Consider the following 142572-nt stretch of genomic DNA (forward strand, 5'->3'; position numbering starts at 1 on the left):
AAAACCTAGTACCTATACTCTATAGTAAACGCAGATTCTAAGAAATATTTAGACTTTCTTAGCGTTGCGATAATCTAGCTAACGTATAATCTTATTAACCTTCTTCTTATTAGAGTAGTAGCTATATTTATTAATTTAATAGCTAATAACAATTATAAAAAAGTAGTAGAAGTTAGACTTATAGTCTAATATTATTGCGCCTGCGCGCTTAATGTCTGTAAGTACTTTATTAATGTTTAAAAGGTGTTTAGCAACAAACTACTTTATATCTAGTTCTATCTTATAGTTACTATAGCGCTTCTTTAGCCTCTTAATGTATACGTTATTAAGGTATAGTATATACCTATTAGAGATATAGTCTCTGTAAATCTTTATTATAACACGTATAAACTCTACTAGAGAGTTTATTATACTTATTAGAAGTGTATACTATTATATAAGTTCTAATAGTGTTAAAAAGGCTATTATATCTCTTAAGTTCTTATATAGTTCTACTTAGTTATACTCTAAGAAGAAGTTTAATAGGCTTATAATAACGTATTCTATAAATTTCTCTAAAAACTTATTAGAATTAGGTAGCAAGTTAGTGTTATAAATTGTAACTTTGTTAAGTTTTTAAGCGTTATTAATTAGGTAATACCTTTTGTCTTTCTTAGTAACTAAGAACTATAGATTACAATACTAGCTCTTGTATAACTCTAAGGTACCTCTATTAATATAGTTCTAAATTATGTTAATTATAACCTGCTAAAGCTTTCTTAGAATAGAGAACTAGTTAGCTTTCTAGGCTTAATATAGTACTATATTAATAACAACTAGAGAGATAACGTCTTTACTAACTCTTCTAGATTCTCTAAAGTTTTAGGCTAGTGCTACTTCTTATTAGTAGAGAACCTCTAAGAGCATATCTTTCTCTACTAGTAATAACTCTAATAAGATTTTTATCTCTAAAATACATTTAGGTGTTATTTAAGTGTCTTAGAGAAATATAGCGTATTATAGCTTAAAATACTTAGTAAATAGAGCTAATTAGCTATTAGCATTAGGTATTTGCTTTACTACTACTCTCTTCTTCTAGTCTAACTGCCTCTTAATAGATTGCGTTAGTTAGCTAGAGTTGTTAATAGATTTAATCTTAACGCCTTTATGCTTATAAGCTCTATTAATCTAAGCGTTATTTAGCTAACTTGCTGCATACTTAGTAGGTAGGCGCGCAGGTTTACGCAATACTATAACTATATTAACCTTTAGTGTAAGACCTTTATCTACCTTAGCTAGGTTCTTTGCCTAGAAGAATGTCTTACTTTGTTTTATAGTGTCTTTGTTACTAATACTCTCTATAATATTACTTAGAAGTTAGGCTAATAGCTCTTTAACGTCTCTAATCTTAAAAATATATAGGCCTTTATTATCTCTTATTAGTAGGCTTCTATTAGGCCTAAGGCCTATTAACTTACTATTTAATCTTAATAAGTACGCTATTAGATCTTTTCTAGAGGCTCTGTGCTTCTTCTATAGAATCTATTTACTAATAGATTATATAGGTATCTAACTACTATTTAGTCTACTGTCTTTAACTTTCTCTATTATTATACTTACTATCTCTATATACGCGCACGCTGTACTGCCTACTAGCTCTTTAGTTACGTGCTAGAGTGTAGCGCTAGCTACTACACTTCTATACTTTTTCTTAACGTAAGTCTAGTATAAAGACTAGAAGCTATAAGCTTATTACTTCTAGCATATATAAATCTTATATTAGCTTAGCTATCTGCGCTAAAGATGTAATAGTACGTTAATCTATTAGTTATATACTTAATACGCGCCTAAGCGTCTATTAGAAAAGAGTTACCTAGAATAATTAGATTAGTGTAGAATTCTATAATAAAGAAGTTTATTTAGACTTTAATCTACTCTATAATAATAGAGACACTCTAGATAATACCTATAAAGCTTGCTATACTTCTATTTATAGTAACTATCTAAGCAGCCTTTATACTACCTAGTAGTAATATAATTAGTAATATAGCTTTCTTAGCTACTTCTCTCTTAATAGTATTTAGCTTAGCGCCTAAGTCTAAGAGGTAGAGAAAAGAGTTCTCTCTAATATTAATAGAGACCTTTAGGTAGTCTTAACGTAAGTGCTTAATACCTATTAGTTAGTTATACGCTTAATTATCTCTTAGGTAGTTATAATCTACGTCTTTAAGGTTATACTCTTAGCCTTAATCTACAATAATGTGCTATTACATATAGCTAATCTTCTAGTTAGTCTAGTGTTCTACCTTTAGGCTGTAGTAGTTAACTACTCTACTAGCTTCTGCTTTAACTAGTACGTAGTTAGAGAAAGTGCTAAGAGTAATTGTATTAACTGCAGCGCCTAAGAGTTTATTAAACTTCTATTCTTCTTTCTCTTCTTAAAGCTTCTTTTATCTAGCCTATTATCTTAACGTCTTAATAATATTAACTTTAAACTTATCTAGCTTCTTGTTTATATAGTTAGAGTTAAACAGCGTCTTACAGACTTTAGGCATATTACTAAGAAGAGTACTAATCTAAAAGAGAATTAAAGTGCCTAGAATACTATAGATTATAGCCTGTATATTAGACTTAAGCTTATTAATAATCTTACGCTTTCTTAGTTACTTATTAGTTATTTTAAGATTTAGTTCTAATTATTCTTATAGTGTTCTAGATACTTTATTATCTAGTTATATAAGATTATCTTTTTTGCTAAATTAGATAACTCTCTTCTTATTTAGCGCCTAATAGCTTAAAGAGTGTTCTATTCTATTCTTATAACCTTAGAGATAAGAGATGTAATTATTACTAGGTCTTTGTAGTATTATCTTCTTCTAAACCTTAGAAGAATTATAAGATACTACCTTCTTAAGTTCTAAGAATACTCTAGAAATAGTTGCAGCTGCAATAGTGTTATTACATTAATTTAGATTTGCTAGACATAGGTAGTAGTCTAATTTGTCTTTAGTAAAGATACTTAAAAGCTTCTAGAATTATTCTATATTATCTACTTAGAGGCTTCTAGTAGAGTCTAGTATAAGCTAAACTAAAATAGCGTTGTTCTCTATACTAATTAGAGCCTTTAGGTTACTAAACTAGGCGTTAACTATAAGAGAGTTAATATTCTTCTTTAGAAATTATTGCTTAATCTTAGCTAAAATACTCTTAGCCTATAATCTCTAGCCTAGGTTATTAATACAACTCTAGAGGTTCTCTAGCGTACTCTACTAAAGCATATTCTATTTATCTATATAAAGCTAGCTCTTGTCTATATACGCTTAAAGAGTTAGGTAGTTCTACTTATAATAGTTACTCTTATTATATACCTAATAATTTATAGTTACTCTAAGAGCCTATCTATTTATAGTACCTTAATTATATCTAGTTTCTAGATTCTAAAAGCTTTAGAAATTGTTGCAGAAAGTCTAACTAGTATTCTATTAGTAACTACTATATTACTGCTACTGCTAAGGTTAATACTAGTTATTTAGCTAGAATTGTCTCTAGCCTTAGAGTAGGTACGCTCTTAGGTAGTTTGCGCGTTTATTAGCTTAATAGTCTACTTTACTACGTATGTTAGAGTTGTTTATAAGTTTAGTTTCTTAGTAGATCTACTAGATCTTCTATAGTTCTATCTCTAGACTAGTATAATTAATCTTTAGGTTAAGCATCTTATTAACTAAGTTATCTACCTCTATATTAGTAGGTACTTTTCCTAGAGAAGACTAGAAGGTATAGAGCCTAAGCAGCTTATCTTAGAGTAGAATATTAAGCTTAGGTAGCTAGAAAGCCTACGTGTAGTTATCTTAGAGAGTTAGTGCTAGTTACTAAGGTTGCTAATAGGCTATTAGCTGCGCTAGGTTAAATTTAACTTCTAGAACAATCTCTTTAACTACTTTAGAGGGGTTAAGTATATAAGCTTCTTTCTCTACCTCTAAATAGGTAGTAAGGTAGTTACTAATCTTAGTGTAGTTAAATACCTTTAGATTGTTAGTCTTTAAACTAAACTTGTTAAGTATCTTTATAGCATGCCTAAAGAGTAGTTTCTTAACTAGATAGAAACCTTAGTAATCTTTATTAATAGTTAATACTTTAATATAGCGCTTGCTGTAAATCTAAAACTCTTATAGGTACTTCTTAATATTTAGATTAGACTTTACTTAGTACTAGAGGAGCTAGTGCTTAAAGTACTTAGCCTAGGCTTTCTATTAGTCTTTGTTATTAGTATAAAAGAGCTTTCTAAAAGCCTCTCTAAACTTCTTCTAGAATTTAGTAACTAGAGCGTTAGAATATTTATTTAAGGCTTAGATAATTACTCTCTACTTAGGTTTATAGTACGCTAAAAGGTAATTAATCTTTATCTTATCTATAAACTTATAGTACTTTAACATGTTCTTAAAACGCTTAAGAAACGTAGTAACGTTAGTTCTATTAAACACTAGAACTATCTCTAATAGGTATAGAGAAAGCTAGGTAGAATAGACTAGAAAGTAATTGCCTAGCTACTAGAGAGACTAAGCTATTATCTAAAGAAGCTTTGCTATATTATTATTCTAGAGTTATACTAAGAGTTGTGTCTAAGACTGCTAGCTAGTAGTGCCTAAGAACTCTAGAATATCTAGCATCTTAATATTCTTCTAGAATAACGTAAGTATTGCTTTAGGTTTTATAGGCTTAGTTTAGAGAGGCAAAGATAGTTATTTAGCAAACTAGGCTTTTAAAAGAGCTTTAGTAACTAACTTAGATTATTTATTAATCTTAGTCTTATTAGATTAACTCTTACTTATTTGTATAAGGTAGTATATAAGTATTGTAAATAGTATAATAGCTAGTGTAAATATTAAACGTATAAGTGCTGTTAATTAGGTTTAACTATTTACTTACTAACAAAGTTAGGTATTCTTTACTAGAAGAGCTATTACCGCCTCTTTTATATACTGTAATAGCTTTCTACTACTATCTTATTATTTAGCCTCTTTCTTTCTAGCTATACTAGAATTAAGATCTACTATATTAGCTCTTCTAACCTTTCTTAGGTCTTATTATTTGTTCTTAGTAGAATAATATAGCTATATACTTTCTATTATATTATTTTCTATCTATGTAGCTATCTAAGAGGCAATTAGTCTAGTCTAAACCTTTTATCTAGCTCTTTGTGTTGCTTAGCGCAGCGCTACTACAGCTATATTATCTATTAGCCTAAGTAGTAGTTATTATTGTCTAATTATTTATGTTATTAGAGGTCTCTTAGTGCGCCTACTTTTTAGGTATCTATACTATTAGGTTTCTATAGCTTGTAGTTTACTTCTACGCGTCTCTTAAGTATACTATTCTATATATTATCTTATTTTCTATTTTATATACTTACCTATTGCTTATTCTATTATATTGCGTAATAATTATATCTCTTCTAAAGCCTAGTTAAACTATTGTTCTAACAAGCCTTTAGTAGGTAAAATGCGCACTTAAAGGTAGCGCGCAGCCTTTTTAAAGTAGAAGGCTAAATAGGTTAAGTTTTAGTTAGTTGCTATATATAGTAGAGAGATTAGAAGTATCTCTATTAAAATAGGTACTTAATATAGTTAATTATATTCTATGTATATGTTGTTCTTGTCTAAACGCTGTTTAGACCTAGCTTTCTCTAGCGCACTAACCCTTAAGCCTAATAGCCGTTTAGCCTATTATTATATTACTAGTTTTACTACTACAGCACTTAAACTATATAATAAGTAGATATACGCTTTTTAGCGTCTTATCTATATAAGAAGTAATATATTATTAATTACTATAACTAGCTTTAGTAAAAGCCTTATCTTCTACGCGTATTTAGTATTAACTAGAAAGATTATACTATAGTTAATACTACTCTCTAAGCTAGAGAATAAATAGCTTAGTAATATACGTTATTTTAATAGCGTAAGACCTTACTTAGTTAATATAAGAACTTATACTTAGTCTTATAAGCTTATTAATAAGATTATTTATAGTAAGTATACTTATATATTAATAGAGCCTAAGTAGGTATCTAGTTATATCTTCTAGACTACGTTAAGAGATATAACCTTCTAGTTATAGATTAGAATTATTATAATTAATAAGTGCTATCTTATTATTTAGTAGAAAGTATTTTATTTTACTTTTACGTAGCTAGATAAACTCTATAGTATTCTTACGTAGAATATTAATTAGTTTAGTTATTTAGCTACGTTAGACTTTAACTTTACTAAGTAGGTATTAGACACTACTAGTTTTTACTATTTAGAGCGTAATACTTATAAGACTAAGTTAATTTAAATAACTATTAATAGGCCTAATACGTTTATAACTATTATAGAGATACTACTTAGTAAGTCTATATTATAGAATCTTTTTTTCTTCTTACTACTACTATCTATAACTAGAGAGGCTACTATACCTATAATGTAGCCTAAGACAATTATCTTTATTAATAAAAAAATCTAACTCTAGAACGCTATAGAATAAGCTATAATAATACTTATATATATAATAAAGAACTTTCTAGATAATTAATACTATAGCACTAACTTATTAGCTAGAGATTAGTATATATTTAACGTAGTTAAGACGTATACTATCTATATTATATAGTATAATAAAAACACAACATATAATAAGTTTAAGTATTTTACTTTTTATATTTATATTATCTTTATAATAATATCTCTTAGAATAGATATAAATCTACTAGATATTATAAGAGTTATAATATAGAATATACTAATTACTAAGAGTATTATAGACTTATAGTAGTAAATTAGTTATAAAAAGAAAGGCGCTAGGTATACTAGCTAAGTATTTATCTTTTTTCTATACTAGCTCTTTAACTATAATAAAGTTAATTAACTAGATATTATAGTAGTCTTAAAGCTAAAGCTTCTAGCTTAAGTATAATAGTTTTATTATTAGCTTCTATCTTTACGCGTAGCTAGTAGACTTTTATAAATAGTAACGCTTAGTAATATTAATATATTTATTAGCCTATCTACGTTTTAGTCTATAGATAATAAAGTAGTGTCTTAGGTAAGGTTATCTAAGAATAGTTATAAGTTCTAGTCTAAAACTAATAGATAAAAGTAAGTAAATATACTACTATCTTAGCTAAAGGTTATAAGTAATAGCTATTACTATTATAGGTTTCTTAAGTAGCTAAATAAATACACTATACCTATAGACTAGTAACCTTATATAGCGCTAGAGGCCTACTATTCTAAGTATACTTAGTAACTAAAGTAGTAGATTAAAAAAGCTTTTAATATCTCTATTAGCTTTATAGAGCTTTATAAAGGTACGCTTACTAACCTAATATATACTTAGGTTAGAGTATTTATAGTATAGTAAGTAATAGTACTCTTATATAGAGAGAATTAATAATTTTCTATACTATTAGGTATATATATAGACTAGGTTACGCGTATCTAGGTTAGTAATATATTAGTAGATATAGATACTAGAGCTAATAAAAATCTAGCTTTTCTAGATAGTATTAACTAGATACTATCTCTATATATATAGTAGTATTGCAATATAGATAGTAAGGTAGCACTATTACTATATTAACTATATAATATACTAAATACTTCTTAAGTAGAGTATAGTATACTTCTAGATAATAGAAAATAGTTAAGAATAATAAGAACTTAGAGTACACTATTAGAATCTTAGTTATTTATATATTTACCTCTACTAAACTAGCGTATAGATAATAATATAGCTACTAGTATTATAAAAATAAACGCGTAGGTCTAAGTTAAAGTATTTATTAATAGTCTAAATAGTAGTATTATAGCTCTAGTTCTATAAAACGCTAGTCTCTAAGTTATAGTAAACTATTTAGCGCGTATCTATTATAAATCTAATTTAATACTTTTACTAATAGTGTCTTAAATTTATAAAAACGCAAGTTAGACTATACCTACTACTAGTCTAGTATCTTTCTTATCTCTTACTAGCGTAGCTAGTACTCTAAGTTCTTATATAGTAGTAAGGTATTATATACTTAGGTTAAGAGGTTAAGATAGCTATAATATAGTATGTACGCTATAACTAGTATTATGTAAGAGATAGGCTACTAGTCTAAATAAAGTAGTAAAGATAGTAATAGTAACTTTTAGTTACGCTATTAAAATATTAGTAATGTTATAGAGTAGACGTAAGTAAAAACTAATAGATAAGAGTAAAAGTATATAGAAGATATTAGAGTAGTAAAGTAAGCTAGTATTATAGTTAGGTAGATAGACTTTATATATTAATTAGCTACTATTATTCTTATTTACTTAGAGATTTCTAGAAGTTTATATAAGATTATAGAAGATCTAAATATATAGTTAGTTATTATTATTATATAATATATACCTTTTCTTTTACTTTTTTATTATAGTATAGATAGCTATATTACTTTACCTTTTAGTAGAGAGTCTAAAGTCTATTATTCTATTAGCCTATAAGTTTCTATAAGTTTATATAAGACTATAAAACTATTAAATATACTTTTACTTACTAATAGAATACTTATTACTCTTTTACTTTTACTCTACTAACGTAGTCTAAATAGCTAGGTAATACGTTCTTTCTAGTTTAGAGTTTAGAAGCTACTATTCTATTAGCCTAGTAGTTTATAGTAGTTAGTAGAAGATAGTAGGTATTTATATATAGATAGCGTCTAGTAATTTACTATAAAATTAGCCTTAGTAGTAAATAGACGCAGGCGCTAGAATATAGTAAATCTTTTTAGCCTTTTTAAACCTTTAATAAATACTTATAATACTTATTATAATATAAGTACCTACGCGCTTTATACACTACTATATAGTAGTAACTAATAAAGCTTAATATCTTACTACTATAGCTAGTTTACTATAAAGTACTCTTTATAAGTACTAGTAGGTTTTCTAATAGTATTAATATAACATCTATACTAACTAGTATATAGTATAGTATCTAACGCGTAAGGTTAGTTAGTATAGGTTCTCTACTAATATTATAACTATAATCTTTATTTATAGCTTTTTTAGCGTTATTCTACTATTACGCCTCTACTTCTACTTATAGTTATTACTCTTATAGTATTAGCTAAGAATAAGAATAAGAATACTAAGATAGATAATACTCTACCTATTATTAATAATAATAATAATAAAAGTAGTTTACCTATTTTTAGTAATAATAATAATAATAATAATAGTATAGGTAGAGAGAAAGAGAATAAAGTAGCGTAGAAGTCTATTAGTAAGAAAAATAAAAAGGTTAAGTAGAAGAATAAAGTAGACTAGAAGTCTATAGTAGAGAAAGAGAAGAATGTAGTAGTAGTAGAGGTAGAGAAAAAAAAGAAGAAAGAGAAGAAGTTAGTTAGCGCTCTTGCGTTAAACACTAGAATACTACTCTCTAGTTCTCTTATTTAACCTTTTAGTAGTGTATTAGTAATAATATATATATAAACTAAGCTAGCGTTAATAAAAAGTTAATATTATACTTACCTTTTTTCTTTTTATAGAAGAAAAGCTACTAGCTAGAAGCTTTAGCGCCTAGACTTATAGTATAGAGGTAGTTATAATAGTTATATATTATAGACCTAGTCTAAGAAGATAATAATAGGCTATATTAGTACTATTATAAAAATAGATATAGAAAAGCAGCGCTTTAGTAAGAACTACTATAAGTAATACTATAGAAATAACTATAAGTATTAGATCTACTCTAAGAAAGTAGAGATATATATTAAGTACGCTCTACTTATATATACTTATTACTAGTTTATATCTAGCTTAGATAGCTACTTTCTTTTTCTCTAAAAGAAAAGTAGTAGTATATTATCTAAGAAAGGTAATCTACTTTATAGTTACTAGCCTAGATCTTTTCTACTAAAGAGTCTACCTAAGTTTAGTTCTAGTAGAGCTAGTGCTAGTAGCTTTACTATCTAAGATACTATAAAGTAGTACTTACCTTAAGTAGTTCTAATTAACTCTAGTTATCTATATACCTAGCTTAGGTTAGTAGAGAAGCTTAGTGTAAGTATATGTAGTTATTAAGACTAGTAGAAAGAGTCTTTTTTTAGTTATAATAATAGTAGTAATAGCTCTAGTGTTTAAAGTAGCCTAATAAGTTAGTTCTTAGGCTTTATATATGTAGTTTACTATTAGCTCTAGCTAGTTTAATATATCTATATAGATAAAGAGAGCTAGTATCTAATAGAGGCTGTCTACGTAGGTTACTTAGTATTAATAATAGTATAGCATGTAAGAGTTAGATAGTTTAATAGATTTAGTAATCTTTTACTTATTTATTTATATATTATTCTTATAGTGTTATATTATATAACAAAATCTAAATATAACTAACTATTACTTTTACTATAAAGAGCTACGTTATAATACTATACTTAAGCGTCTTTTCTTAAATAGTAGTAATATATAATTAGCTAATAATCTAATATAAGTATATAGAAGTTTATAGAAGTTTATATTACTATACTTAGTAGTATAGTCTATATATAGTAGAGAGAGAGAAGTAGTCTATACGTCTCTAAGTATTTATAGAATATTACTATTATAACTACTTAGTTATAAACTACTCTAGATCTCTCTAGACCTCTCTAGACTACGCTAGCCTACGTAAGCATAGGCTCTACTAGCGTAGAAACTTAGAGAAACCTCTTATAAGTAATAGCTTTATCTAGATTACTTAGTAAAGGTTTACGTTTATATAATTCTATATTAATCTATTCTACTTTTATAATATAAACCTTTATCTATAACTATTAGTAATACTATAAATATAGTTTTATTATAATTACGTAGCGTAGTAAAAAACGCAGCTTTCTAGGCCTAGCCTAGACTAGCTAATACTTTATTAGCTCTAACTACTACTAAAGAGAAATTATAAGCTCTAATACCTACTATAGAAATACTACTAGTTAAAGAGAGAATACCTATTAATAAACTAACGCTATTAACTCTCTAGTAAGAACTTAAATAGAAAGAATAGCTTTTATTAGAAGCTAAATAGCGTATAAAGATTACTACTTTATACACTTAACGTAAGGCTCTTAAGACTATACTTACTAGTAGTAACCTTTAGACTTTATTACTACTTATACTAATACTAGCTCTAGCTACGCCTACTAAGAGTACTTTATACTAGACTAGACCTTTTAAGATTCTACTTCTAAAATCTAACTCTTTAACGCGTTTTAAAGATAAAAATAAAGTATAACTTAATAGCTAGGCTAAAGCTTATAAACACTTCTTTAAGAGTAACTCTACTTTAACTAATCTAACTATATAAGTTAACTTTATAATTAGATAGCTTAGAAACTACTAACTAAACTATTAGAAAAGAATAGCTAAGGCTATTATAACTAATCTAGAAGCGCTAGTTCTAACTTAAGCTACTCTAAAGTTAGCTATACTAGAGTTACTTAGCTTTCTCTTTAAACGTAAGTAAATAGCTAGAAAGAAGATTAAAAATATAAGATAGCGTTATTATATCTCTACTAAGCTTTTTAACTACTTTAAGATATAATAAAAGAAGCTTAACGCCTAAGCTACTCTTAATAATACTAATAAAAATTATATTTATAACTTCTACTTTACTCTTAACCTAAAAATATATAAATAACTAGATAATATTAAGTAGAAGTAGTATAGCCTTATAGTACTAGAGGCTAAGACTAACTAGTAGTATAAAGCTCTAAGATCTATACTTTAAGTTAGATAGGCTTAAATAAGTATAAATAATACTAGAAGAGACTAGTTACTTTTTAAGTAGATATAGTATAACGCTAACTAGCGTAGCTTACCTAGCTAAGAGGTAAAACTATATATACTACTTAAGAAAGAACCTATAACTACTCTAGTAGCCTAAATAAGTATAAAGAATATTAGTTAAGTTAAATACTATAACTACTACTATAAAGAGTACTATAAGAGAGAGTATTCTAACTTTACTAGTACCTAGAAAAGAAAAGCGCACTCTTAGACTACCTAACTTTATAGTCTAAAAGACTTATTATATACTTTAAAAGTCTTATTACTACTATAAGTAGTAAGTATAAGACTAGATTAAAGATAGTAAGCTTATTTTTAATTACTATAAAAGGCACTATTCTAGCTAAGTCTAGGCTTATCTATATTTAGGCACTTCTTAATAGTAGCGCTAAAGCTAACTTTATTAGTTAAGCTATAGCTAGCAAAGCTAAATACGTACTATACTAAGATAGTATAATCTAGTTCTATAGTCTTAATAGCTAAGAGCTAGCTATATTAAGCTAGGTAAATATAAAGTATACTATAACTAATAGCTATAATACTATCTAAGAAGAGTAGAGAAAGTTCTATCTAGAAGACTTTAAAGAATTTAATATAATTCTAGATATACTATAGCTAGAGTAATAGTAACTTATTTTAAACTTTATCTTAAAATTTATAAAATTTATAAAGTAGGCTAGATACTATAAGATTACTTTAGAGACCTCTAAATAATTTATAGCTATACTTCTTAATAAGAATAATAATAGCTTTCTACTAGTAGTAGGCTAGGTAGGCCTAGATAATAGTACTTTACTCTATTAGTACTATAGCTTCTAGATAAGAGCCTTTTCTAAAGAAGACGCTACTATTCTAGCTAAATATAGACTATATAAGATAGTAATTAACCTAGAGAAGAGAAAGAATCTACCTTATAAACTACTCTACAGCCTATTAGTAATAGAAGCTAAGATACTATATAAATATATTAATAAGAATCTAGCTAAGAAATAGATTAGGTGCTCTACCTCTAAGGTAGAGACGCTAATTTTATTTATAAAGAAAAAGAATAGCTTTCTCTAGTTATATATAAATTACTATAGTTTTAATATAATTACTATAAAGAACTACTACCTACTACTACTTATAGAAGAGTTTTTTAATTAACTTAGATCTATATTAATCTACACTAAACTAGATCTATAGAATACTTACTATTACATCTATATTAAGAAGAGAGATAAGTAGAAGATAGCCTTCTACACTAGGTATAGCTATTTTAAATATATAGTAATACTATTTAGCCTTACTAATACTTTTATAGTATTCTAAAATTATATTAACTTAATTCTATTAAACCTACTAGATATCTACTATATTATATACCTTAATAATATTCTTATTTACTTCTAGAATAAGAAGAAATATATTAGCTAGGTCTAAGAGGTATTATCTAGACTTATCTAGTATAGACTATACGCTAAACTCTCTAAGTATAACTTCTATATCTAGAGAGTAAGCTACTTAAGTTTTATAGTTACTCTATAAGAAGTAGAGATAAAAACTAATTACGTTAACACTATTTAATTCTAGCTTATATCTACTTTAGTTAGAAACGTCTAGATCTTTCTAAGCTTTACTAACTACTACTAGCGCTTTATAGAAGAGTTCTCTAGAATAGCTACTCTTCTTTACTAGATTACCTAAAGGCTGTCTAAGGTAAGTAAAAGTAGCTACTAGTAATAATAAGAAGAATTATATCTAATTAAGCTAGAACCTAACACTATTAAAGCTTTTAAGATTCTTAAAAAAAGATTTACTATAAGCTTTATTTTAGTCTACTTTAACTCTAGCCTACTCTATAGAGTAGAAACTAACGCCTTAGACTTTATAATCTCTAGAATCTTAAACTAGTCTAGACTAGAACTTAATAGTAAGAACTTATAGTACTTAATTATATACTATTTATATAAGATAACTTCTACTAAGTGTAATTATAATACGTATAATAAAGAACTTCTTATAGTAGTAGAGGCCTTTAAACACTAAAGGTATTACCTTAAAAGTATAGCTTATAATATTACTCTCTATATAAACTACTATAACTTATAAAAGTTTATATCTACTAAAGTACTATTACGTAAGTAAGTTAGATAGGTAGAATAGCTAATAGTCTTCTACTTTACTATAGTCTACTACTTTAGATAGACTAACTCTACTAATAGACTATCTAGATATCTAGATTATAAGTTAGATAAGAACGTAGTAAGTTTAGCTAGTAGTAATAAGAAGTTACTAGTAGAGCTTTAGTATAAGCTATAGTTAACTAATATAGATAGCTCTAAAGAGCGCGTAGTTACTCTAAAAAGAGTAAGAGAACTTTAGATTAGAGTAGTTATAAGTATAACTAAAGCTATTACTTTAAGCTAACTAATATTATCTACTAACTAGACTAGGCTACTATACTTTATACGTAACGCTATTAGAGAAAGTATACTTAGTAATAAGTACGTAGACTTTGCTAGAGAAGTACTATTAATACTAGATAATACTTAACTATATTAGGTAGACTAATAAAGTATAAAATTAGATAATATACTTCTTTATAAGAGAAGACTCTATATTCTAGAAGTAGTCTATATTAAAGTCTTATAAGCTTACTATAATAATTTCTTAGTAAGTTACTTTAGGTTTACCTAAACTCTAGATCTTATATTAAGAGAATTCTAGTAGCTAGAAGTCTAATAGATAGTTAAGAACTACTATTAGTTCTATATAACCTACGCAAGAATAAAACCTACTAAGTATACTAGGTATAGAAAACTATAGTTACTACTTATACTAGCTAATATCTAAAAGAATATTATAATAGACTTTATTACTAAGTTACCTCTAAGTACTCTAGAAGAGTAAAAGTATAATAGTATACTTATAGTTATATACTGCTTTTCTAAAATAGTATACTTTATACTATTTAGAAGTAATTTAAACGCGCTAAAACTAGCTAAAACCTTCTATTAGAAGATTATACGCCTTTATAGCTTACTAAAGTTAGTAGTTACTAATAAAAGAGTGCTGTTTACGTTAGCGTACTAAAGCACCTTTACTTAATATCTAGAGACTAGGTAACTACTATTAATAGCCTTTTACCTTTAGACTAATAGCTAGATAAAGCGTATAAATTAAGTTCTAGAGTAATATCTTAGAGCCTATATAAACTATAAGTAAGATAACTAAGTAACTCTACTAGCTAACACTAAGTTTATGTATAATAACTCTAAATATAACTTAACTAGCGTTACTCTATTTAAGCTAGTGTATAGCTATATAATTCTATCTATACTAAGATTAACTAGTCTAGATTTAACTAGACTATCTAAGTATACGCTCTAAGACTAGAAACTACGTAAGAAAGTACGTAAAATAGTATAATAGAATTTAGTAAAAGTCTAAAAGTACTAATAGAAAGCGTATAATAAAAGCTATAAGCCTAAGAAGTTTAAGATTAGTAATTAAGTTATACTAGATACGCGTAATATCTATATAACTAGACTTAAAAAGAAACTAGACTATAAGTACTAGAGCCTACTTAAAGTAATAGAATAGATTAGTAAGTAAGCCTACTAACTAGACCTTCTAGAAGATAGTAGAATCTACCTAGTTTTCTACGTTAGCCTACTAAAGAACGCTTTTAATACTAGTCTAGTCTAAAAAGACTAAGATCTACTCTATTATATTACTCTATAAGTAGGTAATAATATATATAAGATAGATAAAATACTTAAGAAGTAAAAAGTAGAAGACTCTTAAATATACTTAGTTAAGTAGATAGACTACCTAGACTCTAATAATTAATAGCTACTTTTAGAGAAGATCTCTCTTAGTGCTATAAGAGTATTTAAAAAGTTCTAAGAGTACTCTAACTAAAGATAATTACGCTAGAGTAGGCTTAGAAAAAGCTAGATAAGTTTAGATTAGTTTAGTCTAATATTCTAATAGAGTAGGCTAGAGAATATATTAGATTAAATAAATTAATAAATTTTCTAAGTATAATAGACTCTAAAATTACTTAAATCTTAATTATAAGTATAAAGAAATTAATAATTATATTTCTAGAGCTAAAGCTAATCTATACTAATCTAAACCTATCTAAATTAGATAGTAACTAATTACTATGCAAAGAATAATAATAAGTAGATTAAAACTAGAAAGAACTCTAGAGAGCCTAATCTAGACTAATCTATACTAGAGTATCTTAGACGCTAAACTTTATAACTAGAAAACGCTAACTAGAATAAGACTATCTAAATTAACCTAAAAATAGCTTTAGATAAACCTAGGCTATACTAAGTTAATCTAGAGTAAAGTAGAGTAATTAGCTTAAAAGCTATTTCTAGTAGCTTTAGATAGCTTACTTTTAATTAAGCATAGTAAGTTAATAAGACTTTTAACCTTAGCTTTTAGAGCTAGAACCTTCTTCTTAAAAGAATCTATGTTCTTCTTTTTCTAGACTAGATTAGATAGATCTAGATTAGAATAAGAGAGAGTATATCTATATACTTACTAGAAGTTTTAGAAGCTCTATTAGTGTTACTATAAGACTTAGCTTTTTAGGTAACTCTAAGAACTTTAGTATTAAACTAAACGTACTTACTAGAGTATAGAGGCGTATTCTTATTATTAATATATTAGATAGTGTTTCTACCTAGATTAGTATAGATTAGTATAGATAACTCTAGATTACTTATATAGTAAAAGTAGTAGTCTAGACCTTAATATTCTACTTTAGAAATAACTTATCTATAGTAGAAGCGTTTAAGATATTATAGACTAGAGCGTTTAAGAGCACTTAAAAGTATATTCTATAAATCTTTACTTATATTATAATAATACTAGAGATAGTGTACTTAGGTAGCTAGATTAGTCTAGATTAGCCTAGATTATACTAGAATAGTATTACTTACTTAAAAATAATCTTAACTAGATAAGTTATAGAGAATATAGTAAAGAAGAGTTAAAGCTTTCTTCTTACTAATAGTATAAAACGCTATTATAGTAGTTCTACTCTATAAAGTCTAAGTTAGTATAGATTAGTATAGATAGCTCTAGAAAGAAGCACTAACCTATATCTTATAGTTCTTATCTAGTAGATAGTAGTAGAGTACTAGATTAGTCTACTAGCTATTCTTAATAGTAGTATATAAGATATTACTATAGCGTATATAACTATTTAGATTATATCTAGCCTTAGTAGTTACGTCTCTTAGTTACTAGGCTTTAAGTATCTATATTATAACTAGATTAGTATAGATAAAACTAGATTAAAATTAAAAATAGCTAGTTATTACTAGAATACTCTAGATAGTAGAAGATAGAAATAGATAGCGTAAGATTGCGCTAGATTATAGTTAATAGTATTAGTTAATAGGCTCTTACACTTATTAGTAAAAGAAAGAAAAAAGTAAGGCTAGACTATACTAGGCTAGCCTAGATCTACTCTAATCTAAAGTAGTCTAGACTAATTCTAATATATAGAGATTTTAGAAATACTTACTAAATAATAAGTAGAAGTAAGAAGTCTAGGTAGATAGCCTAAAAAGAAATTCTCTAATATTAACGTATAGGCTATATTTTAGCCTAGGCTTAGCGCTTATATAATCTTTTAAATTTTTTTAATTCTCTATCTTATATAGAATACACTTCTAGAGAGAAGAAAGACTTTATTATAACTACCTAGTTATAGACTACTTTAGATCTCTCTAGACTTTTTTAGACTATACTAGTCTATATAAGCGTAAGCTCTACTAGCGTAGAAACTTAAAGAAACCTCTTATAAGTAATAGCTCTACCTAGATTACTTAGTAGAGGTTTGCGTTTATATAATTCTATATTAACCTATTCTACTTTTATAATTACTAGTTAGCTTATAAGTCTTTAGAAGTTTATAGAATATTACTAGTTAGTTTATAAGTCTCTAGAAGTTTATAAAAGACTTATAAGCTAAAAAAAGCTAATAGTAATAGGTATAATTTAAACCTAAAGGTAAAAAAAATAGTAACTTTATATATAAGAAATTACCTACCTAGTAGTTAAGCTAGATATCTTAGTTAAGAGCTAGAGGTTACTAGACTAGTAAAGAACTAATATACTAAATAGTAGTACTATATTAAGCTATTATTAATAGAGAATATCTAGATTTAAAACTTTATATAGTACGTAAGTATAAGAAGCTAGTAGAAATATAAAGTTATAATAAGTAGAAACACTATATTAATAGCTGTAACGCTAGCTTTACTAGTATAGTAATATAGTACGTAGGTATAAGAAGTAGATAATTAATAAAGAGTAAGAAGTAAAGAGTAATAAGTAATAAGTAATAAATATACTATTTTTTAAGACTATAATCTTACTTATAGCTATTAAGACTTTAGTCTATAGTAATTTTATACTATATAATACTCTCTATATTAATAATAATAGTAGTAACTACCTTAAAATATTTACTTCTAACTTTTTTTTATTTAGCTTTCTATTTAGCACTTTACGTGCTATACTTTTAGTACTACTACTATAGTTTATTATATAGTAGTAATAGTAGTACTAGTAGTAGAATAAGCTCTACTAAAGTAAATTAAGGTCTAGCATAGTTAGAGAGCGTAGGTAAGTATAGTACTACTATAGAGCTAGTAACTATATACTAATAGTAATATAGTCTATCTTAAAACTATACTTAGTGTACTTAGCGTTTAGTAGCTATACTACTATTAATAATTACGCTTACGTCTACGCCTACGCCTATTATTTTTACTTTTACTTTTTCTACGTCTTTAGTATATAATAATAATAATAATAATAATAATAAGAAAATAGATATTACGCTAAGCTAGGTAGAGATCTTAGTTACTCTTATGCGTAATATTACGTAGTAGTAGTAAGAGTATAGTAGGTAGATAATAATAGATATAGAATAGCTTACTCTCTTCTCTTCTCTATAAGATATAAGTAAGTAGTGCTTTTATAGTACTACTACTATAATATATAGATATTTACTAGCTTTAGAGTATTAGCTTCTATATTCTATCTTAGCTATTTAGAGTACTACTAAGAAAAATAACTTAGGTATTAGATTAGAGTAGGCGTTATAGATTAGAGTTTAAATACTAGCTATAGTAAGAGAGTAGAGTTTAGTTAGTTAGAATTAAAGTTATTACTATATACTTTTTTTTATATATATTACTATATACTTATATAAATAGTAACACTAGTTCTAGTAGTCTATATCTTCTTACTAGTAGACTTACGCTATAAGTAGTATATCTACACTAAAATTTATCTCTTATAGTATTAACGCTTTATATAATATAGTTATATTACTTATAATATAAGTATAAGAGGTAGATTTATAAGTAGAGAAGGCTAGTAAAAGTATATTATAGGTAAGAAGTTATCTAGACTAGTTGTAGCTTATTTAGATTATATAGAGAAAGAGTATATTAAGAGTTAAGATAAGATATAGCTATAAGGTTATTTATATCTATATATAAGACTACTTTATAAAGTTCTAGCCTAGCTAATAGCTTACTAGATTAAAAAGTAAAGGTAAAGAAAAGAAAAAAAAACTTATAGCTAGTTAAGAAAGAGTATAAGATTATTAACCTAATTAGTAATAATAAAAAGTAAAAGCCTATTACTAATTACTAGCGCATAGTTAGAGATAAATAGATACTAGTAAAATTACCTAGAAAGTAAAAGCTATAAGTAGATTAGAGGCTAAATAAGAAGACTAATAGACACTAGTAAAATTACCTAGAAAGTAGAAGCTATAAGTAGATTAGAGGCTAAATAATATTTCTATAGCTAGAAGGTTTATAGTAGTATTAAAGAGAGTATAGATAGAGTTAGGTTTATGCATAGCGCTTATATTACCTTAATAAGCTCTAGAGTAGTAGATAAGATTAAGGCTAGAAAAGTCTTAATAGCCTTAGAGAGAGTAGAGAACGCTAACTTAGCACTTTATAGATATCTAGCGTAACTTAGAAAGTTACTACTAGAAAGTCTAAATAATATATTACTAGTAAACTTTCTAGCGTTAAAGCTATAGTTAATATTAAAAGTAATATTATTAGTAATATCTTTAGCGTTAAAGCTATAGTTAAAGTTAAGAGTAATATTATTACTAAAGTTCTTAATAGATAGTAAAGAAAGATTATAGTTCTAGAGAAGAACTCTAGTAATAATAAGCTTCTTCTTTAGCGTTAAAGCTATAGTTAAAGTTAAGAGTAATGTTATTACTCTAGAGAAGAACTCTAGTAATAATAAGCTTCTTCTCTAGTATTAAAGCTATAGTTAAAGTTAAAAGTAACGTTATTACCTTAGAGAAGAACTCTAGTAATAATAAGCTTCTTCTCTAGTGTTAAAGCTATAGTTAAAGTTAAGAGTAACATTATTACTAGAGTTCTTAATAGATAGTAGAGAAAGGTTATAGCTCTAGAGAAGAACTCTAGTAATAATAAGTTTTTTTTCTAGAATATAGTTCTTAATAGATAGTAAAGAGAGGTTATATATATACTTAATAATAAAGTACCTAATCTAGTAAGTATTCTAGCGCTAGAGAGTTAGTTAAAGTTAGAGTATAGTTATTAAAAAGGTAGTTAGATATAAACTTAGAGCTAAAGCTACTCTCTACGCCTAAGACTACTACTACTCTTTACTTTCTTTACTATAAGTATTATAGCGTTTTATTTCTAACTAAATAGTTAGCTTATATAACTTAATTACTATACCTACTAAAAGTATCTTTTTAGGTAGCTATAGGCTTAAAAGATACTTAGAAGCTTATAACTAGCGTACTTAATAATAGCCTTATATAGTCTATAGTTATTCTTAGAATACTACTTATAGTAGATATATATAGTAAGGTTAATAATTATAAGAAAGTTAGTAATAAAGAGAAAGTAGTTAATAATAGCTTTAGTAGCGTAGCGTATAGGTTTAAGAAACTTAAAAGCTTATAGCTAGTATTATTAATAATAATAACTATAAGAGAGTTAGTAATAAAAAGAAAGTAGTTAATAATAGCTTTAGTAGCGCTAGCGTTAAGAAGATAGTAAGAAGCGTTATAACTAGTAACTTAATTACAGCCTATAAAAAGAGGCCTAGATATTAAGAAAAGTAAAAACCTTAATACTATTACTAGTACACTCTAGCTTATTAGGCTTATCTCTAACTATAATAGTTAGGTTATCTATAGAAGCGCGTTCTTACTACGCTCTTCTAGAGAGCTAGAGTACTCTAGCTTATTAGGCTTATCTCTAACTATAGTAGTTAGGTTACTTATAGAGGCGTATTCTTACTACGCTCTTTTAGAGAGCTAGAGTACTCTAGCTTATTAGACTTATCTCTAACTATAGTAGTTAGATTACTTATAAAAGCGTATTCTTACTATACTCTTTTAGAGAGCTAGAGTACTTTAGCTTATTAGGCTTATCTCTAACTATAGTAGTTAGATTACTTATAAAAGGCGCGTTCTTACTACACTTCTCTAGAGAACTAAGGTTAGAGATAATATCTATAGTAGAAAGCTAGATACTAGTATTATTACGCTAGCGCTATAGGTTAGTAAAGTTATTAGATATTATAACTTACTTACGCTAGATCTTATAATATAGATAAGGTCTTCTATATAGCTTAAAGATATACTATATATATTATATAGCTACACTATATCTATAGAGGTTATTCTTCTTCTTAAAGTTAATATACTCTTTAAGTATCTTCTTTTACTTAGTATAAGAGAGTTAGTAAGAAGCTTAAACTAGCTAGAGACGTACTAAGTAAACTTAGAATTAGCTTTAAAGTTATTATTATTAGTAGTAATAAACGCTACGTAATTAGCTATATTTAGACCTAGTTAGAAGTATTACTAGTACTACTATTATATCTTACACTAAGTAACGTTATTAAGTAAGCGCCTAGTAAATAGAGAAGTAACTAGTATAGCTATATAGTCTCTATTTATATATTAAGTTATGTAGCTATACCTTATTAAATATACTTAGAGTAAGTAGCTTAATAGTTGTAAGAACCTAGTCTTAGACCGCTAGACTAATATAACCTAAAAAGGTAAGAATAACTAAGATAGTATTCTTAGTCTAAGATAATATATATATAGATAGTAAGATCTAAGCCTAATAAGCTCTAGTACGTTCTACTAAGCTCTATTAGGCCTTAGGCCTTACACTATCCCCTCTCTTAGGTTCTAGCTAGACCTCTAGCTAGATATATATATACTAGCCTTAAGCAGCTTATATATATAAATAGAAGCTTATCTATTAGCTAGAACTACTAATCTAGTTCTAGGTAGCCTTTACTCTAGGCTATATATAAATCTCTAAAAGAGACGCTAGGCTTTACTCTTCTAGAGTAGAGATTCGAACTCTAGACTTAGAAGAGGTTTATCTTAGTTATTATGTAAGAACCTAGTCTTAGACCGCTAGACTAATATAACCTAAAAAGGTAAGAATAACTAAGATAGTATTCTTAGTCTAAGATAATATATATATAGATAGTAAGATCTAAGCCTAATAAGCTCTAGTACGTTCTACTAAGCTCTATTAGGCCTTAGGCCTTACAATAGTTAAAGTCTTTTATATAGAAGCACCTAGCTATAGTAGAGAAGAGACCTACTAGCTAGCTAGTATAGCGCCTACTAAGCCTACTAGTAGAAAATAAAAAGTATTTCTATAGAGAGAGATCTAGGTTTAAGTTATAGTTTATCTATTTTTTTCTATTTTTTTTTTATTTTATAGCTAGAATATAAAACTTCTTAAGACTTATAGACTAACTAGCAATATTCTATAAACTTTTTAAAACTTATAGACTAACTAGTAATATTCTATAAACTTTTTAAAACTTATAGACTAACTAGTAATATTCTATAAACTTCTTAAGACTTATAAGCTAACTAGTAATATTTTATAAACTTCTTAAGACTTATAAGCTAACTAGTAATATTCTATAAACTTTTTAAAACTTATAAGCTAATTATCTAGTAGTTTTTATAAAAGTTATAGATAAGAGATTTACACTTTTAGTAGTAACTACTATATTAATTTAGTAATTAGTATATTAGTAAGGCATCTATAAAGCTAGAGCTAACTAGTAATATTCTATAAACTTTTTAAGACTTATAGGCTAATTACCTAATAAGTTCTTATAGAAGTTATAGATAAGAGATTTATACTTTTAGTAGTAACTACTATACTAATTTAGTAATTAGTATATTAGTAAAGCGTTTATAAAGCTAAAGCTAAAGAAAGTAGCGCTATATATACTTAATAATAAGGTATTTAGTTAGTTAGATATAGTTTTATCTTAGTACTTTAGTTACTTAGGTAGTTAGTTAGCTATAGCCTTATCTTAGTGCTTTAGTTACTTAGGTAGTTAGTTAGCTATAATAGTAATATATAGTTTTCTAGCTTTTCTAGCTCTATAGGTAATATTCTTACTTTAATAGCGTAAAGTAGAAGAAAATAGTATACTAGCCTAAGATAGTAAACTACTAGAAAAAAGAGGTAGAAGAGAAATAGTAAGTAATAGTAAGAATAGAGACGTATGCGCTATACCTCTAGTAATATTATCTACTCTTTTAGTAACGTTATAGAATAGTTCTAGTTTAACTAGAAGAGAAGTATATTTAGTAGCTAACGTAGTAGGCTTTTACTTAATAGAGTTTCTTTAGTAGCTAACGTAATAGGCTTCTACGTAATAAAAGTTTCTTTAGTAGCTAATATAATAGGCTTCTACTAATAAATAGTTATTTAGTAGCTAATAATATTTACGTAGACTAAATAAGTTAAGATAAATTAAGTATAACTCTTTATTCTCTTACGTACCTAGAATAATTAGTAATACTAGTAATTTTATAGAAACTTCTAAGCTAATTCTTTCTAGTAAGTATAACACTAGTAATCTTATAAGAAGTTCTAAGCTAATTACGCTAGCAAGACCTATACGTAGCTTCTACTAGCCTTAATATTAATTCTATCTTAATATAGTCTTAACTACGTAGTAAGTAGATAGTAACTTTATTAACACTATAAACTTATATATACTATTATATACTTCTATAAACTTCTATAAACTTATAGTGTATATTATATATAGCTACACTAACTAGAAACCTATATAAGATTAAGCTAATTAATACTAGTTAATAGATATTTATTAGTAGTAGTATCTACTTAGCTATTATAGCTACTATAAGTAAGGTTAGCGTACTTACTAATATTAATAAACCTATTATAACTATTACTAGGCGTTACTACTAACGTACTATAAGATAGAGACGTTAGAGTATAAATATACTAAGTATTAAAAGTATTAATATTAGCTTTAAAACTATCTATACTATTCTATTAGATATTTATAGAATTATATATTCTACTACTAGCGTTAATAAAAGTATAATAGCTAGTATACTTATCTAAGAATAGATTTTAACTAAGAAAGAATATATTATAAATAGCTTTATTACTTATATACTTACCTAATATAGATTTTCTATACTAATACTTAAGTTTAGTATAGAGTTTACCTAGATACGCGTTATAAAGAGCTTACTACTAGAACATAATATTAAAGTTATATATAGAGTTCTTTTAGTTATAGAGGTTAAGCTTATAACTATAGTTAAGGTACTTAAAGTGTAGATTAATAGCTTTAAAGGTAGACTACTACCTATACTAGTTTATAAGACTTAATAATAATATTAACTACTAGAGAATAGACGTATTTATAGAAAATAGATACTATTAATAATATAGTATCTTTCTACTATAGTTATACTACTTTACTCTTAAGAATATAATAATAAAAGAATCTACTAAGCGCTATAGTATACTAATATTACTATACTTAACTATATAGCGTAGTATTAAGAATAGCTTAACCTTCTATAGAAGCTAATATATAGTATAGAAGTTAATGTCTAGGCTAGAAGACGTTTAAGCTAATAAAGTAAAGATAGTAGATTAAATATCTTTAATAAGCTCTATAAATTACAGCGCTAATAGATAGAATATAGTATTTCTAACTACTTTATACTAGAGATTTTACTTAGTATTAACTAGTAGTAGTTTATAGTCTTTTATAGCTACGTAAAAGAGTACTCTAACTTATAAAGTAAACTCTTAGATAATAACTAGCTCTATTAAGTAGTACTTTATATTATCTCTAGTACTATATAAATAGTTCTAACGCGTTATATTAGTAATAAGAGAGTATATAGTATAAAAACTAGAATTAGCTACTTAATAGGTATAAATAATAGTAGCTAATAAGTTTATCTAGATATAAAACTAGGTAGAAAGTAGTTAAATCTACTACTATTTATTATATAGTAGCTCTACGTAACACTACTTCTATAAAGTAGACTATATATAGTTAGTAGTAAGCTAGTCTCTATAATATAATATAAGGTAATAAGTAAAGTTATTAACTTTACTAAGCTTATTAGTAGCCTTTAAGCCTAACTAATATAAAAATATATCTTTATATATAGTATATATGCTCTTAATAGTACTCTTATTCTATAAAATACTAGTAAATTACTAGTACTAAGTAACGTAAGGTAGTAACTATTTAATAATAGAGAAAGCTAGATAGAAAGAGTTACTATTATAATTAAATACTACCTTTATACTTTCTAAATATAAGCGTTAGACTATATTAGTAATAAGTAAGCTAGATATATAATACCTAATATTATTACCTCTAGTTAACGCTAGACTAGTTATAATATTATAGAGAGAAAGAGGTATAGATAGATTATATATATCTTAGATAAGTCTATTAGTAGGTAACTTATTATATATAATAAAGGCTATATTAGTAAAAGCTTAATAGCTTACTATATAACTAGCGTTTTTATATTATTTATAATCTATAAAGTTAATATTATTATATATAATAACTATATAGAGATTATATACTTATACTTATAATTAACTCTACTACTAGAGTTAATAAATAATATATAAATAGAAGGTTTTAGAAGATTATAGAAGTTTTAATAATATTATAGAAGTTTATATACTAGAAGAAGTTATATAAAGAAAGTACCTTACCTATATAAGTTAACTAATCTTACTTATTTTACTATTAATATAATAGTATATATAGTATATACTAAAGCTAGTAAGAACCTTAATAACGTGTTAGTATATACTAGATCTTTATAAATAGAGACTAATATAGATAGGTAGTATATTTAACCTCTTTTTTACGCGTAAGAAGTATACTATACTAGTAATAAAGTAGAGTTACTACTATAGCGCTTTATAGTTTTTTAAAGCCTTTTCTTACTTTTTATTTTCTAAATAGTAAAGAATAAACGTGTACTAAGTAGGTACGCGTTTTTTAATAGCTTATATAGTAGTATAGTAATTAACTATGTTAATACTTATACTAGCTTTAAATATACTAAACGCTTTCTCTTTTATAAGTTATAATAACTTATATCTATAAGCTAATAGTATATTCTTACTATAGATACTATAATCTAACTATAGAGTACGCACTACCTTAAGTAGTATTTATTATTATTTCTTATAACTACTAGCTCTTATACTATTTATTATATACTACTTTATTACTTACGCGTAGATAAAGTTCTAGAATAACTATCTATATTATTAAAAAACTTTAACTACTTAAGTTAACTTATACTATGTAGATATCTACTATATATATAGACGCTAGGTATAATAAGTCTATTTACTAGTATTATCTTCTATTATAGTCTTTTTAGTAGTATTTATTAACTTATTATTACTACACTTATTATAGGCTTTATTTTATCTATACTTTAGATATAGTATAGGCGTATATATTTAACTAAGATATTATAAGCTTAGAGACTAAAGAAAGAATAGTAGTAATAATATAGGTATTAATAGAGAAAGTAATATATAAGTAGATAAACTAGACGTAGTAATAATAGATATTTTAAATATAGTTAAAAAAGTATAATAAGCGCTATTAAATAGTATATCTAATATAATAAAGTAATATTATAGTATAGGTAAAGTATAGAGTTAAAGTAATAATAGTATATTATTATAATGCTAAAATCTATATTACTAATATTAGTACTATTTTCTCTTAGATACTCTATAGAGATTTACGTTTAAGCCTACTTATTAGTTTAGAAGTTTTATAGTATTTAATACTTTTATTTTTTAGGCTATAATTAGCTTAGTAGCTTTAAGAAGTTTTTAGTACTATACTAGTATGTTAGCGTAGCGCTAGCGTAAAGGTTAAACGTATAGAATCTTAGAGAAGCGTATAATTTATAAGATAAGGTGGAATTAGAGAGGCTGGGCCGGGTCACGTGAAAGATTAGCGCGTCAATATTGCGCGCTGTTCCCCGAACGCGTTCACTGCGAGTTGCCACGGCGAGAAGTCTACACATTTTGTCGCAATTTCATCCCCACTCCACCACCGCAGCTTGAGAGCACCGTAGGCGTAGACCTACGTATGCATCGATGATTTGCACAGTCACGAGTTAGAGCGCAGGCTTCACCTTATCTTACCCCGCATGCATGCATGTGGCACGACCTGGAGCATGATGTCGACTCTGGCTCGTTTGAGGCGACCGCCGTGATCCCACATGTCTCGCACTACTCTCTAGCCGCTTATACTTAGAGAGTCTTTCAGCCTTGCATCACGGAAAAAAATCGTAGTCGTGCCTGACCATCTGGGCACAGTACGACGAGTGCGCAAACATGAGGCTCCTCAACACGTATACCCTGACGCTCACGACGTTCATTGGTGAAACACCTGAGTACGTTATCCTCTCACACCGGTGGGAAGACGAGGAAATTCTCTTCGAGGATGTGATGAAGGTCCCTATCAGCGACATCAGCAACCCAGCCCGAGCCAAACGTGGATTTCCTAAATTGCAGGGGACCTGCGCACGCGCGCTTAAGGACGGATTCGGTTGGATCTGGATAGACAATTGCTGCATCGACAAATCCAGCTCTGCGGAGCTTCAAGAGGCGATCAACTCAATGTTTCGGTGGTACCAAGAGGCTCAGTTTTGTTACGCTTATCTGAGTGACGTTCCCAACGGACAGGCTGGATTGGATGTAGCATTCAAAGAGAGCTTGTGGTTTACCCGCGGTTGGACCTTACAGGAACTACTGGCACCGTGTAGCGTCGAATTTTACGCAGCCGACTGGACGTTCATCGGCTCTAAAGCATCGCGAGCCGAAGAAATCGCAACTATCACTGGGATCGCCCTTGCTGCTCTTCAGAATGTCTGGGCAGTTCAGAAGGACAGATATCTCGCTGCAGAGAAAATGTCATGGGCTGCGCATCGACGGGTCACTAAGTCCGAAGACATGGCTTATTGTCTGCTCGGTCTCTTCGATGCGAATATGCCATTACTTTACGGCGAAGGGGGACGTCGGGCATTTCGCAGGTTACAGCAAGTAGTCTTTGAGAGCGAACCCGACTATACGCTGTTCCTCTTCGCTACTCACGATAATACTGATGCGGATGGCCCTGGTGTGCCAGAGCATGCACCATTGCTCGCGTACTCAGCCAGGCAGTTCTGTAGGAGAACTCCATGTAGGGAGTGTGCGAAAGAGCCAACGTGCCTTCCTGATTACATCGAATATTCTCGGATGGGCAGCGTCGTTGACGCACAGTGGAACGCACTCAACGACCCCTCCCTGAAGTTGGTCAAAAGCGGTGTGCAGTTGAAGGTGCCTCAGACTGGATACAAACCGGGCCTCCAGTATCTTCCATTGATCACCAACCGCTATTCAAGGAAGCCAAGTGGAAAAAAGGACGGATTGGTCGCACTTTTGCCTTTGACCCTGACAGGATACAAATTCCACCTCTTTGGGATCGTTCTCGAGCTGCTTCCGACATCCAATTACGCTCGCCTCAACACAGCCCCTATTATGGTAGATATGAGGAGCCTCAATAGTGATGCCTTTGATCCCAAAGCTCTCATAGTATCCGACGTTATCCTCTCTCCAGTCGAGCACATGGGTCCCGACCGGGCGCTTGCCTGTTTCGAGTTCCACAGTTCTTCATTCATGGTATCATCTTGGGATAGCAATTACGTTCATGTCCCGAACGAATGGAAACCTGAAAGCATCTTCACAATGGCCAGCACCGCGTCCCACAGCTTTGGTTTGACGATAAGGACGTCCAGTAGCTCCTCAAGAGTCTCTCCCGTAATTATACTGGGCGATTCCATAAAGGATATTCGACTGCTAGGCGTGGAAGTGCAAGGCGATGATGGCTCAACGTCGCGATTGACATCAGAAGGGAGCAGCCTTGCGGATCGCATAACAATCCCCCTGGAATCAGCACAGGCTTGTATCCACGTTACTCTTCGCCGTTTATGCACCACATTAACCGGCCACATCCTTGATCAAGTCGATGTGCGTTTCCGAATAGATATGGAATACGTTGCAGACGATATGCACGGTATCGAACCTGGAAAGATGAACAAGGAGACGAAAGATAATGATGCGGACGGACTATACTGAGACTGCATTCTACACACTTCTCTTTCGACTCAGATTGCTACGCATGCCATGTCGCACCGAGGCCGAGCCTGGCCTACATCCATGCCAGCGCCAAGTCTCGAGCCAACGCACTAAGCTATATCTACGCATTCACATTTATCGCTTTCTTTACCACGCAACGAAAAGTAGCCCGATGTTGGCATCACGCCACAAAGACAGCCTCTCAGGGATCTTTTGGGCATACGAAAAAACCCACCACCATACAGGAAGATCACCAGTGGGTACACTGGGTACTTCAGCTGAGACATCAAGACTACCGATATGCACTGTAATTCGCGCAGGCTGGAGCGGCTTTTGCATTGGCATCGTTGCATCGATAGTTTTGGTGGCAGCAACTGCGGTCGGCGTTTCCTGGTTGGCCCAAGATGCCGACGCGTACGCAGTCTTCGCATTTTTTGCCTTCTTGCTTATTACGGCCAGGTGTGAGTGTATACATGTACTGAGCCTGAATGTCATTGACGACAAGTCAGCGAGACTCGTACTGATGGCAGTAGTGAGTAAGGCCGAGCTTTGAGGCTCATGAGCTCGATCGCTCCCGTGAGAGACAATATCGCGGCGAGGCCCTTGTTGTTGAACTTATGATACACGATATAGCTCTAGATAGCTGTCACTAGTAAATTTCGATTGTACACAACAATTAGTTTTCAATCTACCCAATCTGTCAAGCATCCACACCTCATCCATGAATGCCGCGTTCTCATCCTTCAACTTCCTCGTCATCATCATCGTCCTCCTCCCAATCAAACCCACCCTCCTCATCACTATCCTCCAACAACCGATCAACAATATCATCCTGATTTTTCCACACCCGCTTCACAAGATCGAAAACCCAATCCGGTCTTACCTCCACCTTCTCGGCGGCCTTCTTAAACCGCTCCTGAACACACACCAACCCGTTCTCTACGTCGTTAAAAGACGGCACTTTGGTCCTAACCATCCCGAGAACATCATCCTCAATCACAATATCCAGTGTTTCCAGCTGAGCCTTTGCGATGTCGCGGAAGAAGTTATTCCAGTTGCCGCAAAAAGCGTTAACAATCGTCAGGTGTTTGAGACTTTGATGGAAGTGGTTCAAACAGTCTTCGTGCCATAGAATACCATTTGCCGATGCTTCAAATCGGGGGTCGTATCGAATGGTTAGGGACTCAAGTTCTGCTGCCTTCCAGCCGTGGGTGGCTGGACCCGGATTGTTCGCAGATCTGACCTGGCCAAAATATAAAGTCAGGTCGCGTAGGCTGGGGAAGCTGTCATTGGTTAAGAGTATTTCGGTGTGAACCGGTGGGGGGGTCTCTCGAGAATAGACATTTGTCAAGGTGAGTCTGTCGTCGTTACTACTCCCAACACGAAGGAATCTCAACGATAGGTGGTTGAGACATAGCTTGTTTGTTTGTGTGAGAACCTCGCTCAAGACGTATTTCGAAACGGAGGTCTTGAAGGATTGGAATCCAATAGAAGGTACTGGCATTGCGAAGTTGGTTGGGTGGATTTCGGCTCGCTGTAGAGCTCGAAGTGCAACGTCAAGGCCGATCATCATCCCGCTGTATGCGATGGCCTCCGAGCTTGCGTCTCGCTTTGAGCCCCTGGCATATGGGCTCCTACATCCCTGTAAGCGGCCGTGCTCTTCACCAACTTCCTTGAAAAGCGTTTCGTAACGGCTCCAGGCATCGATCTCGGGTTCGACGAAGGCGAAAGTATGTAATTGCTTGAATGGAGCCAAGCTTTTCGCGATGGTGGTTATCAGCCCCTCTTTCGCTAAGACGTATTCGGCGACGGCATCATAATGCGCCCCATATAATCTGGGGTGTACGATGGAAGAGTACCATACTTTGCCGAAGATGGACTTATTTTCCTCTTTCAACTTTTCCCAGCGCGACTCCAGATCAGGTAGAACTATTGTTCTCAACCAACCCACGTTCATATCTGAAGAAGATTCGGGAAAGAGGTTCTGTGCGTAGTTCCTACTCCCAGCTACCCTGTCGTTTTCCATCTCTTCTGAAAGCGTGGAAGCGTGCGCGAACCTTTCCAACAGGGCGGTTCTGCGTTGCATACGGAATCTGTCCTGAGCCGATACCGTACGTTCCGTGACTTCTTTGATTGCATTATTATGTCGATGGTTTGCTTCGTCTCTGAGAGCGACAGGATTTTCGTGATATTCCTCATAACAGCAAGTCATGCGAAGAGACTTGATCGCCTGGGCTAAGGCATCCACCTTGCTGATTTCACTCAACGAACGAAGATCATGGGGACTACGAATGTCCCAAGCCTGTGGTGAGATACCAATGTCAGCTGTGCCGATCGTACTAGACGACATTCCGCTCCTGGCGCAACTTGTCCTTGCGTTAAAGCGGGTGATGGACATACCTTTGCTTGGAGAGAATCGACGAGGTGCGATTGGGCACACGCTTTAAATCGCTTGTTCACCAGTCGCATCACCGCCATTGGCGTGCCACCAGCGACCACCAAGTCTGTAATGAGGTTTAGTAGCTCGTTCGGTAGACTGCCGAGTTGCGCTTTGTCGTCGCCGATATCTGCCATAACCGCGTCTGTGGAGGCGGCCATTGTCGGTCCTGGAATGCTCTTTATGTATCCTAAGGATATTAAGTGTGAGGATGAAAAGTAAATGTTGACATTCAAGACGGTAGCGAAGTATGTGGCACAGTATGTACCTCCGTAGCAGTGGGGTCGTCTAGCGTGGCGCTAGCCGTCACGCAGCAGACCCTAGTACCAAATCTTCGAAGGCCTTCGCGTGCCAGCGTTCAGTCATCAGCGACGCGACGTAACTGCTCGGGGACTTTGTTAGTCGTTTGAACACATATGATGCATCGCAGTCACAGTAATGTATGTATTCATATCAATTAGTTGTCCCATATCATGGCTGCATACTACCGAGGGGAACCCCGCACTTTCGTAAATGCTCAATACGCCTGCAATGCCCAAATAGATACACGCCCAGCCCATAGATCTCTGCATATTTCATACGCTCAACGCAGCAGGAGCCGCTATCTCCTGCGGTGGGATGGCCACAGTTGCTTCTGGCTCCACTTCAGGCACCTTGACGCGCTTGGCCTCAGGCTCGTCATCATCCCGTTCCTTGCGCTTCTCCTTCCGCTCGACAGCATCACTTTCTGGATTTGCTGCTTCCTTGACCCGAGCGCGCTTAGAAGCGCGAGATTCGTTCTGCGGTATGCCCAGATGCTCGTCAACAACGTTGGCCTGCTGTAGCAAGTCGTCAACGTTCTCCAGGCCCAGCGCCTTGATGCAGTCCGTGTAGCACTTTGACTTGTTCATCGCCTGGTACGCTTTCTCCTTCCCGGGTATCATCTGACTGAGCAGATACTTTGTGTTCCCCCACCGGTTCTCTACTTCTAGCGCGAAACGCATGTATTCGGTGACAACGGTCTTCCACTGCGATTTCCACTCGTGTGGCCCGCCTTCTGAGTCGGGTCGGAACACGCTGGGGTTCTTCTCGGCTGCGGTCGCGATCATTGCGCCGTCGACGTTGAACTCTTCCGCGAGTTTGAGGGCTTCGGTACGCGATGTGACGTCGCCGTTCATCAGGCATGCGACGCCTGCTTCGTGGCATATCTCTCCGATCATCTTGAGTTGGTCTCGAATCGCGCGCTCTCTGGGTCGCATGGGTGTGGTTCTACAGTGCACCGTGAGACCCGTGATGCCGGTGCGCACCAGTCTCTTCACCAATGCCGCTGTCTCTTCTGGCGTGTCCAGGATTCTGATCTTGACGCTGATGCCGATCTCGAATGGCTTTCCCACTTCTTCCACGAGACTCGTCAGGATGTTGCAAAGCAGGTCTGGTGTCTTGAGCAGCGCTGCACCCATGCCGCCGGAAGTCGAGAATGGCTTGGGGCAGCCAGAATTGACATCGATGCCTGCAACATCCGCTGCGACCATCTTGGCTGCCTGGACTGCCAGCTCCGGATTCGCCGTACCAATTTGATATATGAGCTTTCCCTTCTCCAGCTCTGGATGTATGCGGTATAAAACGCTTTCGCGATTCTCGGGATCGAGGGTGGGGTTTTTGATCTTTGAAGTCGGGAGGCGCGAGAACTCCAGGGTATTCGTGTGCGGGTTAAGTCGCTTCGTGGTGCCAATCATGGCGCGATCGATGGTCTCGGGTCCCCAGACCAGGTCGGCGCCGTACTTCAGCGCGAGGAGGCGTGATGGCAATTCACCGGAGCGCACCATAGGCGCAAGCACCACTTTGCCACGGTAGTCGACGCCATTCTTTGGGATAGGGACGCGGGCGGGCTCGTTGGAGGCCATGACTCGTGTTATCGATCGTGATAGGGTTCGAAGCATAACATGCCTTCACAGGAAGAGGGCGGAGGATTGGGAAGTGAGTGGGGAGGGAAATCGTAGCGCGAATCTGAAAGTTCAGTGCACGTGCCTTCGTGGGTGGGGTTAGCGCGGGGGCGTCACTGCAGGTACAGCCAGACAGCCCCTTCGCCATCTTCTTTACATAGCGAACTTCGCTGGACATCTTGGAGAAGACACTCAATATTGGGCATTCATTCAGAGGGATGCTCCTATCTATGAGCTTCGAATCCTTCAGATCCTTTCGCAAAACCGCTCTCATTTAAACAAATACGAAACTTTCTCCCAGATAAGCCAGTTCCTTCTTCCGGGCTTCCTTCTCCATGGCTTCGCGCTCGAACTTCAAGCCTTCTCGCCAGTCTCGGTTGAATACATAGGTATAGGTGGGTCGGTAAGTCGATTGCGAAGCCGTTTCCTTCTGGCTTGCGCTAGGGAACTTGCGTTTCAGAGTACATTCCTCGTCGTTCTCACATTCTGAAGAATAGACATAAGCATCGCCTACAAACTCCCAAAGCTCCGGTTCATCGTTCACAGCACCCTTGACCTGTCTGATCACGTATAGGATCGGCGCCCCATTCAGTGCTATCAGAATATCATCAGGCATCACACCCGGCCTCGTCGAGCTGAGATGCCCTTTCTTGGTCTTGAAGAGTCGCCTGTTGCGGGCCTCCTGCATGGCGTCGAGGAATTTGTATGCGTTCGGATATTGGGCCTCCGCTTTTAGAAGCTCTTCGGAATCCTTCACGCGAGTATAAAACCTCGGGTATTGAGGCTCTGTCTCTGCTCTGCGTAGTGTAAGCTCATGAGCAGGTATTGATGCAAGCAAGAGTGACATACTTCAGATATGTGGGGTTGACGTTGGTGTCTCTCAGTCGTCGACCCATCGCTTGAAAGTCAAGATACCAATCGTACGTTATTGTCTCGTCTTGGTAACGCTGTAGATTATCCACTAGCGTGCGCCAAAATTCTTCGAGAGATCCATCATCACCACTTTCCGCTTTTGTGTGACCAATCGCAACATCCGCGATCGTCGATTCCCAATGCGCGATAGCTAGCAAATGGCCCCTTTGTTCTTGTCTGGGCGCATCTCGGGTCGAATAAGAAAAAGGCATCTGCGCGAACACCTCGACGACTTCATCGAGTACCTTGCCGGCTAGCTTCAATTGGTCTTGTTTTATAAAGGAAGGGTACCAACGTTGCAACTTTCCGATAGTTGTATACCGAGACGGACTTCTGGGGTCGTAATCCCTTGGCGTATTAGTCGAGCCTGGGCTAGATAGATTCGGTGCCCAAGATGGCAAGCCTTGGCGTCTATCAAGTGCGCATGCCCAGCTGATCCACGTCCAAAAAGTTCCAATTTCCCGGTCGGAAGCTATCTCCAGTATGAACTTAGTGACTCGAGTGAACAGTTCTTCTACTGATACGTATGGTACATCTGGGTCGAGGCAGCTAAACACGAAATACTTCGGGTTCATCAAGCCTAGCAGACCAAGAACATGATCCTCGGGTCTGAGACATACTTGTGGACGTGACATGATGATCGCGAATGCTAGCATCATGATCTGGGTGCCCTTGCTATTAGTATTGGGCCCTGAAGGCTGAATATATCTTATACCCCAACCGTGCCGTGCGAAACTTCGAACATGGAATACCGTGGTGTTCGACGCCGCTCTTCTTGTCCCAGTACGCACGGAATGATCGCACAGATGGGCGAGATTCTTGGCCTCATAGTACTCTTTTTCGAAGAGCCTGTAGAGCACTTCATCCCTCATTGCATCTTCCATAAGTTCCCAGCTGCATTCATTGTCTCCACAAAGGAAGGTTGGCTCTTTCGCTAATGCCGCTTCTTGTAGGACCCACAACCTTTCAAACCAGTCGTTAAATACAAGATGAGACAGTGCGGCCTTTTCATCCAATGTAGCAAAGCTCAATTTTTCGTACAGGTCGTCGATGTCCCTGTGCGGTTGGCTGGACTTTACATCGCGCAAATTCTCAAGAAAGCAGATAGCGGCAGGGATGCGCTCTTGGTGCTGCGAAGTCCCGAGCCATATCCAGACTCTACTCGCATTCTGGTAAACGTGATTCATCAACCGAATCTGACTCATCTTCTCTCCAGGGTCCGCTTGGTTGATACAAATCGCGTCGATCCAGATCGGTCGCATGGTTTTGCATCCTCCGCGGCGAGCAAGATAAGGTAGAGCATTATATAAATTGCGGTGCACTTTCGCAATACGTCCGTTCAGACTGATGTCAAGAAGTTCCGAATCAGTGCCCCAGACATAAGATAGCGCATCATACTCGAAGCTTCTGAAGAACGCTTCGAAGTGAAAGAGGTGTATCTTCCAATGGTAGCCGTCGTTGGTCTGTCTGGGTGAGGGAGTGAGCAGACGGATGCAGCCCGGGGGCAAGTAATGGTAGTGGAAAGGGTTGCGAGCTTTGGGAGGTTGAGGAGATGGAGGAGATGGAGGAGGAGGGGGATGTCGGTATTCGTAAAATCGTCTTCCAAGGAGACGACAATTACCCTTGCATTCCAAGCTGTCGTCGGCTGCAGTCGTCTTATCTGAGTCTGTCGATCGAAAGTGTAATAGCCCTGCCACTTTCGCTTTCATTTCGTATAGAATCGAATCATTATTAGATCTTCTTGATGATTGTGAAGTACGGGTAGGTAGATGCAGAGTATGATGTAGAGAACTGAGCGTCTGAAGTGCGGGGTGTGACTTCCGCATCCTGGGAAGGTGGCACAGTCAAGAAGCATGTTGACGTGGTTGACTAAGCTCAATCGAGATCAGGCTATTCACTATGCACTTGAGCACGCGCACCTTATACAAGAAAAAAGCTGAACAGATCCAGAGCCTACCCCAATGCTAGGTGACCTGCTTGTATGCTATTATGTCGATTTAGACTGCAGGCCTGTTTAATTTTTCTATTGGTTGACGTGCGCGCGATCGCTTATAATACCGGGTTTGTCTGATGATGCATAAACGCTCGCGTTACCCTAGAGATGTTTTGTTATGAGACCATCTACTTGTTGAGGTTAGTGCTACCTCTAACTGACACGCTTCATTACTTCGCTGATCGCTGCTAAATATCCATGAGTCAAGCATGAATTCCTTGCGCCCTCATTATTCATCCCGCTTCCGAACGACCCCTACCCCGTGCTTTCCGTCGCCTTTTGGCGTGAGCTTGACCTCCAGCCTCTCCAAAGGACCCTCATTCAGCGACTCGTCCACACGATCAGGAATGGCATTGTATACCTGGCGCGCCGCGATCTCCACATTCCTGGCCTATCTTTTCAGTCCGCGTGCTCTAACCCTGGGAGTGTAACTTTCTTTGCTAGATGAATACAGAGCTCACCGTCGTGCTGGAAGCTGACATGGCAGTGGCTCATGTGTCGCTTGACTTCGTGGCGGTAGTCGATGTCTTTACGGACTTTTGGTGCGCTGCTCAGAAGGAGCTTGTGCGCTACGACAGCTTGCTCGCCGAGTGAAAACGGGAAGAAGGGAACTACCTTGTCGACACGAGATTCGAATGCGTCCTGCTGAACTTAGCAATGTAGGCGTCGTCTTACACAGACGAAGTTCCTTACTCCCCAGCGTCCTTTGAACAGGTCCATGAGCTCGTCTACGAGAGGCACGAGATCCGCCTCTTGCTTGTGGTCATCCGTCAAATGCGCGAGCTCTCGGTTGTAGTACGTCTTGATGGCTTCGTCACCCAGTATCCAGATCGTCTTTGAGCAGTCGACTTCCCGATTCGTTCTACGGTCTGTATATTTACCTGTTGTTCATGTTAGCATTTTGACGAATCAAGTAATCGCTGCATCGTTCGCTAACCTTCCATGATCGCGAGTAGCGAATCGCGAACTTCTTGCGTAGTCTTGTCGAACTCATCGAGAAATACGACCGAGCATTCACTACGACGATGCGACAGAGGGTTGTTGAGTTGTGAACCATCACTTGAGCGTTCATAGCCTTGATGTGAGCGGAGGAGTTGGGTATCGGACATAATTTGTGCGCACGAAATGCTTATATGTTTGACGCATAGCAGGTCTCGAAATTGTCCAGCGAGCTCCGTTTTGCCATGTCCTGGAGGGCCGGCAAACAACATGACAAACGGGTCTGGAGATTCCTGATTCGAGTCCAATTGGTTGGCTATGCGCTGCTGCATGTCGTGTAGTACGGGGAGTTGGCCAATGATATGGTAGGTGAGGTTCATGAGACCTTTTGCCTGATGCAGCTAGGCTTTCTGATTCTCTCTGACTGTGAAGGGCTTGCACAAATTGGCTCGGTGCAAGTAATACCGCTGACTGAGGTTGAGCCCGCGGACTAATGTAGTGCGAACGGACGCATCGCACCATGTAAGGGATGAAGTCTCATGTTCTTCCTGAGATGACCAGGTCTCCGAAGGTCTCTGCAGATAGTTTCGCCACATATCCTGAGGTATCGTCTTGGGATCAGCGCCACCCGCAAGTAAGAGCTTTACCATCGCGGCCGTGTCCAGTAAGTGGATATGACCATGGATGACCGCAAAAGCAAGCGCCGGAATGAAGTGCGTCGTGTCAGTGCAACCCTCTGGATTGAAACCATAATCCAGAAGGACGTTGATCAGCTCAGGCGAGTTCCTTCCAATGGCGTAGTAGAGGGCGGGCGTAGACAGATCGACTATCTCTTGGAATTCCTCCTTGTCGTTGCGATAGTGCTCCAGATATTTCCTCACCGAATCAGCGCTGCAGCCGTGTGAGATTGCCGTACACAGTTGGATCGTATTGAACAGTGCAGATCCTCTGGCTTCCAGGAGCTCGGCGTCCACCGTCATACCAGGGGAGTTTCTTGAGGCATCCGATAGATGGTACTTGTCTTTAAGAGCCATGATGTACACACCAATCTTGTCGTGGTTGAAGGTCGCCATTCGTGCTGATGATCGCTGGATTGAGTGAGTAGATGGTTATCTTGCGTAGGTTACAGGGTTGGAATTTATCTAGCAGACAAGTTCAATCAGTCAAAGCAACCCAGAAGTCAACAAACATGCAGAAGGTTCGGGAAATGAGACGATGATGGTAGTAATGACGCGCACCGCGAAGCTCTGCCTGGACCCTAAAGATACGGAATGCAAGTAAACCGACGGATCGAGCTGGGTGCGTGTTGTGACTGGGTATTTCGGCAAGCGGCATATATTCGCTGGCTGGAAGCAATCATTCCTCGGCGCCCTCCATTTCGACATCGCCTTCCTCGCCCTCTTCCTCTTCTCCGCCTTCAGCCCACCATAAGGTGGGACCAAGACCAGGTTGAGCCATGGAGCCCTGGACCTCACATTAGACATTGTCTCAAACCCGATTGCACATGACTCACGATAATCTTCCATGCCGTCGGTCTCTCTTCGATGATCTCGCCCTTCTCATCCTTTTCTATAATGGTCGGCCTTTGATCGTACCACTCTTCATGCTCTACCCTGAATAGAACTGGCTCGCCCTTATCGAAGAAAAGTTCTGTGCCTTCAGAGTTCCAGATCCACACCATCTCAGCTTTGGAGAAGGATGAGTTCTCTGGTAAATTTTGGTAGGGAACGAAGACTTCCGACGTGAATTCCAGGTCAAGAATGATGCCTTCTTCGTTGGATGACTTGATCCGTCCGTAGATGATTTCGCCACGGAAAGGGCGGAAGACGGTCATACGAAATTCGACTGTGGCTAATGTAAGTGGATATCTTGAGAGCGGCGCGACATTACTGACTGTTGACGTTGACAAGTCCAGTCCCGTGACCGATCAGACCTTCGGTCGCTGAGATGAGATCCCACATGCAAAGGCAAAGGCCAATACCAGGAACGATCCTGTTGCTGTACTTGTCGTTGACTACATCTTTGATAGCTTGTGCGCTAGGCTTCTCGAAGTCCTGCGGCTTGATTTGTATCAAGTCTTGAATCGTGGTCTATGCAAAAATCAGTACAAGATCCACAATATGCGCACGACGCGATCCCCGGTGACTGAGCCTTACGCGTAGTCATAGTCAAGTCCCGTCTTTCTCTTCCGCTCAAATTTTCTGACGCGCAGCGCGAAAGCGCGTAGGCGATGAAGACGACAACGGATTTGGGAGCAACTTACAAGTATGAACATGATCGCAGCTTTGGAGGCTTCATGGGTATAAGAGCAGAGAATCGGTGGCTACCTGGACATGGTGGATATAGACAATGGAGTTGATGGTGAGAGTCCTCTGGGTGACCACTAGCGCTGCGCTAGTGGTATCGATAAGGAACTTTTGGGATTTGCGGACTCCCGAGGCGCGTCGCATGTCCTGCAACAGCCATTCCAGCGTTTTCGCGATTTTCAGCCTACCATCATTCGCTTCTTGTAACTATTGTACCTAATGTCTTAGCACTTTTGTTCGCGCGCAACACGAACTTTCTACCACCACAATGTCGTCCTTCAGATTTCCTCCTCCGCCTCCGCCGCCGCCGAAGGCTACATCCAGCGAGCAACCATACGCGAGTCAACGGGGCGGCGCTGCCCGAGGAGGTGGTGATAGGGGTCGCGGGAGAGGCGGCAACCAGAATCGTGGAGAGGGCTTCAATAGCTCTGGAGGCAATCCAAGAGGGGGTCATGGGCAGAATCGCGGTCGTGGAGATGCGCGCGGCAGAGGAGGCCAACGAGGAGGCTATCAGAACAACAGAGGCGGCGCAAATAACAGGGGAGGTTACAATGCCGGCAACGGACAACATCAGACGAATGCGCCGCCCAACACTGCCTCCCCGAATGACTACAACAACTCGTCCTTTGCCGGCGGCGCGCAAACATATGGCGCGACACAGCAGCAGTACGACCCCAACGCTCTCGCCCAGGTCATGTCCTATATGTCGACACCCGCGGGTGTACAGTCGATGGCAGCATACGCCAACCATATGACAAGCACAGGCAACGTCCCCTTGCCCCAGTCACCACAGTCCCATCAGTACCAACCAAGCCCTCAATACTCGCCGCCTCAACACGCTGGTCAGAAGAGAAAACTGAACGACCGAAGCAGCAACGCACAACAGCAGCGAAACCAATCGCAGCCAAGTTCGAAGCCACCTAGGGCCAAGGCCGCCGTACCCCCACAGGTGCCCAGCTTCGGCTTCTCCTTGCCTCCACCTCCTGTGGTGCGACCTGACAACAAGAAGCGCAAGGTCAATCTAGGGCTCTCGAAGCAGCCAGTTCCTGATGAGAGTAGCGATGAAGAGGACATTGACGAAGAAGCCGCGTATACGGAGAAGCTCAAAGGCGGAGGCTTCGCGTTCGAGCATGGAGGAGAGATGATTAGCATTCAAACAGGAGCTGAGGTCGCTGCATGGATCAAGGACAGAAGACGGAATTTCCCTACACAAAAGAGGATCGTGGAGAAGGCAGAGGAAGCTGCGAGGAAACGAGCAGCCGAGATAGACTTTTTGCGCAGAGTGAGCGGCAAGCCCCCGAGAGAGCACCACGTCGGCGACCAGATTCAGCAACCGATGCCACGCGAAAGGAGGCAGGAAAATACGATTAAGAAGGAAGACGGCGCAAAACGGGATGCCGAGAATCGCAGACAAGAAGAGCTCGCGGCTTTACGGAAGAAACTCCACGAGAGCATGATAAAGAAGCAATCTGCGCCGAGCGTGGTGGATCTGGGTCTAGGATACGAGAGCGAGACAGAGTCTGAGGCCGAAAGCTCAGTATTATCAGAGTCATCTGTGGTATCAAGTTCCGAAGAAGAGGAAGAGGAAGAAGAGTCCGACTCAGACGACAGCGACGAAGCGCCAGAACCCACATCTTCAAAGATTGCTCCACCAGTCATTCGGGTTCCTCCTCCCCCGCGGGCACCAGTCGCCGCAAAGAAGGAAACGAGTGTCTGTAGCAATTGGAAGCGCAACGGGAAATGCCCTTATCTCCGAAAATGCAAGTATCAACATCCTCCCAAGGAAACAAAGCTGCAGGGATTGTACGAGCGCATGGTTGAGCAAGAGCTGGTCAAGGCAGACCAATTGGCACTCGATGCCATCAAATACTTGGGACAGCATGGGTTCTTGGGCTAAGATGCTGAATGGACATGATCGCAGTGCTTCGATAGTTTATTCTCCAATGACATATGTACAACCTTGGTTCCCTACCCATACTTCGTGCACCTTGTTCGCATCGACATCCCATCTAGCGCCGGGACCTATTGTTTCCTTTGTCGCGTCGGGGTCATCAGGGTATGTGTACGTTATAGAGCCATTGAGTACGAGATGTGTCGTCTTCCCGCTGTGCTTGTGTGGCGAGTAGTGCGCATTGCTATGAGGAAGTTAGTCTACATGCACTGTAGTAGAGCCATTGTATACTCACGGGCTATCGGTCCACGTAAACACATGGTCGAATCCCCAAGACCGAACTTCGCTCTCTGCTTCTTTCCGTGACTTGACCATTGTGAATGTTATTTGCGTCAAGAATGTCAGTGCTCATCGTTCGATGATATCTTTGGCCATGCTGGACCCTGAGTGACGTCGATGGGCTTGGCGAGGCTGCATAGGCACATGTCAGAGCTAGACCCCTTTCACTCAGCGCCGCAAACAGGGCAGCCCCCATTCATTCACCTTGCGCATGCAGCAAACGTCGGAAGTTGCGTGTCAAGCTCCAGCAGGTATTAGCGATGCATGTGCTCCACCAATTGGATGATCAAACGCCGATGCGGCAAGCCAAGGCAGGCACGAGCTGACCATGAGGCTATTGCGCCCGCGTCAACGTCGCGGCCCGCACCCCTCATACCTTCACAATTAGATCCCGCTACCACCCCACAAAGGCTTTGTAGTCGCGAAACTGAGTTGCGCATATCTTTGATGCGTATTGCATGTATGTTAACTATACCTGCCCATCAACCAATTGCGCAATCGGGAAGGGATTACTGACACCTCAGAGCCAGCTGAGCTGCCTAGATTCAGCCATTACTCAGGCACGCGTACGCGTCAAGGATCATACACCGCTGCCACTCTGCACTTTGCTGCCGCCTATCAACCCTTCCGCCGCTCCTCCTGACTTCACTCTCTCTTCGACCCCACTGTATCCGTAATATCATCACAAGATGTTGCCCGGCAAAGACGAAGACAAGGACCGCAAGCTGGGTACGCCCAAGGCCGACAACCCAGAACTTCAAGCAGGCGGTGGTACAGCATCTGCCTCTGCTGCAGCTCGCAAGGTCGATGCCTTATCACCGCTGCTTACGCAACACCTCAAGAAGCTATACGACCAGACCACAACGCACTACGACTTGACGACAAAGAAAGGTCAACAACAGTGGCTGGCTGAAGAGCAGGAATGCTCCGGGCAGAATGCTGAGCTTCTGGCCGACGGGTCATTCTCCAGCTTCGCCAACTACTTCATGTCGGGCTCAGCAAGCGTCTTGAAGCCTGCGCAACCAGTCGACGAGTCGCATCCCATCTCCAACTACTTCATCTCCTCGAGCCACAACACATACCTTACCGGCAACCAGCTGTCAAGCGACGCCAGCATTGATGCCTACAAGAACGTCCTGATGCGAGGATGTCGCTGCGTTGAGGTCGATGTCTGGGACGGAGACGAGCTTTCCGACTCCAGCTCTGACGAGGAAGCTGCGAGGGGCAACCCCGGATCAAATGATGCAAGAAAAGACAAGAAGAAATCAAAGTCCGGTCTAAGCATTCGTCAAAGGCTGGCCCAGAAGTTTGGCAGCAAGGACAAATCAGAGGAGGAAGAACAAGAGACATCAGAGTCGCCTCAAGAGGACGCCAACAAGGTTCAGCCCTGGCATTCCGCTTCCTACACATCGAGAGCCGAGCCTAGGGTATTCCACGGTTACACTATGACCAAACCAATGACGTTTCGCGCTGTGTGTGCTGTCATTAGGGACTACGCATTTGCTACGTCGAACCTGCCCTTGATTGTCAGTCTCGAAGTACACACTGGTCCAGAACAACAGGAGATCATGGTCGAGATCATGAACGAGTATTGGAAAGGTCTGCTACTTGAGTTACCTCTCGATCCATCGCAGGGTCTGCACGAAGCTCAACTACCCACCTTGAAGGACCTGGAGAATAAGATCTTGGTGAAAGTCAAGCGTGGACATCTGAAACCAGCTGCGACTGAACCACAGCCTACGACGCTTGCCGCGCCAGCGGCAGCACCCCAGCTACAACATACCATGAGTACCGAGTCTGCGGCTTCGGACGACTCTAAAGAAGCTGCACCAGATGGCGAGAACAACCCTCCAGCGCCGAAACCCAAGGTTATTGAAGCGCTATCACGATTGGGCGTTTACTTAGGAGGGTACTCGTACAAGACTCTCGATGCTCCAGAAGCGAAGGTTCCTACCCACGTGTTCTCTTTGTCAGAAGGCACACTGATGGAAGTTCACGAGAACGACCCCGTCCGACTCTTCGAACACAACAAACATTTCTTCATGCGCGCATACCCCAAAGGCACGCGGTTGACATCAACGAACTTGAACCCTTCCGTCTTCTGGCGCGCAGGCGTGCAGATAGTAGCGCTGAACTGGCAACGCTGGGACGGCGGTATGATGCAAAACGAAGCCATGTTCGCAGGTACCGCCGGATGGGTTCTCAAACCAGAAGGCTACCGCAGCACGAGCCAAGCAGCGACACAGAAGACCGCGATAACTCATCACGACCTCAATCTAAGCATTGAGTTCTTCGCAGGACAAGACATTCCTCTGCCGCCCGATGAAGACGATCCAAAGGATCTCAAGCCTTATGTCAAGGTCGAGCTGCATGTTGAGTCGCACGAAGAGCGCAACTCCGAACATGTGCCCGGTGATGGCAAAGGCACGAAGACCATCGACCCCGACCTGAAGAAGGAGACTGAGAAGGCAAGGACCACGAACCCCGATTTCGGTGGTGAAATGGTCAAGTTCGTCAATGTTCCTGGTGTTACGGAGGAATTGACATTTGTCAGGTGAGTCTCATCTCTTTTCTTTCGCTACGTGTCAGGCACATGCAGGTCGCCATGAGAGCCTCAAGCATCAGCCTCGCACCTACCCACGGATGCTTCTGCCGGTCTACCAAGAGAGGTGGTAGAATGGCGGTCATGGGGTCCGGTCGGGTGACATTGCATCATTCCGCTGCATACGCGCTGTTACGCTGTATGGAAAACGTTGAAAGAGAGATTCCGAGTGAGCAGTCGTGACACGGCTGTTGAATGAGGGTCGGGATCACTGCACCTGCAGATCGCCGTTATTCCCGTTCACGCTGTTCCAGCGCCAGCGCCTCGTCGTTTCTTCGATGACACCGCATGACTCTGCGTCTGATCCAAAGAATCGGGTTTCAGCGTCGAGCTATGGGGCCGCTGCAGTGCCAAGGCGGTATACTGTTGTGTCTTCCGTCCATCGGCCGTCTCATAACCGCTTCAATTCGCAGTGAGAGTAGCTTTGCTGTGTGCAACTGAACGTGGGCGCGATGCATCCCTTCGACACGCCATTGCTCGATATCCCATTCGTTGACTGACCATGTCCGTGCTAACCTCTTCCTCTCAGATTCAAAGTCATAGACAAAGAGCGCTTCGGCAAGGATGACCTAGCCGGCTGGGCATGCTTCCGCCTCGACCGCCTGCAGACCGGCCTCCGCATGCTGCATCTCTACGACTCAAACGGTGTCATCACCAAGGGTGTGCTATTGGTCCGCATCACGAAGACGGTCAGTACGGCTTGAATCAACTATATCTGTTATTCCTGACCGCTACTACTTACCGACCTATGTTCTTGTTTCCTTGGAGCTGGTACACACTTTACTAGGTGCGCTGTTGTGGCTAATGCTGTGCTTTAGTTGTTGCCGAGAGGCGCGCGGGTGCAGCGTGGGAACCAGTTTGATCATGAGAGTTTGTTGCGGCCTCAGCATTTTGTTCATAAGTTGTGGGGTGAGAAGCATAAGCGGGGTGGTGGGCTGAGGAGAAGGCTTGCGTCGTTATGACGGTGACCGATGCTCCGTCTTGGAGTTTACTGTTTGTTGTCTCGGGGGTGTGTGTGGGTGATACACTGTGCGGTACCCACTCAATTTACTATGCATTTATACATCATAAGAAGAACATGTATCCTGAATCTCTTACGAAAGCATCCGCATGGCGTGCAACACGATTCAGTTTCTTCGCATCCAGCCTTTGATGAGTTGATGTCGGCAGTTTCGGGGTATAGTGTTCGCCCAAGTGTCAGCAAATGCGCGCAGAAACCAACGCCTATCGGCTTCGTGGAATGGGTCAGGAAGGGCTACCGGCTCGAGGAACACAGGATCAGTTCGCACCAGCAAGCACAAAGGCTTAGCTGAAAGTGTTGACATCACCTCGTCCCACGCGGCAGCATCACCCGAGCGACAGCCGCGGTGTGTACGACACTGCGACTGTTGACACGGCAGTTGCCTGGACACATCTCCTCGAGGCAGACAAAAGCGACGCCTGCAGTGTGACTGAAATCGGAGGGCAAGGCTGATGATCACCAACGGCCACCTTTCCGACCTTATGCGGCTCTGTGGCGGTACCGTGCATGTTGCCTGGCTGGGGATTATCTCCCGGGTGTGTCGCTACACCCACCAGCTCGGTGTGTCGCTGCACTACGGATTTCCCCATGCAGATTGGCGTCGAGCCTGGCGTGGTTGAGTCGAGTCTTTGACGAAGATACTGTGATATTGGTGCGATGTCATTTCTCACGATGGTTACAAAGAAACGTTGTCCCACGATGCAAATGGGTCCCAATCAAGTGCCGCAGACCTGTTGCGCGGGTGTAATCGGATGGCTGGTGGTAAGAAATGAGGGAGGTAATCAGAATTTGCTGGCGGTACGTACCTCGGCCGATGCTGTGTGACGAAGATGTTGAAACTCACTCCGCGTGGCGTTGAGGCTGTACCTCTTGGGTGTCTTGCATCATGCAAAAAGTACCTTGTTGGTTGTTTGAGCGGGACGCGGATGCATTTGGCCAGTCGTGGATACTGGTGCTGGAACATATTCAATGTTGCCGATCGACGGGAACGGAGGTCATGGGCTTTGCAGATGGCTCCATTTGTAGCCATCGTCGGCTGCTCATCGGTGGTGTATGGAATGCCCAGTTCAGACGTGATTCAACCTGTAGTGATGAGCTGGATACGAGCAAGCCGTGCCGAGCGGATGCTACAAGAGCCTTAGTTGGGTTGGGAACTTTTCTGAATTCATCGGTGTAGCGCGTGCACCAGATCAAAAGTGAGCACCGAGCGGCGAAGTATGATGTGAGTAGCTAGCTCGCGAAGTGAAGCGACTGACAGCTATCGCTCGGTGATGAGAGTGACGGGTGGGCCTCACGGATCAGACCCGGCATGCTGCGAGATACTCTTACTCTCAGCGTTTGACCAAAGACTAATTCTGCTGAGGCGGTCTCTCGAGCCCGGTGTACGACTAGAGAGCAAAATCGCTGGGGACTATCGAACGTGCTTCGACAGTCTTAGTGGGTACTTAGCACCATATGGTTCATTTTCCCGGAGGTAACAGTATGTCTGGATCCGGGCAAGTCTTCACAATTGTGTACCCTGGTTAATCCGAATTCGTGGTAGCTTTGATGAATACAGCTATCGCATGACCATGACAGAGTAATTTTGCCCGATAGCTCACTTGCTGAAAGAAGCATGACAGTGCCATTGTTACCACGCGGGTTTATTCGACACGGTAAGCGGACGGAACGGCCCCTTAGTCTGGGGGATGCAGTACACAGATTAGCGCCAGACTAATGGTGGATAATACCCTCGCATCTTCGTGTGAGTTGTCGGGTCGACAATAATGACGTAGCATTTCCAACGCCCGTAATTTGTACCGTTGCTTGAAGGAACTGGGTTTCGAATTCGTACTGTCTACCTGTTGCCGAAAGGGTTTGACCAGCGATGCCAAGCATCGGTACGTGAAGGAGCGGTGTAGTGTTCGGGAGTAAAGAGTCGCTGTCGGGAGAGAACGTTTAGCCACGGGTGCTGCACGAAGAAACGAGACAGAGAATGCCTACTCCGTTTCAGCTGCGGCGCAAAGCATGCAGCCGAGATCGGACTGAGCGCTGTGCCACGGCTTTCAAAGCAGTTCATCAGGGTCTGAGTCGGAAACGTGGGCGCGAGGACAAAGAGCTTAGCAAAGGCACTGTTGCCGACACCCTTCCAATATCCGGAGGATTGGCATGAGAAAAGCCTGGGTAAGAGGCAAAGGAAACTGCTGCGTTTCGCTGGTTATAACACCGGTGCTTCATCGAGAAGTATACCTCAGGTGTAGTAGTGCTTGAGTCAGACGTGTTAGTCCCATCGACAACAGACCAAGTGATGATCCACAAGTAGAGGAAGCTCGGCGATGTCAGTAGGATAGTCATGATTGGTCGATCGAAAGTTTCGACTCGTGACTATATTGCACCGCACACGAGAGCTTGGAACGCATCCTCAATCTGAGGAAGATAGGGACCGGGGTTTGAAAGATTGGTATAGTACAAACGACAAGCCATTATCTCTGATCGCGATCTCGTGGCTTGGCTGCATCTTTCAGACGCTTGAGATTGGACAGCTCGAATTGACATCCGCTGTGAACGTACGACAGTTGTAGATGGTCATACCACGGAAGGACGGCTATCGGTATGAGCTAAGAAGCGAAACGGCGATCGCAGTCCAAACGGGCGGCGGGTCGCGGGTTGTATCGCCAAACGGTTTGGCTCATGCAAGGCTGCAAAAGCATCGAAAGCCTAGACTGTGCAGAAAGGCGGGGACAGGGCGTAAGTTTGCTTGCGGCTGCATGTTACAGGGCTTGTAGATAATCGTGGCTTCGTTAGCGCCGAACTTGACAAAATGAAAAAGCGACGAGGCTCAGCGAAACTGACGGTGCCGTGACACGCACGTACACTATCCAGCAAAGATAGGGTAGCAAACCATAGTGGTGCCATTGAGTTCTGACCGAATGATCTCAAAGTAGCTTGGCGATTCCGAGTTGGTGTGATGGGGACAGTGCTGTTTCATCGCATATTGATGAAGGACACCTCATGCGGAACGCATCTCTTCGTCGTCAGCGTCAAAATGATCCATCACAATATGCAGCTGAGCTCCTTGCGTACCGGTATTGGTTCCGCAGTCCAAATCTTTGTGGCACCAGTGTATACAGCCGTTGGCAGCCTCTAAAGCGACTTGCGGTTAGGTAGACGATCTGGAAGTTTAGCGTCCCCGGGATACTGGTTGACATGTACCTGTCCATATGCTCCCAGGCAGGTGGATAGACATGGCGCAGGCATTTTCTGATCTGCTCTCGTTGAAAGTGTGCGACGCCCCATGCACATCGTGCAGGTCACAGGCACGAGAGAGAGTCGTCTCCTTGAATTCGGAAAACTGCAGACTGATGCGAGCGGGCGCTACAAGCGCACTGCGAAGCACAAGGGTTACGCTAGCGATAGAGAATCCTGGTGTACCGAAGCCGTTCGGGAAGTTGAGAATGTATAAAGACGCGTCTCTGGCCTAGATGAGAGGTACTCGATCTGTTCACCTTGATTCTTCAGTGTCGCTTCACATTCCTTCAATCCTGCAGTCGTATTTTGCCCGCCTGTCTCTTCTAGATCGTCACTGTCATTCGCTTCAACCATGTCGTCCAAGATGCAACTCCAACACCGGCACCTACCCAGAAGCGTCATCTGGATGCACACGCCCATCGACAGAGTAGCCATTCCTTGTATGAATGACGCTGAAGGCATCGTCACTATGCCGGTGAGTCGAAAGCGATCATTGCTTTGGCGTCCACTGATCGTTATAGGTACCCGGTCGTCGCTGCCCTGCCTGTCTCGAGCGTGGAGACACGGTCTGGGTTATCCCTGGAAAGTGCTGCATTCAGTGCGGTACTCCCGTCAACTAGACGGATGCTACATCACAGTGAGTATACACTGAGGCGACGCTGTGACATTGACTGATCACCGTGCAGGACGAACGTAACTTCCGAACTTGAGCCTTCGCGTACTTTCCGGCGGTCGTCATGGCGCGCTTAGAGTGACTTCCGCATCTTGCGTTTGGGGGTTGTTTGTCTGCATTTTCAATTGTTGTCCAGTAACGTTGTACTTGTACTTGGATTGGTGGATCTGTAATCAACTCAGACGGTTCCATGTGGCTTAGTGCTGGTGTGAGCGGTGGACTCGAGCTCAATCTACGTGTGTCAACTTGGTGATCAGCGAGTGCCTATTTTGGATGTGGCTACTCTTACCGTCATGCCCTCAGTGAACACTGTAGAGTGAAAGAGCGATTCGTGAAGTGCAGGTCGCCGACAATTGTGAGAGTCCGTAAATATTGTAGCGCACCCACGATATTCTGAGTTCCTGTGGAATTGACGTGATGGCGCCATCTCGAGCCGTGACGAAGTTTTCGAATGTGATGTAATCAGAGCTGAGCGTGGAAGGGGCCGATGGAGCTTTGCTTGGCGAGTCAGGGTCCAGGAAAGAGCGGCCAAGAGTGGGCAGCGGCTGACGCAACGGCGGGCGACGGCATAATCAATCGCAGCCTGTTGAAGTGACCCGTTCACGATTTGAGTGTTAGCAATAGAGATGGAAGTATGACTGATTAGCACTGTGTGACATGCAAATACACGGATGAATTAAGTGAGATAGCTGGATCGGAAAACAGCCGAACAGTGTCCGGCGCGTGCAATGTCAGAATGTCAAGCCTGACTACGATCCCCAATAAACGCCTATTCATCCCAGCATATGTGGTGATGTATGCCAAACCTCAACGCCATATCCAAATATATTACAGATTGCCATTTAGCCCAGGAAACAAAGCTTGGTCATTATAGTCGTATTGTGTGGGACCGCAGAGGCCGGATCGTGCTTGGTGCGCATGCTGGCTCGGTCCTATATCGCGTCTCGCTCGATGCCCCCTTTACCGGGTTGTTGGGTGACCTGTGGAGTACGCGATGAGGTGTTCATTTCCCCCCAGTTTGCCGTTCATGTTGAGTCATGACCCATCGCATCTTATCGCGGGTTTGTTCCAACGAATCGACAAGTTTCTGTGCCTCGCGCTCCTTCTCTGGCAGTGCGCGTCGCAGCCTCTCTGCTTCCTGTATGAGACCATCCATCTCTTTCCGGTGCTCTTTTTTGTATACCTCCATCAGATTGACCAGCTTAGCCTCGGCCCGTGTGGATCGCGAAGATTCGTGTTGCAGCTGGTCGCTGATGATGGCTTGTCGCTTGATCTTGTCGGCGTCTTCGAGGCGCTTTCTCCGTAGCTCGTTGAGCTCGTCGTTGATTTGGCGGACCTTCTTCTCGTAGCCGTCGGTGATGCGCTTGAAGCCGTCTCGTGCTGTTTCGAGGTTCGTGTCTGCCATGCCCCTCATCTCGTATGCTTGCGAAAGCTGTCGTTGCGTCTCGGATCGTGTGTCGCCCAGCATCCGCAGCGCTTCTTCGGCTCGCTGTTCGGCGGACTTCCTTCTTTGTATTTCGGCGTCGAGTGTGGCCTTGAGTTCTTCGAGCTTCCGGTCTTTCCGCTCTATGGCTCGCGCATTGGTGTCGGCGAGCACTTGGAGATGTTGGTGCTCGGCGCGGGAGTCTTCGGCTTTGGTTTGCGCAGCCGACCAACGCTTGGCCTCATCTTCTCTTGCGAGCTTCTCGGCCCTGAGTTCTCGTCGCAGGCGGTCGTTCTCTTGTGTGATCTTATCAATATACTGTGACGTCTTTGAGTTGGGGGTGCTGTAGTGGTTGGGGCGGGCCCACGGGCTGTTCTCATCGGCGGCGGCAGCCATGGCGGCTTTGTCGACAGCTAGCGGGCCTGAGACGTTGCGGGGCGATGTGTACGAGGGCATGGTGGTGGTCGAGGTCGTGCGTGCTGGTGCGGCGTTCGCAGTGCGAGAAGTGTCGTCGGTGGTCCAAGCTGACCCGTTCATGTCATTCCTCTTGCGGGCGGTGAAGTTGAGTTCGGGGAGCAATGGGGCCGAGTCTTGAGAGGGTTAGCATCCAACGTTGTGAAGGCGCGTTTCAGGAAGCGGCATCGGGGGGCCAAACAATGCAATTGTGCAGCGCAGCGCGGACAGGAAAGATGTTTATGCGGCGCGTCAATCAGGACGATGGGTGATGCGCTGTGTTTGGGCACGCCAGGGGTCCACCCTAGCGCTAACTTACCTGGAGCCGTAGCGGCCGCGACTACCTTCCTTCTGCGAAAGGGAAGGAGCGGCATGCTTCGAGTGCGCAATGCGGCAGGACTGGACATCTGTCTCTGGATTAGTTTTGGTTTTTCGAGAGCCGTCGACCAAGATCTAAGATCCAGTGCTGCTGCTCAGCAACTGCCCACGAAAAGGCACGAAAAAGAATGCAACTGCAGCAATCTAGCGGAGATTGCGCACCACCAACAGATGACTGGGTTGAGGGGGACTCATACCTTGCTGATGGTCTTGTCGTGCTCCGGCGGATCTTCACAAATCGTTAGCAACCTCTATTGTTCTTCACTCGTTGGTATCTGGCAGGCGGCGAGGTTGGGCGGATGAGGTTCCAAACGGTCGTTATATCACGAGCAACAGGAGCGGCCAAGTCAAAAGCAATGCATTTTGCAGTGAAAACTAGTCTAGCCCTTTGAAGCGCCTACAAACCTCCCCTTCACTTCAGCTTGGATTCATCGTGGTCTGGTAATGCTGGTGTAGCAGTTCGCCAATCAGCGATGATCCCCGTTCAGGAACCCGCTGTCAAGTGGGGCGGAACCCTAGCAACTGCCCTACGGAACGTGACGTGTGCGTTTCCCGCACGAAACACCGTAAGACTGCTAGGCTCGTCAGCATGAACGCGTTCGTGCCGGGACATTGCGAAGCTTACGAGTATACTGGGGAGTCCTTGGTACTCCAAGATTCGATCCTTTCGCACCGAATTACCACCACGGAAGCCAGCGGCCATCACAATGATGCTCATGTATCAAAGTATTGAGCCTACTGTAACCCGCAAGTCTGCCTGCTCCCTCCGTCACAACAATATCGCAGGCAGTATACCCCACATTGCACTACCAACGTGGCTGAGCCTCACCGCCCCCAGCATGACTGTGTTGGGAGTCACTGTGTAACATGGTTGGACGTGATTTTCACTTGTAACAACGGCCGCCACCCTCCATGCAGATGGGCCTGGTACTGTCTCTATGAATAGACCCAACCGCTGAGGGAAGAGCGCAGCACGCTGACCAGAAAAATTTCAAGCATCACAAGGAGATCATAACTTGCGCAGAGGCGAACTGAATGCACTTCCACGTCTTGCCTTTTTGACGTCGTCCATTCATGAACCTGAGCGTTACGTCAAATGTCCTGTAAGAAGACGGTTTCGTCAGTGGTCTATGGTTGAAACATGTTTCCGTAGATTGAGGCTTGATGTGGTCATGGACAAGTCAGTTTCTTGGTCGATCATGTGCCTTTCCACCGTATGGACTGGATCTTTGTCTGACAATGAATCAGGGCGGCCAGGAAACGATGGTGGAGTAACAATACAATACTGAATACCAAAGACCGACTGTCAAAGCACAATAACAGACACTACAAATGAAACGGATATCATTCCTTGAGTATGTACATCTAGCGAGCGAAATTCATCTCCATCTAGAACATGTCAGGCGCCTTCTTGACGCGAGTCTTTGGGCCTGTCACGGGCGTCTCGGACGAGATGTCGTTATTCCTCAACTTCTCCAGCTTGCGCTCATTGTCCTCGTACGCCAGCTTCTTGTACTTCTCGATAACCTTGTCCATCTGCACTTGGCTTCCGGCGGGGACGTTGTATGGCGATCCGACGTTCATGATCCTGTACTCGTTAGCCTCCGACTTCCACATCAATGTCCTTTCCCTGGGTGGTGCTTCGCCTCCACGCAACCAATGCTTCCTCCTACAGGCCTGTATGCCTCATTCCGGGTATACATACTCGGGAAACTTCATGTCGACGTATTCCTGAGGCCGTGTGTTCGCGAACAGCACCCTGTCCTCACCCGCCTGCTCGATCATGCGCACGTGGTGGTCGTTCTGCGAAGTCCACTTCTCGTGTAGTCCAGCCGTCGCATTGGAGATCATGCGGGTAATGTAGGGCTCGTTGTTCTCGCCGTCCGGTCGCGACAAGGCGTATACGGCGATTCCGACGGGGATGACGCCAATGGTCATGAAGAAGCCATACTACATGCCAATTGAGTCAGCAATATTCTTCGCGTAGTGCTGCGATCATTTGAGAGAATTCCAGGCCCGTCTGGGAGGGGTAAAGGGCGGTTGACATACGCCCATGGGCTCGTCGGCGGCTGGGGTCGGGTGGCCGTGAGCGTGCTCATCGTGTGCGAAGCGGCGCGACTGGCGCGAGAGTGAGATTCGGCTCGTCCGGGCAGCAGCCACTGCTGTTCTGCGTAGTGACTGCATCGTGAGGTTGCTGGCGGTCGTTGGTACCGCTGGGTTTCGCGATGATGCTGAGCTCGAGATTCGCTTAGTCAGACACTCGTAGTGGCTTGGCATCTGCGGTCGCTTGCTCTTGAACTTAACAATCATCGCATCTACAAGTCTTATCTCCATGAAATCGTTTCACGTGTAGGGAATGGTCTATAGTTCTGTTCCGCAACTTATCATCATATTAAGAAGGTGACCAGTTCATGGACGTGTTGACGTGAACATGCGCCCACGGAAGCAGGCCATCGACACTCTAGTAGAGTTCTACTCAAGTTATGGAGCATCTCAAGATATGCCTGGAAGTCTGAGATTGTCAGCGCTGAACACATACGCAATGAGCCGTTGCGTGATGAAGATTAGTAACTCTTACGGCCGTTGAGATTCCTTTGTTCGGCCCTTGGATTTCGTAGCGGTCCTAATCGGGAAACGGCCACCCGAGCCTCGGTATCTTCTCCGCAGAACACCTGTGGATGATCTGTGCGGACACGAACTACAAACGCGACCGAGCTGTCTTTACTTTTGACTTCCTATACCATCCATTTCCATTCAAAAGAACCTTGCTTTCTCGTCTCGTTCCCCAAATCACTACCGCGAAAGTCGGCCAAATCATTCCGAAGCGTGCCATCAATTCATCAACTCCATCATCATGCCTTCATATACATCGATCCACCTTGCCGAACGGCCAGTGGACGCTGTTGTCGCCGGCAAAACCTTCACACCAAAGCAGCAAGAAGTTCCATCGGCATCGTCACTAAAAGATGGCGAGGTACTTTTCCAGACACTCTACCTATCACTTGACCCGGCTATGCGCGGCTGGCTGAACCCAACGCGTTCTTACATTCCTCCGGTTGAGATTGGTGCCGTCATGCGTGGTAGCGGTATTGGCCTTATCGTTGCGAGTAAGAGCAAGAAATTCCCCGTCGGTACCTACGCGACTGGTATGTGCGGATGGTCCGAGTACTCGGTGCTGAATGAGAAGCACGTTGAGTCGTTGGATCTGCCGGAGGGGGCTGTACCAACCGATGCGCTGGGCGTATTGGGAATGACCGGCCTTACCGCCTACTTTGGACTCCTAGAAATTGGCCAAGTCAAAGCCGGAGACTTCGTCGTTGTTAGCGGTGCAGCTGGCGCTACTGGAAGTGTGGTCGGTCAAATCGCGAAGCTGAAGGGCGCCAAGGTTCTGGGTCTCGCTGGTGAGGACAGCAAAGTGTCATGGCTGAAGGAAGAACTCGGCTTTGACGAGGCGCTGAACTACAAGGACCCGGAGTTTGCAAAGAAGTTCAGGGCTGCAACCAAGGGTCTAATTGATGTGTACTTCGACAATGTAGGCGGAGAGATCCTTGACCTTGCCCTCTCCCTAGCGAAGCCTTTCGCGCGCTTCGTCATGTGCGGGGCAATCTCCGAGTACAACAAGAAGAAGCCTCAAGGGCCAAAGGTATGTCAAACATCTCAAGTCGTTGTAATGCGCCCAGCTAACCGAGCTCAGAACTACATGATGATCATCTCAATGCGCATTCGTATGCAAGGTTTCGTCGTCTTTGACTTCGCGGACAAGTACGCCGAGGCTAGGAAGCAGCTCGCGCAGTGGCTCTCAGAAGGCAAGCTGAAGAGGAAAGAGACAATCATTCAAGGAGGCATCAACAAGGCCGAGGACGCGCTAGTCGGACTGTTCGAGGGAAAGAACACTGGTAAGCCCATCCAATCACTGTTGAAGAATCGAGTCACTAACCACTGCAGGCAAAATCATGGTACAGGTCGCAGATCCTGAGGCAGTCAAGGCGAGGTTGTAGAGGTTAATTGATCATCAATCGGGTTTCTGCTAATCGAATGTGTTAACTCTACGTGTAATCTTGGTGAGTTTGTGCGACGAGGTGCTCCTTCCACCGCGGAGGCGTACGGTCACACCTGGCGTGGCCGCCTCCCTCAGGCGCGCGATCTCGACAGTCGAGCTACATTCGACACCCAGCGCACTCAACAAGCTCACCGTCCATCCTGACAGCTACATTACCTCGCAACTGACACCAGCTTCAATGGCCGCGACGATGTCGACTCCTCGATACGCAGAGGCAACGAGCCGGCTGGAGTCGCTACCTGCTGAACTCCTCGAAAGGATCCTGCTCGAAGCGATACGCGGAGTGCAACCCGCACTGACGGAAACAACGGTGTCTCTCAACAGACGATGTATGCAAGAAACGCTCAGCGGGCAATCCCGCGCTTCCAAACTCCTCGCGCTTAGGTACGTGGGCCGCACCGTTTACAACCACGCATGGCGCGCTTTTGCAAAAGTAATCGACGAGACCACCTTCGACCTATGCTCAATGCAGAGCATGAAAAACCTCGTGGCCTTAGCGAATTGCAAGGATTTGACCCCATGGGCTCGAAAACTGACTGTCACTTCTCGCTACACCGAGCATCTCCTGCCAGAAATTGGTAACGTGGAAACTGGTCGAGTTTTTACGCTCGATGAAGTATTTGAAGCTGGCCTCTTGGATAGGATTCAGTCTATCACAAAGGATGCCCTCAACTGGTACCCGGAGCTGTGGCTGTCTTCCGAAGACTATGACGGCAGCACTGCACATACACTACAGGATAGCGTTAGGAGCAGTCAGCTTTGGCAACTCGTTCTATCGTGTCTGGAAGCTTTGCCGAATATAGTCAACTTCCATTACTGCGCGAGGAGAGTAGCGGATAGGTGCAAGGAAGTCGTTCGAGAGATGTCAATGACCAAGGGCTTGGGCATCTTCTGGTATTCATATGAGCACTCAGGCATTCAAATCGGTCAAAGCCTCCTCCTGAGCGCCCTAGCGCAATCTATCGTTCTTCCCAAGAGACTCGAACTCGTTACGGAGATGAACGGATTACATTGCTTCACAACGCAAACTACGATACAAGTCATCAAAAAGGTCTCGAGCGAAGTCGAGGTTCTGATTCTCCGAGACGAGTTTAGCGATGATAGGTTTCAGCAAAATCCACCCCAAGCATTGTTGACCGTGGCTATCACCAGAGACACCTTTCCAGCATTACATACGCTCGTTCTGGACGGCTTGGTTCAGCACAGTACCCTCGGCGGCAACAATTTGGAGTCACCGCTTCCATCGGCCATGGACTTACCCACTGTGGCGAATCTCGTGTTCAGAGACACCAAAGTCGACCACCTGAGGCTAGTCAATTTCATCGCTCTGTTTAGAGAAACGATTCGCCAAATAACGTTCGTGGACATGTACAACGACAACTACAAGTCGATATTTGAGCTTTGCCAAAATCTCAATCTCGAGCGCTTGGAGATTACTGATGGTTATGGTGACGACTCGCTTGACGTTATGCTCATCACAGACGTTCCGAAAGCATTCTTTTATGGTGCCGCAAAGACTGTTGTTGTCGATCCACCAAGGAGTATGCGTGCTCTCGCTGAATCCTCTGCCAAAAACGAAGACAAGGATGCCCAAGAGTATCCGAAATAATCACAGGTCGAGACACGGACTCCGGACCGGGTGAACGATGCTTGGAAAGATTACAATCATGCTGATATGACGATGGAAAAAACAAAAAAGGTCTATTATTTACAACCAAACATCAGCGGGCAGTTCATTACACTAGTCGTTTCATCTATCAATGCTATCAAGTAGATCCAACATGTGCTTCTGACGTCTCATCCTCGCTGATGATGTATTGGTCGTTGACTGTGGCGTATGCGACGATAGTGGCCGTTCATGGCTATGGCTTGCTTGCGGTGCAAGTGGAGCGACATATGTTGCAGTGCTGCTCATCGGTGGTCGTGGGCTTGAAGAGACAGATGACACAGACCAAGGCCTACCAGTCTCGGCCTGATCTCGTGTAGCCATAGAAGGATGTGTTCGGGAGAAGACAGAATCAAGCTCGAATCTCGGCGGCGCGACTGATGTTTCATTGGCGATAGCGGTCGGCTCGCTGACCGTATGCGAGATGACGGGCCTGCGTATCGAGATAGCCGGTAATTCTGAAGCAAATGTTGTGTTGTATGTTTGGCTCGCAGGCAACTCATAGTCAGACGTATGCGAACTGGGCCGTAGACTATGTCTCGAAGTATGAGCTGGTTCGCTGCCTGGCAGCTCTACTGCCAGACTCACATCCCCCAACAACTCCGATAATGTCTCAACCTTCCTGTCTTGGAGGACATGGGGTCTTGGGGCTAGAGTTGGCGCGGTAGAATGGAACGCGTACGGGTTCACTGGTCCATCCGAGTTTGTGCCACTCATGAAACTGTCGCCTGCCAGTTCTGCGGGCACTTGATGCCTCTCTGGATACTTATAGCTCCATGTGTCTTTTCGGGCTGACAGTGTGATATGCGCATCATCACAGGCTTCACTCAGCGATGACCGCGAGCTTCTATGGATCGGCTGATCAATACTGAGATGACGCTTGGTATCTTCGAGCGATGTTTCCGAGCGGGGACTGCGCTGATCAGCCGATGTATATGTAGGGGGCGGACTGCTTGGTAGGCTGGGTGGCGATTGATATCGCGAGTTGTATGGCTTGTAGTCTCGGTGGTCTGGCATTACTTGCATTTGTCCACATAACGATCGTAGGGTGGACTTCACCGCATCCATGGTCGACGCGTCCTGTGTGTATGGTGCTTCGGTAAAGAACGACTTCTGGTTCGCTGGCCACGGAGTGTTGTTGGCTGGGTAAGATGTCGCTCGATTGCTGTCTCCCAAGAAGGCCTTCGGTGAGCCATCACCCAGTTGAGCGTGGCCGGTTAATCTTCTGTGCCGCGACACGATGTCATCAAAGTAGGTGGTATCCTGATACGTTGGAAGCGCCCCAGTACTGGGAAGGTCCTCCAAGCGATTAAGGAAGCTAAGTACATTCGATAACTGTTGATGGCATACCATGAGTTCGCTCTTGCGGTCCGCTAGTCGTTCTCGGTCTTTGAGAATGTGTCGAAGTTTCTGAGATTGGTCCAAGATATTGCGATGCTGCTCGACACTGCCGCAGTCCACCCATCTACCGATCTCCTCCAAGGCAGAGGTGGTGTTCTCGATACAACTCCTTATCCAAGGGAGCCTTTCGGGTGTGTTTGCGAGTTTTGTCCGTACCGAGCCAACGGCAACCAAACGCTCGACCTCGGACAGGTCGTTGCGAACGATTCGTATCGTTCGCAAGAAGACCTCGCTCTCGCTTCCGATGTCTGCGCTACGTATCGCAAGATCAGCGAACTGAAACGCCTTGCTGACGCTGGCGGATCTCGTGGGTATACCTGCTACATAGTAAGCCCTGCGCTGCGCTATGATCGTACAGCTTTCATACCTATGAGTCCACTCATATTATGAGACTTTGGTCCGTTCGGACAGTAATGGAAAAGCTCCCTAACGACGGTTGATGCTCATGATGAAACGGAGATGCAGGTCGTGAAGAACATGTTCACGAGCATGACAGCTGCCGGTGGGCGGCTCATAGACCCCCAACACTCTGTAAGCAGCGAAATCACCAACAAGGCTGAACCTGCGGGTACTGGAATACCCCTCATGCTGTGTCGCAGTGCTTCGAGAACCGATCTGCAGCTCAATGCTTCTTTCCACGGGCTGAGCTCATGCGTCTGCGCCTAAACATAGGGTCATTACTCCGCGGGCCATGATACCGGGCCTATAGCAGACAATCGAACTCATCAAGCTAAGTATATCTCACGACCAAGTGGCTGCTGCGTGTGTCGCGATGGGGAGGAGTAGATTGGACGGAGCGGGAAGGGACGCTCCTTCTCCGCGCCGGTGGCACTGGTGCTAAGACACATGGAGTTTAGTGCAAAAGCAAGCATCAACTTCGCTCTCCAGCCTCGTCCCTTCCTCCTGTGCGTCTCCGCCCGCACCCTTTGCCATATCCTAGACGCATCTCAGCTGATCAATCGGTGCATTGCATACTGCATAAACTATCGATGAAACGCCATTTTCGCCCCACCACACCTCATTTTCATGCTGCAATCTCCTTTTCCAGCAGCACGCGTGACTGGACCAGCACCTGCCCCTGGTCTCCGATTATCTGTAGCAATGCTGGGAACACTGCCAACCCTCCATGTTCGCTAGAAAACCCGAAACGGAAGACTCCGGGCTGTTCAAAGAGTAGGAACGCGAAGTTTGCCGATCGCGCAAGAATCATGTCCAAATTTTTGCTGCGCTGAATTTCCAAGCCACGCTGCACGAAGGGCGCCACGATGGCGTCTAGGTCTGCAGCCGCACTGGCGAATCTGTGGAGTCGGTCTTGCGTATCCTGACCAACTCGACCATGCAGGAGAGCACCAGTCATGGCCTTCCATTTGCTGTACATGGCTGATTGCGCTGAGTTGTGGAGTTAGCTTCTCATTACAGACTTCCAGAGGCTGAGCTCAACATACCGGCGTTTTTGCCATCTCTTCCAGTAACAGCTGAGGCGAGCGGCGCAAGCTCTCCCGGAAGCAAGCTCTCAACGCGTTCCCCGGTGCATCTCGAGAGCACACTCCAGGCTACAATGAGGCGAAGTGTTTCGGCTCGGGTTGAGATATTCGAGAGCATACTTGCAAGTACGGAAGACCTTGTGCCAGTTGCGATCGCCAGCTCTTTCATATTTGCCTGGTTGATACTGCCTGCCGGAACGGGAGAAACATGGTAAAACTCTCGAACGTGGTTCTTGATGCTGTCCCGTATCTTCAAGGCTGCATCTGTGATGGTATCATCTGCTACAGGCTGCGGTAGCATATCGTCGATGTTTGAAGCATAAGCGCCGGTAGCGACAGTCGGGCCTTTCTCCACTTGCCCAGCAGCGCCATAGTTGTGAGCGGAAGGTGGTAGATGATTTGGCGTGGGATTGTATTTTCTCTGCTTCTGACGGCGTAGCAGGAAAAAGAACACGGCTCCAGCGATCAGCAAACCGGCGAGGAACATTCCAATGGCTACCCCGGCCACTGCACCTCCTGGAAGTCCTTCCGAAGTCGAAAGCGGTCTCGCCGACGCCGTTGCATTCCGACCCGTGGTGTTGCTAACAACTATGCCTTTGCTCGGTGATTGTTGAGGAGTGGGCGGTGATGTCGTTGGCGGCGTGGTCGAAACACATTTCGACTCCGTAGAGTTAATCCAAGTGAGGGCGCAAGTGGGTGCCGGGACATTTGTGTCCACTACTGCTGCAGGAGCAGAAGTTGAAGAATTGGGTAGCGATGTCACCTGGGAAGACGACGATGCCGATGCTGGTGTCGATGGTGTGGATGACAACGCTCCCCCGATCGCCGGCGCGGTCGAAGAACCTGGAGTCGCTTCCGGAGTGGGTTCCGCTACCCCGCTCATGATCTTTCTATTCGCAGACGTTCTCTTGGGATACACGTATGAAACTTCAGAAGACAACACAGGAGTGAAGATGTTGAGACCACCTAGGTATCGTCGACTGAAGCAAGGCAGGCGTACCGCAACCCGATAGCACAGCCCGAGCAGATATATGCAGGCTTCAGCCGTATAACAGTAGCGCAGGCTGCGAAGCTCTGACCGCATTATTGGCTCACCGGAAATGGTAAATGTTGACGAGGCTGATACCAGTAATGTGGTGTTGAACTCTATGGTGTGGGGTCCAAATGCATTGTTGCTGAACGGTCACCAGCACGAGCCTGCGTGGTGTGTTACTACTGCATATCGGTCTGTCTCACCAAATCAACATCGTGTAACACCGCCACAAATGAATTGGTACCGCTGCAGACCCCACGTTGTACTTTTATGAGAATGGTCTCGACCTGTCGGCAAAAATGAAGTGTGAGGCTGAGCCAAGAGTGGCTTTCCAGAGGACAGGGAAGGCCGGCATATCTCAGCCTTGTCATTTCTTGCACCTGTATCTCATACATGACAAACATCACTACGTGTTGCTGAAATTACGCGAAGCTATAGTACTCTTGTTGTTGTTACGAAGCCGGAACTGACCATCATTTTAACCCGCGCTTTCATCATGGAATGTTCACAAACCCGACCAGACTTAGTCGTATCCATCGATTTTGGAATGACATGTAGGTAGCGACTTCTGAGTTGACAAGCTCTCAGCGCTCATAGGATTTACAGGTACTGGTGTCGCATACTGCAACGTAGCGACTGGGTCTGATAATGTACGGCACATTCAACGCTGGCCCGGAAGAACGCAAGCGAACGAAAACAAAGTAAGATCTTCGATGGTATACCACAAAGCCTAAGCTAACTTCGTGCAGGTGCCGACGTTGCTTGTATACCCACAGAACTCCGAAGCGCCATCATCGTGGGGATTTCTTGCTGAAACTGCACAAGAGAGCAGTGGTGCAGGTCACGAGAGTAGGGAATGGTTCAAGATCATGCTCGACGAAGACCTACTGGAACAAATGAGATCCAAGTCTAGTGAGCCGTTAAAAGTACCACATATCCAAGAAGTAGAGAAATGGTAAGTTCGGTACTCGAAGTTGGTCTCGTAGTTAGCTAACGGTTTTCCAGGTACACGGATTATTTCAGCTACCTCTACCGTACGATCGAAGCACGACTACGAGGCGAACTTGCGAGCCGATGGGAAGACGCGAACATCGAGTTCATCTTCTCGGTACCTACAACATGGAAACCTATACCCACTGTGGAACGATTCAGGAAGACGATATCCGCAGCTGGTTTTGGGTCGTGCGCCAGCCACACAGCATCAATAGGCCTGACGGAAGCTGAGGCGGCTGCGGTACATACAGCGCGGAGTATGCCTGGTATCTTCAAGGTGAGTCACCTAGCAGATCATGATACTCCTGCGCGGACCATAACATTACCAACAGGAGAATGAGTTACTCTTCGTATGCGACGTGGGTGGAGGTACAACAGTGAGAAAGCATCGTAGTGCTGCCTCATGGCTAGTTCGCTGAGTGTTATAGGACCTATCGGTTTTCCGAGTGAAGAACACTCAAGGTGGCTCTCTTACTCTCGAACAGATTGATGTTGTATTCGGTAAGGTTCTCGCAGCATTACACCTGTGCTATACTGACCTCACGGAGGTGCCACTATCGGAGCCGCACAACTCGACAGTCTATACGAAAAAGCGGTGCTACAGCGATTGGAGCATGCCGATCGACTTCAGCCAATGGGACTTCAGGATGTACACCAGGCGGCATGGGAAATGCGAATCTCGAAGGAATACCAGAAGTTTGTTTGCATCATCGATGAGAGCGATGACAACCTGACTGACTGCTCAGTGCAAAATGCGATTACGGCTCGGAAGAATCTTTGATGGATACCGAGACGTTTGCGGTGCGGGTACCCAAACTGGACAAGGCTTACAACAACCGAGAATGCGCTATCAGCGCCGGCGACATGTACTTCCAGCGGTTAGACTTGCACATGAGACCTACTCGTGGTACTCTTAACTGACACCTCTATAGCGACGATTTGAAAGGCTTTTTCGACACTCAGGTATCTAAGCTTTTCGAAATGATGGACAAACAGCTCGCTCGTGTGCAGCAAAAGTTTCCATCCGAACAAGTGGTACGTCAACTTACATGTCATGCTATAATGTCACCATCTCACCCAGTCCAGTCTCATCTCGTCCTGTCCGGAGGTCTCGGCAACTCCGCATACGTTCAAAACTGTCTACGAAGCCGATACGCATTCGGCAGCACACCACACTCCAACGCACAGCATATGCAAATCCGCATCGCACCCGACCCGCAACTCGTGGTCTGCAAAGGCAACGTGGCCGACCGTATTCAGAAGCTCAAGACCGGTCAATCGGTGCTCGGGTGGCGATGTAGCCGTGCATCATACGGAACGATGTGCAAGATGCTGTACGACCCGTTCAACCTCGCGCACTTTGGATTGAGGACGGAAGTAGATCCTTTGGACAAGAAGGAATACGTCATGGATTGCATCGACTGGTTTATCAAGCAGGTAAGCGCAATCTATGGGTACAATATGACAACAAGACGCTGACTGTGTCAGGGTGAGCCAGTCTCGAGCGACTTCCCCATAGTCAAGAACTTCCAACGAAAGTGCCCACCGGCCTCATCCAAGTACCCCAACCCACCGAGAATCTACCCCACGGAAGTGATATGCACCGAAGTCGACAAGTCTGAACTTCCAACAGTAAAGAACAACGGTAAGTGTACATCCCGACATGACGAAACACAATACTAACATCTCCAGCCTGCCGCTCAATCTGCAAAATTGAATCCGACTTCTCATCTCTCCCACTTTCCCTCTTCAAACTCAAAAACCGACACTGGTGGAACTCCGGTCCGAAATACCATCGCATCAACTATGTCGTCAAAGTCAATCTCGGGCCCGCTGATGTTTCTTTCGAACTTTGGCACAACGGTGTCAAGCTTTCGAAAGACAACTCCATCAAGGTTGAGTGGCAAGCGAGCGGGCCGCCTGATCCGAATGCGACAACAATTGCGCCGGACTTTCCGATGAACAGTTTACCGGCGGTATCGAATTATGATGCAGCGCATCGCCGTACGGTAAGGTCGGTTGGGGATGGTGGCGGTAGGCTTGGGACGAACTGGGGGAAGTGGGAGAACAAGACTGGTGTCAGATCTCAAGTGATGACTGCGTCGCAGAATGGGTCCAGGGTGTGGTAGGAAACAGTGTTGTTCGCTCCCATGCGCATCGTGAATGGGTTCGCTGAAATTCAACTCCTCGTACGTAGGTTGCCGTTTTCGCGCGTTTGTCGTTTCCGGAGCCGTGTGTTGATCATGTTTCCGTTTCTGTAGCGAAGTCGACCAGCGCCTAAAACCGCAGGAACATGGTGTTCGAAACATACAGCATGTTTATCGCAGAGTCTCCAACGTGCCTGTCAAACCCCGCTCATCCATCATAAGGTCTATCCAAATCACAGCATCGCACAACAGGAAAAGTACCGCAACCGCCATGAACATAACCATCAGAACGGCGAAAATTACGCCACAAGCGTAAAATAGCTGGCCGACTTTCTCTTTAACAGCAAAAGGTGGATCGAACAGCTGGCACCGACATATAGGACATAAATGTCCACCTGGAGATTTAACGAGTTCGGCAAGGCAGTCTCGACCCATAACGTGGTTGCAAGGAAGAAAGAGCATCCCGGCGTGAGTATTGTTGTCATAGGGTTCCCAACAGAGGCAGCATGTGTTGTCGTTGAACGTGTCGGTCGGTACCGCTGGGAAGGTCCGCCATTTCAAGAATTCGTCTCTGGAGACGTACAGGCCGAGGAAATTTTCGAACATGGCTGGTGTTTAGTTGGGTGGTAGGTCTATAGAGTTTGTTTAGTACAGCAAGGAATGCAACGGCGTGTTAAGTATAGATAAGTACTAGGTAACCAAGGATAAGAATAATGTTAGAGATGGTCAGTACCATCAAACCAGTTATCCACGCAGGACGAATGAGAAGAGGGCTATTCGCGCATATTGAACAACGGAGCGGTATAACCAAGGAACATGATTACGATACAGAATATTGATTTACCTCAGCGCGTAGAAGTACGCTTATTGCAGGTGGATGCCTATAAACGACGCTTAAACATCCTCACACCTCTGCCGCTGAAAACCGACCCACTTATGATCGGACGTGGGCTTAAAAAATCGACGGATTGTAGACGATCCCCCCGTATAGCAAGGCTATCATGATCTGAGCAAAGCATAAGCGAACCATTATAACCGAGAATACGGTGGTTGAGAAGATGACACAATCGCGCCGACTCAATAGTCGAAGGTCCATGCAACCCACGGGTGCGCTAAGTGCGATGGCCCAGAGGATCAACACTGGAAGCTTCTGCCACTGCCATGGCGTCTGAAAAAGCTCGTCTACTAGGTAGAAAACGCTGGTCTTCACCGCTAGGGCTCTGGAACGTCCTGACGAAATCATGAGATGAACATAGAGGGCTTGAACCATCGCGTAAATCCGCATCCCCAGTTCCAGCTGGGGTTGCAAGATTGGGTTCCTCGGATATATGTCGGTCAGGCGCTGTAAGACGAAGTCGATCTGGTAGCATACGTTCGACATGCGGTACCAGGAGTTGACGACCTTGACAGGAAACCTGATCCAGGCTGGAAGTCTATACCAGAACGGTTGGAGTGTGTACCAGAACGCCTGGAGTCGGCTGAAGGCGAATATTGCCCAAATTTGCAGACGCACAAAGTTGTCCAGAAGGATACGCCAGAGGAAAACTTGAGTAGGAGGCTGAAACCATACTGCTCGGCAGATGGGGCATTTGTCTCCATTCGGGGCTTCGATCATGTCTTCGAGGCAGACGTCTCCGAACACGTGATCGCAAGGCTGCACGCGAACAGCGCGATGATCTTCGTCGTATGGACCCCAACCTAAGAATATTAGTACATAGCTACATATCAAGATAGGGGGAAGTACTTACAAAACGTGCACTTGTCTTCGTAGAATTTGTCGTTCTCGCCAGCGCGAACGACATTCTTCTCCAGGAAGGTCTTCTTCGTAACACCGAATAGCTTTTCGAACATGGTTGTTGTTTAGGTTGTGGGGTGAGGTTGGGAAGCTGTTATAGAGACCACGCGAGTTTAAATAGTCGTGCAGATGAGTCAGTCCACTCCAATGTAGAGCAAGAAGGATTGAAGGACAGGGCGCATTGTGGAATAACTCAAGTTGTTGGAGAGTGAACGATGAGGTGAAATTGAGAGAGCATTCACTCGTAATTACTGCGGTGACCCAGAAGTGACGAGCCAACCGCACATCGCGCATTTCATACGACCCATACGCAAGAAGACACTATACGAAAGAGAGAAGTATCGCCTCTCCAAGAACCTTGGTTGTAATTGCTGCGTATTAGTACAGTTAATAAAGCGGGAGGTGACCATTGGTGATGTGTGAAGTGGCTGGTGTGGGCGCCACATCAAGCTGTCTACACCTGATGAACCAGAACCTGTGGTATTCTTCGGCATATCCCAAACTCGAATGTCTGACCAAAGGAAAGAGATAACTGGAAACCATGGTCGGTAGGTACGGAGGAAAGACGCGGGCAGTCTCCACGTGGATCCGCGTCACGGGCGCAGTTTAGCCGAGCACTAGCGCGCCGGCGCGCCAGCTACAAAACCCCGCCAAAAACTATTTCCTTGCTCCTCCAACGGCCTGCCTTGCCAACGCTGCGTTTCTTTGCACACCTACAGACACTCTTTCGAGAGCACGTCCTACCCTGCAAATGAGAAATTCGGAGTAATCTTCACTTTTTATCACGCCCACTTGTGGGCTGTACTGCTCGTAAGAGCCTGGCGTGACTCACGTCTGCATCCGGCATCAGAAAACTCAGGGCGCCAGAAAGCGCGACCTCCTTGCTTCGGCGGGAGGGAGTGTGGAACTGGTGTCCCTATGGGAGTCGGTGCGAAGATTGTGTGCTTTGATCCTTCGGGTGAGAGGTGACACTGTAGTACAATACGCAGCGTACTTGACCTTGAGTAGCCTTTTGGTGAAAGAGGGCACGGTATCATTCGATTCTGATTACTCTGGCGAGGCAGGCCGTTCACCTTTTTTTCACTATGTAAGTGCGCTTTGCGATGTCGCCTCTTGTTCGAGGATACTGCTAATAAAAACTCACGCGAATCCAACGAAAGGAATCTAACGCCACGAAGCCTGGCGAGCACTGCGCGATTTCCCTCTTGCCTTCGACCTGGTGCTTACTCCTGCGAATCCGATGCCACGTCCTTCTCCAGCGTATACATGATGTCTGTCCGCAACGTATACTTAGTACCCTTCACAACGTCATCGCCCGAGTGAATGAGGAAGCGATGCTGGAAGAGCAGGACACGTCCAGTCTTTGGCTCGACGTCTATACGGCTCTTCATACTGCTATTGAAGAATGTAGTGGCGCCACCCTCGAGCTGTTTCTCTCCGTTCTTCGATACCGCATCGTTGAGGTAGAGGTGCAGGGTGAAGTAAGAGCGCTCGGTGCCGTCGGGCGTTTCGTAGGTCCCATCGCAATGCGCTGGTCTGGTCAGCAGCTATAGTCGCAAGATGTAATGCAATACATACGTTTGAAGTACTCCCCGCCGATGTACTTGAGATAGCGTCCGCGTTCATTGAGTCTGGTCACCTTCCATGTCTCGCCGCGTCTCGCTGGGCCGTTGCCTGTGACGTCGACCCAGTTCTGCAATCGATGGATTTCAGGCACCGACGCCTCTATCCTCGCCCATAGCTTGGCCATGATGTCTTTGTTGTCCCAGATAATGCGCCCACATTTTCTCGTGTCCTCATACATAGCCTGCATGCCTCCACCAACGTTGACCAGAGCCCTTTCCCACTTGCCGTTTGTGGTCGCCTCGGCTGCTTGCACTAAAGTGTTGCACTCGTCTTCGGAGAGGACGCCATCAAGTATGACAGCCCATGAGTTTTCGTCTTCTAACAGGCCAGCATTTTTAAAATCAATTTTGGACCTGGTCAAATTGGGCGCTGGGCCTTCGAGGAAACCATCAGGCAGTGTAAATGTGGAGGGTGGAGGGCTGGGCTGGACGGATGTCCGACCTTCGTGGGTGCGAAGCAGGTCCTTCTTCAAGTCGGTGGGTAAGGTTCTGGCAGCTGCCATTGTTGATAGATATCGCACTGAAACTCGGAATGCGCGCAAAGGAAAGAATGTCCTGGAATCAAATTTTGAATCAATGCGGACTATAAAGGCTGCGCCGGGCTGTGAAACCAGCTGACTGCTGCCTGGAAGCCGTCGATCCATACGAGAGACATGGAGGCCACAAGGCGTCTATCGTACATTTCCTGCATATCGCCCACAAGAAACGCGTGAAAGCTCTCAGGAGCGACTTCCTGCTCATCTTATGCCTTGGTCGCCCTGGAAGAAACAAGCAGTAGCTCCATGACGCGGGTCCCTGGCGTGGCTAAGGGACGATGATCGGCGAAAAGAAAGCACAGTAGCTGGGCAAATGACTTCTAGAGATACGGCCGCCGCCTTCTGCGCTGTGTTCTCAACGTTCCACCTACCATGGGTGACAGCTGCCTTGTTACCTGTCCAGGTGGTGCTGGGTGCTGGGGTGGCAGGGACTGTCACGTGGAAAGGCAGTAGCTATTCGCGGCCCTTCTCGACCCTCACAGCCTCGCGTTTCAGGCACACGGGCTGCATCCGGGCTGCATCATCATCGTCACCGCGCGCAACTGATCCACCAGCTCATCCACAGGACGCGAGTCGGACGCAGCACAGTGAAGGCAGTTTCATGTGACCCGTTGCTTCTTATCGACACCAGCGCCGTCGTGCAGTGCGCGACCAAGACCATCGCAAGCCACTGCCGCTGCCTCCCTGCTCCGCCAACCGTCGCGCCAAGCTAGAGGTGCCGACTTCACTCCTAATTTCCCGCTGCCACGCCAGCTTCACGACGCTCCGAGGCGCTGACGCGACGCCGCAAAGCTCAATTCCCCGCGACCTGACCATCGTCGCCCTGTTCCCCCCAATTACCAACACGTCGTCCCTGGCGTCGCGACCGGCCGGACCATCACGCTCGCCGCCGTTCGCTCAGCAACCACAGCACTAGCAACGCAAACACACCGCCCGCCGCCAGCCTACGCCAGACCCTGCGTCTATCGTCTATCGTCTATCGATACCTGCCATTCTTCACCCACCAGCGACGATCGTCGCGCGCCTCTCGTTAACACCACATCTCTCGACTCACCCCAGTCATGTCGCACCCCCAGGATGCCGGCTCTCCGGTGCCCCCAGCCCACCGCAATCGATTCCCAACGCTCTTCGAAGTCCTCAGTAGGACAACCAGGCCACCACTGGATCTCTTCTCCTTCTACATCTACATGCGCGACCAGCAGCGCTCTGTCGACTACTTGGACTTCTGGTAAGACAATCCCATGTCCAGGCTATGGGACCACGCTGACCACCAACAGGCTTGATGTGTCGCAACATCTGCAGCTATGCAGGCTTTACGTCCGACGGTTACACAGGAGCATGATAGAAGAAACTCCTGATCTCGAGAAAAACAGTAGGCGTTCATCTTACATGTTGAACAACGCTGGAGAAGGCCCTTCTAACGAGAAAGGTGACAATCTGTCTGACCAGCGCTTGTCCGCCTTTCTTCGTTCCGACCGCGGCAGCCGCAACCACTCGCCACAAAACAGTCAGGGTAGCAATCAGAGCCGAGAGTTCCCGCGTCCAAGCCTGAACTTACTAGACACTCCGGGTGATTCGAGCTCACCCGGCCAGAACTCGTCCGCTGATAACACTCAGCCCAGCAGAGAGGACCTGCGCGCGTCGGCAGAGAAGATCTTGTACACGTACTTGCTCCCTGGGTCTGAGCGGGAAATAATAATTCCCCAGAGTATCCTGACCGAGGTCCAAGAGGCCATAGAAGGGCCAGAGCAGCGTGCGGATCCCGAGCTCTTTGACAGTGCCAAAGACTACGTCTTCCAAGCCATGGAGCGCGACGCATACCCAGGTTTCTTGCAGAACAAGGGCCTCGGCAACCTTGTGCCACAGAGCATGATGCTCCGTCTCATAGTAGGACTGATCAGCTTCTTTGCGGCCATGTGGACGTCGTTCATTCTTATATTCCTTGACAAGTCAAGAAGCACGCGCTGCTGGGTATGTCACCTTTCGGTTATACGATGGAGAATCAACTAATGTTCTGCACAGATCATCCTCCCGTTCACTATCGCCATCTACCTCATCTTCACGCACCAGTACATGCTTGACCCAATCCTCGCCCTGGCTGGATTCAGCGAGTACACCTTCTTCGACTTCAACCGCATCAGGGAGCCATTCGTCAAGAAGACGCTGAACCGGCGCTCCATCACTGTCATGGTCATGTTCCTGGCTGTCACGGTAGCTGTCTGCTGCCTCTTCATCTTCGTGCCAGGCAAGCGCCTGTAAGCCAGTGCAGCTGCGTGGCTTGTTTTGATACCACATGTAATGTTTGTTTATTCTTGGCGTTGTCAGAATGCGAAGCGCGGAGGGAATCAAGACCAGCGGGGACATGGAGAAGATACCCCCTCGCTTCGTCGCCATCCGACCTCCAGCAGGCTTTCCTTTGTTTTTGAACCGATGCTTGGATCGGCCATGTTCTGGTAACGGACGGCTGTTCTCTTTCTAGAGCATGGTGTTCAGGCGTTCTCTGTGAGACCATCAATAGCGAGTTCAACTGAGATATAACCCCACCAATTGATATTCATTGTTAGCAGTGCCTAGATGCATGTGAAAGTAGTCAAGCGTGAGATGTATGCACCCCTGATTGACGTTTGGCGAGCCGTTAGGTGTGGAGTTGGTGCATGCACGCCAAGGCGCAATGACGTGAACCGCGGCCGGCTTTCACAACGTCGAAGTGCACCTTACGTTCAATATCGGCAGAGTACGCGCATCGTCAGTCGCGCTCTGTACAGCTCTATCGGAACCACTGCCAGCACTCTATAGCCCAACGCTCTGATCTTCCAATCGCTCGCAATCGCGACATCTGACGTGCCAAACCTTCTTGCAGCTACAGGCACTAGCGGAGTGGATAGCAGCAACCAGCAAAATGAGCGGGCCTACAGCTAAGAGCAAGAGAGGGCCGACGGTGCTCATGACCGACAGCCGCGACGCTGCACCCCGAGCACCCCAACGACCCGGCGCAGGACAGCGACAGGCGACAGGCGCGCGCTTGATCTCGGTGGACAACATCCTGCAGTACGCCTCGGACATTCCCTCGCAGCAGCAGCGACGCGGCCCACCTGGCAACGCCAACCGCCCCATCATGCACACGCGCACCCCCAGCGGCCGCCATCCGCTCGATCCCAGACTCACTGGCCGCCTGATCCCCCAGCACATGCCCACGCGCTCCAGCAAGCTCAGCGAAAAGCTCGTCCTGCTGCCCGAGACGGAGGGCCAGGAGGAGGACGAGAAGGGCGACTTTGACGACGACGAGTACGAGGGCCCGCCTACCGACGAAGACCTCGCGCGACGGACCCCCAAGGGCGGCCCAAACGACAAGAGCTATGCCGAGCGCCTGCCCAAAGCGAAGCGGACGGACAAGCTCTCGCGCGTCACGGCCTACTGCACCGCCCAGGCCTACAAGATGAAGAGCACCGCTCAGTTCGTCAAGGACACCCACAATGCGCGCACCAAGCTGTACGACGACTGCCTCTACACCGTCTACCACCTCCCGCTTCTGCCCGGAAACGATGGCTACCGGGTCCGCAGTAGCCCGGCGCTCAAGAGCCCCGGCGGAAAGACGGTGCTCGACGAAGAAATTGAGCGCAACGAGCAGCGCGATCACCACGAAGGCTACTTTGGCGACGAAGAGACATACTACGTGCGCGACGACCACGAGCTCGACCAGCCCTGGGACGGCATGCACGACCGCCGAGACTCGACCGAGAACTCCAGAATCGCGCCCAATGCGCTGACCTTTGGCGAGATGTTCGTCTTCTCGTACGGCGTCGTCGTCTTCTGGAACTTCACCGAGAAACAGGAAAAGGACATACTCGCCGACCTTACCTTCTCTGCCGTCGCAACCGGAATCAACATCGCATCCCGACCCTTGGCCGAGTCCGACTTCGAGACGGAAGAGTTCCATTTCGAATACAACCCCGAGATCCAGCGTCCCCGCGTCTACAACGACATGATTACCCTCAAGAGCGGAGACCACATGATCAAGCTAGCCATGAGCCACGCCATCGCGCAGAGCACCAAGCTTAGTCTGTTTGAAGAAAGCATGAGCCGGACTATGCTCGCCGCGCAATACGTACCGAAGCGCTTAGCACTCACCGGAAAGTTGGGCATGAGGAGAACGGATGTAGTCAAGATGATTGGACAACTCTTCACCAGCCGTGTCGAGGTGAACCTATGTACGTATTGAGCTACCCTGTCACAACCCGCCCATTACTAACCACTCTCCCAGCATCGAATATGCTCGACACCCCAAGCTTCTTCTGGGACTCCGAACCCACTCTCCATCCACTCTACACTGCCGTCCGCGAATACCTCGAAATCAAACCCCGCATCCAAGTCCTCAACGAGCGATGCCAGGTCTTCTTAGATCTGGGCGAGATTCTCTCCGACTCCATCAGCGACAAGAAGATGACCAAGATTACGTGGATCATCATCGTACTCATTGTCCTGAGTATCTGCATAACATGTCTGGAGGTTCTGCTGCGCTTTGCTATTCTGCAAAAGGGCAGGACTAACGTTCCTGTGGCTGGAGATTTGGAAATCAGGGCTGTGGGTGGACTCAAGGGCATGGGTCCGCCCGCGTATGCTGGCCCGGGGCTACTCGCCGCGAGGAGTTTGGTTTGGTTTGGCAGCGGGGTGAAGGGTCTTTTGGTTGGTTGAGTGCTTGACGTGTAATGGGGAACAGAGGGGTAATACAGATCCCGAGGTCATGCATCGAGTGGTTCTCCCACATCCGTCTATAAGAAGGCGCAGTGCTATTCGGTCGCGTTTTTATCATTATTATAGGCATCAGCGATGGGCGTTTCTGGTCGGCGCCAAGGGTGTGTTCTTTGGTTTTACAAACTCTAGACTGGGGATACGTGTAATTCTGAAGGGTTCAATTCCAGACAAAATGCATCATCACGCTCCTTTCCTCGTCCTCCCCTTTACTCTATCGTGATCAAGCACAGCGAATACGTGTAGTCTTTCAAGGGTCGGTTTCCCGGTAAGATAAGTCGTCCACGTCTACCTGTCATGTTCCCCCCTCGTCCATCGTCATCAAGACTCCCTTTCATCCCTGGACTGTATATTCCCAATAGGCTCCATGCCAGACTGAATACATCATGGAATTCTGTCCCCTATTTTACCGTTCCAAGTACCGTGATAAAGTACTCCCCTTATAATCCACATAATCCACATCTCCCTCCCAGCACCTTGACCTCCATCGTCCCATCCACATTCCTACCAGCCACCAGCCAATCATGAAATTCAACACTCCCCTTCTCAACCTCCTGACCCTAACCGCCGTCCTCATTCCCGATGTCTCCGCCCACAAAGACAAGAAGAAAGCCGCCGCGGAACTCGAGAAAGATATGACGGCTCACACCCTGGAAGCCAAGGCCGTGAACTACATGGTCTTTGTCGAGCCTCTCTGGCACTTCATGGACATGTGGCATAACCATGAGGCCTCATACGGTGTTACGGGTCTGGACTGGGTGACGGATGCTTGTACAGGCGTTGATGACAGGCCGTTTAAGTGGGACTGTGAGTTAGCCGGTAGAGGAGAGAGAGATATAGAGATCTAACGCCATGAAGTCAAACCAGCGTGTATCCGCCATGACTTTGCGTATAGAAACTTCAAGCGCCAGGGGAGGCTAGGTCATGTAAGCTACCCTCTCCTTTCTTTCTACAACGTCTTGCTGGTTTTTTTCTTCTTTCTTGTTTTCCAATATACAAGAACCACAAACTAATCAAGCCCCACAACAGCAAGCCCGCAAGAAAATCGACAAGAACTTCAAAGAGGACATGTACGATCAATGCAGGAAGGAAAAGCACAAACACCTGTGCCGTATTGGTGCGAAGATTTATTATGCCGGTGTGAGGGTCATGGGGAGGAGGGATTTGGTTGAGCCGGAGAAGACTGTGATGCATGCGACTGGAATCACCAATGCTACCGCCGAGGATACTGCTGCCATCGCTGCCATCACCGTCGACTCGCATGCTGAGATTAGTGCTGAAGAGAGGGCTCAGAAGGTGTTTGAGGCTTGGATTGCGGAGCTGCGAGCGCATCCTGAGGTGCTGATGGAGATGACCGAGAGGGATCTGGAGAATGTTGAGGTGGCGCTTGATGAGGGGATTGCGGATATTGAAAAGGGTGATGAGGTGCAGGAAGAGATGGCTGCTGTTGGCTTCTAGAGAGGTGTGCAAGCTATTGGGACGACGCAAGACAGGGATTCTGATGTGTAATGAACCAACTGATCTCTGTATCTCCATCCATCTATGGCTTCGTCATTCATTCAACAATAGCAATACCACCCCATCTACCCCACCCATCTATCTCTACTCCTTATCCACAGCAAAAGCCTTCAAATCATCCATCGCCACACCCTTCAACGCCTTCTCATTCGTCGCCTTGAGCACAACCTTCGGCACCTTCTTATCATCCATGCCCGTCCTCGCATCAAACGCCTCCTTCCACCTGCTCACACAAAGACACCACTTGCAGCCATCCGTCAGCCCCACTTGGCGCAAGTCATTGCCCCGCGCGGCAGAGAAGTCGAGGAACTCTTTCGATACTACACCCGCGATGGCGTGGTTGCCGGCGTCCGAGGCGGGCACTTCGCAGTAGCCTGAGCGCGTGAAGCCGGTTAGGGGCTGTGTCGAGTGGAGCGCGAGGGGTTGCTTGAAGACTGTGGTGTGTTAGCCGTGGTGGGCTGGTGATGGGTGTCCTTGTATATATCTGGCATGGACATGCCGCCCGTTCATCATCGAATCGCAAACACCCGTCGCAATGCATGAACGACGTTGAGCCTGCGAAACGCGTGCCTGAAGATCCCGAGTCCGCGACGAAACTGTTTCATGCAAATGAACACAGGATCGGGATGTCGCGTAACCGTTTGGCTGGATCCCGAGCGCTGAGACTTGAGACATGAGACGACCAATGCGGGATCCCGATGTCTTGTCTCCTCTTCTCCATTGAACCATGTGATCTTACGTACCGTTTAGAGACATACTGCCAGCTTCTTCCCGTTGCTTTTCCCCGTGGTTTTGAACTGGCGCTCTTTCCCACTTAATCTGCACGTCGTGAACGTGAGCGTATTCGCGTTTCGGAGCTGTTCGTGCTGAACGTGTAAATTTGGAGAGGAGATTACGTAGTAAGCGCATGAGTGGTGAGGTAACAGGAACACGCGCGGTTATTAACGTGCACACAATGGTTGACGGCTTGACGGGTGGTGGTGTGCTCAAGATGGCGTCAAGAGAGCGTTAGAGCGGAGGTTTAGCGCGTAGGGCTGAATGGATGACGTTTGGCAGGGGGGTAGCTGCCGCAGATCTCGAGAGCTGCGCGATCGGCTGTTGCACCATCGTGGGCCGCGGCTGGGATCTGGGCGTTGGGCGTCTTTGCCGGGGAGCGGGCCCAGGAGCGGCGATCGGCGCGACGATCTAGATTGTGATGCCATCGCAGCTATAGATGAGTGCTTTTGATCTGTCGTCCCTGATATTGTTATTCGGAGTCCTGACGTGCTGGATGTGGTATTGATGCAGGCTGCGGCATCCATAACTTTACTCAGCATGTGGCGTTAGCGGACTTCAAGCAGTATACAGGCACCCGCAAGTGATCGGCATCTCTGGACAGAGTTCACACGGAGGTTTATTCATGTTGAGAAAGGTTGCATCATCTGGGATGGTATTGATTTGGAGTGATTGAAACAGAGCTACTGCGCCATGCAATTGCTCGTAGATGACCCTTTTCTGTAACCGACAGCATTAAGATATCATCGCAGTCGTGGATGTAGAGAGCGATCGTGGGCGACACGTATTGATGAGTAAGGAAAGTAGAAAGTATACAAAAACACCGTATCCCAAATGCATCCGTGACCGGTCTTGCCATCCAAACGCCGCCAGTAGGAAAGATCCCAAACACCTTTTTGTGGGTATGCAATTCGCTGCCATCCTTATGAGATCGGTAGGCCGTGGGTATATATGCAGGTTGTAATGTAGTAAGTCGTATGCGCACTAAGCGCAGCGTCGTGAGTGACGGGTAGTGTGCGGTGCTCATCGGTGCACGGCACCCGCCTTGATCTCTCTCTTCATTTCCTCGAGCTTCTTGTGCATCTTCAGGAGGTCGTTCCTCTGCGCCTCAGTCGGGGGCTTCTCCGCCTCCGTCAGCTGCCAGTACAGCTCCTCGTACTTCTTATAATACTTCTGGAACCTCTGCGAGAGCTCGACAGTCTGTCGGAAGCTCAAGTTGGGCATGGAGGGTGAGGTGGTCGATGTGGAGGAGGCGCCTGGAGATGCGCGTGGGTTGTTGTGGTGGTAGCGCGAGGCGAGGCCGGTGTCGATGTTAGCAACCTTGCGGACCTTGGGCGCCGTGGTGGGAGTGTTGGAGGAGGAAGAGTCGTCCGACTTGCGCTTCAAGGAGCTAGTACTGGAAGGGGTAGAGCCGTTGGCCTTGCCGTTGGCGTGAGAGGGGGTGTGAGTAGGAGTTGCGCGGTCGCCACTCGGCTTCTTCACAGCCAGGTTGTGGTTGTGAATGTCGCTGTCGATGTCGTTCGCCTTGCGCTTGAGCAAACGGTCAGAGTTACCACCGGACTTGGCAGGCGATGGAGCTGCCGCAAGGGCCTTGTGGACTGGGTGCGAGTCCTCGAAGTCGCTGGCATTGACAGGCGGCGAGGCGGACAGCGGCGAGGGATTCTTCGGCTTGGTGTTGATGGGCATAGTGGGCTTGAAAGGCCGGTTGGCGGGGCGGTCTCGCTGGGAATCGCGGCCACTCATCTTGGGTTTTGCGCGTGGGTTGGTGGTGCCTTCTGAAGCGGGGGCTTTCTTGTTGCGTATCTTCGAGGCGTCGGCGGCAGGTGTATTGGATTTGGAAGGTGCGACGGGGCGAGGAGTTGAGCTTGAAGGCGTCGAAGAGGCTGGGGCTGTTGCTATTGTGGGCTGCTCCTCCTTCACCTCTTTCACGCTCACTTCCTTCGCGGCCGCAGCTGCCTTCTCACGGGCCAGGTACTTCTCCTTCATGGACGACTTGGGCTTGATCTCTACTTCCTTGGCGACCTTGGGTTTCTTCTCAACTGCGGGCTTATCGACAGCCTTCTTCGTGACCGTCTTCTTCTTGGTGAGATCAGATATCTTGTGCATTGGGGTGCTCGCTTTGGGCTTAGCTTCCGGCGCCTTCACCGTCGAGCGCGACAAGCATATGCCCTGGCCTCTCTGGTCACGGGGCAGCAGGATCTGCCAGAGCTTGTCGTCCTTTGCCAGCCGCTGGCGGTCGAACGATTTGATGGCGCCATCAATGGCCTGCTGCCGGTCCTCGACGCTCTGGTAGGGGAACTTGAACGGATTCACCTCACGGAACGACTTGTCTGTCAGCTGCCACTTGTCGGCGTCGGCAGTGGAGCGCTTGGCTATCTTGGGCAGGACATCTCGTATGTTGACCAGCGACGTCCTGCAGGTGGCGGCGAGAGAGGCCTCGGTGGCGGGCTCCCGCGCAAGGAGGTGGATGATGGGCACCCTGAGCGCGCTGACGATCACGTCATGGCTGTTGCTCGGCTGCGAGGTAGGAGCCCGCTTGTGCATGGGCGACGATGATGCGCTGAGCGAGGGCGAGCCCAGCATGGAAGGAGCGAGGTGCGATGCCTTGAAGCCCGTCGACGGGAAGCGGCGATGGGCTGGTGTGCGCCCGGGAGCAGCATCGCCAACAATGGTCCTGCAGCAATCTTTGTCAGTCCTGGTATACACAACTGGGTCTCATCATGGCAATCATCCGCGACAGGGGTGCTCGAGTCTCTCGACTTGATGCCAGAGATCGTGGGCAGCCATGGGATACCGGGGAGGCATACTTGTTGGCTTCCTTGAACTCTGATATCGCAGCCATGTTACTCCTAAGCTGCTCCAGCGCCGAGTCTACGCCTGCCGTCACGTCCTCCGCCTTGTGTACCATCAGACTGTGGTTGATCATGCCCGCGAACTCGAGGCTGTCCGGGCTGCCAGTCCCGCTGGACTTGTACAATTCGTATCGGTGGAGCTCGCTGCTGCTCTGCAGCATGTGCGTCTTGTCGCCATACTTGAGTTGCTGTTGTTGTGGTTAGCCCAGCTCGTGCCAGCCCCCATTCCGGGTCGAACCACCCAGGAACACCTAGGTAGCAACACAACACCAAGCGTGCACACATACTGGAGTCCGTCCGAAGATTATCTGCGGTGATTTTCCGCTCCTGACACTGGCCAGGAGCTCGTCGACAATGTCCTGGGTAATGTCCACCTGCATGGCCTGCACAGGCGGTCGTCTGTCGTCCTTAAGTCCGGCGTCGCTATCCGGAGCCCCGACAAGGGCTATGCCGCTCGGGGGGAGCAGCGAGGTCGCCATGTTGGTATTGTTGGCGTCTATGGTATCAAAGAGGCGGAACGAGGTGTGAAGCTCGCACCCGGATGTTGCTAGGAGAGGCAATGCATGGAGAGAGCACCCAGGCACTGAGCGAAGAGCAAGCAGTGCAGTCGGGTCCGAGGCAGAGACCCGTCACAGACGTCTCTGGCGTTTGGGTGAGGCGTTGGTAGGCTCGAGGAGGACGGAGGAACGAACAAAGGACGCTGCTCGGAGGACCGTCAGACAGGTCAGACTGTCACTGTCATAGCGCGCCCGGAATCCAGCGAGCAAGCGTGCACGGATATCAAGGTACGATGCTGAAACGATTGGTTGTCACGCACAGGATCAACGGCTGGGAGAACCAGACAATGTTGCTATAACGATGCAGTGTATTCACACGCAAAAGTGAAGGGTAGTGAGCTGGACGGAGGCCGAGCGAGTTGCGGTGTTGGGCCAGCACACATGCCTGAGAAGGCGGTGGTGCCGACAAGGGCGGTCGAGGCATAGCACGATTACGCTTCAGGGTGCCAAATCCAGCGGCGGCCCGCTTGCAAGGTACCTCGTGCTACCTCAATCTGTGGCCGCTGCAAGGCATTGCCATTCACGCCCACTGGTCCCATTTCGTTTTATTAAAACAGCATGCTCGTCACGGTACGATGCCATCATCACAGCATGCCAAAAGCGCAGAGCGACAGCTTTTGACTCGGGACTCGATCTCCAGTGCTGCGCCATATTCCAACACGCTGACCAGAGCTGCACGGTGTGCTGAGTCTGGCAAGCCTGGGCGGGTCCACCATCACTCGTGGCAGAACTGCGGGCAGCAAATGGCCTGCGTTTAAAAACGACGGGCGCGGAATTTGGGAGCCGGGTGCGCCAGGCAGGGTCGGGTATGTGCTGTACCTGTTTCGAATCCAAGCTGCCCTGTCCGTGTTTGAGACCACAGCAAGGCCATGCTTCACGTTGGCCTGCAGTTGCCTCTCCAGTATTGTCAGTGAGGCTTTCTCCATCCCCCAGGGCGCATCGCCTGACCAGAAAGATTCCTCACGGGCTGAGGCTTTCGGTTGGGGGCATCGCGTCACCCGCGCTGTCATCCGGCGCGGCGGGTTCGGTGCTGGTTAGATCAGCTTCATCGGGAGGCGCCATGACAGGGTCATCCAAGCCCGACCTATTTTGGTGCCTGCGGAACCCTCCACCGAGAGTGGGGAGCTTGCTTCCTCGAACGACTCACTTGTGGGAGCTATGGTGGAACTCTGCAAATACCAGCAGCTCTCCAAGCTTTCATCAGTGTCTCGAAACCGCTACAAAATTCATCGCTGATTTCGTTGCGCTTCAAAGTTTTCATGCGAGTCATGCCACTCTCCTCCAACCCCCCACCTCTAGCAGTCAGCCACACTCATGGACTACGACGAACCATTTGACCAGGCGTACGTCGGCAAGCAGGGCTGCTTCTATGATTCGTAGAATATCATCGGCTGCAGCGTCAGGCGGTATGGTGGAGACTAAATCAGAGACTAGAAGCCATCCGCGTCGGAACCTCGCGTCCGGTTCGACGGCCAGCAACAATAACCGAATGCGTGAACGAACATGTTACTCAACATGTGCATGAGTAACGACGGCTGCAGGTAGACGAGCAGCGTGTGTTCGTGGTTGCTTCTGACCTTCCCGAGCACCTGCAGCGAGACCAACGCTGACCTGCATATACAGTCCCGAGGTCCGTATCGCTCGCCAGTGTTGCCCATCCAGTGTATCTAACAAACATTGCCAGCAAGCCATGCGAACAGCTGATGTCAAAGATCAACATCGATCAGCCGTCACTCCCGATCTCATCGGGTCTGCAAAGCGTCTTCCAATTTGGAGACCTTCCGTGTTCTGGAAGGCATCCGAGGTATAATATCTGCACCCCTGACCCCGTCTTTTGGCGATATTGCATTGCGAGGCCATGGCGGGGTACGTAGATGAGGTACCACAAGCTGCCGTCACAAGATCATCAAATCTCCATGGAAAGTGAGCACAACGATGTCAGTGCTATTACTTTTCGATGGGTTTGCCCCTCGTTCGTGCAACGTTGTGTCGAAAAGCAACACTGCAAACCTGAGATCGAGACTGCATATCGCGATCCAGCCCCAAAACTTGCCTCGCCTTTGTTCAGCAACTTTCTGGGTCTGCAGGTGGCTGCACCGGCAACTGGGGTAATTGAGTATTCGCCTCCCGCTTAATTCGTGCTACCCGATCAAACCGGGCGTGTTCATCATGATCGGATTTATCCTTGACGAATGAGGCTGATACCCACTCTGCATGGAGACTTTGCTTTTCTCCGCGATTCTGCGGTACTGAAAGCCGCACATCAGTACACAACGTTGATCTAGAACTACCCCTATACTATGCAAATGTCATTAACATTGGAAAGCAAGTCCGAGCAAAAATATTCTTCACAAACACTACGTCAGCACCGTTACGGATGACCCTCCTGTCACATCACAAGAGGTCCGCATCATTTCCTGGCTACGCGCGCGACGCAATACGAGGCTTCGGGAGATTGGGCGCCGGACAGAGTGGCTCCCACATGGCTGGCCACGCATCCAATGTCCGTAATTGATTGTGGTAAACCTAGAATATTAAGTCTGCCTCAACAGCCGCTGCGGAAATAATAGCGTCGCACTCAGACCTTCCCATTGCGCATCCCCGATCCGAAGGGCTTCCCAGCCTCCCAGCCACAGCACACCACCACCTCAGAAACGCCGTCATGCATAACGCCATGACCCAGACCCCATCTAATCTCCATCTAGAAGTTCATAACGCGTCGCATGGCTTTGTAATCTCAACTCGCACATTGTCAGTCCGCCATGTACGTCGTCACTAACCTGACTTGCGCAGCCTGCTTAGTTTCAGCTGTCTAGAAAGTCTAGAAAACTTGGAAGAAGCAAAATCGTGGATTGCGTGCCCTGATCGGCGAGGCGCGCGGTGATCAACTGATGTGCAGGTCGGTCAGGCCCTGGGGGACGGCGCTGGGCGCGTGGGCGTGGGCGCAAGTGCAGACTCCGAAGGTGCGGCGTGACCCCGGTCTTCGATCCCGCGTTGAGCGGCAGTGGCGTGGGGCAAGGCGATCGCGCTGCTGAGGCCGCCTGTGTTGGGCGACACCGCCATGTTTTTGCGTACACGAGCAGTAGATGATGGTTTGTGTCTGTGCTATCCTCGTGCTGGATCTGTTGCTATAATGAGGTTTGTACATTTTGTCGTACACTGAGGCGATGGCTGGGCAAGTTGGTGTTGGTGGGATAAGCAGCCACCGATGGCATGGCACTGCAACATCACTCAACAGAACAAAGACATCAAGAAGGCATGTTGTGAAACAGAGATTTGTCGTAGGTATTCGTAAGTTCTGAGATCGCAACGCCACAAGACATCAAAGTCGAGTCACTGTGACTATGCTTTGACACTATCCAACGCCGTCGCAATGCGAACCAATATAAAGCGCCGAATGCAACTCCATGCCGAAGCCAAAATTCAACCCAGCATATCAATCCTGCTTGTTATCCCAGGTGATGTCAAGAAATCGACTAAGACGTAACGCCCCGCTGAAGATGCGCAACGAACTGTGCCGTCAAGCAGCATGCCGGGCCGATTGTCAGACGCACCGAGCCGCGAGACACTGTCAGATCCAAGTAGATGCGGCGAAGGCGCTCACGCGTCCAGGTCTTCGGGAGCCTTGTGGCGGGCGAGGACAAGGCGCTTGTACTCGGCGGGGTCCTTGTCCCAGAGCTCTGCCGCCTGGCCGTTGAGAGGGCTTGAGCTATTCGATGTCAGTACTTCGTTGTTTACGCTTGTTTGAAGACAAGTCTTTGACTCACTTGTTCGGCTCTCCCAACAAGCTCTGCAGACTCAGCAAGACAGTGGTGATGTTGTAGATGGCGCTCCACTTGTCCTTGAGAATGTCGAGACAGATGCGGCCTGAGAAGTCGACGTTGGGGTGGTAGATGGGGGTCTTGTAGAGGACGGTCGGCGGCATGTAGGGGTAGTTGTTGGAGAAGTCCATGGACAGCTTGAAGACGAGGTCGGCGTAGGGAGTGTCGGCCGGGCCGTCGATAGTGGCAGTCCAGACAGTCATGTTCTCGTCATCGGGGAACGCGGTGATGCCAGGGGTGGGCTTGGTCATGATGTCCATAAGCTCCTTTTGCAGACTGAGAGAGCGTTAGTGGCAGGTCCATGGATATTGAGTAGGAGGGATACGGACCGCGCTGCGATATTGGCGTTTGCACCGCTCATTTTGTCTATATCGAAGTTGAAGACGAGACTTTTGGTGTAGTTGCGTTGCAAGTCTGCAGAATCTACCACGGAGTCGCGAGTTGCAGCGGGGCAAATGGTGTTCTGATCGCAGAGAGATTAGCAAAGCACCGGGACCGTCCGGTAGTGTGAAAGAGACAAGAGGCTGGCGTAAATTCGGCTTTGTTCGTGCTGGTGTGCGAGAGGGTAGAAAGGTGCGTGGGACGGCGTGGCTAATGCAGGCACGGCGTGGATTTGATGTTGTGTTGATTTCCCTGCGTCTGCCCGGCAACGAGGGCCCCGACACGTGCACATCCCTGCACGCGTTTCCCCGCTTACTGTCGATCGCTCTCGTCCAATCAGAGCGCGCGAGGTTCGCGTTCTTTGACACAACGCCTGTGTTTCAAGACGATGCATCGTGAAGGGTGAATGGTGAAGAGAAGTACTTTTGCTACTTGTGCCCAAAGAATTCATTGTAAATCCTCTGGAGTGAGGATAAGTGCATCCACTTGAGGTATTGGCCAAGCCTGTCTGCATACAAGTTCCACATTGGGGGTGAGGCATTGGTGGATATGTCGAATAACTTGCAAAGGTATAACACTGTATGAAATATACTGTTTGCTGTTCTGGATGATTGGGCAACGAATGCTATTCGCCCTGTTCCCGACCGGCACCTGGGTAGCATCAGTCCTCATCCAAACCTTTAACCCTCTGTTCCTCCACAAGTCTCCTTTCCAAGCTACATCTCAACACCCTCTTGTCCTTGCCTATCCCTTGCTCCTTCAAACAATCATCTTCCCGATCCCAGTACACAGCCCAACCATATCCACCCTTCTCCTCTTCCACGGCAACAAGACATTCCTCTCCATCCAACGTGAGCCCCTGCTCATCCTCTGTCCAGTCCCAAGGCCCTACTGTATGCTTCTTCGCTTCCACACGCGGTCCGTAGCGTAGTTCGCGCGTTGTCTTGTTGGCATAGAGCCAGTTGAGCTTAGGCTTTGTGGGTCTCGAAGGAGCTTTGTTGGAGGGCGTGGGGGACGGTGTGGAGGGTGCGGATGAAGCGGGCGATGAAGGTGGTGAAGGTGGCACAGTACTGACGAGGCCTAGCACTGGTGCTGCAGGCATTGGGCGATGAGGTAGTTCTGATGACGGGAACGGTAGGTAGAACCCGGTGAATGGATGTGGTGGTGGCTCATCGTTCGGACCGGGCTTTGGTAGTCCTGTTTCCGGATCTTTGGGCCAAAGCCGTATCTATACACTGGTTAGCCTGTCCAAAGGAAGAAGTAGACTCATTGCATATACCTTGCCATCTTTCAGTACTACGAGAGCGCCGTCCACCTCGTCCCTCTTCCGACTCTTCGCGTCACAGAACACATCTAGGTAGAACTCTTCTTGGCGCTCATCGCTTTCTGCTTCTTCGTCTAGCAGCCGCTGTTGGTGTACCGCTTCGTTGGCGCCAATGGAGATGGGAATGCCGGCTAGCGTCAGTGCGTACATTGTGTTGTTCAAGTAGGTAGACGGTTAATGAGAGTGGGTATCGCATGAGCGACGTGATCAAGGCGCGTGGGAGACATGCTGTGGAATGCTGTAAACAGGATGTAGGGCAGCGCAAGCTGGGATGCTGAGGTGGAGTTCGGCACGATGTTGTCATAGTGGGACGGCTGGACTTCGGCTAAAGTTGCCATGCCTGACCCAATCCCCTCATGCGATATGGGCAGCCATCACCAATTTGCTCAGGCATCGCCTATCGCGTTGTGTGTCGCTTGACTTCCTTTCAGATACTCAGGTTAGCGATGTGCCGTCTGCAGAAGGCTGAACAGGACTGATTCGATGGCTGATGCCCGTGGATTTCCTGATCCGATTTTACCAGCATTGTTTGCACTTAATAGTGCGACAACTGAATGTTGATCATACCACTTGATTGTTTCAAATTGCCAAGATTCTACGATTTATTCTGATCGATGATCAAGGTTCTTAAAGAATGTTGATGCCGTAACAGAGGCTGTACAGACACATATCCTCTCTTACTGTCTGCTTATTTGCCAATAGAATAACTCGAGTGGATGTTGTGCTCGGTATCGTCGCGATAGATTTCCCGCGGGGATATGCGGGCTCCAGGAGAGTGAGAGTGACTACGTACTAAACGTGGCTACTATGTTGCCCTGAGGACCACCGACAACAGAATTAGCAGACCTATAACGTATCAATCGCGAGCAGCGTCTCTTCCCGGGATAGCTACGGTCTCATCATGCCGCATACTTTATATTGTAACTTCGAGCACCTCATCTCCAGTTAGAAGTGCACAGCATCTGTCGTTATTGCCTCCCGATGCCTTCGATGCTGTACAGGGCAGGATATCGGCGAAACTAAGTGTACCGTATTTGTCCCATCAGGTTTTGACCTGCAATTGGAAGACCAGGATCAGAAAGGAAATTGTGCGGTCTCCTTCGAGTCACAGATGCTGGAGAGAAATGGATGCCGAAGCCACCGAGAGGCCTGGGGGACTTTTGTTTCATTGTAGTTGCAAAGTTCGTGGGATCGGTACATATTGAGTCGAGAATGGTAGGAACAGCGAGGCCAACGTCACATGGCATTACTTACTTCAAACGTCGTCACACGCGAGAGCTGTTACGCGTAGTGTGATACTGGCGGAAGGTTGCTCCAGCGATCTTACGTCTTCATCATGCGAAGCGCAGCCGGATCTTTTTCTTGCCAATATCCAAGCCTATCTATCCGCCTAATGCAACCTTTGTGGCTTGAGTCGATGTGTACGGCATTCCTTGGCCGTTGGATCTGACGGCGCGTTGCCTCGGAACTTGTTTGGTTCCAAGCCAGCTCATTGGTAGAATTTCGCGCTTCCAATATCGATGGTGTAAATGCGGTCCCTGAAACTGTGTTCATGTTCAGGTGCCTCGCGGGAAGTGTTAAGATGCGACGCGGTAACATCGTAAATGCCTCGGTTCTTTTCATGCATGCGCCGTGATTGGTGATCGCATACGAGTTACCAAGGCATGGTGGTGTTGAGGACTCAGGAGTCACACAACAATGTGTTCGCGGCACGCCTGAAGGATGCATCTACGAAGCTGAGATCTCAAGATTGTTGGCTTGGAAAGGCGGATCCATAATAGCCTCGGTCATTTGAGTAGGAACTCAACGCTGATTGGAGAGTTTATTGGGAAGCCAGAGTCTTGGGAAGGTTACCGATTAGGCTCCCAAGCACCGGGTTACCATGCAACGATCGCCATGTTCCGAGCTCCTGGTTATGGGTGCATGAGATCTGGTTCCCAATGAATGGTGAATCGATATGGAAAGGAAGAAACACATGTCGTAGATGCAGGAAAGCTAGAATTTCTAGGTGCGTAGCGTATCTTCTCAATCATTAACCATGATTGGGGTTTATACCTTCAACAAGCATCCGGGTCGAACAATTAACAAGAACATCCCTTACTTTAACTATAGACGCGAAAATGGAACGAACTCGTGCAGAGCGTAGATACCGAGTGGTGTGATCATGCCACGTCTGTGATGCTGCGCACCGATAGACACATGCACAGCATCCCTTGCTGTCAGGCCTAGCGACGGATAGTGAAGGAGTCATAAGCGAGCGCTTGTGACGATGGCAGGTTCGGGACAAGATTGGTGGAGCCTGCTGGTCTAGACTAGAGGCACCGTCAATTAGCGAGTCGATGTGTTGAAGGTTTCGCTTTCGGGTGTAGAGCATTACATGCGGCGTCGTTTCCTCACCAAAGCCCCACACATTCGCGGCTTTGTAATACAGTACCAGATTTGATGTCTCTGTAAAAGCTGGAGCAGTTCTGCTGAGTTGATACAATGTGAGACTCCTGGATTTGCGCCGCGGTCCAAGCCGCTGGCTACCGGGTCTTCCGCGGAGGTAGGCGTGCCGCAAGCGTCTGCAAAGGAAATCTTCCTCAGCGTCAAGCATCGCGAGAATGATCAGAATGACGCCGACAACAGCCTGCCAAGGCGCCGGAGGCTTGGAACGGGATATCAGTGCCATTGCCCCAAGCTTCAATGCGGCTCGAACCACACACGCCGCAAAGCAGGTCGGAGCAGTCTCCCACCTGGGGCAAGCCTGAAAGGTGGAATATGTCCATGTGGAGTTCCTCCAGCGTCAGGAACGTGCCCACTTACCCCGCGCGTGTCGTTGGAACGTGGTGACGCTGATCGCTTGATAGCTGGGTCGCACAACGTGAAGTCGAACAAAGAAAAGCACGCCAGTCGGGCCATGCCGAATCTTCAGCTCTCGTCCCTAGAAGTAGCTTTGCCATGGCGGACGATAAGAACGGGCGGCCGGCTGGTGGGAAGGCTTCGCTCGCAGGTCATCTGGCGTGTCAGTGGATCCGGAAGCCACGGCGGTTTTCGCTAGCATGCGGGGTCTCCACACGCCAAGCCTCTCCCCAGCTTTCGTCGCCTTCGCGTTTTCGCTCCTTCCCGCGGGTGGCCTGCTTTGCTGCTGATGGCGTCGTATCGTCCTCGATGAGTATCCACACGCTGGATGAATGAGAGGTGAATCCCCGAGCCTCGGTACTTTGCCTGCGGGATGCCTTCCCAACACGCCCACTTCACTTGGCAGCGTCCAGGCGGGGAGGCAAACGGCAGCTGCTTTTTGACATATAACGCGTCTATCGTGTGCAACTTCCGTGCTCCTACCCGGACAACCCACCTTCACCACCTACTGCCCTAGAGGTCAACACCTACCTTACGCGCCCCAACAATGGCCAATCAAGTGGCTGTTATGCGTGACGACGACGCGTTCGAGAAGAGACCCGTCTCTCTTAGGGAGAATGTCGACGGCTCCCAGGACGGTTCCGGCTACGAGTGCGAGTTCAGCGAGCGCGAGCAGAAGAAGATCATTCATCGCATCGACCGACGCCTCGTCGTAACCGTGGGCGTGCTCTATTGTATCAGTCTGATGGACCGCACCAACCTCAGTGCCGCTGCCATTGCTGGGTTCGTGAACGACACGTGAATTTGCGCGTCCTCAAGACTAACGGCAAGTAGTATGACCGTTGACCTCAAACTCGGCCTCCTAGAGGGCTCAATTTCACGCTACTCCATCGTCACCATCGTATTCTTCGCGTCCTACATCGTCTTCCAACCCCCGGCAACCGTCATCTGTCGTTATCTCGGACCTCGCAATTTCCTATCGGCTATCGTTGTGCTGTGGGGCGGTGTCATGATTGGCATGGGCTTTGCCGATAGCTACGGTACCATGTCCGCGCTACGAGTCCTCCTGGGAATCCTAGAAGCTGGCTTTTTCCCGAGCTGTGTCTACTTGCTGTCCACCTGGTGTAAGATCATGCTGGCCCTTGGATCGCCACAATTTGCTAAAACCCCTCTCAGATACTCGGTTTGATATCGGAAAGCGATACTCATGCTTCTACATCCTTGGAAGTTTGGCATCTGCCTGCGCCGGTATCCTCGCTTACGGCTTGATGCAACTGAAGGGACAGCAGGGCCTGAACGGTTGGCGCTGTAAGTCATCGCCCGGTTACGCCTTGATGCGACTCTGCTGACGTTGCATCTTCCAATTAGGGATCTTCATCATCGAAGGCGCGCTCACATGCTTCCTTGGTATCGTCGGTTACTGGGCTCTGGTTGATTTCCCTGACAAGGCGCATAAGTCCTGGAACTTCCTGACTGAGCGTGAAGCCATGTTCATCATCGACCGCGTCAACAGGGATCGTGGTGATGCTAGGCCAGAGCCATGGTCCATGGCCAAGTTCTTCAAGGGTGGTGCTGACATCAAAATCTGGGGTTTCGCGATGGTACGCCCCAAGATTTCCAATGACCCCCCATTCGCTGACGGGTATAGATATTCTTCAACACCACCACAGTCACATACGCACTGGCATACTTCCTGCCCATCATCCTAACATTGAACATGGGTTTCAGCACCGGCGCTGCCCAGTGCCTCGTTGCTCCTCCTTACGCTTTTGCTGCCATCGTCATGTACACCACCGGCTGGCTTGGAGACAAATACCACCTTCGCGGACCCATCATCCTGTTCAACATGGTTCTCTGCCTTGTTGGTCTGCCCATCATGGGTTTCCATTCCAACCCGAACGTCAGGTACTTCGGCGTCTTCTTGACCACCGCTGGCGCAAATAGCAACATTCCCGCGACGATGTCATACCAGGCAAACAATATCAGAGGCCAGTGGAAGCGCGCGTTCTGTTCTGCCATCTTGGTCGGCATGGGTGGTGTTGGTGGTATCGCTGGAGGTCTCGTTTTCAGGTATGTATCTGCAAAATGCATTCCATCGACCGTGCCATTCTAATGTCGAGTAGGGAACAAGACAAGCCCGGATACGAGCCAGGACTGTACGCCTGCATTGCGTGCTGCCTGCTCACAATCGTCATTGTCATCCTCATAACACTGAGATCCTGGAGCTTGAACAAGCGTGCCGATCGTGGTGAGCTCGAACTGGAGTACAATGATGTATGTCTTCTCAACCTTCTACACATGTGGCAAGATATTAACGCACGTACAGGATGGCGACCAGAAGGGCTTCAGGTATACTTACTAGAGCTGCACCAACCGGATCATCAAAGCATTGATGGTTCTGTACGAATTCGAGATGCCACACCAGACGATCGTCTTCTTCACACGGATTCTTCTCCGGCTTTAGAAAGCATCCCGATATTCATGAACTCATCCCCGATTGTTCACTGCCTTGATTGATTGTTCTCGAAGATAGATATGTGCAACGTGAGCGTGAAAAGACCTTGGACCGGGTAGCTGTACACGTCGTGCGTACACAACCAGGCTGCTGTTATATGGTGTTTTGGCCAGCCTCGGGATCAGTAATCATGTTCTTGTTGGCCTGCTTCCACTCAAGTACGCGTCACCCGCTCTTGTAAACGCGACTTTATGCGCTTCCGGAACTCACGTCATAAAGCGTTGGATGGCGAAATGTGCGCACGCGCTTCTTATCTAGCACATCCACGTGTGTTGGTGGCACAATTTTCGCGTCTTGGTACGTGCACGCCTGTTAGATTTCAATTTGAAATCCAGGGTCTTACTGGACGCTGAACACGTCAAAGCCCACAACTCGCATTTCAATACAGTGTATAGGCTAAGTGGTGTTCAGCTCGCTCCCTGTAGCCGGTTCCACCTCCTTGGGACAGCTCACAGTCTTCCAGAGTCCTCCTTCGAGCTGTATGAAACATTCACTATTGCTGCCACCGAAATCACCGCTCACAAACACTTTGCGCAAATTTAGCAGAGGTCACAAGGTCTCGTAAAGGGCGAAACGAACCTACTAATACAGCAGCATACGCAGCAGTGGCAGCGAAGACTTCTGCTCGTCCTGCGTTCGTGCAAAGCATCACACTCAGTGCAAATAGTAATGTGTATACGGCTATGAGCCCCAGCTTTGCGTTTGGGTTGCTCAAAAAGTAGAGACTAACAATCGCACCGATCAGCAAAAGTGCAGCGAGCACCATGCTTATCGCGGCCACAACCTGTGCGACGAGTGTGTCGTTATATCTGTTTGAGCTGTCGAGTTCCTCGCGTGGTGAATGTTTGGTGAAGAGCCAGTGGTTCCTCAGCGAACGAGACAGGTAATCTTGGTTGGAGGGCTTCTGAAGAGCCACCAGGTCTTGTGCATCTTCTAGAAACTTGCTCGCGCGACCAAATATCAGCTTCTTCGAGGAGACTGGCATGTTTTGAATCGCGGTTCCGTTGAGATAATCTGTGTAGGTGGTCAAGATTCGTTGACTGGGTTTACCGAGTTGCGCGACTTGAGCGCGCAAGGTCAGCGCTTCGTCTGGCCAATGAATCAGCATAAAGCCTAAGATGTGATGAAGCGACCAATAGTATTCTTTCAATAACCCCTGCAATTCTTTGAGCTTTACTTGAAGCTGCAGTTCGAGGCTGTTGGAACCGGGTATCGCCCTTTCGCACAAAACTTCCCACCGCTGAAGCGACCGGCGGGTGTCCAAATCGGCGGACTGCCTGATCTCAAATTCCAGGCCTTCGATCTCATCTTCGAGTGTCACCATCTGACATTGCAGCGACAATATGTTGCGCGCTGCAAGTACCCCGAATTTGCGAAACACGAGGGGCTCATCGTCAGGATCTCGAGCGATCCATTTCGCTAGCGATGGATAGCCATTTCTGACGTCTGTGAGATCGATAACAAGAGGCGAAGTAGATGGGGCCATGACGTTGTGGCTATGCGAGAACCTTGAACGATTGGTTCGATATCATGTGCTGTACCAAGGTGACGATGGATTGTTCGCAAAGCAGTCATGTATTAAGGCGGAGTAAATTAGCCAGACCAAGCGATCCTTATCCACCTAGGTAATCGCAAGTGATTTGACAGATGTGTCGGGAAGCAAGTTGAAGCTCGTATGAGCTCAGCCCATGCATTTATGGTGCCGGTCACACAAACGTGGCGAAGTTCATGCACCTTGACTGCAGTCAAGTTTGAGAGGCGGCCTCAGCCGCCCCTCCACATAAATCCTGTGTGTCCTTATCTCTCCACGCCGAACGGCACACGAATCCAACCACCACCAGATTTGCAATAAAACCACCTGAGCGGAGTTTCTTCACGCACCGAAACATCTAGAAGCTTTCACCATCATCCCAACCAAAACCACAATACCGAACCGGGGTGACACAAGACCAAACATTGCTCTGAGCTGAATCACCTACGTTCCACTGTAACCTCTCACGTATGTGAGGCGTCCCCGCGCTCGGGAGCTTCGACAGCAGCTGACCAGGCTCAGATCAAGTACCAGAAACGTCACCATGAGCCTCAACATCTCCCGTCGCAAGGTCGACTTTTTGATCAATATGGATTCACCCGAAAACGAAAAGTTCAGCGAGATGACACGTCGTAGCTGCGAAGACGACCGAATCGATACCCTGCCTCTTCGAGACCGACGTGCCGCCCGTGAGGTAGAAACGAGGCGGCGTGCGCAATGGGACGGGGAACAGGCGTTGGGACAGGCTAGTCCGGGGATGGCGCTGTTAGTTCGGTAGCAGAGATGCATCGTTAGGTACTCACCTACCAAGGGTATAAACACGCCCTTGATACCCGAAGGACGGAGTTATGGGTCCGGAAGGCTCATGATTAACAGGAAAGACAACATCAGAATGGGAGCCCCGGAAAGCATGTACAGGAGCGGGCGACAGTGTTGTACACAAACCATGTTCTGCGGCTTGTAATCTAGTATTATATACACTTTAAAGGAAATGAAGTGGTATTCAGCGAAAGATCAAAATGTCAAAATGTGTGACAACGCCTGCCCAATGCCAACGGCATAGCAAAAGGCTGGAAATGCGACGCCTTCACCACCCAAACTCCGTCCGTCGCTATGCAAACGCTCCGAAGAAAAGTGAAGAGAAATACTAGATCGAGAACAAACAGCCTACAGCAAAGATGGCCTGCTACTTGGCTTCATACTCGTGTTAACGAAGACTGGTCGCTAGTAAGATTTGTATTTCTGCACAAATGTTAGTTCTGTTCACATCACTAGTATAGTAGCATCACTTACGTCTTCAATCTTACGCCTCGATTCGGGATCAAGCGCGTTGCCTACGCCTAGTAACGTATTGCTCACCAGTTTCGTGGTACCGACCGCAGGTCGCAAGATGACAGTCGGTCCATATCGACGCAAGGCCCTTGCGACACCCGTACCGCTACCCTCTTCCATGACGTTTGCAGGAATCGCGATCACCGCGTCACGAGCAGTGTTCCAGTCGCGTTCGAAGTGTCTGACCGCGCTGCGAAGACCAGCGCCCACACCGATCGGCTGGTTGGCGTAGTTCGATACGGCGCGTGGCTCTTCTGTATCGGAACTAGGATCTTCTCCATCCCAGTCGAGAGATTGATGGCGGCTCGATGAGTCAGTCTGTGGGTTAAGAAACTCCTCAGTGCCTTCCAGCACAGTTTGCGCGCCGATCGCCATCTTCGCACCCAAACGTGCTGCCCCTGACGTTGTGTTCATAGCGAATGCTTGTACACCCTTCCCCAGACTGCGCACAATTCGACCGTCTTTCTTGTACTCGCGCATTGGAACAACGACGAGGTCTTTGAGGCCGGAACCGACATTCACAAAAGGTCGCAGGCCTGCCAGCCCCGATAGTACGCCTGGTAACTGATTGTTCTTGACATCCGGTGACCACACGTCATTGAGAGTCTTGTGAAGTTTGTCGAACGATGTAATTCCGTACAGAATTGCGTGGCGTAAGGTAATGTCCGAGCCGTCGAGGACGAGAAAATTCATGAACTCCGTTGTGTGGCCGGACCGGAGGCCGCGATAGTCCACGCGCTTTGGCTTGTAGTCCAACTTCAGCTTAACCGCCATCACTTCCAACCGCTGAATGAAAGGCTGGTCACCAGCTGGGCTGCTAGCGGGTGCGGAATCATCTTTGAACTCAAAGAAACGCGTGATAAAGTCCAAAGCGTCCTGATCGATATGCAAGCGGAGTGGAAGGATAGACACCTGACGATCAAATTAGCAAGAGCTGGGATGTTCAACATGCATCAAGACTTACTTTAATGACGAGCTCCGAAGCCGCTAGATCAGTGATCGGCTTGACCGTATTGAGTTCAAGATTTATCATCGGACGAATGAGCTCTCTCTTCGCTGGATCGATTGCGCACGTGACAAATTTCTTCCAGGTAGAGCTGGGCATGTGATCGAAAACCTCTAGATCTCGTACGCGGACATTAACGGAATTGACTGTCTCGCCTGTATCCGGCGGAAAGACGACAAGGTCAACTGCGACCCCGCTGAGGGAGAATGCAATCTTTTTGTGTTTACTACGCTCGAGCTTGAGACGACGCCTGGATTTGGTAGTACTTCGAGGTCGTAGAGTAGCTCCAGTCGAGCGTGTCGCTGTCGATGTCGCATAACTGCCCGTCTCGCTGGCAAGATCGTCAATATCATGGTTGATACGTCGGGCTAAAGCTCCTTTCTCGTCCTTCACATCCACACCAATCCAGACCGAGTTGAAGAGGAAGTCTTGCTCAACGAAGTCATCGTCGTCATCTTCTTCTCGTCCCTTATGCCGTCGCTCCTCGGCGCGAGCCTCAACGTCATCCACAGCTTTGCTGATAACGCTCCGTGTTCGAGGCCAGTCATAGCCGTCGTATAAGTTCCAGATAACGTTGACGTCGCGGACGCGTACCTTTAGTGGAGCGCCTGTAACCTTGAACTCATTGGATGGATGATATTGGTTCTTGGCAGAATCCCATTTACGGGCTTTACCCTTTGGTTCAATATTTGACTCTCCGAAGTAGTCGTCGTCAAAATCAAACGCTTCTTCTCCTTGAGTGACTTCGTGCTTCTCCTGGAAGCTCTCAAGGAGAGCTCGATCGCCACGCTGGCGAGTTATAGGCGGTATGGCCAAAGCGCTGAGATCTTCTTCACCCAGTAGACTGTCGCCCATTTCTTCTTCAGTCAGCAGGGGCTGTGAATTGTAGACTCCACCAACGAAGGTAGGCTCCCTTGGCAGATCATCCTCCATCAAGTCAGCATTGCTCATGAAGTCATCGGCTTCTTCATCTTGCAACAGTCCATCGCCAGTGAATGACTCCACCATTTGCTGTAGCGGTACCATACGATACTGTTCTGCGGTTGATGGTGGCGTTGGGGGCTGTAGACCGCTCAGAATTGCCATGAGCGTCTGTGTAGAATCTGCGCATGACTCGATAACAAACAGCTCATTTTTGAACTCCACGTCCACTAGCTGTGGGTGTTCCTGTCCATCACCTCCAATATTGACAGATATCTTTGCGGCCGAAATCGAACTCAAAGACACATAGCCCAAGTTTTTCAGCCCATTCAATTGGCCGTTGGCAGAGGGTATGGTAGAGACAGGTCCGTGGTCTTCTTCTAGGCGCGCTATGTCATCTATAGCATGCATCGAAGCCTTGCGGAGGTCGACCGTGACAGAATAGTCGTTTCTTGCTTGCTTACCCGTAACATGCGCTTCCGTGAGGACGAAGAGACCCTTCGAGAGTGAGTTCCGAGGATTGAGACCAATTGCGCAATCCCTCAGTAAAAGATCGACCTGAAGCGGCTGAGAGACTGCTGTGACTGGCGAACTCGCCTGGGAAGATTGTCGGCTGATGGTCTTAGGAGAGGATGCGCCTGTGACGGTTGCGACGCTCGAGGCCAGGCCTATAGCCAGATCGTCTACCGTGCCATCCTCAGCAATCCCCAGCGCTGCCATAATCGTGCTGACTCGGTATTCAACGCATAAGTTGAACAACTTGACTTTCACCATGGGTTCCATCTCATCGCCCACCATCCTCAGCATGATGACGGGTAGTTCTTCCGATGGGTCTAGCTCCACAACTTCATGAACCAATACTTCTTCGTTGCGCCGAACAGTCGCTTTGCTTACTTCGACAGCAAGCAAAGCAGGAACTCCGACGTGTGCTAACGCGGATTCCTGCAAGATGACTGAGACATCTCCAAGTTTCTCATTCACAGTAACGCGAGCATCCAGCCGTTTCACAGATGCGAGGCTTAGAAGGCCAGGTCGATCATCATCTGGCAAGTATTTGGTGACCTTGGATAATCGAGCCAGCTCTATCCCCAGAGCCTCAAAGGCTTTCATGTGTTCAAGATCTGAAACATGAACACCGATTTCAGCGATTTCAACTCGGAGTACGGAACCTTTCTTTCGCTGACGTAGCAGGGTTTCGATGAGAATATCGTCGTTGTTTTCGTACGGGTTCTTTGATGGCGTGATTAGGGATATTAGCCTAGTGAGATCCTGCTCGCCAGGAGCGAAGAGAAAGTTGATTTCAGTGCCTTTCAATTCTCCAAAAAAAGGTGCAGTCTTGGGGGCGACCTCGGTGTAAGGGCCAGTCAGCTGTGTCTCGGAAACTTTGAGGCGCACATCGCTTTGCCGTACAGCAATGCGCACCGTCGTGGTGTGAAGTTGCATGGAACATGACTTCCCCCTGAGGGCCAAAGATACCTCACCGAGTTTTACGTCGATCTTCGGAGACTTCGTGGGTGGTGATTCTTTGACAGGGGGAGGTAGACCATCACCAAAATGTACACCGCGAGGCCGAGAACGGGCTGGAGATATGACCGGACTTGCGACTGCGCTACTAGAGTTGATGGAGTTGCTCAACTCTAATATGCCGCTGAACCCACCAAATGAGCCCAGCGCGTCGTCTAGTTTCTGGATGTCAAACAAAATGTTGAGGGGACGGGTGACGATGGTGATACGATCGTCTTGCCCCTGCTCGTACTTCAGTTCTATATCGTGATTGGGTTGTTCTAGCGGGACATTGGCCGACCGTCTGGATTTCGGCCGTGAGCTGCGGAAGGAAATGATGTCTTGATCCAAAGATGCTAATGTGAACTTGCCAATATGAAGTTGAGTTTGCAAAATACCGGAAGACTTGCCACTGGTGAGGTGTATAGCAGAGAAATCGGCTCTCAATATTGCGTCCGAAGGTTGAAGTTCCAGTTGGTGCTCTGAAAGCGGCCCTTCCTGTTTAGATTCCGCCGACACGTGCTCCAGCCACGATAGAGCAATGCTCTGCACGGAAACTTCAAGACTGATAGGAGAAGATTCCAAATTTTCCGTGGGCTTCGATTTCACAGTTTCTTCGCTTGAGGAATGTTCCCCCGTCAGAGCTTGTGTTGCCCGAGCAAGCATAGCGGCCATGATGCGGCCAGTGGATATGTCCATATGACCGACTACGGAGCCGACATCGACAATGATCGAAGCCACGCCTGTTGTCGTGGGCTCCGCTGTTTGCCGAGATGTTTGAAGAGATGCGGGAGTAGGTCGTCCGCGAGACGATGCTTCCAGGGAGGGCTTTCGACGGTGTGAAGAAGAATGTGCATAATTGGAGAACGATCCTGGCATCTCCGTGAAAATAGAATCTTCACCCAGATTGGAAGGACTAAACTCCATGCCTGCCGCATCATCGGCTTGCTCGCTTGTTGCATCCTTATGCTCTTTGTCACCGAGGGCCATGGGGAACCACACAGTAATCTCATCTATGGTGAGAAACCGTTTGGCATGTTTTCGCGGACCGGGCGCGTCAGGCGTAGGGGTTTGTGTAAGTTCTGGTCTTGGCGGCAAGACCGAGCTCTGGCGGCTCCCCGGACGTGGAGTCTCGCATCCATCGTCTGCTTCTGGCAATGGCGCTAAAATGCTACCGGAGATCATATCCTCTGGTATCGGTTCCGACCTATCGGAACTATATTCTTTACTTGAGTCTGACGAAGAGTCCCAGCCTCCGGGAACATGTCCAGCATGAGCGGAACTAGCCTGCGTCGCACTCACTGCACTCATGTACATACTTTCAGCCTCATCGTGCGTGAAAAACCGTGACTGGGCCATGTCTTCATCTGGTGAAGGCGATGAATCAAGGTGCTGGTGCACGTCGTCGGAAAGCTCCTGAGTATCATCCGTTGTTCGCTCATGTGCTGCAGCTAAGTTGTCAGTACTGATGTGGGGTGCATGGACATGGCCCGATTGAGACGGTGAGTCGATCACATTCGGGATTGGAAAGGAGCGACCCAGAGCAGACACAGTAGGCAAGTCTGACACGGATGCATCACTAGCGGCTTCGGAGATGTGAGTATGTCGGCTTGAAGTTGCACCATCTAGCCCCCACGTCGCCGCTTCCGAGGACTGTTCCATTGCCGGTACCTCCTCAAGTTGTGAATTGAGCATGTCATTCTGCATCGCGAAGTTGAGCACGTCCTCTTCATACGATAAACTACCCTCGCCAAGATCAGAGAATGCATGATGTTGCTGAGACTGGCCGAGTGAAGGCTGCAGTTGTTGATCATACACGCCGTCATCGGAAGTAGCGTCTGCAAAACGATCATCGTCTGTTGTTTGCGGCGACAGCGCTAGCTGTGCTTGGTCCGGGGATAAAGAACGCTTGGGTGAGGCAGCTTCTCCGCGAGAGATGGCACTCTGGACTTCTGTTGGCGAAACGATCTGGCTGGATGACGCCTCTTCATCGCTCCGGAATGTTGTCGAGCTTATCACTTCCTCTTGTATGGAGTGCCTAGACTCAACAGGCTGGTCTTGAACTTGACTCGTCGCAGGTTCGCTGGTGGCTTCATGGCTGCTTGACGCCTGAGATCGCGAAGTAGGCGGAGATGACGGCTGCGAGAGCTGCGATTGAGATACGAAATTTTTGACATCAGACACTAAACGCCCGCAGATGTTTTCCACCCGCATTCTCCGCTTACCTAGCTTCGAGGTGGCGGGAGGCAACGTTGTGGACTCAGCGTCAATGCGAACATCTTTGGCAGTGGTCGAGTCAATCGCTATACGCTGAACGTGAAAGCTCAAAGAAGAAGGTGAGGTCTCGCTTGACTTCGACGAGTCCATGGCATCGTTAGGGAAGTGATCCTCCACATCTATATCGATGTTGTGGATAACTATGCTTAGACGATCTAAAGCGGTGTTCAACATACTGCGAAGATATGTTGGGATCGTCAGAGGCGCTCCAATACCGACAGAAGCCTCTTCGCCATCGTCACTCGATGCGACCGACTCGTGCATATACGTAGGTTGAGACTCGAGCTCACGCTGCAGCTCGCGAATTTCTTCCAGAGGCTCCGTCTTTATGAATGAATTGGCCAGCTCGTCTACGGTGGGCACGTAGTCGTCGTCATCGGTGTCATTGTCTGAACCATCGTTGTCCTGGTTGTTGGGGGCAGCGGAAGGCGAAGCGGCCGTTGGAGGTGGCGAGGATCGTTTCTGGGTGTGCTGTCGGCGAGTATTTGAAGAGGGAGCACCTTCGACATGCTCGATCAACCGAGCTTCTACCCGTATGCCATGTACCTCTATCAATATCTGGGGGACGCCGAATTCGAGGACGAAGGTGACCCGGAGGAGCGAGGCTTGCGCTTTCAACAGCTGGATCTCGGGAGGGAGCGTGAGGTGTAATAGTGCTAGGAGTTTCTAGAACATGGTGTCAGTACTAGGCGCAGAGTGAGGGACATCTCCGGGACGTACCTTGACGTGCAACCCGACGTCCCGAACCTCGAGTGTAGTGCGCCACCCGACATCGACGCTCACGAAGTCGGCAGGGTCTTTGTCCAGTATGTCGATGTGGCGCAACCCGTAGAGGAGCATCTTCCGGCCGATGGAGCTCGAGAGCGTAGAGAAGAAAGCCATGGCGGTGGAGAGGCTGGCGACCGGGTTGGGGGACGCGCTGGTGGCAGGCTGGTCGAACGCCTATCGCCGGGAGAGAAGAGGCTCCATGGATAGCGGAGCGTGCGGGTTGGTGGCGCGTGTCACGACTGCGAAGTGTGAAAGTCTTCCTATCGGTACGGCGATGCACAGTGGTGCCTGCCAAGTCTTGTTGCTTCACCAGCCGCGGATGTGAAGTATGGACGGTCCCGGATCTAGAAAAAGCAGAACTGTAGGGGCATCAACAACGGGATTAGTGAGGGTGCCGGTCCGCGTGGCAATAAAAGACGTGGGTGATCACAGGGCGAGGTTCCGCCGTCTAGCGTCGAGGTTGCGGTGCTATGGAGCGCAGATGATGTGTTATGCCATCGCAGGCGACCGTGCAGCTGCCATCACCCGCTACCGCCCCGCGCATGCACCAACGCGCGCTAGGCAATCGATAAGCAAAGCCCCAACGCGTCAAGAGCGCGTGCTGTGAATCGGACAATTGTGGCGATTGCGGTGCGGTTTAGACTTCACATTCGAAGAGTGAAAGACAGCATTCCCTGTGTTCCCGCGTGCCCTGCTGGTACATGTAATCTGTGCAGGCCTCCGTATCTCGCCGCTCTTGGCACGACTTAGACCCGGTTACGTCAGCAGTCACTAGCTCCATTCAGGAAGGAACTCGCGGAAGTCACCGATAGGGCGGCGTCTGACACTCTTGCAACAAATTGTGAACAACATTTCCTTCACCAAACATTTGTTATTCTGAGCCGCAGACACAGTCGCTATCATGACTACGAACGATGCTGCGAACGACGACGAGTGGGCGCAGGCCGAAGGCGTCCCGAACCTAAGCGACCCATTCATCCAACAGTACTTACAGGGCCGAGACGCTTTGGTTCAGCAAGAGAAGAGACAACGAAGCGGTTCGTGAACCAAAATGTTCGTCACTGTTCAGCATGTGCAGTGGTCTAACCACATCCAGACTATCTTTTCCGCCAGAATCTATCGCCCATGGCCCAGGAAGCATGCGCCATCGTCTCCCAGATTCGATTTGAGGAGCAACAGACTCTCTGGACAAAGGAATACGAAGACAGCTTACTAACCGAACATGTCGATGTCTTTCCAGGCATGATGTTCTCACTTGCCAAGGAGCGCATGGAGAAGAGCAAGCTGTGGCAGATAGTCAAGCGAATGCCGAAAGGCGCACTCTTGCACTGTCACTTGGAAGCCATGGTGGACCTTGACTGGGCGCTTGAAGAAGCTTTCAACACTGAGGGTGTCTGCGTTATTGCTGATAGTCCCATCACCGACGACAAGACCAGGCGCAAAACCGGCTTCTCCTTCACCTACTCCAAGGACGCGAACGGTGACGCTTCAATATGGAACGACAGCTACACTGCGAACACCGCGGTGCCTGTAAATCAAGCCGCGGATACCTTTCCAAATGGTGGCAAGAAGGCCTTCATCGAATGGATTCGGTCCCGCGTCACTATTACCCATTCAGAGCACCTCTCTCATCACGAAGGTCCCAACGAAGTATGGCGCAAGTTCATATCATGCTTTCCTATTCTCGGCTCCCTCATATACTACGAGCCCATATTCCGCAAGTTTGTACGCAGGATGTGCAAGGCTCTAGTCGACGATGGCGTATACTACGTTGACTTGCGTGCAGCGTTCTATACGCCCTACCGCAGCAGCAAAAAAGAGATCTGGGACTCGGATCACTTCAATTTGCTTGAGCATCTGGCGGACGAGATTGAGAAGTTCAAGGCGAGTGAGGACGGAAAAGACTTTTGGGGCGCTAGAATGATCTGGACGACCATCAGACAGTTCGGAAAGAAGCAGGTGATTGAGAGTAAGTTGCTTGCCACTCGCACACATCTCGTCCACTATCATCGCGTCTGGGAGCTTTTGTATTACCATACTAACAATCGGCCAGGCATGAAGCAATGCATCGAGATGAAGATCGAATTCCCCGAGATTATCGCAGGCTACGACCTCGTGGGCCAGGAAGATCTCGGCCGCCCGCTTTCGGACCTTGCACCCGAGCTTTTCTGGTTTCGCAAGGCCTGCGCTCAGGAAGGGGTCGACATACCTTTCTTCTTCCATGCCGGGGAAACGCTTGGTGACGGCGACTCCACTGACGAGAATCTCTTTGACGCTATTATCTTGGGTACGCGACGCATAGGACACGGGTTCAGCCTTTACAAGCATCCACTCCTTATCGACATGGTTAAGGAGAAGAGGATCTTGGTGGAGAGCTGCCCAGTATCCAATGAAGTGCTAAGACTTTGCTCGAGCATCATGTCGCATCCTCTACCAGCGCTGCTAGCCCGCGGAGTTCCTTGCTCGCTTTGCAACGATGATCCCACTATCCTTGGTCAAGGCGTATCGGGCATGTCGCACGACTTTTGGCAAGCGCTTCAAGGATGGGAAAATCTTGGTCTTGAAGGCCTGGGCTCATTGGCGGAAAACAGCGTGCGTTGGGCTAGTCTGGATGATTACACTGCGAAAGAGTGGACCCAGGATGTCAAGGATGGAATGTTTGGGAAGGGAGTACGGGCACAAAGATTGAAGGAGTGGGTGAGCAAGTGGGAGAAGTACTGTGCTTGGATCGTCGAAGAGTACGGTGTGGATGAGAACGTAGAGCCGGAAGAGTGAATCTCTACAAGGCATAGGAACTGCTTCGGCACGGCACATACAGGGTGGAACGAGATTCAACATCGTGTTTGGCAAGATGCATCACTCGAAAGACATGGCCATCCTCATTTCGAAGTTCATGAGTGCAATGAGGTAGCGAAATGAGCTGCCGATGGAACACGTTCAACATGAACCTAATGGCCCCTAGGACTCTCACCTCATTAGTCAAACAAACACCCGACCAGCCGTATGCCAAGCTGTCGTACGCTCCCTTCACCACCGTGAGCATCACCATTCTCCCCTGATTCCTCGCTCCGAAATGAACGCAGGTGATAATCTCGACCGAGCGATCCGAGGGTAGCTCTAGATCCGTCGCTAAGGCTGTATACTTACTTGTAGGTTGTTGTACAATAATAAGATAACATAAATCCTACTAGCGCGTAAATAAAAGGTCTAAACACAATAATTAATATATAGTAACTTATTAAAGCTTTTAAAAGCTTTCTTATATCTACTACTAAGTTTAGTAATCTAAAGCCTATAGTAAAAAATACTTCTAGTACTTATTCTACTTTAAATAATTTAATATTATAATATATAATAGCTTTTATATAATTTTTAAGATAGAAATATTTAAAGAATAAATATTTCTTATACTAATTTAGAATAATAAGTAGAACTCTAAGTATATTTAGATATAGCTTAGCTACTTTACTATTTAGCTTTAATAGTAAAAAGTACTAAAGTTCTAAAATATATATAATACTAGCTACTAGAATAACTTTTCTATTAATATTATAGTATACTTAGTAAAACTATATATAAAAGTAATATACTTTATTAGCTTACTACTATATATTTATCTAGTAATTTTAAACTCTAAGAACTATATTTTACTTTAAGTATTAATCTAATATAATATAGTATATTAACTTATTCTCTAGTATCTTAAGTCTAATTTAGTTATCTTTATAGTAAAATAATATTAAAAGATATTAAAAAATGTTAAAAGACTTTAAGCTAGTCTCTTTTAGAACTACTAAATAATTTTAATATTAATTTAGTATATATTACTATAGTAATATAGTTAATTTAGCTTATAGACTTATTCTATACTTACTTATATAACTTTCTAGTTTATACTATAACTAGAAATAACTAGAAATAATATAAGATATAGTAATAGAAATACTACTAATAAAACTTACTATATCTATTCTTAGCTATTAATTATAACTTTATTTTTATTCTTAGCTAGTAATATTAATATAATAACTACTAGTAGATAAGTCTTATTTAAAGTAACTATAATATATAACTATAGTATTTATCTAAGTAATAGTATTAGATAAAAGAAAATAAGCTATAAATACTAAATCTTTTATTTTCTATTTCTTATTATTTATTCTAAGAATTCTAGAGATAGTACTATATTACTATAGTAGAGAGGTTAGAAGTATTTCTATTAGAATAGATACTTAATATTATTTATTATATTATATATATATATATAGTTATTATTCTTATCTAAACACTATTTAGACTTAGCTTTATCTAGTATACTAACTCTTAAGCCTAATAGCTATTTAGCCTATTATTATATTACTAGTTTTACTACTATATTACTAAAGTTAAGTCTACTCTATATATAAAAATAGTAAAGGCTTTATTCTTAGCTTTACTTTATATATAAAGTTATAGATATAAATAGTAATTATAATTAATAGCTCTTTTCTAGTTAGCTTACTAATAAGATAATTCTCTATCTAGCTTTTAGAAATATAATAATAGTGTCTATAAAATATATTATATATCTTCTTAGTAAGCTTCTTAAAGGTAAGAATAGAAAAAGAAATAATAAAAAGCTTTACTTTAGCTAGATAACTCTTTAGAATAATAGAAATATTAATAGAAATATTAATAAAAATATTAATAGAAATATTAATAGCTCTAGAATATATATATTTAGAGTAGAAAGTCTAGATTATATCTCTTATTATATAAATAGTATCTTATTCTATAGGTACTAGAATAGCTTTTAAAACAGCCTCTTTAATAGTTTCTTTTCTAACTATAGTAAATATAAAGTAGCTTATATAATCTTTATAATAGTAATATAGTTATATAAAAAGTAATTAATATAGTAATAATAAAGTTACTTAGTAGAGCTTCTTAATAAGATAGTAAAGTAATATAACTAGTTAGAGATTAGTTTTATATAGACTTATAATTATCTAGAAAACTTATTAATTATTTAAAAGTATATATTAACACTATAACGTAGCGTTTAGTATTAGATATAAGCTACTTATATCTTTAATCTTTAGAGTTCTTAATATTATTATTATATAAGTATAAAAAATAGAAAAAGCGCGCTTTTACTAAGATTTTAGTATATATATTCTAACTATAAAGCTTTAAAATATATTACTCTATTAGTTATAAGCTAATAAGTATATATAATTATATAATAATTCTTTTATAAAGTATTTAGTATTAAAATAGCTTTTTAGCTTATCTAAAAGATTTAGAAGCTATAACTATCTTAGAAGTAGTAGCGCTAAGACTCTAAGCCTTAGCTTACTTACTTAATACTATATTTCTAAAAGTAGATAAAAGATTTAGTTATATATTCTTTAGAGTACTAGTAATAGTTCTTATCTCTTTAGAATTAGTAGCTCTTTAAGCTATAAGTATTACTACTTAAGATTTAGATTTCTACTTAATAATTAACTTATTCTCTATATATTTTTATAATACTAGCTTTATTTATAAAGTAAAAAGATATAAAAAGTACTTACTAAGTAGCTAGAATTTAGTAATTATATTATAGTAGCTAGAAATATAAAGAAATTTATATTAGAAGAAAAGTGTTATTTTCTTAATATTTATACAAAAAGCTTACTTTAGAAGAAAGTATTAAGTAGAAATAAAATAATAAAATAATTATCTCTCTAGGTCTAAAAGATAGAGCTTATTATATATCTTTTTTAGAATAAAGTAATTATATAATAATATTATTATATAATTACGTAATAAAATATTACTAGTTTAAACTTAATAGTAAACTCTAAAACTCTCTAATAGAAGCTTAATTTTATAACCTATAATACTTATATTTATACTATCTCTATTATAATTACTACGTATATAATTATAATAAACTAAATACTTTATATTTATTATATATTACTAATAGTAATTTAAACTATTAACTAGTATAAGAACTATAACTCTAAGAAGTAATTTAGTAAGTCTACTACTAGTATAAAGCTTTAAACTAACTTAAAGTATATACTAAATAATAAACTAAGCTAACTAGAGTAAATAGCTAGGTAGGTAAATAGCCTAGGTATATATTTCTCTATACCTAATTATAGCTACTAAGACTAGAGATAGAGCGTATATAGCTAAAAAGAGGTATTTTATACTTTTTCTTATAGTAGTAATAAGCTATAATAAATTTTAAGAAGACTATAGAAGAGTATTAAAGATATATAAACTATTACTTTATAAGAATTATACTTTATAAAGCTACTTTATAAGAGTTAGAAACTATATATTATATTATTAGATATAAAATCTAAAGTAATTCTAGATAGAATTAAGACGCTCTACTTTCTAAACTTTACTAAAAGGTATTAACTAGATTTTTAAAGATATAAGAGTTATATAGGCCTTAGAGTCTATATCTTATACTATACTTTTACTTCTATTTAAACTTTTTATACTATAGTTTATACTATATACTTATTATATTACTTTTATCTAGTAATATAGATATTATATCTTACTCTATACGTACGTATTACATCTATCTAAAGTTTTAATATTTCTTACTAAAGCTTAGAATAGTAACGTAATATAATATATTATATTAACCTACTATAGTAAGTTTATAAAATACTAATTTTTATAATTATAGTAATACTTACTATAATTATATTTTATAGCTAATTAAATAATTACTTCTATTCTCTAATTAGTATATCTACTTTTATCTAGTGTAAGTTAAGTATATATAGCTCTATAAGTAGAGTAATAATACTTATATAATACTTATATAATACTTATATAATACTTATATAATACTTATATAATACTTATATAATACTTATATAATACTTATATAATACTTTTATAATACTTATTTAAGTACTAGTATTTTATATTTTATATAGAATTACTTATAAGTCTAGCTATATTAGCTATAGTATATAACTACTATAACTACTATTTATATTTACTATTATCTACTTATATATTCTTTATCTATACTAATAAGTTTTAAGCTCTTACTACTACTTTCTATACTAAGCTTTACTAATTCTTTTTAAGTAGCTTTATAGTTATATATCTATTTTAGACTATATTATATTAATACTCTAGTATTAGAGTAATATTATCTAATCTTTATTAAAATTATATTTAAATCTAATAACCTATTTCTTTATTTCTTATTACTTTATTAAGTGTACTAGTACAGAAATATAGGTATAACGTAGTTAAGTAATATAGTATATAATTACAATATAGGTATATTTTCTAAATACTTTATTTTATATTAAGTAGTAGTATATATTCTTTTAAAAGTTCTAGAAATTAAAACTAAGCTATAAAGTTTAAAGCTTCTAAGCTTTATAAACTTAGATTTTATAAAGACTATAAAAAAAGAGAAATAAAAGAGTATTTACGCGTTTTAAATACTCTAATTCTAAAGGCGTAGAGATACTTAAAAAGGTATTTAAAAGTTATATATATATTTTATTACTCTCTAGAAGCTCTATATAGAAGTAGAAGATAAAAAGAGCTATAACTATAGAAGAATAGTAATAAACGTCTAAGAAGTATTTAAAGCTATTTCTAAAATAAAGCTATAAGGTAGAAAAGTAGTAAAGTATAGTAGTTTATAACTCTTAGTTAGTAGTAACTCTAAATCTATTATGTAATAGCTATTCTAAAATAGTAGTAAAAAAGTCTTATATATATAATTATACTTAACTCTTTAGCTATAGTTATAAAAAGTAAAATTCTCTACTTACTTTTTTTTTTTTTCTCTTATCTTTTTTATCTTTCTTATCTTTCTTATTTTTCTTATCTTTCTTATCTTTCTTATCTTTCTTATCTTTCTTATCTTTCTTATCTTTTTTATTTTTCTTATCTTCTATATCTTTTATATCTTCTTTCTCTCTATCTATTAATATAGTAACTATATTATTTATAAAAGCTTTTATTATTTCTAAGATATATATAAACTATTTTATAACTACTATAACTAAGACTACTATAGTTATTACTAAGTATAGACTAAGTAAATTTAAGCTTATAAGCTATATTATTAAGAACTAGTAGTTTAAAGAAATAATAGATTAAGTATACTACTATACTAAGCTAGCTTTTAAATTTAATATAGATTATATATTAGTATACTATATATTAAATAAGTTTTTAAGTATTAATATTTACTACCTAAGCTCTATTTTTATTATACTAATAAGTAATTCTATAGCGCTTAAAGTCTATACTAAAGTATAGTATATACGTTAGTAAGACTTTATTACTACTAGTAAAAGTTCTAGATAAACTAATTATTAGAAGAACTTTATACGCTATAAGATACTTATTTATTAGTACTAGAATTAGATACTATATATTCTAACTATAGTAGAGAAGCTTTTTAAGATAGAAGTAGAGATATCTCTTACTTTCTCTACTATTATACTATTTACCTTTATATTCTAGATAGCTTATATATAGACTAGTAATTAATAATAATAATAATAATAATAACTATAAACTTATAATTAGGCTAATTATTAAAGTTAGAGAGTAGTTATAATTACTTAATTATAGACATGTAATTGCTTAGCTCTTAGATATATAGCTAGAGATTTTATTCTAACTTTTTTTTAGAATAGATTAATTATAATATACTTATTTATTTTTAATTATTAATTATCTCTAGCTCTAATAGTTATAAGCTTAGCTACTTAATTATAAAACTAATTTCTACTATATATTAAAGCTTACTAGAAGATAGATTAGTTAATCTTATTTCTACTCTACTCTCTCTAAATATTTTATAATTAGAACTTCTTCTATATAATTACTTAATTACTATCTACTTTTTTATTATTCTCTATATTACTATATTAATTCTATACTCTAACTTTATAGATATAAGTAATTATAATATAGCTATTATAGCTATAAGTATACTTCTTAAGAAGTAATTTAACTAAAATACCTAGTTTATACTTTTTAAGTAATACTATAATAAAAAAAGTATCTAAAAAGAGATTAATTTTAACTTTTTAGATATTAAATATATAGATACTTAAAAGCTTAAGTTCTTTAACCTTCTAGTTCTAGAGTCTATAGCTTTAGCTTCTCTTTTTATAAAGCTAACTAAAAATTAAAAGAATAAGTATAATAAAGCTATTTATAAGTATAATACTTTCTTATAAGATTATAATTATAAAACTAAGAATAGTACTATATTTATAGTCTACTAGAACTATAAGTCTAAGTAGTAGTTAAAAAAGAGTAAAAAGATTAATAATATTAAAAACTAGATTATATATACTATTATATTTAATTACTTATTACTTATAACTATAAGTAATAATAAAAGAATAGTTTAGTCTTTTATAAAGACTCTTAAAACTATACTTACTTCTACTAATTAAACTATATAATATATAGTTTATATAAAGTATTATACTTATTTTAAAAAGACTTAAAGAAGTACTACTAAGAAGTAGTTTACTAACTAGTTAATACTCTACTAAGAAGTAAAGATTTTTAAGCTTTTAAAAGTTTAAAAACTTTTTATAATTACTAACTTTCTTACTATAGTTAAGAAGTTTAACTCTAAGTAAGCCTACTAGTAGTAATATAATTAATTATTTACTATAGCTTTTAGAAAGAATATATTAAGTTTTAATAATTTTAGTAAAGTATTTAGTATTATTTTTTAAAAAATATTAATTACTACTAAAAAAAAAAAAAGCTAATATAATCTTTAATATAGCTATAAGTTAAATTTTTACTTTTACTAAGTTAAGTAAGAAGTAGTTAAGCTTACTACGTAAGCCTTACTTCTATAAACCTAATATAAAGTATAAGTAAAAGCTTATCTTATATTTCTAATTATAAACTATAATTACTAGATCTAGACTACTAGATATTCTACTAATAGAACTCTTAGCTTAAAATAAGTAAAAAATCTAAAAGCGCTATTATAAAGAGAAGTAAAGTAGTTTATATAAGAAGATTAAGTAATCTAGCTAAAAGATAAGCGCTTTAGCTTTTAAGTATTTTAGTAATATAGTTTTAATAATTATTTACTCTAAAAAGCTAATTACTAAGTTTAGACCTTCTATTTTTAGTATAAGCTTTAAGTTTTATACACTTTTAGCTAGTATAATTCTTAATAGTAGAGCTATAGTTTACTTAGTTAATAATAAAGCTTTAATTAAGCTTAGTTTCTTTATTAAGACTAATAGAGAAATAGTAAAAGCTAGTAGCTAGATTCTTCTAGTAATTAGTATTACTAATTATATACTTTATTTTATTTTTAGTACTTCTAAGAAACTTAAAATAGCTAATTTTATACTTACTAGTGTTAAAGTTATCTTTAGTTTTTATACTAATATTATCTTAGAAAAGCTTTTTAGAAATAGTAGTATATAGTATATAGGCTATAATTATATAATTAGAATAAGTACGCTAAAGGTATTTATTATTCTTATAACTCTTAAGTATAGATTTAACCTTTTATTTATTAAATATAATACTTCTATCTATTCTTCTAATTCTAGTATTATAAATACTATTATCTACTTATAAGTTTTATAATTATATACTAGTAACACTAATTTTTAGCACTAAAGATCTAGATACTTAAGTAAGTAAGCTCTTAAAGCTTTTATAAAAGCTATCTAAAATATAAAGATTATAAGTATATATTATAGTAAATATAATAATTACACTACTATTTATATATTTTAAAGAATTTCTTATTATTTTTATAAGCTATTACTATATTCTTTCTTTAGAGTATTATAGAATTTATTTAACTTCTCTATAAGCTATATACTTAATAAATAAGCTTTAATTATTAAGAAAAATTATTTAGATAAGCTATATAAATATAATCTAAAGAATAAGACACTAAACTCTATAATAGAAGTTATTATAAGCTTTATAGCTATAGTTAAGCGCTACTATTAGTAGAAGATTATAGAAATTTATTAGAATAATAATACTATAAAATTACCTTAGAGAGAGTACTTAAGATATAAAAAATAGGCTAAAAAGAAGAGAATTATAATTATAATACTTTTACTATATATTTATAAGCCTAATAGCTTAGTAAAAAGAGCTAGCTAAAAGCTTATTACTAAGTTAATTAAGATATATATAAGCGCTAATCTTCTAGCTAGACTCTAGCTAGTAATTATAAATATAGTAGCTTAACTCTATAGAATAAGTCTATTATAGCTTTATAGCTATTAATCTCTAAATTAGATATTATATAAATAGTTTAGAAAGTATTTTTAATATTATTAGCTATCTAAGATTAGGCACTAAGCTACTAATCTTTACTTAGATTAAAGTAAAATCTATACTTATAGCTATTAAGCGTATCTACTTAATAGTAATTACGTAGCTAGAAAGTACTATTAAAACTTTAAAGTTAAGTCTTATAGCTATATAGAATATCTTATTAGCTATTAAGCTTTTAATATATATTATATATAAGTACTAGTAATTAATTAAATAATTTTAACTTATAATATTATCTTTAATAAGTAGAGGTTCTATTAAAGTAAGTATAAAGAGAAGCTAACTAGAGATTAAGTAATTAAGTAGATTAAAATACTTAATAATAGTAAGCTTATTAATTTTATAAAGAAGTTTAATATTCTTTCTATTAATTAAATAGTAAGTATAGTAAAGCTATTAACTACTAAGTAAGATCTTAGAAATAATATAAGCTATAATTAAAGTAATAAAGTTAGTTTACTTATTAAATATAATTAAAGCTTTATTAATTTAATAAAGATAGAGTATAAAGCTAGTATTCTATTAGAAATTTCTAATAATTAGTAGCTTTCTACTAGACTTACTACTCTAGAACCTACGTCTAAGTATAAAATTTTAGAGATAAGTAATTAAAGTAATTATAAAGTTTCTAATAGTTAAAGAGTAGTATATATACTTAAGAAAGCTAACTTATTAGAGTCTAGAAGTAGAAAGCCTTCTATATATAAATTAGAAGATCTAACTCTATTTATTAAGCTTATTATAATAAACTCTAGTTCTATAGAAATAGATAAAAAACTTACTTAACTAGAGTAAGCGCTAAAGAGACTAAGAAGTATACTATCTAAACTAGTAGTCTTTTCTTAATAATTAATATAGCTATAAGATTAGCTAATAGCTAAATTCTCTAAAATACGCTATAGTAAATAAGTTATAGATAAAGAGTTTAAGCGCTCTCTTTCTATAAATATCTATTAACTATTAAAATATCTAAAAGATAAAAGTAAATAGTTTACTTAGCTTAGTAATTAACTAGAAAATAATAGTATAAGTAGTATAAATATAGTAATTAAGAGCTTAGTTAATAAGTAAGCCTAGATTAACTTTTATAAGACTTACTTTTCTAGTTTTTAAAAAGACTAGAATAATTAAGCTAGCTATAACACTATTAACTCTATTATTATAGCTACTACACTTAGTAAGTATAAGCTAAAAACTACTTACTAATACTATAATAATCTTTAAGAGCTGCTTAAGTTATAGAAATAACTAATCTAGTATTTAATATATACGCTTTTTAAAGATACTTTTAAAAGAGAGATTAATTAGCTAAGTAAGAAGAGAACCTAGATAGAAATCTATAAGTTATAAGTCTAAAATTAGCTACTTCTATTAAAATAGATATAAAATTATAAGTATAATTAGAATAGCTATCTTTTTAAATATAAAGCTTAAATTATAGTATATAGTAATCTCTAGAAAAAGAACTTAATTAACTCTACTTATAGAGTAATACTTACTATAAAGTTCTTTTATACTATAATAGTAATTACTATTTAAAGTAATTTAAAGATTAAATTGTTTAATATTATAGAAGTATTTCTTAATATAAAGATTATAGTAAAGAATCTAGTAATCTATAAGATACTAGATAGCTTTAGAAAGCTAGAATTATATATATAGCTTAACTATATACTTTATAAATTATAGAACTCTTTACTATTATAGTATAAGAAGTTCTTAGAAATACTAAGAGCTATTAGTATAATAGCTTCTTAAGAAGAGCTCTATCTCTTCTTTAATTAAGAATATAAAATTCTTATTTTTTTTTATATTAATAATATTTTATTACTTTATTATAAAAGTATAAAGTAATGTATAATAGCTATATAAGCTAAAATCTCTAGTAAGTATAAAATCTAAGATTAGAGAGATATAGAGTAGTTTCTTAGTATTTATAAAATTAAAAACTAATATCTAAAGATAATTATACTTATTTATAATATATATATAAATAAGATACTTAAGAAGTTTAAGCTTAAAGATAGATCTTTTTCTTTAATACTTTTACTATTAGAGAAGCTAATTAAGAATACTAAAAAAGTAACTAAGTCTAAGATTAAAAAATACTAGAAAATAGTTAGCTTTATACTTTATATAGTAATTATACTTTAACTAAATATAGTATATACTACTTTAAAGCTTTTACACTTTCTTATAAACTTAAGTAATAAGTATAAGAAAACTATAGAGTAAGTAATTATATATCTCTACTATACTTATTTTAATATAATCTAGTATAGTAACTATAATAAGTCTAATTTAATAATTACTAGAGATATATTCTTTACTAATAACTTAGAGATCTACTAATTATTTTATAAATATATTACTATATTATATAAAGATATAATCTTTTAAAAAGCTATAAAGTAAAGTATAGTTACTATCTTTACTATAGAAGTAAAGCTACTTACTCTTAAGTATACTACTAAGAAAGCTATAGCACTTAAGCGCTTTCTTAAAAAGCTAGCGCTTAATTTTAAAAATTTTTAGATAGTTTAGTATAATAATTAGTAAACTATTAGACTAGTTATTAAAAAGAATAAGTATATTAATACTTAGCTTAGGTATATTAATATCTAAAATATATAGCTATAGTAGAAATATACTAAAGAATTATTTAAGATTAAGTATTTAGAAGCTATAATTATACCTATAAATAAATTAACTAAATTACTTATCTAATAATAGTTTAAGAAGTTTAAATACCTACTTAACTTATAAGATTTATAATATATAATTCTTAAGAAGTAGATAGAGTAAAGAGATCTTTATTTAGACTACTACTATAAAAATTAATTATATCTAAGCTAGATCTTAGTTACTTTAAATAGCGCTTAGCTATAAAGAAGTAATTACTAATAATTAATATAAGTATAAAGTAGCTAAATTACTAAACTTTTTTACTAGACTAATCTATATAGTAACTATCTTACTAACTACTATAGCGCTAATTTCTCTAATTATAACTTTTATAGTTATTCTTATTAAAAGCTAGCTTACTATTTTAGCTATTTTTAAAATTCTTAACTTAAGCTTATAAATAAGTAGTCTTAGTAGCGTAAGTCTATATATAAATCTTAAGCTATATCTAATTATACTTAGTATATAGTAACGCCTTCTTATACTTAGCCTTAGCTAGCTAATACTAAGTATAGTAGTAGAACTTATTACTTATAATACTAGATATAGAGCTATTAGACTAGTAACTATATAGCTAAGAATTATAATATTAAAAATAATTATTATATAGCTAAAACTAATAATTATACTACTAAAACTAGTAGTTATACTACTAAGACTAATAATAACTATACTAATTCTACTACTAATTTTATAGTAGCTAATTTCTAAATTAAAAAGTCTATAGCTAGAAAGTTAGTAGTAGTAGCTACTAAAATAAGCTTTAATAATAATATTCTAAGTATTATAGTATTAGATTAAAGGCTATAAGTAGATAACTATAAGTAGAAATTATAAGTAAAGCTATCTAACTACTACCTATATTAATCTTTTTTATTCTTTTACTTAGTATTATAAACTTACTATAAGTACTATATTAATTAGAGTTCTAGAAAGTTATAGATAAAGTACTTTTTAAGCTTTTTTTACTTAAAGACTTAGAAGTTCTATCTAATAATTTAGCTAGTATCTTAGAACTACTTTTAGCTTTTTTCTTTTACTTCTTATAAGTATAGAGATCTTAGTAGAGCTACTTATAATACTTAATAGTATTCTTAGTACTTTAGCGCTATTATTAAGTTAGTAAATTATTAAAATAGCTAAAGAGAAAAGAATTATAAACTTACTTTAGAACTATAGTAATTAGCTATACTTATATAGTAATTATAAGAGTTATAAAATAAATAATATATAACTTAATAAAGTTACTTAAAGTAATTAGCTTCTAGAATATTATTAAAAAGCTACTAATAAATATAATACTTATACTAGAGATATTAAAAAGCGTTATAGTTAGGTAATACTTTAACTTACTTATATAGATAACTAGTATACACTAAGTATAAATAATCTAGAAAAGTTTTAAATATAGAAGTTTTATCTTTAAACTCTTTAAAAAAGTAACTATAACTATAACTTTTACTTAAAAATACTTACTTCTCTTAATCTTAAGTACTTTAGTTCTTAACGTAGTTAAATTACTAAAGATCTAAACTTTAAGTCTAGAAAGTATAATTATTAATAAAGATACTACTCTTAGAAATAGACTTAATAGTTTCTTAGATATCTTTATTATTAAAATTATTAAACTAAAAGCTTTTATAATCTAAGTAAGTATACTTAATATATAATATTAAGCGCTTATAATTCTTATAAAAATAATTATTACTAAAGTTACTAGTTACTATAAAGCTCTAACTTAGTTAATTATTAGATTTTATAAAGCTCTAAGATAGTAGAGTATTAGTAGTCTAATTACTTTATATAAAGCTACTAGAAAATAAACTATTAGCTACTATTATTCTAAAAAAAAAAGATAAAGATTAATTAGTAGCTTTTTTAAGTTAAGCGTAGTAGAGAGGTTAAGTACTTAACTATAGAGTATTATTAAGTAGAGCGCTATTACGCTAAGCGCTATTATACTAAGTGCTAGCTTATATATTATAATTACTACTACTAAAAGTATTATAATTAAAGTATAAGACGCTATTATAGTAGAAGCTAAAGCGCTAATACTTATAGCTAGAGTTAGAGTTAAAAGTTAAATTATTAGACTAAATTATAATAGTTAGCTATTAATTTAGATATTATAGCATAATAAGATATTAGGTAGAAGTAGAAGGTATTTAATCTATAATTAGTAGAATAGAAGAGTAAAGTAAGTAGTAATAAGTAATTAGCGTAGTATTCTTATCTAAGAAAGCTACTTTCTACCTTAAAGAGCTGTTAGAGTACTTATTTTTCTTCTAATTATGTAATTTAATTAGGTAACTAATTACTACACTATATTTTTCTTTCTAGCCTTTTTTACTTAGCTCTCTTAAGTAGCTTATCTAAAGCTTTTTTAGTAACTCTAGCTTCTCTAATAGTAACGTTACTTTCTTACTATAAGCCTAATAATATTAAATTGTAATAATTACCTTTTACGTAGCCTAAATCTAGCCTAATTTAGCCTTAGTACTAACCTTATAGTAATATTTACTACTTAATAATAGTAGTAAACTCTCTTACTAAGTAAATTTGCGCTATAATCTCTAACTACTAGTAGTAGCTCTTCTTATATATAAACTAATAGTCTCTTACTTTCTCTTTTACTCTCTTTTCTTACTACTCTTCTACTCTAACTCTTTTCTAGCCTCTTTAGCTCTTTACTAACTCTTTTTTACTTCTTAATCTTTTTCTACTTCTTATAGTAACTATTAATAGCGCTCTAGGTAGCTACGTAACTAGTTCTATTAGTAGTAGTAGTAGTAGTAGTAATAGAGGTAGTAGTAAAAAGCTTAACTAGAATACTTTTTCTAAAAGCTACTATCGCGTAAAGAATAGTAACACTACTTTACCTTTCTTTCTCTACCTTATCTAAGTAGCTACTACTTACTTTACTAAGTACTATAAGTACTCTAATCTCTCTTTACTATAGACTTCTAACTAACTTTTACTCTAGTTAATACTTATAATACTAAAACTATAGACATTGTCTTTATACGCTAACTAGCTTATTTTATCTAGTAGCTATAGGCGTAAGGTATTACTCTTAGCTCTTACTTCTAAATTCTTACTATTTATAAGAATAATAATAAAGCCTACCTAACTCTAGTGTCTCTTTACTTTAAGAATAGGCGTATCTTCTTAGTCTACTAGTTTTTTAGCCTAGGCATAGATTAAGGCTATTATAGTACTAATATTAAGGCTTATTTATACTTCTCTATTTCTACTTTCTTTACACTAGCTAACTATTATAGTAGTTATCTAGTAAGCTACTACTAGTAACTAAGTCTTCTTTAGTAACTACTACTATAACTAATACTAGTTAGCCTAAGCTTAATAAACCTTCTATAACTACGCTTAGTTCTACTACTAGAGTATAGTTCTTAACTTTAGCGCTTATAATAACTACGCGCTAAATAGTAGCGCCTTTTAATACTCTTTCTATAGTAAGTATAATATTTTATACTATATCTTCTCTAGCTAACTCTAACTATAGCTAATATCTCTAAGACTAATTCTATGCTTTAAGCTTTACCTTTTATAGCTAAGGTTCTAGTAATAGTCTATACTTTTTACTCTTAGCACTCTAATATTATATTATCTATCTATTATACTTATTAGGCTTTAAGTATCTCTAACTCTACTTTTTTATTAATTTACTCTTAGAGTAATAGTAGTGCTAGTGCTTTAGGTTTATCTTAGGCTAGCTCTTTAAGTTTATCTTAGGCTAGTTCTTTAGATTTCTCTTACTCTAGTTCTTTAAGTAGCGCTACTAGCTCTTTATTAACTAGTAGTTTAAGTTCTTTTTCTATAGATTCTTATTATTATTATAGCACTAATAGCTCTAACACTTCTAGTTCTTCTAGTTCTTCTTTCTCTAAGCTTTAAGAGCGCTCTAGTAACATTAGCTTAGAATATTTAGTAGTAATATAGTAGTAGTCTATTAGTATAGCTCTAGTAGCTTAAGTAGAGAACTTAATTAGATATTAGGCTAACTTTAGAGAGTAAATTAGTAGTATAGTAAATTAGAATCTAACTTTTTCTCTAAACTTAGCTCTAAGCTTATATTATAATATTATTATACCTCTTCTTCTCTTACTAACTACTTATTACAACTACTTTCTCTCTCTATTCTTCTATTCTAATTCTTCTTCTTTAGCTACTAGCGCTCTTTTACTAATAGCTTTATATAGTAATAGTCTTACTAGATAGATCTAATTAGTGTTTAGATATAGCTTTAATTAGCCTTAAAGAATATTATTCTCTATATTTTATAATAATAGTTTAAACTACTTTAGCTAATTAGCTCTTATAGTACTAGTAAACTCTACTCTATTTAAATTCTCTAAGTAATAGTAGCTCTTATTAGGCTAGACCTTTAATACCTAATATAGCTTTAGCTAATAGTTACTAAGCTTTCTTACTACGCTCTTATTAATACTTTTAATAGCATTCTATACTAATACTAACTCTTCTTTACATAGTAGAGCTAGTAGTAACCTTCTATTATTATATAATTTAATAGTTTCTTACTTTAAGCGCTAAGTGTAATAGACTACTTTCTCTAAATACTTTTTCTAAAACTATAGCTATATAGCGTAAATAGTAATTAGCTCTTCTTATAACTTAACTTTAGTTTAGAGTAGGCTCTACTAGATAGGTACTATAAGCTTAATTAGTAACACTAGGTTCTACTCTAGTACTAGCTAGGCTAGTAAATACCTAAGTAGTCTTTATAGTAACACTTGCTTTACTTATATTACTACTAATAGGTTATTAACCTAGTTACTTAGTAGCTTAGCTAATCTATAGATAAAGCTTTAGTATTCTTTCTTAATAAGCTCTTAAGCTCTTAAGTTATAGGCTAATACCTATATATAATAGATTCTAAACTAATTAGTAAGTAATTCTACTACTAACTTATTCTTAGTGCCTCTATCTACTAATAGCTTCTTAGACACTTTTTATCTATAGTAAATCTTTTTATATATAAACTTTGTAACTACTTTAGAAGTAGTAGTTATTAAGACGCACGCCTCTAGCTATTCTAATAGATATTTACGTATAACTAAAAAATACTTTTAGTTTTAGACCTTAAGTATATAAATAATATCTAGAGTCTACTATATCTAAAAAGCTTAAAAGTACGTTAAGCCTAGTTTAGCCTTTTATCTAGTACTGCGTATTTACTAGTAGATATTATAAAGCCTAAGCTGCTTTACTACTTATTAATATATACCTTTCTACTAGTATTACTAGCTTAATACTCTAAAGGTAGTCTAGATACTCTTATAGCCTAGCTACTTATAAACTTTCTAGATTATAGTAGCCTATAAATTCTCTCTATCTAATACTTAGTGTATAAAGTAAAGCTTTATTACTTTCTAAAAGAGATACTACTCTTTTATAAAGAACTTAGCTATCTTCTTAATCTATTAGCGTAGTCTATTACTATGTAGTTAACTTAGCCTTTATAGACTAAGAAGGTACTTTATAATCTCTTTAGAGTTATTACTATACTTCTCTACTAGTATTCTTAGAGTAATACCTTTAATATTAAGTACTAAGCTACTTTTATTATACTTATCTAATATCTAGTTAATAAATAGCTCTAGGTTATTCTTATTTTATTCTAGAGGCTTCTAACTCTTAGGCTAGAGGTATCTTAATAGCGCGTTAGAGATTACGTTCTTTTTACCTAGAATATAGATAATATTAAAGTTCTACTAAAGAATTATTACTAACTACTAATTTATTACTAAGCCTAGAAGGTCTAATAATAACTAATTAAGCTGCGTAATTAGAACCTTTGTATTAGTTTTAATAATAAAATAGTAGCTATAAAGGTAAGTCTAAAAGGCCTTTAGCGCCTATACTAGTGCCTTATATTCTAGCTTAGTTAAGTGCTACTTTAATTCTAACTCTAACTATAGCGTACTTTTAAACCTAATTATATATTATAAACTACTCTAGCCTACCTACTTAAGCTAGGCTTCTTCTCTAACTTTTAAGGCGTTTACGCTAAGTATTAGTAGGCCTTCTCTATAATTAATTAGCGCTAGCGCTAGTAGTAACGTAATTATATTCTTTAGATTCTTTATTACTACGCGCTAGTCTTCTCTCTATTTCTACTTAGTATTCTTTTATAATAGCTAGAAAAGTAGCTTAGCCTTAAGTAAAAAATACTAAACTTATTATTAATAGTATACTATAATACTAACAAACTAGCACACTTTCTTAACTAATTAATATTCTAGCTACTTAATAATCTTTCTAGCTTTATCTTAGGTAGAGTATTAGCTCTAGTAATTAACTTTATATTCTACTATAGCTATTTAGAGTACTCTCTAGTAGAACTTCTTTACTAAGACTATAGCCTAGGCGTAAGATAGATTAATAAGAACTCTATCTACCTACTAAGCATACTTAAGAATATATTAGTAAATTCTAGGTAAAGTCTCTTCTTAGCTATAATTAGTCTTTAGCTCTACTACACTAATATTATTAATAAAGAGCGCTACCTCTAGAAAGTAGTTATTAAGAATCTTTATTATAGCTTAAATAAAAACTACTACTAAGTTAGTAGCTTCTATTAGTAGTGTGTACTAGCGCATAAGACTAATTAAAGTCTAGAATACTATTATATTATAGCTAGAAGTATATAATAGAATCTAGTTATATTCTAAGTATAGATTAAAGTAGTAATAGATTAGCCTTCTAGTAAAGCGCTCTAAGAACTTATTAGCTAAAGGTAGAATGTACGTATCTCTTTTAGTAATAGCGTTATACTTAACTACATTATTAATTAACTAAAAGTTAGTAGTAACTTTTAGCTACTTAATCTTTAGCACTAAGAAGTATAGATTTTAATACTACTTATCTTCTCTCTCTAGAGTACTATACTACTCTTAGATTCTTACTATCTTAATAATAATTAGCTCTAGCTTCTTAGAATAGAGAAATTCTTAGGCTTACTACGCCTTATAGAGAATAGTCTAAATCTTATAAAGAGGCTAGATATTCTTATAAATTATTAATATATTCTAGAAGTTCTAAGCTAATACGTTCTCTTACTAAAATATTAACTCTTACTAAAGTTACACCTTATTTAGCTAAAGGTTCTTCTCTAACTTTATATTAAGAAGCCTCTATAGTATTAACTAAGCCTTTCTTAGAAAGAGCGTAGTTTTTATAAAGAAGATATAGTTAAATAGCTCTAGGTTAGAGCTCTTTAGAGCTATACTTACTACTTAATAAGTAATTACTTTCTTCTTCTAATCTACTCTTTCTAGGTCTATTAGCTAGTTAGAGTAGAGTATATCTACTAGCTATATCTTATTAGTAACACGCTTATATAGTATATTAACTTTAGTACCTCTTTACTACTAAAGTTAAATCTTCTATAGTATAACCTTCTAATACATCTTCTATAACTTATTATTAGTATCTTAGTCTTTAATACTTTGCCTATAGCGCAGCTACTTATTAAATAGTTCTTAATACTCTAGCTTATAGTAATAGTATCTTAAAACTAGTAGGCTTTATAGTAATAAATCTAGAATTCTAAAAGCCTCTAGTAAGTATACCTCTCTAGTAGAAGTACTTACTAGGCTTTTTTCTAGCTCTTTATTAGTAATAAGTTTATAACTAGTAATAGATTATAACCTAAGAATAAGATCTTCTACTTTCTATTAGTAGCCTTAATATAGTAAAAGCCTCTTCTAAAGATATTAAACTTAATTTATAATCTAGTAGTAGCGCACTAAGAGGTACCTAATAGAATTACGTAATAAAGATTTCTTACTATTCTAAAGTAGATTAGCACTAAGATACCTCTAACCTAGATTAGTATATTAAAGGTAGTACCTATAAAGAGGTCTATCTCTCTATTAGTACTAATTATTCTTTACTTTATCTCTCTTAGTAGTATAGACTAGTCTATTTTAGTAATATAGATATTAAGTACTTTTACTATAGAGAGCCTTATTATATTAAGCTATAATCTAGTATTAATAAGCGCTTTGTCTATCTCTTTATAAAGTAATATCTAGTAAGTTAGTAGCTAGCTTTTAATTATATAGTAACGCTATATTACCTTCTACTTTACCTTAACTACTATAGGTATATCTAACTAAACTTTATTATACCTATTCTTCTCTTTCTTAATATTATATTACTAAAAGTTCTCTAGCTTATTTACTTTACCTACGCTACACTTTTATTAGAAAGTCTATACTACACTAGAGTAGAAGCAGGCTATTATACTACTAGGTAGTAACTTCTAGTAATTCTAATCTTTTTTAATATTAAAGCTTTTGCTAGAAGCCTTCTATATACTCTATTTAAGTATTCTTTAAAGCAAAAACGCTAGTAATTTACTCTTAGAGTTTTTATTAGTAGCTATTAATTACACCTCTATAGTTTCTCTAGACTAATATTTAGTATTTATAAATCTTACCTTAGACTTATAAGCTCTATTAATTATTCTTAATAGTGCTTTAGCTATTTCTAGAGTAGTAAGAAGATCTAACTACTAAATTCTGCGTACTTTTTAGCTAAGTATTACCTTTAGTAGAGTAGCCTAGAAAGTGTTTTAGGTAAGCTTTTCTATAGCCTCTATAGATAGAGTAGAGCTTTACTATTACCTATAAAGCTACTTTAGAGCTAGAATAATATTCTTATTTATAGTACTTTTACTAAAAGTATTCTAGAACTAGTTTTACTATAAGTGTAAACTCTTAAAAAGTAGCTAGCTTTAAGCTTCTTAGTTAATATTATTCTATATATCTACTACTACTTAATACTAAAATATATTTATATTCTTTTCTAGCTTCTCTATCTCTACGTAAGAGCGTGTTACTATTTCTTTTTTTATAGTAGATATATTAGCTATCTTACTAGTAATAGCTACTTTAGACTAGGCCTAAGCATTCTTCTAATAGGCCTTACTACTTTTCTTTAGAGGCTAACCTTGCTATCTAGTAGTATTTACCTAGAGCTCTACTATATATACCTTACTAGTATATAATATACTCTTAAGAAAACGCGTAGTATTCTAAAGTACTATTATTTACTTTGTAAGTAAGCTACTATTCTCTAATACTTTAATAGTATAGCTTTTACTAGACTATTCTTTAGGCTTAGTAGTAATTAGTCTTCTAGTATTATTAAAGAGCGCTAGTAGAATAGTTTATATTAGCTATTTAAGCTAGAAATTATTAACTCTAAATTACTTCTTTAGAGATTTAAGAACCTATTATAGTAGAGAGATTAGAAGTATCTCTATTAGAATAGGTGCTTAATACAGTTAATTATATTGTGTGTCTCTAGTTGTTGTTCTTGTCTAAACGCTGTTTAGACCTAGCTTTCTCTAGCGTACTAACTCTTAAGCCTAATAGCTATTTAGCCTATTATTATATTACTAGTTTTACTACTATATTCTTTCTATACTTAAGAAGAAGGCCTTCTCTTCTTCTTAAGTATAAAAGAGAGAATAGCTCTTAGATATTCTCTTCTACTTATTACATTACTAGATTCTATCTACTTAATCTAAATATACTATACGCTAAACTTCTGCCTAGAAATCTAAATGCGAAATCTCTTTAGGCTATTTCTATTCTAGTACATCTCCCTCTATTACTCTTCTTGTTTTAATTTAATCTCTTCTACCTACCTATAGCCTTTTCTTCTATTTCTCTAGTATATTCTAAACTTTATCTTAATTACTTTTAATATTAGTAGCTAATAATCTCTTAGGCTTAGATCTATGTCTTTCTTAGGTTTAATCTTTGCTTTTCTATAGCGCCTACCTGTTTAGCGCTTAACTCTCTATAATATTAGCTTTTTCTTTAATAGATATTCTATTATCTCTATTATATTACTAGTATATTTATAGAGATATTCTAGAAGGTTTATACGTGCTATACTACTATTAGAACCTATACGCTAGTTACTCTACTTTTTTACCTAAGAGCTCTTTAGCGCTTAGTAACTAGGCTATTAAAATAATAATATTACAACTTTTCTCTTTACGCATAGTAATTACTACTCTTAACTTTATCTTTACGCGCGTAGCCTTTTGCTATTCTCTCTCTATTTTCTTCTCTTCTTCTACTCTACTCTACCTTAACCTTCTTTCTTTACTATAGCTTTACTTAAGCGCTCTAAAGGTAAGTTAGCTGCTATAGACACTATACTAGTTACTATATCTACCTCTTATACTTAAGAGCTTGCTGCTAAGCTAGCTATTATATCTAAGGCTAATAATAGCTCTACTACCTTTACTACTATACCTACTCTTAAGCCTGCTATAGCTAAGTAAGCTACTACTATTGCTATGTACGCGCTTACGCTTTCTAAGCTAACTTCTACTAATAAGATAACTATTAAGTCTAAAGCTATAGATAATTCTACTACTATTACTACTCTACCTATAACTAAGAGTGCTAGTAATAATACTGCGCTGTTGTTCTAACCTTTGCGTACGCCTAAACAGCTATTAGCTAAACCTACTCTACCTACTCTACCTAAGACTGCGCTCTTAATTAAAGCTAAGACTAGCGCTAGTGTTAGCTAAACTAATACTATTATAACTAACGTGCCTAATACTACTCTACTACTTTTCTCTATCTATAACGTTAACTCTGCTAGCTATTCTTAGTCTAAGTTAGCTCTTAAGTTTTTAATAAAAGCTTTTTAGACGCCTGTATCTTGTCTTTCTAAGAAGTAGAAGAACTAGAGCAAGTCTCTGCGCCTTTCTATCTTTACTCTAACTAAGACTATTAAAGAAAGTAGGCGTAGTATACGTATAGCAAAGTTGTATAAGTATAAAACTTCTAACTCTAGTTATAATTAGTATATTACCTAGCGTAAGTCTTTTCTCTTCTCTAGAGCTTTTTAACTAAATATTATTTTAATATCTTCTATCTTATTAGTAACTAACTAGCAAGCTTATGTTATTACTCTTAGCTTTACTATAGATATATAAGATTACTTATATACCTTACAAAGCGTAGAACGCATGCTTAGGCCTTCTCTATCTATTTTAGCTACTAATTAGAAAAGCTATTAGTCTAATATATAGGTTAACGCTTATAGCAACTTCTACTTAGCTAATCTAGAGATAACTATTAGCAAATTCTTTTAGTTAGATAATAAGTCTGCGCGCTAGCTATTTAACTCTAATATAGAGGCGCTTATACTATCTTATTACTTTAGCGCTAAGTTAGTTAGTGTAATTAATTCTTTAGTTAAGAATTCTTTTATTAAGATTATTATCTATAGTTAGTGTGCGTTATTAAATTATAGAAAGATGTTTAGCTAGTATATCTAGGTCTATATTAATAGCTAGCTAATAAAGAGTAGAGTTTACACTAATTACTTAAAGTATAGTAATTATTAGGTCTACTCTTTTTATAGTAAGTTGCTAACTATTCTTTAGATACTTACTTTCTTGTTTCTAGTATCTTTGCTAACATATTCTTCTAGAGACCTAAGTAGTAAAGCGTAGCCTTAAGTCTACTATAGCTACTAAGTCTATAGTTACCTCTAATATAATTGCTAGTCTCTCTAAGAGCGTTCTTACTTGTCTTAAGGCTAGTAAGAAGCTAACTACTATATTTAAAGAGGGTAATAAGGCCTTATTTACCTAGGCTAGTAATAGTATAGCTACTTAGTATAGATACTATTTAAGTAATGTTAACGCTAGTTGCAACTTAGCTTTCTAACTAAGCCTAAAGAATCTTAGCCGCAATTTGCCTAAAGAAGCTTCTAATACTAAGGCTACTTCTACTTCTACTAGCGCAACTTATGTTTAGTTATTATTACTACGCTTAAAGATTCTTAGTAAGAGTAATAATAAGTCTAGATTAACTATTACTAAGCGTTAGAGCTAACCTGCGAAGTCTAATCTATCTACTAGCTAGCCTACTTTAGACGCTGCGCTTTCTATTAGGCCTAATAGCTATTTAGCTACTAGTGTTCTTAAGTCTATTACGCTAACTAGAAAACTTTATTATTACGCTCTTTATGCTGTTTCTTCTTCTGTCTAGGTTCTAGGTAGTAGTTGTAGTTAATCTTATAAGTAGCCTAAGCCTAAGAAGGCTATTACTAATAAGGTAGATGCTATTAGTAATAATATTATTAAGTCTAAGGCTTCTGCTATTGCTACTTTTATTACTACTTCTACTAGAACTACTAAGCCTATTTCTTTTTTAACTTCTGCTAATTCTATAACTTCTAGCTCTGCTAGCTTTTCTATACGTAGGTAGTTTTTTAGTCTCTTTTCTCTCTAATTAACTCTTAGGTCTATCTATTCTACTCTATAGTTATAGTAAATAAAATTATAATGTACTTCTAAGTCTTCTCTTATTACTTTACATTCTTACGCCTATAATATTATAATAGCTAAACCTATATTACTTTTCTTCTATACTTAAAAGAAAAAAGGTCTCTTCTTCTTTAGCCTTAGGTTCTAAATGTTATTTAGACATAATCTTTCTATTATAACATTCTTAGGTTTCTAGTAGCTATTATAATAATACTAGATTCTAAGCTGCGCTTAAGAAGTACTAATAGTAATAGCCTTAGTAGCCTTTATAATTATATAGAAGATCTTCTAATATCTTTCTAAATTAAAATAATTCTTCTATAAAGTTAAGATCTATTTCTAAGGTTCTTAAAGCTATTCTCTAGCCTATCTAAAAGCCTTTTCTTATTAGTAGATACTAATCTAAGCGCCTACTTAAGATATCTAGTTAGAGTTTTGCTACAGCTCTAGCTAAGCAGCCTTTAGTTAAATTTCTAACTACTCTAAATGCATTGCATTCTATATTACAGTATTATAATATCTTTCTTATATTGCTAATATATTCTAAGAGTATTATTACATACTAGCTAGCTTTAAAATTCTAGTGTTGTAATCTAGTGTCGCGTAGTAGTTCTTATAAGAAAAGTAGGTCTATTACTATAGGCTTAATAGCTCTTTAGGTAGTAAATATATTAAGTAAATTCTTCTATAATATTTCTATTACTACTTTCTACTCTTTCTGCGCTTTAACTGCCTTATACTCTTCTGCGCGCTCTTTTACCTCTTCTTACTCTTTACTTTACTACTACTGCTATTATTCTACGCGCATTCTTACTATAGCTTTTAGCTCTATTAATACTACGCCTAAAGGTAAGACTATTAAGTAGCCTCTTATTAAGAGCGCGTCTATTATCTTCTCTAACTTTAATAACGCCTACTCTACTACTCTATAAGCCCTTCTGCGCGCTACGCCTAAGTAAGCGTCTACTATTACTACGCCTAGAGCTACTACTTCTAAGCTAACTTCTGCTAACAAGATAACTACTAAGCCTAATACTAAGAACTATTTAACTACTATCGCTACTTAGCTTATACCCGCAAGTGCTAGTAAGGTTAATAAGCTAGATACGCAGCCTTTTAATAACTTTAACTTCTCTACTTTAGATAATAAGAGATCTTTTCTTAGCCTTTAAGAGTAGATTAATATTAAGACGTTCTTAGGTATTATATAAATAGATTTTAACCTTAATTACGCGCTAAGCGCCTTTTAGGCGCTTTAGAGTATTATAGATAAGAATACTTTACACTCTACTATACTACCTAACTACTATAAAACTCTGTTTAATATTAAGAAATTTAGCCCCTCTATTAAGAGCTCTAGCTTATTTAAGTTTAAAGTTCTTTCTAAGTTACCTATAAAAAAGCGTCTAGTGCCTAGAGCTTTTAGTAATTAGGTAGTAGAGTTGTATAAGCTACTAAAGCGTATTTCTGCCTCTAATACTATTATTAGCTAGAGTAAGTTTACTGTCTTCTTTTCTTACTTTCTAAAAGACATTCTGCTAATATTATATTTCTTTATAGTAATATATATATCGCGTGTAGACTTTACTATTAACTAGATTAAAGACCTCTATAGATATATTATTAACCTTAACACTTTAGAGACTCTAGCTAGACTAGTTCTTGTAGTAGCCTACTTTCTAACTTAGAGTAAAGAACCTTAGATTAAGCGTAAAATTAATTTAGCGCCTCTAGACGTGTCTAAGAACTATTTATTCTTTTATAAGTTTTTCTCTCTTAGTATAAACTATAAGCGAATTGTCTTTAAGCCTCTTATTACTATACTTATATACTATTATCTTATTAGCGTAATTAAGTATAAGTTAGCTTTAGGTAAGAATAAAGAGCTTAGTAGATATAATAAAATGTATAGCTGTTGCGAACGTAGTTTAAAGCTTTTGTTTAAGTTATGTTACTTAGTTATATTAAATAGCTTTCTAATACTATAGAGAACTTACACTAATTACTACGCAAAGAGCGTAGAACCTTAGTGCTCTTTTACTTATAAGTTCTTAACTACCTCTTAGATATCTACTTTCTTAGTATTAGTATAACAGCTAACTTATTCTTAGATTAGCTTAACTTTTCTAGTAAGAAGATTATATTTACTAAGCTAGTAGATCTTAATAAGCCTTCTATAGCATTCTACCTCCCTTATTAATTATCTTAGCTTTTCTTCTCTCTTAACAGCTCTAACAGCCTAAGCGCACTTTAGTTATATAAGAAGAGTTTTATAGTTTAGACTCTACGTACTTCTAAGAAGCTAGTTAGTAATAGCAACTATAATTCTACTAAGAAGTTCTAAAACTTAGATATTAGTAACTATAGTAAGAGTATCTCTAAGAAGAATTGCAAGCTAAGGCTTACTTAGCTAGAGAAGGCTATAGCTACTCTAAAGAGTCTTCTAGCTCTACTATCTTCTAAGCGTAAGCGCGTTTCTTCTAAGAGTACTATAAAGTCTACCTCTACTAAGAAGATAAAGAAACTAGTACTACTACCTACCTTTATACGCACTCTTTGCACTTATAAGCCTACTACGCCTTCTACTAAGGCTATAGATATTAATAATAATAAGAGTAATAAATTTCTTACTCTATCTAAGTCTAAAGGCTTATTAGTCTAAGAAATCTCTAGTAAGAAGAAGAAAAAGAGTAAGAAGTAGGTATATTGCTTAGTTATAGGCTAGAATTGTAGTAGCTATTCTCTATATATATTTATAGACGTAGTTTAGAGCTTAGTTATAGTATTTAATATATATATATCTAAAACTACTTAAAACTATACCTGTAATATATATACCTAATACTTATTCTAGTTAAAATCTAGCTTCTTTGTTAGAATAACTACTAACAATTACTAAGGTCTAGATAATACCTATTCTATATCTTGTTTCTCTTCTATATTAACTAATAGATTGTCTAGTTAAGCTCTTAGCTGTAGGCTTCTTTAAACTTTAGTTAACTTTAGAGTATCTAGAATGTCTTAGCTATATATAGGCTGTTTAGACGTCTTATTATTATTATTACTACTTACTTCTTAATCTATATTATTAGTTTTATTAGTAGAGAATATAGTTGCAGCATAGTCTAGCCTATTAATCTTAGTAAGATCTACTACTATGCGCTAGTAAAAGGCCTTTAGGTAGTTTTCTAGCATATAACTTTAGAAAGAGGTACTGTTAAGCTCTTCTAACTAATACTAACCTTTCTTATTAACGCTACTAATGCAAAATAGCCTCTTCTACTTAGGTAGAAACTTAGTAAGTATAGATTAGTTATTTCTGTAGAAAGAGTCTCTTAATAGAATAAGATTATCTAGAGAAAGCTTACTTAGCTAAAGAACTCTTAACTAGTTAAAATAGTTCTTATTCTTATACCTAAGATGTATAGTGTAGTTAATAAACTTCTTAAATTATTTATCTCTATAGTTAAACTAGCAGGCTTATATTATAAGAAGAGTAGATATATTCTAAACATTATTCTATAAAAGCGTCTACTAAGTTAGAATAGATAGCTTAATAAGTAAGATATACTACTAGCCTAAGACTAAGTACGCTAGCGTCTTATTTATAGATTACTTAATAGTAGTGTAGTTAGCCTATAGAACGTTAAGTAAGTTATCTACTTAGTTACTAGAAAGCTTCTTTAGAGTAGCTACAATAGGCGCGTACTCTTACTTAATAAGTTCTTACCTCTAAAAGTAGTAGGCACTTAAAATAACTCTATTAATTCTCTATTACTTCTAAAGTTTCTTAATAAGGCTCTTATTTTTAGAGCCTCTATTAGCTAATATCTTAAGTAGAATACTCTATTAACAAAAGATATTATGTAGTAGAAACTTCTAAACGCTCTTTAAGTTATTCTTAGCTAAAGCCTTAGCTTCTATCTATTGCAAAAGGTAGTCTTAGGTAATAATAAGAAACTTCTTGCTATTGCGGCTAGGCAGTATATAAACAACGTTAATAGTAATCTATATAAATAGTATTATTAGTAGCTCTATAGGCTAAAGCTCTTCTTAAACTATTACTAATATATATAATTAGTACTTAGAGCAGAACTATATATAGCGTTTAACTTAATTATACTATTCTTTCTAATAGTAGCGCGCCTATACCTTACGCTAGATGCCTTTCTTATCTTAGTAGCTAGACTTATTATAGAGAGATCTAATAATCTTATACTACTTATCTATTAAGTTAACTACTCTTTATAGAGGCTAGCCTTCTAAGAGAATTATAAAGAGATGTTATTCTCTAATAGTTATTTAGAGCGCCTTCTTCTTAAACTTATAAAACTTAGTAGTAGATATATACTTAGGCCTTCTATAGAATAGAAGCTAGCTTGTAATTACTTATAACTTATTACTATAGCTGTCTACTAGCAGTTAATTATTAAAAGAAAGATCTATTTAGTATATTCTATATACGTACGCTAGAGCTTTGCTAAAGACAAGCTAAACTATATTTAGGTGCACATTAATAAAGTCTTCTATATCTTTCTTAGGTTTGTTAGATAGATTCTAGCTATCTAGCTTAGGTATTCTTAAAAGAGTATTAGCTATAACGTTCTTCTTACTAGCTATATAGATAATGTTAAACTTCTATATATTAAGAAGTGTAAGCTACTAAGTAATTAGAGCTCTAGAGAGATTTATTATACTTTGTTAGAGTTATGTAATAAGCGTCTTTGCATCTATCTTAACTTAGAAGTTTACTCTGTAGATATAGAACTAAAACTTCTTTAGAGTAAGTAAGAGAGCCTTATATTTATACTTACTTAAATTCTAATTTCTCTTAGTAGTAGACTAAACTCTACTCTTAAAGCGTACTAAGTAATAATAGCTATTTAGGTTAAGCTGTATAATAACTACACTCTAACTTTTCTTACTACTATTAACTACAAGAATAATCTTTTAAATAGGCTTAGTGTAATTAATAGAAACTAGCGCTAGAGTAGTTATTAGAGTTGCCTTAAGATATTCTATTGCCTACTTCTACTCTAGGCTCTATTTAAATAGTATATTCTTATAGAGAAGCTTAAATAAAGAGACTATAATAATAGTAAAATCTAGTACCTATACTTTGTAGTAAACGCAGATTCTAAGAAATATTTAGACTTTCTTAGCGTTGCGATAATCTAGCTAATACGTAATCTTATTAACTTTCTTCTTATTAGAGTAGTAGCTATACTTATTAATTTAATAGCTAATAATAATTATAGAAAGGTAGTAGAAGTTAGACTTATAGCCTAATATTATTGCGCCTACACGCTTAATGTCTATAAGCACTTTATTAATGTTTAAAAGGTATTTAGCAATAAACTATCTTATACCTAGTTCTACCTTATAGTTACTATAGCGCTTTTTTAGCCTCTTAATATATATATTATTAAGATATAGTATATACCTATTAGAGATGTAGTCTCTACAAATCTTTGTTATAATACGTACAAACTCTACTAGAGAGTTTATTATACTTATTAGAAGTGTACACTATTGTATAAGTTCTAATAGTGTTAAAAAGGCTATTATATTTCTTAAGTTCTTATATAGTTCTACTTAGTTATACTCTAAGAAGAAGTCTAATAGGCTTATAATAACGTATTCTACAAATTTCTCTAAAAACTTATTAGAATTAGGTAGCAGGTTAGTGTTATAAATTATAACTCTATTAAGTTTTTAAGCGTTATTAATTAGGTAATACCTTTTGTCTTTTTTAGTAACTAAGAACTATAGATTATAATACTAGCTCTTATATAACTCTAAAGTACCTCTATTAATATAGTTCTAAATTATATTAATTATAACCTACTAAAGCTTTCTTAGAACAGAGAACTAGTTAGCTCTCTAGGCTTAATATAGTACTGTATTAATAATAACTAGAGAGATAACGTCTTTGCTAACTCTTCTAGATTCTCTAAAGTTCTAGGCTAGTGCTACTTCTTATTAGTAGAGAACTTCTAAGAGTATGTCTTTCTTTACTAGTAATAACTCTAATAAGATTTTTATCTCTAAAATACGTTTAGGTGTTATTTAAGTGCCTTAGAGAAATGCAGCGTATTATAGCTTAAAATACTTAGTAAATAGAGCTAATTAGCTATTAGCATTAGGTATTTGCTTTACTACTACCCTCTTCTTCTAGTCTAACTGCCTTTTAATAGGTTGCGTTAGTTAGCTAGAGTTATTAATAGGTTTAATCTTAACGCCTTTACGCTTATAAGCTCTGTTAATCTAAGCGTTATTTAGCTAACTTACTATATGCTTAGTAGGTAGGCGCGTAGGTTCACGCAACACTATAACTATATTAACCTTTAGTATAAGACCTTTATCTACCTTAGCTAGGTTCTTTATTTAGAAGAACGCCTTACTCTATTTTATAGTGTCTTTGTTACTAATACTCTTTATAATATTACTTAGAAGTTAGGCTAATAGCTCTTTAATATCTTCTATCTTAAAAATATATAAGCCTTTATTATCTCTTATTAGTAGGCTTCTATTAGGCCTAAGGCCTATTAACTTGCTATTTAATCTTAATAAGTATACTATTAGATCTTTTCTAGAAGCTCTGCGCTTCTTCTATAGAACCTATTTACTAATAGATTATATAGGTATTTAACTACTATTTAGTCTACTGTCTCTAACCTCCTCTATTATTATACCTACTACCTCTACATGCACGTACGCTGCGCTGCCTACTAGCTCTTTAGTTGCGTACTAGAGTGTAGCGCTAGCTACTACACTTTTATATCTTTTTCTAACGTAGGTCTAGTATAAAAACTAGAAGCTATAAGCTTATTACTTCTAGTATATATAAATCTTATATTAGCTTAGCTATCTGCGCTAAAGATATAATAGTACATTAAGCTATTAGTTATATACTTAATACGCGCCTAAGCGTCTGTTAGAAAAGAGTTACCTAGAATAATTAGATTAGTGCAGAATTCTATAATAAAGAAGTTTATTTAGACTTTAATCTACTCTATAATAATAGAGATACTTTAGATAATACCTATAAAGCTTACTATACTTCTATTTATAGTAACTATCTAAGTAGCCTTTATACTACCTAGTAGTAATATAATTAGTAATATAGCCTTCTTAGCTACTTCTCTCTTAATAGTGTTTAGCTTAGCGCCTAAGTCTAAGAGGTAGAGAAAAGAGTTCCCTCTAATATTAATAGAGACCTTTAGGCAGTCTTAGCGTAAGTGCTTAATACCTATTAGTTAGTTATACGCTTAATTATCTCTTAGGTAGTTATAATCTACGTCTTTAGAGTTGTACTCTTAGTTTTAATCTATAATAATATGCTATTGCACATAGCTAATCTTCTAGTTAGTCTAGTATTCTACCTTTAGGCTGTAGTAGTTAACTACTCTACTAGCTTCTACTTCTACTAGTACGTAGTTAGAAAGAGTACTAAGAGTAATTACATTAACTATAGCGCCTAAGAGCTTATTAAACTTCTATTCTTCTTTCTCTTCTTACAGCTTCTCTTGTCTAGCCTATTACCTTAATATCTTAATAATATTAACTTTAAACTTATCTAGCTTCTTATTTATATAGTTAGAGTTAAATAGCGTTTTGCAGACTTTAGGTATATTACTAAGAAGAGTACTAATCTAAAGAGAGATTAAAGTGCCTAGAATACTATAGATTATAGCCTGTGCATTAGGCTTAAGCTTGTTAATAATCTTACGCTTTCTTAGTTACTTATTAGTTATTTTAGGCTTTAGTTCTAATTATTCTTATAGTGTTATAGATACTCTATTATCTAGTTATATAAGATTATCTTCTTTACTAAATTAGACAACTCTCTTCTTGTTTAGCGCCTAATAGCTTAAAGAGTATTCTATTCTATTCTTGTAACCTTAGAGATAAGAGATATAATTATTACTAGATCTTCGCAGTATTATCTTCTTCTAAACCTTAGAAGAATTATAAGATACTACTTTCTTAAGTTCTAAGAATGCTTTAGAAATAGTTATAGCTATAATAGTATTATTATATTAATTTAGGTTCGCTAGACGTAGGTAGTAGTCTAATTTGTCTTTAGCAAAGATGCTTAAAAGCTTCTAGAATTGTTCTACGTTATCTGCTTAGAGGCTTCTAGTAGAGTCTAGTATAAGCTAAACTAAAATAGCGTTATTCTTTATACTAATTAGAGCCTTTAGGTTACTAAACTAGGCGTTAACTATAAGAGAGTTAATGTTCTTCTTTAGAAATTATTGCTTAATCTTAGCTAAAATACTCTTAGCCTATAGTCTCTAGCCTAGGTTATTAATACAACTTTAGAGGTTCTCTAGCGTGCTCTACTAAAGCATGTTCTATTTATCTATATAAAGCTAGCTCTTGTCTATATACGCTTAAAGAGTTAGGTAGTTCTACTTATAATAATTACTCTTATTATATACCTAATAATTTATAGTTACTCTAAGAGCCTATCTATTTATAGTGCCTTAATTATATCTAGTTTCTAGATTCTAAAAGCTTTAGAAATTATTATAGAAAGTCTAACTAGTATTCTATTAGTAACTACTATATTGCTACTACTACTAAGGTTAATACTAGTTATTTAGCTAGAATTGCCTCTAGCCTTAGAGTAGGTACGCTCTTAGGTAGTTTGCGCGTTTATTAGCTTAACAGTCTACTTTACTGCGTATGTTAGAGTTATTTATAAGTTTAGTTTTGTAGTAGATCTACTAGATCTTCTATAGTTCTATCTCTAGGCTAGCATAATTAATCTTTAGATTAAGCATCTTGTTAACTAAGTTATCTACCTCTGTGTTAGTAGGTGCTTTTTCTAGAGAAGACTAGAAGGTATAGAGTCTAAGTAGCTTATCTTAGAGTAGAATATTAAGCTTAGGTAGCTAGAAAGCCTGCGTGTAGTTATCTTAGAGAGTTAGTGCTAGTTGCTAAGGTTACTAATAGGCTATTAGCTACGCTAGGTTAAATTTAACTTCTAAAACAATCTCTTTAACTACTTTAGAGAGGTTAAGCATATAAGCTTCTTTCTCTACCTCTAGATAGGTAGTAAGGTAGTTACTAATCTTAGTGTAGTTAAATGCCTTTAGGTTATTAGTCTTTAAACTAAACTTGTTAAGTATCTTTATAGTATGCCTAAAGAGTAGTCTCTTAACTAAGTAGAAACCTTAGTAATTTTTATTAATAGTTAATGCTTTAACATAGCGCTTGCTGTAAATCTAAAACTTTTATAAATACTTCTTAATATTTAAATTAGACCTTACTTAGCACTAGAGAAGCTAGTGCTTAAAGTACTTAGTCTAAGCTTTCTATTAGTCTTTGTTATTAGTACAAAAAAGCTTTCTAAGAGCCTCTCTAAACTTCTTCTAGAATTTAGTAACTAGAGCGTTAGAATATTTATTTAAGGCTTAGATAATTAACCTCTGCTTAGGTTTATAGTGCGCTAAAAGGTAATTAATCTTTATCTTATCTATAAACTTATAGTACTTTAACATGTTCTTAAAACGCTTAAGAAACGTAGTAACGTTAGTTCTATTAAATACTAAAACTGTCTCTAATAGGTATAGAGAAAGCTAGATAGAATAGACTAGAGGGCAATTACCTAGCTACTAGAGAGACTAAGCTATTATCTAAAGGAGCTTTGCTATATTATTATTCTAGAGTTATACTAGAGGTTGTGCCTAAAGCTGCTAGCTAGTAGTGCCTAAGAACTCTAGAATATCTAGTATCTTAATATTCTTCTAGAATAACGTAAGTGTTACTTTAGATTTTATAGGCTTAGTTTAGAAAGGCAAAGATAGTTATTTAGTAAACTAGGCTTTTAAAAGAGCTTTAGTAACTAACTTAGATTATTTATTAACTTTAGCCTTATTAGATTAACTCTTACTTATTTGTGTAAGGTAGTATATAAGTATTATAAATAGTATAATAGCTAGTGTAAATATTAAACGTATAAGTACTGTTAATTAGGTTTAACTATTTGCTTACTAATAAAGTTAGGTATTCTTTGCTAGAAGAGCTATTACTGTCTTTTTTATATGCTATAATAGCTTTCTACTACTATCTTATTGTTTAGCCTCTTTCTTTCTAGTTATACTAGAATTAAAATCTACTATGTTAGCTCTTCTAACCTTTCTTAGGTCTTGTTATTTATTCTTAGTAGAATAATATAGCTATATACTTTCTATTATATTATTTTCTATCTGTGCAGCTATTTAAGAGGCAATTAGCCTAGTCTAAACCTTTTATCTAGCCTTTTATATTACTTAGCGCAGCGCTACTATAGCTATATTATCTATTAGCCTAAGTAGTAGTTATTATTATCTAATTATTTATGTTATTAGAAGTCTCTTAGTGCGCCTACTTCTTAAGTGTCTATACTATTAGGTTTCTGTAGCTTACAGTTTACTTCTACGCGTCTCTTAGGTATACTATTCTATATATTATCTTATTCTCTATTTTATGTACTTGCCTATTACTTATTCTATTATATTACGTAATAATTATGTCCCTTCTAAAGCCTAGTTAAACTATTATTCTAATAAGCCTTTAGTAAGTAAAATGCGCACTTAAAGGTAGCACGCAGCCTTTTTAAGGTAGAAGGCTAAATAGGTTAAGTTTTAGTTAGTTACTATATATAGTAGAGAGATTAGAAGTATCTCTATTAGAATAGGTACTTAATGCAGTTAATTATATTATATGTCTCTAGTTGTTATTCTTGTCTAAACGCTGTTTAGACCTAGCTTTCTCTAGCGCACTAACTCTTAAGCCTAATAGCTATTCGGCCTATTATTATATTACTAGTTTTACTACTACACTATTCTAGAATCTTACTCTCTAATAGCCTTAGCGCAAATTCTTCTCTTAGAAAGATTCTCTAAACGTTAGTTAGAAATAGCCTAAAGTAGTACTTTATATAGTTATAGCTATTAGAGGTAGGCTTATTCTTAGTGTAGTACTAGTAGTTATTCTTTAGAAAGTTTATATTAGAGTAGTTAGTAATTCTATATTCTTCTTAGCTATAGGCTTAATAAGATATTAAGTTTTTACTTACCTTTATATTATTAACTTAGAGATTATATATTAGTAGGTAATAGAACTTAAAGCTTCTATTATTACGCTCTATAACTAGGTAAGTATTACTTTTCTACCTAATTACTAATTACTTATAAGCTTTAGTATAGTTCTTTTCTTTTAAAAGAAAGTAGCGTATTACTATATTATTATTTATAAACTAATTAAACTACTCTATACTTATAGTATATCTCTTAAAGTAGCGTACTAGATTCTCTACTATAGAGTTAACTTAGAGTTATACTACCTAAACTTAGAGCTTAGAGTAAAATACTAGCTAAATCTCTTATAGCTATAGAAGTTCTTTAGACTATAGTAATTTATCTTCTAAGGTAGTAACATTCTATTACGTAAGAACTCTACTTACTAACGTATAGTTAGTGTTAAGTAAATTTAGTTCTTTTTCTTACGCCTAATACTCTTAAACAAACTTATAGATCTTACTAATCTAGAAGCTAGAAGAAGTGTTAAGCTTAAGTTAATCTACCTTTAGTATTAAGTATATTACTTAATCTATGTTCTCTCTAGCTAAACTCTAAAAGAAGAAGTAGCTTTTCTCTTCTTTTAGAACCTAGAATTAGAGTCTAGCTATAGTAAAATAGACTAGAAAGTTCTAGTAGTATTTAGTAATCTTTACTCTAGGCTAGTAGTAATAAACTTTATTAATATAGCTCTTAATAAAGGCTTAGATACTACGCTTTTAGCTCTTATTCTAGCTTATATATAGCTTAATAATCTTCTTCTTAAAAGCTATCTAGTTAGTAGCGTTACTAGAGTAGCTAGAGAGCTTTTAAAGAAAAGTCTTATAGTAATAAGTATAGAAGTATAGTACTTACTTCTTCTAATCTTTCTAGCTCTAATCTACCTAATTATATTTAAACTTATACTTCTCTAGAAAGTTAGTAATATTTTTTCTATTAAAGATAGGCGTATTAGTGTTAGTAGACTTAAAGTAGCTAATATAGCAGCTTTCTTCTTACTATTCTTTAGTATTAGGTAATATTATTATTAGTAATAGTAGTGTTATAATTACTAGTATAGTGCTTATTAGTGTTAATTCTTATTTAATATTAGTATTACTTTCTTCTTAGTACTACACTTCTCTTATTTCTCTCTTCTAACCTACTATTAGAGCTAGAGCTATACTATTCTTAGAGCTCTTACTATTCTTTAGTATAGCTACTATATAGGTATCTTCTCTTTTTAATCTAGATTTAATATTAGACTATTCTTTAGCTCTAAAACTTCTTTACTACCTTAGTGTATTACCTTCTTAGTAACTAAGTTATACTCGCTCTTTTCTCTTTAGGTATAGTAATCTAGCTACGCTGTAGTTCTTCTATAGTAACCTACTATCTTTAGTTAGATACTAAAGAACTACATGTTCTTACTAATTTCTACTTAGCAATTCTACGTAGCTTAACACTAAGCTCTTACGCTATTATACTTCTTTAAAGATACGCTAAGAATACTATATTACTATTATAATAGCTTTTTTTCTACTAATAGACTATTAGTGCTCTCTAGTTAGGTTACTAAAAATGTAGTATAATAAGATATTAGGTAGAGATAGAAGGTATTTAACCTATAATTAGTAGAATAGAAAAGCAAAGTAAGTAGTAATAAGTAATTAGTATAGTATTCTTATCTAAGAAAGCTACTCTCTACCTTAAAGAGCTATTAGAGTACTTATTCTTCTTCTAATTATATAATCTAATTAGGTAACTAATTACTACACTATAATATAAAAGTAAAAACTTACTATAGTAATAGAGAAGATAAAGAAGTAAGTAGAGTAGTATATAAAGTAGAGTAGTATATTAAGTAGAGTAGTATATTAAGTAAAGTAAAGAATTAAGCGTAGAGCTTAAAAGCGCTAAAACTTAAAAGCTAAGAATTTTAAGTAGAAGAGTTAATTAGATAGATAGCTTATTAGCTTATTAGCTTAAGTGTTTTAATAATATAGAAGTAGATAATTATAGTAGAGAAGAAAAGAATTAGAAAACTTATTATTATAAAGTCTTTAATTCTAGCTTAAGCGCGTACTTATATAGATAGCTAGCGTAGCTTATTAAGCTTTTTATTATATAGTAAATCTTATTTAAAAGAGACTAAAAGTCTAGATCTTACTATTATAATTATCTTTTACTAGTTAGATACTTAGATTTCTATAGCTATTAGCTATATTTTAGACTATTATAAAGTAATTCTTATACTAATAGAGTTAATTTCTAAGCTATTAGACCTTATTTAAATAAGTAAAAGCTTACTACTATTAGTGTTAAGTATAATTAAATACTTAATTAGGCTATAATCTACTACTACGCTCTAGATTCTTAAGTCTAGACTTTACTAGAGTATACTAATTATAGTAGATTTAATAGAATTAGTTTTAGTAAAATAGATTAATACTTTTACTACTCTAAAAAGTATATTAAAGTTAGAAAGTAGTTATAATTATTTAATTATTAATATATAATTACTTAGCTCTTAAGTATATAGCTAAGAATTTTATTCTAACTTTCTTTTATAGTAGAATAATTATAATATACTTAATTATCTCTAATTATTAATTATCTCTAGCTCTAATAAATAATAAGTCTCTACTTATTATACTCTTTTTCTAGCTTCTATTAACTCTAGCTATTATTATTAAAAGGTCTTTACCTTCTATATATTCTATATACTTAGAGAAACTATTATTTAAAAGTATAATACGCTACTTACTATTTTAAAATAACTATAGTTAGATATATAAACCTTAGAAGAGTAGCTAGAATTATTTTCTAGTTATAATAAGCTTCTAAAGAATAAAAGCTAATACTTAACTATATAGAATCTAGCTTTAATCTAAATATAACTATAGAAAAAAAAAATATAACTAATCTATATAAAACTAACTAACTTTCTTTTTCTCTTTCTTTTTATAGAAGACTCTTTATCTCTACTTCTTTTACTACTACTTATAAAAAAAGTATCTAACTTCTTTATAGTCTTAAACTATACTAAATAAATATATTATAAACTATAAAATAAGTAGTAATAGAAATAGTATAGTACTTATAGTAGCGTTTAGCTAGAAGCTACTAGAGCCTAAAGTAAACGCTACTCTAAGTACTTTTTACTACCTCTAACTTCTCTACTATAATATTAATACTAAATAATATAAATAAAGAGTTTACTATATATATTAATACCTCTTCTTATAAGCGCTAAATAGTATATATTTAGATACTTTTAGTAGAGTATAAGTACTATAAACTTTAAAATAAAGTAAAGAAAATAGCTACTACTATTCTTACTATCTTACTATATTCTATTTTATATTAAATTCTTTACTACTAGTTAACTAGACTATAGATTTATATAACTACTAAGGCGTTACCTTTACTAAGTAATAACTATCTAGACTTAGTTAATCTACTATTTTAAGCTTCTTAAGCTACTTAAACTAGAGCTTAAGATAGTAATTTCTAGTTATATTAGTCTATCTATAGTTAGGTCTTTAGAAAGTAACTACTACTAAGTAGATAAAAATATATCTATTCTACTACTATCTTAATATACTTAGAATATCTAAGAAATATAGTAGCTATAATTCTATATATAACTATCTAGAAACTACTATAATAACTATAACTATTTTATCTTTAGTAACTACCTCTCTATTACTTCTATAGGCTCTTAGAGGTAATAAGAGAAAGAGAGCTATAAGTATTATCTTTAGTAATAAGCTAGAGAGAAAAGTAAAGAGAGTAATACGCTTATAGATATAACTTTAATATTAGAAATACTAGTACTAATTATAATAAAATATACTTTTTTAACTATTTTATCTAGCTTTAAACTCTTTTTAAACTATATTTATATAGCTATTCTAGTTTATTAACTATAATTCTAATAGTTATAGTTTGTAATAGTTCTAATATATAGATTTTAGGTAGGTTAGAATTTTACCTAAAATCTAGTTATTACTACTATAATAATATAATACTATCTATTTACTAATACTATTATATACGTAAAAATACTACTAAGTATAATAGCTAATTATATAATTAATTACTTTACCTTTACTTTAATTTTATCTTCTAACTTTACCTATTTATATTATAATATTATAATAGATAGATATTTCTTAATTATATATATATATATATCTTTTTTTAGCTATTACTTTTTTCTTTCTTCTCTAACTTTCTTAATCTTTTCTTCTTACTTCTATATACTATAGTTACTTCTTAAAAGTAGGCTATATCTTTTTCTTCTTTTTATTAATCTAACCTTTTTTATTTTTTATCTTAGTAATTATAACTATAACTATAACTACTACGCTTAGTATAGAGAAGTATAATAAGTCTATAGACTACCTAAACCTTTTCTATAACTTCTAGTTACTATTAACTCTATATATAAGAGTATATACTTAGTTTACTATATCTATAACTAATTCTATATATAAGCGCTAAGTATAACTATATATATAAATATATAAGCTTAGTATTATTAGTTTTATACTATAAGCTAGTCTAGTAAGAGTTTTTTTATAAGAGCTAGTCTTAGATTACTAAAGAAAAATATCTACGCTACTAGAAGCTTAGTAAAAGATAGCTAGTAATAAAAATAAAAGTAAAAGTAAAGCTATAAATACTAGAAAGTTAACTTTTTTTTATAGGTAAAGCTTTTTTTTATAAAAAACTTCTTTTTAGAAAGATTAACTTTTTAAGCTTTATATACCTAGTCTATCTAAGAATTTTACTACTTTAAGTATCTAAGATAGAGCCTCTAGAAGTAATACTAGCTTTTTTTCTACTACTTCTTCTAGTTTACGTCTAAAGAAAGATACTTTTATAATTATCTAGGCTTTATATACTAAAGCTAAGACTTAAGTTTTTATCTTAGCTTAGAATAAAGATTTTTAAAATCTAAATATTAATAATAAGGTAATAGAGTTTATTACTAGCTTTAAATAGTAGTCTTATAAGTAATAGAAAGTTATTCTTAATACTTTTATAACTAATATAACTTTTTTATTTAACTAGATTACTAACTTTATTCTTAAAGTATCTAATATAGTTAAGAAGTTACTAGAGCTTATAGATAAGTATAGTAGTATTAAAGTATTTAATATCTAGTATTAAGTTTTAAGCTAAGCTAAAAATACTAAAGATAAGTATATTATAGAGCTAACTAACGCTACTAAGCTTATTAATATATTAGAGCCTAGTCTTATAAGCTATATCTTTTACTTTTTAAGTAAGATTCTATATAACTACTAGACTATATCTAATATATAATTCTACTTTAGACGTTTAGATATAAATAATATAGCTTTATTCTTAGTCTAAGTAGTAGCTATTTATATCTACACTCTATATAATAGTACTAAGACTAATATTATTATATAAAACTAAGCTACCTTAAGAGATACTATTAAAGTAACTATTTAGTTTACTAAGAAGAACTTACTTTCTAAGATACTATCTCTTTTAAAGTATTTTATTAAAGTATTAAAAAAAATCTATAAGAAGTATAGTATAATACTAAGTATACTTAGCTATACTACTTAAAATATTATAGTTTCTTTTACTTATAAGTATAAGAAAGATAGTAGTTATAATAGTTAATATAAGTTTTAGTAATATACCTTTCTATATATAGCTAATAAGTATTTTAACTAAAACTACTTAATTATATATACTCTTTATAGTAGTAATAAAATAATAATTACTAATACTATTACTAGATACTAAATAAAGCTTTACTCTACTTATTAATTAGCTATCTCTATTATAATAGAACTTAGATTATCTTTATATAAGTTAAGAGTAATTAATAA

The 142572-nt window shown here is 39.9% G+C and overlaps 25 protein-coding genes across 25 annotated transcripts; 11 read left to right on the plus strand and 14 right to left on the minus strand.

Annotated features, from left to right (window-relative positions):
- Positions 1–27568: 27568 nt before the first annotated feature.
- J4E83_010744 (uncharacterized protein) lies at positions 27569–29350 on the plus strand (the record flags this gene model as incomplete). The annotated part of the gene is made up of 1 exon (XM_049337624.1): positions 27569–29350. One exon carries the CDS (start codon positions 27569–27571, stop codon positions 29348–29350), a length of 1782 nt encoding a protein of 593 aa, XP_049183247.1.
- A 736-nt stretch (positions 29351–30086) lies between these two features.
- On the minus strand, positions 30087–31307 carry J4E83_010745 (uncharacterized protein; the record flags this gene model as incomplete). Its single annotated transcript, XM_049337625.1, has 1 exon — positions 30087–31307. The coding sequence occupies one exon, from the start codon at positions 31305–31307 to the stop codon at positions 30087–30089; it is 1221 nt and encodes a 406-aa protein (XP_049183248.1).
- A 1055-nt stretch (positions 31308–32362) lies between these two features.
- On the minus strand, positions 32363–33670 carry J4E83_010746 (uncharacterized protein; the record flags this gene model as incomplete). Its single annotated transcript, XM_049337626.1, has 1 exon — positions 32363–33670. The coding sequence occupies one exon, from the start codon at positions 33668–33670 to the stop codon at positions 32363–32365; it is 1308 nt and encodes a 435-aa protein (XP_049183249.1).
- A 313-nt stretch (positions 33671–33983) lies between these two features.
- On the minus strand, positions 33984–34605 carry J4E83_010747 (uncharacterized protein; the record flags this gene model as incomplete). Its single annotated transcript, XM_049337627.1, has 2 exons — positions 33984–34506; positions 34559–34605. The coding sequence occupies 2 exons, from the start codon at positions 34603–34605 to the stop codon at positions 33984–33986; spliced, it is 570 nt and encodes a 189-aa protein (XP_049183250.1).
- A 2408-nt stretch (positions 34606–37013) lies between these two features.
- On the minus strand, positions 37014–38626 carry J4E83_010748 (uncharacterized protein; the record flags this gene model as incomplete). Its single annotated transcript, XM_049337628.1, has 4 exons — positions 37014–37256; positions 37308–37483; positions 37552–37938; positions 38287–38626. 4 exons carry the CDS (start codon positions 38624–38626, stop codon positions 37014–37016), a joined length of 1146 nt encoding a protein of 381 aa, XP_049183251.1.
- A 283-nt stretch (positions 38627–38909) lies between these two features.
- J4E83_010749 (uncharacterized protein) lies at positions 38910–39828 on the minus strand (the record flags this gene model as incomplete). Its single annotated transcript, XM_049337629.1, has 4 exons — positions 38910–39017; positions 39067–39398; positions 39448–39643; positions 39817–39828. 4 exons carry the CDS (start codon positions 39826–39828, stop codon positions 38910–38912), a joined length of 648 nt encoding a protein of 215 aa, XP_049183252.1.
- A 299-nt stretch (positions 39829–40127) lies between these two features.
- J4E83_010750 (uncharacterized protein) lies at positions 40128–41756 on the plus strand (the record flags this gene model as incomplete). The annotated part of the gene is made up of 1 exon (XM_049337630.1): positions 40128–41756. The coding sequence occupies one exon, from the start codon at positions 40128–40130 to the stop codon at positions 41754–41756; it is 1629 nt and encodes a 542-aa protein (XP_049183253.1).
- Positions 41757–41792: 36 nt separating this feature from the next.
- J4E83_010751 (uncharacterized protein) lies at positions 41793–42125 on the minus strand (the record flags this gene model as incomplete). Its single annotated transcript, XM_049337631.1, has 2 exons — positions 41793–41994; positions 42046–42125. 2 exons carry the CDS (start codon positions 42123–42125, stop codon positions 41793–41795), a joined length of 282 nt encoding a protein of 93 aa, XP_049183254.1.
- A 653-nt stretch (positions 42126–42778) lies between these two features.
- Positions 42779–45395, plus strand: J4E83_010752 (uncharacterized protein; the record flags this gene model as incomplete). The annotated part of the gene is made up of 2 exons (XM_049337632.1): positions 42779–44643; positions 45221–45395. The coding sequence occupies 2 exons, from the start codon at positions 42779–42781 to the stop codon at positions 45393–45395; spliced, it is 2040 nt and encodes a 679-aa protein (XP_049183255.1).
- A 5221-nt stretch (positions 45396–50616) lies between these two features.
- J4E83_010753 (uncharacterized protein) lies at positions 50617–51896 on the minus strand (the record flags this gene model as incomplete). The annotated part of the gene is made up of 2 exons (XM_049337633.1): positions 50617–51626; positions 51809–51896. 2 exons carry the CDS (start codon positions 51894–51896, stop codon positions 50617–50619), a joined length of 1098 nt encoding a protein of 365 aa, XP_049183256.1.
- Positions 51897–53256: 1360 nt separating this feature from the next.
- J4E83_010754 (uncharacterized protein) lies at positions 53257–54051 on the minus strand (the record flags this gene model as incomplete). Its single annotated transcript, XM_049337634.1, has 3 exons — positions 53257–53455; positions 53573–53817; positions 53917–54051. The coding sequence occupies 3 exons, from the start codon at positions 54049–54051 to the stop codon at positions 53257–53259; spliced, it is 579 nt and encodes a 192-aa protein (XP_049183257.1).
- A 670-nt stretch (positions 54052–54721) lies between these two features.
- Positions 54722–55865, plus strand: J4E83_010755 (uncharacterized protein; the record flags this gene model as incomplete). The annotated part of the gene is made up of 3 exons (XM_049337635.1): positions 54722–55510; positions 55562–55763; positions 55813–55865. 3 exons carry the CDS (start codon positions 54722–54724, stop codon positions 55863–55865), a joined length of 1044 nt encoding a protein of 347 aa, XP_049183258.1.
- Positions 55866–56105: 240 nt separating this feature from the next.
- On the plus strand, positions 56106–57536 carry J4E83_010756 (uncharacterized protein; the record flags this gene model as incomplete). The annotated part of the gene is made up of 1 exon (XM_049337636.1): positions 56106–57536. One exon carries the CDS (start codon positions 56106–56108, stop codon positions 57534–57536), a length of 1431 nt encoding a protein of 476 aa, XP_049183259.1.
- Positions 57537–62763: 5227 nt separating this feature from the next.
- Positions 62764–64633, plus strand: J4E83_010757 (uncharacterized protein; the record flags this gene model as incomplete). Its single annotated transcript, XM_049337637.1, has 9 exons — positions 62764–62781; positions 62837–62881; positions 62933–63005; positions 63053–63200; positions 63251–63382; positions 63437–63539; positions 63591–63941; positions 63993–64149; positions 64197–64633. 9 exons carry the CDS (start codon positions 62764–62766, stop codon positions 64631–64633), a joined length of 1464 nt encoding a protein of 487 aa, XP_049183260.1.
- A 3036-nt stretch (positions 64634–67669) lies between these two features.
- J4E83_010758 (uncharacterized protein) lies at positions 67670–68574 on the minus strand (the record flags this gene model as incomplete). The annotated part of the gene is made up of 2 exons (XM_049337638.1): positions 67670–67977; positions 68025–68574. 2 exons carry the CDS (start codon positions 68572–68574, stop codon positions 67670–67672), a joined length of 858 nt encoding a protein of 285 aa, XP_049183261.1.
- Positions 68575–69668: 1094 nt separating this feature from the next.
- J4E83_010759 (uncharacterized protein) lies at positions 69669–70866 on the plus strand (the record flags this gene model as incomplete). Its single annotated transcript, XM_049337639.1, has 3 exons — positions 69669–69835; positions 69885–70578; positions 70630–70866. 3 exons carry the CDS (start codon positions 69669–69671, stop codon positions 70864–70866), a joined length of 1098 nt encoding a protein of 365 aa, XP_049183262.1.
- Positions 70867–71506: 640 nt separating this feature from the next.
- On the plus strand, positions 71507–73299 carry J4E83_010760 (uncharacterized protein; the record flags this gene model as incomplete). Its single annotated transcript, XM_049337640.1, has 2 exons — positions 71507–72815; positions 72869–73299. 2 exons carry the CDS (start codon positions 71507–71509, stop codon positions 73297–73299), a joined length of 1740 nt encoding a protein of 579 aa, XP_049183263.1.
- Positions 73300–73880: 581 nt separating this feature from the next.
- J4E83_010761 (uncharacterized protein) lies at positions 73881–74814 on the plus strand (the record flags this gene model as incomplete). The annotated part of the gene is made up of 3 exons (XM_049337641.1): positions 73881–74163; positions 74224–74282; positions 74386–74814. The coding sequence occupies 3 exons, from the start codon at positions 73881–73883 to the stop codon at positions 74812–74814; spliced, it is 771 nt and encodes a 256-aa protein (XP_049183264.1).
- A 144-nt stretch (positions 74815–74958) lies between these two features.
- Positions 74959–75783, minus strand: J4E83_010762 (uncharacterized protein; the record flags this gene model as incomplete). The annotated part of the gene is made up of 2 exons (XM_049337642.1): positions 74959–75308; positions 75618–75783. 2 exons carry the CDS (start codon positions 75781–75783, stop codon positions 74959–74961), a joined length of 516 nt encoding a protein of 171 aa, XP_049183265.1.
- An 888-nt stretch (positions 75784–76671) lies between these two features.
- On the minus strand, positions 76672–78979 carry J4E83_010763 (uncharacterized protein; the record flags this gene model as incomplete). Its single annotated transcript, XM_049337643.1, has 3 exons — positions 76672–78322; positions 78456–78688; positions 78788–78979. 3 exons carry the CDS (start codon positions 78977–78979, stop codon positions 76672–76674), a joined length of 2076 nt encoding a protein of 691 aa, XP_049183266.1.
- A 3678-nt stretch (positions 78980–82657) lies between these two features.
- Positions 82658–83239, minus strand: UBC11 (Ubiquitin-conjugating enzyme E2 11; the record flags this gene model as incomplete). Its single annotated transcript, XM_049337644.1, has 3 exons — positions 82658–82766; positions 82825–83154; positions 83208–83239. 3 exons carry the CDS (start codon positions 83237–83239, stop codon positions 82658–82660), a joined length of 471 nt encoding a protein of 156 aa, XP_049183267.1.
- Positions 83240–83920: 681 nt separating this feature from the next.
- Positions 83921–84733, minus strand: J4E83_010765 (uncharacterized protein; the record flags this gene model as incomplete). Its single annotated transcript, XM_049337645.1, has 2 exons — positions 83921–84487; positions 84539–84733. The coding sequence occupies 2 exons, from the start codon at positions 84731–84733 to the stop codon at positions 83921–83923; spliced, it is 762 nt and encodes a 253-aa protein (XP_049183268.1).
- A 3238-nt stretch (positions 84734–87971) lies between these two features.
- J4E83_010766 (uncharacterized protein) lies at positions 87972–89786 on the plus strand (the record flags this gene model as incomplete). Its single annotated transcript, XM_049337646.1, has 7 exons — positions 87972–88207; positions 88259–88548; positions 88601–88732; positions 88793–89025; positions 89073–89494; positions 89548–89698; positions 89751–89786. 7 exons carry the CDS (start codon positions 87972–87974, stop codon positions 89784–89786), a joined length of 1500 nt encoding a protein of 499 aa, XP_049183269.1.
- Positions 89787–92694: 2908 nt separating this feature from the next.
- J4E83_010767 (uncharacterized protein) lies at positions 92695–99391 on the minus strand (the record flags this gene model as incomplete). Its single annotated transcript, XM_049337647.1, has 6 exons — positions 92695–92712; positions 92764–93714; positions 93767–97519; positions 97904–98341; positions 98729–99175; positions 99230–99391. 6 exons carry the CDS (start codon positions 99389–99391, stop codon positions 92695–92697), a joined length of 5769 nt encoding a protein of 1922 aa, XP_049183270.1.
- Positions 99392–100178: 787 nt separating this feature from the next.
- J4E83_010768 (uncharacterized protein) lies at positions 100179–102052 on the plus strand (the record flags this gene model as incomplete). Its single annotated transcript, XM_049337648.1, has 3 exons — positions 100179–100314; positions 100374–101246; positions 101331–102052. 3 exons carry the CDS (start codon positions 100179–100181, stop codon positions 102050–102052), a joined length of 1731 nt encoding a protein of 576 aa, XP_049183271.1.
- Between the last annotated feature and the right edge of the window lie 40520 nt (positions 102053–142572).

This window comes from Alternaria metachromatica (assembly GCF_023757995.1).
Source record: "Alternaria metachromatica strain BMP 0045 chromosome Unknown scaffold_51, whole genome shotgun sequence".
NCBI classification, from domain to species: domain Eukaryota; kingdom Fungi; phylum Ascomycota; class Dothideomycetes; order Pleosporales; family Pleosporaceae; genus Alternaria; species Alternaria metachromatica.